The 133,943-nt window shown below is 39.1% G+C and overlaps 3 protein-coding genes and 1 pseudogene across 14 annotated transcripts; 2 read left to right on the top strand and 2 right to left on the bottom strand.

Moving 5' to 3' along the window:
- Positions 1-27,966: 27,966 nt before the first annotated feature.
- Positions 27,967-57,201, top strand: SINHCAF (SIN3-HDAC complex associated factor). Of its 12 annotated transcripts, none has more exons than XM_059935584.1 (6): positions 27,967-28,263; positions 42,244-42,391; positions 44,012-44,111; positions 45,730-45,856; positions 51,571-51,721; positions 55,110-57,201. In XM_059935584.1, exons 2-6 carry the CDS (start codon positions 42,264-42,266, stop codon positions 55,267-55,269), a joined length of 666 nt encoding a protein of 221 aa, XP_059791567.1. In that variant the 5' UTR covers positions 27,967-28,263; positions 42,244-42,263; the 3' UTR covers positions 55,270-57,201. The 12 variants fall into 12 exon arrangements, with proteins under 12 accessions (XP_059791567.1, XP_059791568.1, XP_059791569.1 ...); XM_059935585.1 differs by lacking the exon at positions 27,967-28,263 and adding an exon at positions 28,431-28,589; XM_059935586.1 differs by lacking the exon at positions 27,967-28,263 and adding an exon at positions 28,917-29,081.
- A 34,028-nt stretch (positions 57,202-91,229) lies between these two features.
- LOC132372470 (AP-1 complex subunit sigma-3) lies at positions 91,230-93,696 on the top strand. The gene has a single exon (XM_059934540.1). It carries the CDS (start codon positions 91,349-91,351, stop codon positions 91,811-91,813), a length of 465 nt encoding a protein of 154 aa, XP_059790523.1. The 5' UTR covers positions 91,230-91,348; the 3' UTR covers positions 91,814-93,696.
- Positions 93,697-113,349: 19,653 nt separating this feature from the next.
- Positions 113,350-127,947, bottom strand: LOC132372853 (large ribosomal subunit protein eL38-like; annotated as a pseudogene).
- Positions 127,272-130,219, bottom strand: LOC132373085 (transcription factor SOX-12-like). Its single transcript, XM_059935583.1, has one exon. It carries the CDS (start codon positions 130,043-130,045, stop codon positions 129,107-129,109), a length of 939 nt encoding a protein of 312 aa, XP_059791566.1. The 5' UTR covers positions 130,046-130,219; the 3' UTR covers positions 127,272-129,106.
- Between the last annotated feature and the right edge of the window lie 3,724 nt (positions 130,220-133,943).

The raw sequence follows: 133,943 nt of genomic DNA, 5'->3' as shown, positions 1-133,943 counted from the left end.
TGTGTTCCTGTGTTAACCAAAAAGGGCACACTGGGTGAGTGCATAGGGGGACCATGGTTGCAAGGTGGATGGAGAGAAATGGGCAGAGTGGAGCAGATACAGTGGGAATGGCATCAGTTTCTCCTTCCAAACTCGTGCACCAGGTTTTGAACACCCACAGGGAGTGAGGTATAGTCAGAAGCTGGTCAGAAGGTATAGGGAGGTTTCATGAGAAACTGTATGTGATTCTGAGCCCAGTAGACAAAAAGCCAATCAGAGTCGGGAAAGGGGCTGTCTATCAGTTTTCTAGGGCTTCTGTAATAAAGTACCACAAACTTAAAACAACAGGAATGTATTCTCTCACAACTCTGGAGGCTAGAATTTTGAAATCAAGGCATCAGCAGGGTTGGTTCCTTCTGAGGCACTGTGGGAGAATCTGTTCCATCCCTCTTTCCTAGCATCTGGTGACAGCTGGCAATCCTTGGCGTTCCTTGGCTTGTGGACACATCACTCCAATCTCTGCCTCCATCTCCGCAAGGGGTTCTCCTTGATAAAGATTCTCCCCTTGACCAAACTAGTCAGGCTCCTCTGAACTCTCTTCTCAACGAGACCTCGACTTTTGGAGTTCTGTCTCATTCTTTGTATCACCCAGTTTTAGCCCGAATGCCCCACCGTTGATACCGGATCACACTCGATATGTGGTTTAGTTTGTCATCCTATTCCATCCCCCAGGTAATGTCTGATCACCCTGGCCTGACTTCAGCAAGAATCCTGTTAGTTTCCTTAAGCAAGAAATCCCCCCTTACCCCTGCTGTTTCCTCTTAGTGATTTTCCATCCACTGACCCCCCCCCACCCTGCTCTCTGGCTATAAATTTTCACTTTTCCTTGTTGTGTTCAAAGTCGAACCCAAGCTCTCTTCCATACTGCAAAACCCCATTGGAGTGGTCCCTACACCTACCATGATGGTACCCTGAATAAAATCGCCCTCATCATTTTTTAATGTGTTGTGAATAACTTTTCTTATAAGGACACAAGTTAGATTAATGACTCACACTACTCCAGTGTGACACCATCTTAACTACAGTTGAACGTTAAACAACACGGCTTCGAACTGCATGGGTCCACTTACACTATCACAATACTACATGATCTGCAGTTGACTGAATCCACAGATGCGGAACTGAGGATACGAAAGGCAAAATGAAAAGTTATATGCAGATTTTCAGCTGAAAGTCAGTGCTCCTACCCCCCCACCCCACCTCCTTTGTACAAGGGTCAACTGTAATCACAATTGCAATGACCACCTCATACCTGAGGTGCTGGGGTGTAGGGCTTCATCATGTCTTTTGGAGAATACAGTTCAGCCTGTAACAGGCAGCCTCACTATCTCTGCCCGAAACATAACATAGTGGACATTCTGATGTTGCCTTCCACACTCTTATTCCTTCTCCTGGAAGTGCACCTCCCTCCTCCTGTCTCCAGGGAGACTTTTCCACCACTCCAAACCTGGGATTCCACACCCCTGGCCACACAGGACTGAGATGTCACCCAAGCAGAGCATGTGGCCAGTCAACTAAAACCCTTCCCTCAGATTTCTCTAAGTAGAGTTGGTGGGGGAAAGCTCTTCCCCCTGGGATGTGGGACTTGGGCATGAAACCCTAGACCTGCTGCGCTGCGTCCCCAAATAAGTGGAGAGAACTTGTCTGCAGTACGAGCAAATGAAGCCACCAGAGGAGAGAAGATGAGATGAGGGGCAGAGAACCAGAGCTTGGAGGTTCCTGCTCCCAGCTTTCTCCAGGCTCAGCCCTGGCTCTTCCAGGGTCATGAGAACTAATCAGGCCTTCTCTGTGCTCAATCTAGTTTGAGTTGGGATCTATCACTTGGAAGGAAAAGAGTCCCAGGAGAAACGTAGCATAGAGAAGACAAAAGACACAGAGCATTAAGTGGATCCTTGAGGGCTGTGCCATTTGGGAAAGCCCTGGGGAGAGCCCCTTGGGAAGGATAACATCCCCCCAGAGGAGCAGAGGGTCTGGCTGGAGAAGAGAAGGGGACCCTGAGAAATACTTGGGGACACTTAGGGGGCTGAGGTATGTGGCTCTACAGGGGAGCCACCAAATCAGAAATTTTGGTGTTAAAGCTCAGCTGGACTCAGTTATGACCCTGTGGGACCTGAAGATATTTGAATTAGAAATGAGAAGGCAAGTTATCAAAAGATTGGTTGGCAAGCCTAGAATCCTAGCAAGGGGTATTGACACGAGCTGTATGACTTAACTGTTTACTAGCATCAGGCTCCAATGTCTGTTTTTACAATAGAACACGCCTGTCAGAAGAATATTAATTTATTCATTATTCAACAAATATTTATTAAGAGCCTATGATGTCCCAGGCACTTCGGTAAGAATGAGTATATACTGATACACAAAAGACATGTGATTTCCCCTCCCATGGAGCTTTCAGTCTATAGAGAAAAAAGATATTTAATGAATAAATATACTACTAAACGTATAATTACAAATGGTAGTAAATGTGAAGGAAAAGTTATGAGAATTATGAGGAACTTATTTTAGATAGGAAGGTCAAGAAAGGCCTCTCTAAAGAGAGACTATTAAGACTTGAAGGTGAGTAGAAGTTAGCCAGGCAACAGTATGGGGGAGGGGGTGGTAAGGCAAGGCAGGAGACAGCAGAAGAATCCACGTGAAGGAAACAGTGTATGCAAAGGCCCTGTGGCCAGAAAGAGCTCTACAAGAAATGAAAGAGAGGCATGGCTGAAGAATAACTAGGGTGGGCAGAGAGTGGCTTGAGAAGAGTGTAGAGAGATGGGCAAAGGCCCAATGTAAGGATTCTAGAGTCTATCCCAACTGCAATGGAAAGCCACTGAAGAATTTTAATTAATGTTCCAAGGCACCTTTTAAGAAAGAGAAGTGATTGAAGAAGGACAGAGAGAAAAGAGAGACCAATTAGGAGGCTGTCTGCAATAGTTGAGACGAGAGAAGACGATGGCTTGGGCTGGGTGATGACAGAGACGTCTGCATTGGAGACACTTGTTGACGGTAGAATTGATGGCGTGGGCCTGGTGTGGATATAGTAGGTGACAAGAGGGGGGCGCTGAGAATGACTTTCAGGTTACTGGCTTGAACTTTTGGTGATTGGTAGTGCCATTAACTGAACTGAGAAATAATGAAGAAGGATGTCGCAAGGAAACAGGCAAGCAAGATCAAAGAAGGATTTCAGTTTTAACATGTTCAGTCTAAGAGTCCTGGAGGACTTCCAGGTGGAGACAGTAAATACTAGTTGGATATGTGAGTCTCATGATATAGGAAAGATCTGGGCTGGTGGTAGAAATCTGTGAATCACTGTAAAAAAGCAGTCAGAATAGTTGAGACTGCCTAAGAACAGAGTATAGAACAAGAGAAGAGGAGAGCCTGGGGACAGACAGGAACTCCTTGCACTGAGTTGTTGGGTACAAGCCAATGTGTTAACAAAGGGGACTGAAAAGGCACAACCAGGCAGGTGGCAGCAGAACCAAGAGAAGGTAGTGTCACAGATTCCAAAAGGAGAGTGTTATGAGGAACCACTCGTCATGTGTATCAGCTGCTGAGAAGTCCAGTAGGATGAGGACTGAAAGGTGTTTACTGAATTTGGTGGCCTCATCAAGAGCTTCCTCAATGAGTGGTGGGGGCATAAGCTAGATGGAACGGGTGGAAGGGTCAATGGGAGGTGGGCAGTGGAGTCAGGAAGAAGTGTAGACAGTGCTTTCAAAACCTCTATTTAGGGAATTCCCTGGCAGTCCAGTGGTTAGGACTCTGCATTTCCACTATCAGGTTCAATCCCTGGTCAGGGAACTAAGATCCCACAAGCTGCATGGCACGGCCAAATAACAACAATATCAACAACAAAATCCTCTAATACCTCGGAGTCCTAACCATTGGAGCAGAGAAATGGTACAGTGACCAAAGAGGGAATGGGGGGGGTCAAGAGGGGTAGGATTTAAATATGAAAGATACTAGAGCATATTTGAATGCAAATGGGAATCATTCCAACCAATCAGGAGGATAAAGACACAGAGGAGGTACTAGATGGAAACCAGGAAGTAGCTTGAGAGGATGCACTCTCCTCCGGACAGGGTAACACCTGCCTGCAGCTTTGCTCTGCTTTTGTTGATGACCTTCCCTCCTCATCCCGTTCCTTCTGGTTGACCTAAGAATGCTTCATTTTCATGAATATTTTTCACTTTCTTCATTTAACTGTGAGTCAGAGTCTTTAAAGGTGATAGTACATCTTTGTGTTCATTCTGCTGTGTTTTGATTTTATAGTTTAGTTCTTTGGGAAGAATTTTCATCTTTCTTAGATACTATACTGATGAGAAATTTTCTGTCCCAGCGTAGCGTAGGCGGTGTGACTGGAACACCTAGTGAAATTTATCCTTGCCCCAAAGTATCTTTTAGTAAGAACTAATAATAATTAACTTAAGTATAGGAGTTACCTTTAATGAGCATCCTAATTTCACAGATGTTACCTCCTTTCATCTTGGTTTTTTGTTTTGTTTTGTTTTTTTTTTGAGGTTTTTTTTGGCTGTGCCACACAGCTTGTGGGATCTTAGTTCCCCACCCAGGGATCTAACTCTGGCCCTCAGCAGTGAGAGTGTGGAGCCCTAACCACTGGACTGCCAGGGAATTCCCTCCTTTCTTCTTTTTTTCTAAATTTTTATTGGAGTATAGTTGATTTACAATGTTGTGTTAGTTTCAGGTGTATAGCAAAGTGAATCACTTATACATATACATATATCCACTCTTTTTTCTTTTTTTTTTTAGATTCTTTTCCCACATAGGGCATTACGGAGTACTGAGTAGAGTTCCCTGTGTTACACAGCAGGTTCTTATTAGTTATCTATTTTATAAGAATTCTGTGAGGTAGTTTTCATTATCTCCATTTGGAAAAGAAGAAACTGAGATCAGGAGAAGTTAAGAGATTTGCAAGGTTACAGAGCTAATAAATGGCAGATCCTGGGTAGTCTAAACCCAAAATTTCAAGAAAAGCTCTCGTTGGATCTTTACACATGTAGTTTCATTGCTCTTGAGGTTGATATAGATGATGAAATAATCACAGATATTCTGACAACACTTCCCAGCTGTCAGCCTCTAAGAACAAGGGGCAGGGAGCCAGAGTAGAAGCAGAAAAGCACAGGTTTGACGTTCAGCTCTGAAAATGCCTCGTGACTGCCCTGAACCCATCATGTGGGTATCTTTCACAGATAACCGTCATTCCACAGAATTCAGCTCATGTCCTCACAAGTTAAAATGAGACTGAGAAGTAATCTGGTTCCTGTGGACAATCAGACTGGAACCATGCATGTATTAACTGCAATTAACCTGGAGGAGGCTTATATTCTTACTCTTGTTTCAGCACACAAAGTGGAGGGTAGAATAAAGTTTTCCCACAACTTAGTTTTCTGAGAATGGTGTTTGAAGTCGGGATGAGATAAGGGATATGAAACCTCTTGAAAACGGTACTGCCACATTGCTGTGTGATGCGTTATTGGTGGTGGTGGAAGGGAATTGGCAGCTCACGGTATTATCCCAGAGCTCAGGGCCTTGTGAGCCAATGACCCTACCTCCTACCAGGAGGCGATGGAGGCTACCATGCCTTCCCCTGCATCCCCCAACTGTAGTGCTCCATTTATTGAATGGCCCATTGCTCTTCCATCACACCAAAGAGATTAAAAATGGAAGATGGACAGTGTCCTTTAGAAGCTGTAAGGACAGTTCAGAAGCCCAGATCGATTCTTTCTTGTTTATGCCAAGTAAGCAAAGGTTTTGGGAAATGTCCACCATGTCTTTAAGCTGTAGGACACCCCACACGCACTTAGTGATAGACGAACTGAGAAAAGCCATCCCTTTTTCAGAAAATCATCCTATATAAACTAAGAAGGTAAAATGATAGGTGCACTATTTGGATTCAGAAGAACCAGGGTACAATCCCATTTCTATCACTTATAAGATGTGAGATCTTCATTTCTCTCAAGCTCATTTTGCTCAGCGATAAAATGGGTCTAATAATAATGCTTAGTTCACAGCGGCAGTGTGAAGTAAAGAGATAAAGTGACAGACCAGATAATGTCGGTAAAGTGCCTGGTGCTTTGTGTTATAGCCATTGGTCTGTAGCTGAAATGTAGGAAGGTGGGCTTGTAGACGCCCTGAGGAAAGTATAAGGAATCAAGTGAGGTTTCGAGAACAGTTGCTCCAGAGTGGAGGAAGCGCTGGTCTGGAGAAGTGGGAGGTGGGTGTGGCAGGAGTTTGGGTGCCCTGGGGGCTGTAGAAAGTGGTCTGCTGGCTTAGTCAGATTTGGACTGGAGGTTATAAAGCTTTGTCATTTCTGACACATTAAATAAAGTCTGTCATACTGGCTTCTAAATTCGAGGTTTTATAATTCACCCTGGAGGGTAAAAAGCATTTTGCTGCTAGATTCACTACTTGGTTGTATTCTCTTTCCCGAACTCATGTGATTTTCATTTCTCAGAACCAGTTTATCAAGACTAAAGACTAATGCCTATGCTGTTGGCTTGTCTGGAGAAAACAAAGCCATTAATGATAGTTAACATATTAATTGCAGAATGTGCTTCTTTAGGTTTCTGTTGGCAACAAGTTACCAGTCTAACAGAGTAAGTGAAGTGCATCCAGACTCAATTTAAAACCTGGCCAGGCAGGGCTTTTAATCTCCACGCTTCAGGTTTTCGTTATTAGAGTTGCCAAAATGCCAAGCTTATAATTCACAAGTAGTACCTGTGTGTCACTTAGAAAGAAACCCAGACCTAAAAATAGAAATGAAACTCAGGAAAACACCAACCCAGATAAATGAATCTTATGTCAAATGCAGAAAGCTTGTAAACCGTGCTCAAGGTTACACTAATTTGCTTAAATTTCGATGAAAGCAGGTACATTAACCAGTTAGTATGTCACTGCCCAGAGGAAAGTGGCAATTCGAGAGAATTATTTCAGAAAATTTTCTCACATCCTTTCTTGCCCTTTTTTTCTTCTGCTATCTGACTGATTATTCAATTCTTAGGTAACAGAATGCTCTTTCTATAACAGCCATGGTAATACTTCCATTGGGATTACTTTTACCTAAAGCATTACCCCTAAAGGGCCAAGGTCATGGATGATCCCTATATAGAACTTTGTTACATGGCCACACACTGTGTCCCTAACCCCAATCAGTTGTTACAAACGTATATGCCATTGTTCAGGGTAGGACAAGAGTGAGATGGAAGTTAAGGGTAGGAACAGATGTGAGAAGGATAGTTGCAAACCATTGTGTCCAGGGCTAAAACCTTGGACCTCCTTTCTCTTTACCCCCACATTCCAGCCAAACACCAAATCCTCCTAGTGTTTTCTCAAGTTTTTTTTTGCGGGGCGGGGGGGGGGGGGGGCGGACATTATCCATCCTTTCTTTCCTTTGTGTGGTGGTTTGTTTTATATGTCAACTTGGCTAGGCTATACTACCCAATTATTTAATCAAACACTAATCTAAGTGTGGGTTACTTTGAAGGTATTTTATAGATGTGGTTAATATCTTCAATCAATTGACTTTAAGTAAAGGAGATTATCTTGTTAATGTGGGTGGGCCTCATACAACCAGTTGAAAGCATAGGGGAGGAAAAGCTTTTTCTCTACTCTCTTAGGTTGAGTGAATGAGAGCTGCAAATTAAACTGACAAAGACCGATTAACAGGAAGAGAAAATGGAGTTTATTTATGCAATGTGCATATAGCAGCAGAACTCTGTGAGAACTCAAAGGAATGGTTAGAATTTGGGGCTTATATACCATCTTAATACTAGGTGAAGGGAAGATGGAGAAAGGCACTCATTGGAAAACATTTATCTTTGTAAAGATAAATGGGTTTTCAGGAGAACAAACAGGAGATAAGAAAGTTGGTGATAATGTTTGTCTATACAGGTATGAGTAGTCTTTCCGGCTCCTTCAGGGCCATAAAAAAAAACCTCCTCTGTAGAAGGGGTAGCTCTTTTTCACATTTTCCCTTCTGGGAATAGATCTGCCTTGAAGAGGAATTTATGGCAGCCTAATTTCCCAGAAGTTGCTGCTTTTAGTCAGATAAGGGGAGCTCTGAGAAGGATTTTTTTCTCTATCTGTTGAATTTCAAGTATCTTCACCTTAAAATAATCTTTATACCAATATATGATTCTGAGTGGGTTCCCACAAAAGACTTTAGGAGCAAAAATTGAAGTTTCCCAGAGAGGAAGTAATTTTGCCTCAAGACTGCAGTCTCAACTTCTGCCTGAGTTCTAAGTCTCCAGCCCGCTGTCTCCCCTACACATTTCAGTCTTCTCAGCCCCCACAAATGATTAAGCCAATTCCTTAAAATAAATCTCTTTATATATACATATGTAATATATAGGCTCTGTTTCTCTGGAGAACTCTGAGAGATATACAGTGCCACTATCCCTAATGAAGGACCTTATCTAATATTTGTACTGTTGGAAACTTAACTAGTCTTCCTATTTGAAGTGTTTCTCTGCCCCAAAATCTTATATATCAACTTTTTTTTTTTTTGGCTGCGTTGGGTCTTTGTTGCTGGTCGTGGGCTTTCTCTAGCTGCGGCCAGCGGGGGCTACTCTTCGTTGAGGTGTGCGGGCTTCTCACTGCGGTGGCTTCTCTTGTTGTGGAGCACGGGTTCCAGGCACGCAGGCTTCAGTAGTTGTGGCATGTGGGATCCATAGTTGTGGCTCACAGGCTCTAGAGCGCAGGCTCAGTAGTTGTGGCACACTGGCTTAGTTGCTCTGCGGCATGTGGGATCTTCCTGGACCAGGGATCAAACCCATGTCCCCTGCCTTGGCAGGTGGATTCTTAACCACTGCACCACCAGGGAAGTCCTATACATCAACTTTAAGTTTATCTTTCCTTGGTTGCTCCCCCAAGCCTGCAGGAGCAACTAGCTCAACTAGTTCAACTCATTAAGGAGGCAGTCTAGGCCCTCAGCACTTGGCAGACTCCACTGATTCAGCCTCATTTTCCAGCACTCTTTTTCTTCTAGTCTCCAGCTCCTGAGTATGCTGTGGGCATGGTCAGCTTCTCGCTATCTGCATTTTTTATCACGCATTTCCCCATTCCCTTGTCTTTGTTTATACATGTCCTACCATTCCTCTAAGGCCTAGCTTTTCTGACAAGTCTTTCGCTGCTTGTATTAGTTTCTTATTTCTACTGTAACAAATTATCACAAACTTAGTAGCTGAAAACAACACATATTTATTCTCTTATAGTTCTGGAAGTCAGAAGTCAACAATCAGTTTCATTAGGATAAGGTCAAGATGTCAGCAGAGCTGGTTTCTTCTGGAGGGGGAATCTATTAACTTGCCTTTTTCAGTTTCTAGCAGGCACCTGTATTCCTTGGCTTGTGGCCCCTTCATCCATCTTCAAAGTACATCACTTCAATCTCTGCACCTGTCGTTGTCAAATGGCTTTCTCTCTCTCTTATAGTAAAATTTCCTTTTGCCTCCCTCTTATAAGGACACTAGTGATGACATTTAGGCCCCATTCAGATAATCCAGGATAATCTCCCCATCTCAAAATTCTTAATTTAATTTCATCTACAACCCCCCTTTTGCCATACAAGGTAACATTCATAGGTTCTGTAGATTAGAATATCCATGGGGTCCGTTATTCAGCCTACCACACTGCCCCAACTTTCTTACTTCCTTAACTCCAACCAGCATGGTTAATTGCTTAAAGCACTCTCTCCAACACCCTCTACTTCTTTGTATTCATGTCTTCTCTCCCACCTATCCAGAAAGCCATTGTCTCTAAAACTCCTGAGTCCTTCTAGGACTTAGGCAAGTACAGATCAGCACCACTGCAAATTCATGATGTCCAATCTCAGCTAAACCCCCAAACCCCCTTGACAACACTTTCATTTATCCTTTGAAAGCACTCTCTCCCATTGCACTCAGCAACGGTTCCCTCACGATTCTTCTCAATCCACTCAAGCACGGGACTTTCCGTCTTAAACTGACTAAACTTACTTCCATTTCACTGACAAAATCAAGGTCATCAAGCAACAGATATCTGAGCTTCTCCCACTCCTACAAATGTGGCTTCATTTTCCACCATGGCTACATCCTTCCCATGGGTCTCAGAGGATGAGATAGCCTTCTATTGCTCCAGACCAACCCATCCACTTCTGTCCTTGAGTCTTCTCTGTATTCTTTTCCCAGAACCTTGCTTTATCAGACATATACTCTCTCTTTATCTCCAATGTCTTCCTCTCAACTCATTCTTTTCATTTCTTTCAACAAATATTTATTGAGTACCTACTATGCAGCATAAAATGCAATGCTGGGTCTCAGCCTACAAGCATGATCAAGTTATTCACACACTAAAACATAACAAAACATATAAACAAAAAACTTCCCTTGAACTTTCATTCCTCTCTAGCTTCTGCTCTCTCCTTCCCTTCCTCAAATCAGATCTGTTCATCTATTCCTCTAAACATGTTGATTTCCCAGTTTTCTCAATCTCACTTCATGTGACCATTATCCAGATTAGAAAAAAACACTTATTCTAGACTCCATCCTCTCCTTCATATACATTTAGTAAAAACCAAGTCCATCTTATTTCCCTCCTTGAAATCTTCCAATCTGTCCTCTTCAGTTAGTTCATTTATATCCAATTATGGCCCTTAATGATATATATTTTTTTAAGTTAAAAAAAATGTTTTTTGGCTGCGTTGGGTCTTCATTGCTGTGCGCAGGCTTTCTCTAGTTGTGGCGAGCGGGGGCTACTCTTTGTTACGGTGTGCGGGCTTCTCATTGTGGTGGTTTCTCTTTGTTGCAGAGCACAGGCTCTAGGCACATGAGCTGCAGTAGTGGTGGCACACAGGCTCAGTAGTTGTGGATCACGGGCTTAGTTGCTCCGCGGCATGTGGGATCTTCCCCGACCAGGGCTAGGGCCCGTGTTCCCTGCACTGGCAGGCGGATTCTCAACCACTGCGCCACCAGGGAAGCCTCACCCTTAATGATATATTGCCTAAACTATAGCACTATAATCTTAAGTGATCAGCCTGCCTCCAGTCTGATTCCCTTTTAATCCGTCCACACTGCACCTAGAATTAGATATTTAAAAACATGAATCTGGGGCTTCCCTCGTGGCGCAGTGTTTAAGAATCCGCCTGCTAATGCAAGAGACACGGGTTCGAGCCCTGGTCCAGGAAGATCCCACATGCCAAGGAGCAACTAAGCCCGTGCACCACAACTACTGAAGCCCGCGAGCCTAGAGCCCGTGCTCCGCAACAAGAGAAGCCACCGCAGTGAGAAGCCAGTGCACTGCAATGAAGAGTAGCCCCCGCTCGCCGCAACTAGGGAAAGCCTGCGTGCAGCAACTGAAGACCCAACGCAACCAAAAATAAATTAAATTAATTTTAAAAATAATAAAATAAAATAAATAAAAAATTAAAACATGAATCTAATTATGTCATTCCCCTGCTCAAATGCTTTTAATGGCTCCCATTTCTTACAGCTTAAGTCCAAGCTCTTTAATAACATGGCTCACGGGCCCTTCATGACCTGACCAAACTTATCCCCCATTAATCCCAATCATGCACTTGACACTGTAATAATTCTGCATGTTCCTTCAATATGGCATGCATTTTCCCACTTAAGAGCTTTTGTTTATGCTGTTACTGCAACTTGGGAAGCCCTGCCCATGTTTGTTCGCCTGTCAACCTCAGATTCATCCTTCCAGATCCACTCAAGCAGCATTTTCTCCAAGCCTTCTCTGAACACCAGGCTGTGCTAAATATTCCAACTTTGTTTTTCCTTAGTACCTTGTGCATACTTTATCATGTTATGCTGAAATTATCTATTTACCTATCTGGGATCCTTACAAGCTCCGTAAGGGCACAGACCATGTGAACTCATACAGTAGTAATGGGGAGTATGCTTTATTTAATACAGAGCTTGTATTATTTTGAGTATTTGGGTAATTACTTTTTATGTAACTGTTATGTCTCCCTTGTGAGGCTGGAAGCCCATTAAGGATAGGAAGTATATTTTATAACATTGTGCATCCTTACCAAATAGCAAATGTTCATAAAGATATTAATTAACGATTATTATTGTGAATATTATGAAAAACAACTCAAGTTTATACTCTACTACTTGTGGGTTAGCTCTATCATTCCTACATAATAAGAGAAGTCCATTTCAGGTAAAATCTAATTACAACAAATTCCAACAAGATTTCTAAATTCTTATACTGAGAGTTAATATAAAACATTGAGAGGAGTGAAGTGTCAGTTAATATTACACGTACACACAATTTTTTTTTTGTTATTGTAAAAGTATCCAGCTAACAGGCAGAGATATCAACAAAATTTGGCTGCCTTAATAGATGATTCCTTAGGTAAGGAACACCATATTTTGCACGGCATATGTAGGCAGTCCTGTTCAACCACATTCTTGCTGTGGTAACTTTAAGTCCCCTTCCCCGTCCCAGATAAATTCATCTTTTTTCAAAGCACTACCAGAATGATCTAGTCCTCTTTTGCTTTCTTACAATTTCAAGGGAATTTGGGAGAGTCAAGGAAAACGTTTTTTTCTGTAAGAATATTTATTATTTCCACTTGGCCCACTGCTTGGGAGAGGGCTCCAGGGTGGTTAAAAAGCTGCCTAGTGCACATGAAAAGATGCTCAACATCGCTAATTATTAGAGAAATGCAAATCAAGACTACAGTGAGGTACCACCTCACACAGGTCAGAATGGCCATCATTTAAAAATCTACAAATAACAAATGCTGAGAGGGTGTGGAGAAAAGGGAACCCTCCCACACTGTTGCTAGGAATGTAAATTGGTGCAGCCACTATGGAAAACAGTATGAAGGTTCCTCAAAAAATTAAAAATAGAGTTGCCATGTGATCCAGCAATCCCACTCCTGGGCATATATCCAGACAAAACTATAACTCGAAAAGATACATGCACCCAAATATTCACAACAGCACTATTTATAATAGCCAAGACATGGAGAGAACCTAAATGTCCATCAACAGATGAATGGCTAAAGAAGATGTGGTACATATATACAATGGAATACTACTCAGCCATTAAAAAGAATGAAATAATGCCATTTGCAGCAACATGGATGGACCTAGAGATTATCATACTAAGTGAAGTAAGTCAGAAAGAAAAAGACAAATACCATATGATATCACATACGTAAAATCTAAAATATGACACAAATGAACTTATCTATGAAAAAGAAACAGACTTACAGACATGGAGAACAGACTTGTGGTTGCCAAGGGGGAGGGGAGGTGGGGGAGGGATGGATTAGAAGTTTGGGATTAGCAGATGCAAACTATTATATGTAGAATGGGTAAAAAACAAGGTCCTACTGTATAGCATAGGGAACTATATTCAGTATCCTGTGATAAATCATAATGGAAAAGAATATGAAAAAGAATGTATGTATATGTATAACTGAATCACTTTGCTGTACATCAGAAATTAACACAACATTGTAAATCAACTGTACTTCGATAAAATAAAAATTTTTTTAAAAAGTTGCCTAGTGGTTGCAGAGAGAGTCTTCAGGCCAAAGGCCCGACACAAGGGGGATGCCAGAGGGGCTCCTCAAAGGCCACCAGGCTCTGTTCTGGAGGCTCCTAGACGTGCTTGAGGGTAAGCCCTTTCGAAGAGACCCTCGCCCAGCCCAGTGTGGGGCCTCCAGCCTGTGGAGCGTAGTTAGGTCTTGGCCGTTTCTTGATGAGTTTCACGTTTTCATCTAGGAAGGGGCTCTCCAGGAAGTCACAGAGATGGGGGTCTGCATGGGCAGAACCCAGGGCATGCAGATCCCAAAAGGCTGGTTCATGAGATGGTGGCTTTCCTAGCGTCCTGGGTTTCCCCACTCATCTTGGGAGTGCTTCTGCTTGTCTTGGAAGAGGGCTCAGCCGCCGTGTAAGTTTTGCTTTCTCAAGAGATACTCACACTTCTGATGAATCTGGGAGTTCATGGTTGATCAGCAGTAAGGAGCTAAGCTCCATACTGTTGGCTGGTCCCAGAGGTTGAGGATGGCTGAGTGGTTGATTCTGAAGCTTGTGACTGGAAAAGAGGTTGGAGGGTGATAGGAAGCTAGAAGAAAGGGCGTCCCTGGGCCTTTTCTGTCCAAATACTGTTGAAGCAAGAGACAGATCCATGGGACCAGGAGAGCAATGAAGGCAAACTCTTTATTCTTCCAATATAGCATAAACATTTTTTTGCAAGTGTGATCTGGATAAAAGAAGGATACCTTTCAAAGGAAAACAAAGAACATAGCCATCATAAAAGGGCAGCATGTAGCCTGAGGGAAAGACCTAAGAAGCCTGTTTTCCTTACTCCTTATGGCTATTTCCTTGTTAATACTTAAGGTGTGTTTGAGCACACCTTCGTGCACCAGTTGTTTTACCTCTTAACCTCATTGTTCACTACCTCCCTAGAGCTTATGCCACTTGATCCTCACAGTGTTTGTATCACCCAATCACTTGGACTTTTCTTCCTATAGAGGTATCTCTGATTCTACATTTGAATTTACAAAAATCATTAATGATTATGAGTAGCTTAACAAATATTCTTAGGCAACGGCTTTTCACAAGGCACTATGGAAATTCACAGACAAATCAGGTGTGGACGATCCTAGCAGTCCTTGACCCTTGGTATGCATCAGAATGACCTATGCAGGTTTTTGTTTTTTTTTTTTTTTTTAATATGCAGGCATCAACTGCAGAAATTCTGATTCCATTGGTTTGTGGCCTAATACATTTTAAAAGTTAACACTTCCGTTGATACCAAAATCAGACAAAGACACTGAAAGAAAAGAAAACTGCAGACCAACATTCCTTATGAATGTTGATGCAAAAATTCTCAACAAAATTCTAGCAAAACAAATTCAGTAGCATATTAAAAGTACATACCATGACCAAGTGGGATTTATTCCTGGAATGCAAGAATGGTTCAACATACCAAAAAAAACCCCCCCCAAAAAACAAAAAAAATCCCCACTTATATGATTATCTCAACTGATGCAGAAAAAGCATTTGGTAAAATTCAACACTCTTGTATGATTAAAAACACTCAACAGACTAGGAGTAGGAGGAAACTGCCTCAACATAATAAAATCCATGTGTGAAAAAACCCACAGTGAACATCATACTCAATGATGAAAGACTGAAAGCTTTCTCTCTAAGATTAGGAACAACACAAAAATGCCCACTTTTGCCACTTCCATTCAACATAGCACTGGAGGTTCTATCCAGATCAAATAGGCAAGAAAACTAAATAAAAGACATCCAAATTGGAAAAGAAGAAGTAAAATTATCTGTTTGCAGATGTAAGGAAGGAAAGGATTTTCCTGAACACTCTTATCCCTGGCTGTGTCTGAAAAGTAAATGGACAAAGACAGATTAACAGGAGAAAAGCATACAGATTTATTTGTTTTACATGACATGAGAGCTTTCATAAGGAAATAAAGACCTGAAGAAACAGTTAAAACCTAAATATTTTTATGCCAGATTTGAAAAAGTGTAGACAGTTGTTAAAAAAAATGATAGGTCAGAATATGAGGGAAGGGTAGTAAACTGAGGGAAACTTATCAAGGCCTGTTTGATTGGACTTTCTTTGGTGACCCTTTATTTTTGGAGATAAGGATGCTCCTTTTCTCTGGGTAAAGGCAGGGCATCTCTCACGTGAGATGAAACTTGATGAAACAACATGACTTGCTTCAGGGGAGAAGGGTTGGGGGGAAGGTCAAAATGATTTTCCTGTTTCTGCCAATTTCTCAAACTTCTTTAGCTTAAAATATCCAACATATCAAGGTGCCATAATATGGGGTAGCATGTCTCGAATATCATCACAGATGATATGATCTTATATGAAGAAAACCCTAAAGATTTCACAAAAAGAACTGTTAGTACTAATAAATGAATTCAGCAAAGTAGCAGGATACAAAATTAACCCACAAAAATCAGCTGAATTTCTATACACTAACAATAAACAATCTGAAAAGGAAATTATGAAAATAATTCCATTTACAATAGCATCAAAAAGAATAAAATACTTAGGAATTAACCAGTGAAGGAAAACTTGTACAATGAAAACTGCAAAACGTTGTTGAAAGAAATTAAAGAAGATATAAATAAATTGAAATGTATCCCATGTTTATGGATTGGAAGACTTAATATTGTTAAGATGTCAGTTCTTCCCAAAGTGATCTACAAATTCAATGCAATCCCTATAAAAATCCCAATGATGTTTTTCTCTGAAGTAGAAAAACCCATCCCCAAATTTATGTGAAATCATAAAGGATCCTGAACAGCCAAATAATCTTGAAAAAGAACAAAGCTGGAGGACTCATATTTCCTGATTTCAGAACTTACTACAAAACTACAGTAGTCAGGGCTTCCCTGGTGATGCAGTGGTTGAGAATCTGCCTGCCAGTGCAGGGGACACGGGTTTGAGCCCTGGCCTGGGAAGATCCCACATGCTGCGGAGTGACTAGGCCCGTGAGCCACAACTACTGAGCCTGCGCGTCTGGAGCCTGTACTCCGCAACAAGAGAGGTCGCGACAGTGAGAGGCCCGCGCACCGCGATGAAGAGTGGCCCCCACTTGCCGCAACTAGAGAAAGCCCTCGCACAGAAACGAAGACCCAACACAGCCATAAATATATAAATAAATAAATAAAATTAAAAAAAAAAAAAAACTACAGTAGTCAAAACAGTGTGGTACTGGCATAAAGAGAGACATATAGACCAATGAAATAGAACTGAGAGCCCAGAAATAAACCCATGCATATATGGTTAAATGACTTTTGACAAGAGTGCCAAGACGATTCAACAGGGAAAGGACAGTCTTTGCAACAAATGGTGCTGGGAAAACTGCACCCACAGTTTTCCACAAGCAAAAGAATGAAGTTGGAACTTACTTAACACCATATACAAAAATTAACTCAAAAGGGATCAAAGACTGTAATATCTAAAACGTAATACCTAAAACTATAAAACTCTTAGATGAGAGAATTCCCTGGTGGTCCAGTGGTTAGGACTCGGCACTTTCACTGCCGTGGCCTGGGTTCAATACCTGGCTGGGGAACTAAGATCCTGCAAGCTGCATGCAGCCCCCTAAACAAAAATGGCCACCAAAAAAACCTCTTAGACGAAACACAGGGCAAAAGCTTCATGACACTGGATTTAGCAGTGACTTCTTAGATAGGACATCAAAAGCACAGGCAACAAAAGAAAAAATAGCTAAATTGCACTTCATAAAAATTAAAACATTTTCTGCATCAAAAGACAATATCAACAAAGTAAAAAGGCAACCCAAAGAATGGGAGAAAATATTTGCATACCGTATATAAAGGATTAATATTCAGTATATAAGGAGAACTACTAAAACTCAACAACAACAAAACAACCTGATTCAAAAATGGGCAAAGAACTTAAATAGACATTTTTCCAAAGAAGATATACAAATGGGGCTTCCCTGGTGGCACAGTGGTTAAGAATCCGCCTGCCAATGCAGGGGACACGGGCTCGAGCCCTGGTCCAGGAAGATCCCACATGCTGCGGAGCAAGTAAGCCCGTGCGCCACAACTACTGAGCCTGCGCTCTGGAGCCCACGTGCCACAACTACTGAAGCCTGCACGCCTAGAGCCCGTGCTCTGCAACAAGGGAAGACCCCGCTCGCCACAACTAGAGAAAGCCCGCGTACAGCAATGAAGACCCAACGCAGCCAAAAATAAATAAATAAAATAAATAAATTTATTTTTTTTAAAAAGATATACAAATGGCCAATAAGCATATGAAAAGATGCTCAGCATCACCAATCTTCAGGGAAATGCAAATCAAAACTACAATGAGATCCCACCTCATACATGTTAGGATAGCTACTATCAAAAAGGCAGAAAATAACAATTGTTGGTGAGGATGTGGAGAACCCTTGTGCACTGTTGGTGGGGATGCAAAATGGTGTAACTCCTGTGGAAAACAGTGTGGTGTTTTCTAAAAGAAATTAAAAATAGAATTACCATATCATTCAACAATTCTACTTCTGGATATATACCCAAAAGAATTGAAAAGAGGGTCTTGAAGAGATATTTGTATGTACATGTTCATGGCAGCATGATTCACAATTGCTAAAACATGGAAGCAAAAAAAAAAAAAAAAAAAAATGGAAGCAACCCAAGTGTCCACTGATGGATGAATGGATAAGCAACATGTGGTATATACGTATAATGGAATATCATTCAGCCTTAAAAAGAAGAATATTCTGACACATGCTACAACGTGAATGAACCTTAAGGACATTATGCTAAGTGAAATAAGCCAGTCACAAAAAGACAAATACTGAATGATTCCACTTATATGAGATACTTACGGTAGTCAAAATCATAGACAGGAAGTATATAGAATGGTGGTTGCCAGGAGCTGTGGGGAAGGAAGAATGGAGAGTTACTGTTTAATGGGTATAGTTTTACTATGCTTTCACTTTTACAAGATGAAAAGAGTCATGGAGATGGATGGTGGTGATGGTTGCACATTATGAATGTATTTAATACCACTGAACTGTATATTTAAAATGGTTAAGATAATAAATTTTGTTATGTGTATTTTAGCACATTAAAAAAAATTGAAAAAAAAGTTCATTGGTGATTTTCATGCCCTCCACAGGTTGAAACTATTAGATTTAGCTCTCATTGTCATATAGAGACAGAGTAACTGAAATATAAAGCAGAAATTTATGTGGGCCTTAAGATAGACTGACAAAGTGCTAGAAGAGTTCAGAGGAGGAAAATAGTACTTGCTGTTTGAGGAATCAGGGCCAAGTCCATGGAGGACTAAAGTGGAATGAATCCAGAATTTGGACCTGAGAGACGTGGTTTCCTCTTTCACCTCCACCTCTTACCATGACACATGAGGCACTGAATAAGCCTCATAACTGTGAGAAAGACTCACTCACAGAATTATTGTGAAGACTTTAAACAATGAAGAGAGATAAAAACACGTGGAAGCACAGAGAGTAATGCTAGATCTAGAGCTGACAATCAATAAATGATAATTATGTCTGAACCTGAGCTGGCATTTGAGTCAGGGCTTGAAGGATGGATAAGATTTAAACATTCAGAGATGAGAGGGAAAGTAATTCTAGGTAGAAGAAAGAAAGAATAGCTTTTATGGGCTGCATGGTTTTATGGCTATTTATATACACGTACCATACAAAACATTTTTGGAACCTTTGAAGCCAAACCAGATATGGATCTTTGGTTCAAGAAGCTAACAGTTACCTTAGTAATTAATTCATTAATACAGGACTTCCCTGGTGGTGCAGTGGTTGAGAGTCCGCCTGCCAATGCAGGGGACACGGGTTCGAGCCCTGGTCTGGGAGGATCCCACATGCCACGGAGCGGCTGGGCCCGTGGGCCACAACTACTGAGCCTGTGCGTCTGGAGCCTGTGCTCTGCAACAAGAGAGGCCGCAATAGCGAGAGGCCCGCGCACCGCGATGAGGAGTGGCCCCCGCTCGCCACAACTGGAGAAAGCCCTCGCACAGAAGAACGAAGACCCAACACAGCCAAAAGTAAATAAATAAATTAAAAACAAACAAACAAAAACTAATACAGATACTTTTTCTTTTGTAATGTTGCTCGTATTCTTAATGGGCTACATGCGTTTTAATAGGTGTCTTTCTACCTTAAAATATTTTAGAAGTAATTGATGTTCATAAAAGCTCGAAGAGGAAAAAATTGTATAAAATAAAAATTACTCCTCCCACTTTCTTTCTCAATTCTATCTTCCTCAGAGATAACTGTGATTAACACTGTGGTATGTCTACTTAAAATCACTTTTTATGCACATACAACCACATTATATATATATTCCTTTTTGCCCCTCAAATGAAATCATAATTTACCTACTGTTCAGGAAACTGCTTTTTATCCACTTTAGAGTGCTAATATCTTCCAATATTAGTATATATAAAGCAGCCCCATTCTTTGAAATAGCAGCATAAGATTCCATTTTATGTTATGTTTCATCTTTTCTTCAATCAGTTACCTATTGATGATCATTTGCATTATTTCCATTATGAATAATGCTGGAATGAGTATCTTTGGACGGACCTGTGTGCTCTGTATAAATATATCTTAGGGGAAATTCTCAGAGTGGAACCAAACAAAATTTTCACATTTCAATAGATAATGTTAAATTGGTATCTTAATGGAATGAATAATTTATACTCCCAATAAAAGAATATGAGAGTTTCTGTTTTCCTACATGTTCATCAACCCTGGATATTATCAAACAAATTTATTTATAATCAAATCTAGATAAAAGTGGTTGATTTTCCTTACATTAAAATTATTAATAAAGTTATAAAATTTATAAATAAAAATCTTATTATAAGTATGACTAAAGTTTGGCATCTTTCCACATGTTTATTTCCATTTATATATTTTTGGGTGAATTAACTTTTTTATATTCTTACTCTATTAAGAAATTATCTTTATTCTGCAAGATTTTTTCAGTTTGACTTTTTTTCATTGATACTATCATATTTTTACCTGTGTACAAATTTTTAACTTTTATGTAGTTAAATTTATTAATCTTTCAAGTCTTTTGAGTTCCCTCGCTCCAGGATTAAAAAATTATTTGATATATGTTTTAAATTCCAACATTTAATTGCAACATTTTTTAAAAATAATATTCATGATATGACAAAAATAGGGAAAAGTTTATAAATTTTATCTTTTGATTATATTGCATCAATTATGGTAAAAGTTAACAGGAATATGTTTTGTTTATATTCAGTTTTCCAAATCAAGAATTTGGACAAAAATACCTAATTATTTAAAATATGGAGGCTTCCCTGGTGGCGCAGTGGTTAAGAATTCGCCTGCCAATGCAGGGTACATGGGTTCGAGCCCTGATCCGGGAAGATCCTACATGCCATGGAGCAACTAAGCCTGTGAGCCACAACTACTGAGCCCACGAGCCACAACTACTGAGCCTGCATGCCACAACTACTGAAGCTTGTGCACCTAGAGCCCGTGCTCCGCAACAAGAGAAGCCACCGCAGTGAGAAGCCCTTGCAATGCAACGAAGAGTAGCCTCTGCTCGCCGGAACTAGAGAAAGCCTGCGCACAGCAACGAAGACCCAACGCAGCCAAAAATAAATAAATAAAAATAAATAAATTTATTTTAAAAATATGAAATTTATTCTAGTGCTACTGGCAACTGTTCTGCTTTGAAGAAGTGTCAGAGGTAAAATTTTAAAGAATGCATTTTTTCAGTAGTAGTTTCAAAGATCTGGGATTCCCTTCCACAAAGTCTTATTTTGTAAATTATTAATCTAAGTATAGATTACATTATTGGCATTACAGTAGTGTTTTAGTTGTCAACAACTGCGTACTAACAGCCTTCCCTATTTTCAACAAGCCTGAGGATATGTTTTAATTCTATTCCTGTAAAGAAATTTAAATTATATTCATATAATAGACCTTGCCTGCTAGCAAAACAGTATGCAATGTTTTACTCTCCTCTGATACCATCTTCTCTAACCATTGCCACAGATGCAATATGGTACATTGATTACTTCTGTTTCAACTGCTCTGCCTTGTATTTCCATTTCTGGAACACTAAAGCACTGCCAAATTAACAATATATCTAGATAAACTATTAATGCTTATATCATCTGAAACCTTGAAACCAATATCTCTTATTTGTTGACCTAAGCTATGAGATTGCATTCTATTTTTTAAAATTCAAGTACAAAAATTCAAATTCTTCAAAATATATATTTAAAAAGTTTAAAAAATTAACTGTGAGCAAAATATTAAATTTTTCTAGATTCCTAGATATTTTATTCCCAAAGTTCTTAGAAATGGCAACCCAGCAGGTTTCTTTTACTTTTCTGTATTGTGTCTGCTTCTTCACTTGTTTATCTGTTGGTGACGTACTATGCTTGCCTTCAGTAATGATTTGAATAATTAGAACAAGGGTTCTTCCAGGAAGTGGGTTGTATGGATGGGGGATCAATTTCTTATTGACATTTAGAAAAATAAATTTTTGCAGAAGAAATATATATTGATTATACCAACTGTAATCTAATCATAGGGGTTTGTCTCTAGAGTCTCTGCACTTTTGTGGTGCAACTACTTCCAACTCAGTGTAGGTACCAAATCCAGAGGGCTTACATTCTGATTTCTCTTAGATTCCAATACCTGACATGATCTTTTCACTTGAACAAGATTCATGTGTGACTTTTATTCAAAGTCATGATACTTCTAGTCATGTCTTTGCCCACCACCCCAAGTACCTGGCTGTCTCTAAGAACTTTGTTCCTGAAGTTGCCATTGGTTCAACATTCTTTTCCCCCTCCAATCCTTCATATAATCCTGCTGATAATTCAACTTCACCTCTTCAAAGATGCTTTCTCTTACCTCCAGATTACATCAGATCCCCTTGCTATACATGGTTAGGCTCACAGTACTTTTTCCCTTTTATTTCTCACAGTTTGTAATTATATTTGTTTGGTTATTTGGAATGCCTGCCTACTGCATTCCATGAGAAATTGTTTCTGCATTGCTCCTCATTTTATTGTTAGAGCCTGGCAATTAGTAGATACTCAATAAGTATTTGTTGAATGAATGAATGAATAAATTCATGTCCAAACTCAAATCTCATACTCTCCAAAACAACATTCCTAACCTCTCCAGCCACAGTGATAGACAAATCCCTTTCCTGAACTTAAGGCTCCTATTGTTTTTTGTTTTTAATATTTATTTATTTATTTTGGCTGTGCCGGGTCTTAGTTGTGGCACGTGGGAACTTCGTTGCAGCATGCAGGATCTTTAGTCGCGGCATGTGGACTCTTAGTTGCGGCATGCATGCGGGATCTAGTTCCCCAACCAGGGATTCAACCTGGGCCCCCTGCATTGGGAGCTCGGAGTCTTATCTACTGGACCACCAGGGAAGTTTACTTAAGGCTCCTACTGTTGATACCACTCATTTATCCCATGGAATCATACTGATAGATTCACAGAATTCAATAGGAGTTTACAGATAGAAAGGTTTCTATTGTAAATAATGTAACTCATTGAAATAAAAGTCTTGGTTTTATTTTTGTGAATACCATCATTAATGATGGGGAGTTGCCTTCTGAAGTATCCTCACCCATCCTTGGACTATTCATATGTTTAGAAATATTTCTGATATTTAGCAAGACATTCTTGGGATTTTCAAGACTAATTTGGTTTCTAAGTGTAAAAAAATAAGCCCATTGGCTTTTCTTTTCCTTTTTCTTTGGCTGCGCTGGGTCTTCGTTGCTGCTCGTGAGCTTTCTCTAATTTCGGTGAGTGGGGGCTACTCTTCGATACGTCTCATTGCGGTGGCTTGTCTTGTTGTGGAGCACCAGCTCTAGGCGCGCGGGCTTCAGTATGCGCGGGCTTCAGTAGTTGTGGCACACCGACTCAGTAGTTGTGGCTCTCGGGCTCTAGAGCACAGACTCAGTTGTTGTGTGCCGCACAGGCTTACTTGCTCTGCGGCATGTGGGATCTTCCCTGACCAGGGCTCGAACCTGTGTCCCCTGCATTGACAGGCAGATTCTCAACCACTGTGCCACCAGGGAAGTCCCTGGCTTTTCTAATGATGGTCCTTCAGATAGTCAAAGATTGTTCTCTTGCTCAATCAAAACATAGCCCTTCCTTCAATTATTGCATTTATGCTGTGGTTTCCAGACTCTTTCATCATCCTGATTACCTCTCCTGTGAACTCATTCTAGTTTGTCAATGTCCTTCTTTTATTTATTTATTTATTTATTTATTTATTTATTTATTTATTTATTTATTTATTTATGACTGTGTTGAGTCTTCGTTTCTGTGCGAGGGCTTTCTCCAGTTGCGGCAAGTGGGGACCACTCTTCATCGCGGTGCGCGGGCCTCCCACCATCGCGGCCTCTCTTGTTGCGGAGCACAGGCTCCAGACACGCAGGCTCAGTAATTGTGGCTCACGGGCCCAGTTGCTCCGTGGCATGTGGAATCTTCCCAGACCAGGGCTCGAACCCGTGTCCCCTGCATTGGCAGGCAGATTCTCAACCACTGCGCCACCAGGGAAGCCCCAATGTCCTTCTTAAAATAAAATTACTTTTGTTACCGGTAATTTTATTTTTTAAATTATGCTATTCAAATGTCATAAGACTTAAAATTTCTATAAATTCAGAGGTTGCTCTTTCTAAGAGTAAATTTGTGACAATTCTTTAAGTCTTTAAGTTCAGAAATTTGAAAAGTTAATTTTGATTAAGTAATAGATACCTTTTTCTGGCAGCTGTCAACAGTTGCTGGAGGATTGCTTAGATCACATAACCAATTCTATACTTATAGTTTAAAATTATCTGACTTGCTCTGACCACTTGCTAGTTGAATTTCAAAAGGATTTAAACAAATAAGTAACAAAATATTGTGCTTGTTTAGGCGTGAGGAAAACGTTTAGTCTTATAGCTATTACCTGCTAAGGAACCAAACCCAATGTTTACTAATAATAATCAGCTCTTTCCTGGGCTCAACAAAAATGTTTTGATGTGGTTTGTACCAGTCTCTGATGAGGGTATCAGCCTTCATTTAAAAAACAATCATTAGCTTGAGTTGTCATTACAAACCTTACTAAATTGCTGATAATATCCTTCATTACCAAGCACGAATTGTCCTTTTCAGTCCTTTATATATAATTTTCCCTCCATTCCAAGATTATAATAAATTGTAAAATTGCTGACAATAGTTAATCCTCAAAAGAAGACAACAAAAGCTACAGAAGAAAAAGTAGCAAGTAAAATAGAATTATATAGAAATAAATTAGGTGAGGTAAGAGGGGCTTGAGCCTTCCTACTTCTGAAATGGTTTTACTATCTGGCAGTTATGATCATTAAATGTTTGCTAAATGAACGAAAACATTTGAGCAATAAGCATAATTCTACAGCGGGGACAACAAATTATAAGCGAGGTAGTTGGCTTAACCAGAGTACCTGGTAACTTATTTTCAATTTCAATTTTTACTACATTTTCTATTTCAATATATATATATATATATATTTTTTTTAAATTTATTTATTTTATTTATTTATTTTTGGCTGTGTTGGGTCTTCATTGCTGCGCGGGGGCTTTCTCCAGTTGCAGCGAGCGGGGGGGCTACTCTTCGTTGCGGTGCGCAGGCTTCTTATTGCGGTAGCTTCTCTTGTTGCGGAGCACAGGCTCTAGGCCCACGGGCTTCAGTAATCGTGGCACGTGGGCTCTAGAGCGCAGGCTCAGTAGTTGTGGCGCACGGGCTTAGTTGCTCCGTGGCATGTGGGATCTTCCCGGACCAGGGCTCGAACCCGTGTGCCCTGCATTGGCAGGCGGATTCTTAACCACTGCGCCACCAGGGAAGTCCCAATTTCAATATTTTTGATAACTCAGTATGACTTCAAAATAGCACTATAGTCATTAAAAATACTCAAATATTTTCCTAACATGGTGTAATTCAATCTCCTATAATCCAAATTTACATATTATAAATTCCTTCCTCCCTTCCTTCCTCCCTCCCTCCCTTCCTTCCTTCCTCCCTCCCTTCCTTCCTTCCTATTTCCCTCCTTCCTTCCTTATGAAAAAGTCACTTAGGCTATTCAGGAAATAGTATTTTAAAGTAGCTCATAAATGAAGCTATTGGCCCTGGATAGAGCCAGATATAACAACACGCTCAAGCAATGAAATGAACAAAAGAACCTGTGGAATGCACCTGGTTGTTCAAAAATAGCAGGTGCTTTTTTTTTTTTTTTAAGACTCTAAAGAACTCAAATTTCTCTTTAAGGATTTTGTTGCTACCTTTCCTACAAAAATTACCCAGATTGCTTCTTGACCCCTACTTTGAGAGTAGAGGAAGTCTTACTGTATGGTATTAGCTCAGTAGCATAGTATATCCAAAATACTGTAATTCCTGCATTCTTTGCACATTTGGACCTATTTCATCCCTGGATTACAATATATATTCTTTTTTTTTGGTATTGAGGTATAGTTGATTTACAATATATTAATGTCAGGTGTATAAGATAGTGATTCAATATTTTTATATTATACTCTGTTTAAAGTTATTATAAAACAATGGCTTACAATATATATTCTTTACATAAACTTTCAAGAGAAAAGGCATTCAAGGTGCATATTTATATTTTATATAAATATATATTTTATATTTATATTAAATATATAGATATATCCTATAAGCAATAATTGAAGTTTGAAAAATATTACTATACTTGCAATTTCCATACTTTCAGAAGCATATACTAATGTGAAGTTATTTTTGGAGTATCTGTCATAAACCATATAAGTACTTGAGACAACCAGGGCCAAACTTAAAAAATCCTCTTCAAAAAGAAGGTAGAAGTTTATGCTGAGTCCATTTTGCCACCAAAGCCCAGAAATGGTTATTAAGCCTATTCTGCTTTACTTATGCTAAGGACAGGCATTATATCAATCAAGGTGATCACTGTAACTTCCAAACTCATTTTAGGTTGAACACAAAAATTCTAAACTAAAACTGTTTTTATGTGAGATAAGTCTATAATAAAGTTGAAAATGTCCACTGATTTATTACTTACAAGCAATTAGTCAGAGTTTATTATGTTCTGTGCACTGTTTTAGGCACTAGAGTACAAAAATGAATACAACATTAAATTCTTGCCCTTAGGGAGCTCACATTTTAGTGAGAGGTGTCAGTTTTTTTCTCCTTTGCAGGTATTTAATATATCATTTTCATATACAGTTACAGAAATAGTATGCTACAGAGCTTAAAGAAAAAAAGAAGCATTAGTTGAATTCAGAAGTGGATTTGTCTTGTATGTACTAGGAATTGGCTGTCCTATTAAATTAGCATTTCAGAAGTATCTATTTAAATCCATATTGTTGACACTACAGTGAAAGCAGTGAAACTTGTCAGCAGATGATTAAGTTTTATGGTTGATGTCCACACTTTTGTATCCTGGGACCAATATCAAGTTTCTGGGAAAAACATCCTTCCTCTCTCCCTATGTCCCTCTATCATTAAGTCAGGGTCTCAGCCTGTTGGTGTTAGATGTGTCTGGGAATAAAGGTGTATCACAGTCATTTTTCACTTACTAATTTGAGAAGATTTATTTCACTTTTTCAGTTTTTTTCCCCTCCTGAGGCAAGAAGCATGGCTACTTTTTCAATTCCCAACACCATCAATTGGTAGTATTATTTCTGGGTGAGTGGAACACACACTTTACCAGAAGCTGGAGATGGTATGCAAGTCCCTAGATCACTGGCTTTCCACTAACTAGTCTTTTAGGAAAGCGACACTGTTCCCACGGAAATCAACAACCGTTCAACTCAGGCTTGAAATCTTAAGGCCGAAGTGGAGAAGAAAATTGGATTGTAAAGGGTTGGGTTACTGTTTGAGGGCAGACAGGAGTTAGTGAATGGATAGAGTGTCAAAATGGGACTTTACTAAAAGACTCATTAAAACTGCAATAAAGACAAACCTCTTCTGGCCCCAGAAAATTAAAAAAGAAAAAAGATTCAAAAACCCATTTTCAAACAAAATTTAGCAAATGTGGGAAACGTATAAACTCAGTGTGGATGCTTGCAAGACCACCTCCCCGTCACTTCAGGCCAGAAACCGGGCACAGGTGTGAGCATTTTGCAAAAACAATTTTCAAAACTATTTTTCAACGCGAAACGGCGCGCCTGAAGAGCTTCAGAGCGGAAAGCACTTCACGCAGTCTAGTGTTCTCCCTGGGTTGCTAACCTTTCCGCCTTTCCCATCCCGCCACTCCCCCTTGGCCGCCGCCTCCAGCCAGGGGGCGTTTGTTTACGTGACGTCAGCTGTAGTAAGCAGTCCCCGCCCCCGTTTCTCTCTGGCCGCCTCGTTTCCCGCGCCGCGGCGCTTCTCCCCTTAAAAGGACAATAGAGGCCTCGGGAGCGCGCGCGCCCGCCGGGCCTTCTCCCCTCCCAGCCATCGACGCGCGCGCGCCCGTATGCAAATAAGTTCGATTCAGGAGAATTTTGTACCAGGAGCCGCGCGTGCGCAGAGGGAAAGCGGAATCTACACCTTCCGCGCCAGCGGTAGCAACTGCAGAACTGCAGGAGACAATCTTTCTAGACAAGGCAGTTGAGAAGGAGGGAGCGTTTGGAGGTGGGCTTGGCTTGGCGTGCACTCCGCACCTCGGGAACGTTATTGCGCGTGGAACGTCTGCTTTTGGCAGGTGAGTGACTCGAAACATTGCTGTGGTGCAAAACTGTCTCACGAGGCATTGATTTAAGAGTGGCTTTTTTTCTCTTTTCACCTCACCTCACCACCTCCCCCTTCCTTCCACAGACACACACGCACACATTTATATACACACAGGAAGTTTTGTCTTGGAGATGGCATTGCTGGGAGCGCTGTTTTCGTGATCTTCAGACCTCAGATTCTTTTGTATCTGCATGTTTAGTGTGTCCTTTTCAATTGGGGAGGGTATCTGAGGCAAACCGAAAGTCTTGAGGTGGGGGAAGTGAGTGAAGCCTGGAAAGGAGTGAGGAATCGCCGGAGGTGAGGGATCCACGTTGAAGGTGACAATGACTTTTCTCAGCCGCAGTGTTCGCTGGCGACAAGGAGTTCGGTGGCTGAAAGGCCCGAGCGAAAAGGAGTTGCTGGCGATTGCGGAGGGACCCCGGGTCGGTGCACCCGCGTGGGCGCGCGCCCGGGAGTGGCCGGCCGCCGTTGTTGGACCTCGTGCTTTAGTTTCTTGCGGCCCCCGCGCGTGTTGTGATGAGGGTGGACAATGAACGCCCCTCGCTCGAAAACTAAGTTGCCGCCTACTTGCGAGCTGGCGGGCGGAGGGCGTTTAAATCGGCCTTTCGGGTCGGTGCCGGCGTGGCCCGAGTGCACGCGGGTGGCGTTGTCCGCCCAACTCCGGAGGGATGCGGATGCGACAATGAGCAACACGCGGCTGCTCGGAAGCGGCCCGGCTAGCAGACGCCTCTCCCCGGGCCGCGCCCAGTCAGCACGGGCGTCCGGGGTGTCTGTGGAGCCTCAACTTTGGTTCGCAATTTATTCACCTGTAGCGTAGATGTGGGCGCCGCGGCGCTCTCTAGGGCGACCGTGCGCGGCTTAAGATGGCCAGTCGGAGCCGAGTTGACTCCGGGATGGAGGCAGCGGCGTTGACTGAGCCGGAGGAGTGCGGGAACTCCGGAGGGCACTGCTTTTTGTGCCGAGCGTGACAGACCACGTGCTGGGGCTGCGACCCGGGTTTGGTCGGGGGTCCGGCTGAGCGTCCGGCTCGCGGTCAGCCGGGAGATGCGGGCGCTGTCGGGGCCGGCCGGCAGGACAATGTGACTTGCTGATGATGGCGTCTTGCCAGTTTAAAAAGCAGAGTGAAAGTCGCCAACTCTCGGCCGGTGCGGGGCGGGGAATCCGGGCGTTTCTTATCAAGGACATTGCAAAACTTCGATTAAATGGGCCTGCTGCTAGGGGAGGACGCCGGGACTAGCCCCGGAGTCCCGGGGCGCGGGGTCCGGACCCTTCCCCTGGGCGGTCGTTAAGTGTCTCCCCCTGAGAAACAATCCCACGTCCCTGAGGCTGCACGTAGGCAGCGCCCGGCTGGACAGAAAACAAAGAGCTGCATGTGCCGGTGCGGGCCCGGCCGGCGCTCGGGGCGGCCGCCGGGCGGGCTGGGCCCCCCCGAAGTTCGGACGAGTTTCGGGAGGGGCTTTTTGTCCCTCGGGCCCTCGCGGGGAAACTTTGGCGGCGCTACTTGTGCGCGGTGCGGTGCCGGTGCGCGGGGAAGGCGGCGTGCTACCGCGCGGCGGGCGGCCGAGGGGCGGCAGTCGGGGCCCGGCGCTGGAGCCCCGGCGCCGGGTGCCGCGACGGCCGAGGGCCCGGGAGAGCGCGGCCGCGAGGGCTCGGCCCGCTCCCCGGGGCCGAAGCCTGCGTCTGGGAGGTCTGTGGATCCGCCTTTGAAGTCGAACTGTTGCCATGTTTGAATTACGTCAGGGCAAAGCCATGAGGAGGAACAAGCCCCAGCAGCGCAGCGTGCGGGAGGCGCGGCCTGCGGGAGGCGCCGGGCCGGCCGGGTGGGCGGGCGGGCGCGGGGCCCGTTGTTCCGGCGCAGGTGAGGGAGGCGGCGGCGAGAGACGCGCTTCCCTCCCGCCGCCGCCGCCGCCGCCCCCGCCCCGCCCCGCCCCGGCAGGCAGCTCTCTGCGGGAACTTTCCTTCCGACCCCAGTTGCTGTGTTTACCCACTGATCCGCCAGGGAGCGGTTCTCTTTGCTGCCTGGTTGCTTCTGTCTCGGCCGTCGCCGCGTGCCCGGGGAGGGTGGGGAAGCGCAGCTTGGGGCGACCGCTGAGAACCGGGGCGGGACGGGGAGGCATTTTGCTGCTTTCGGGGAAACCGGCGAGCGCGGCGAGCACCCCTCCCCCACAGCCGAGCCGCGGCCCGCAAGTGCAGGGGGCCCAGCCCCGACGACACCCGAAAAACCACCGCGGGGAAGTTCGGGGCTCCGGTTGTCCTACAAAGGGAAGTGAGGACTGTGGGTGAATCGTGCGTGCAGCTCTCGTCTTTGTGTGTTTACGTGTGGGAGGGGGGCCGGCTGGGGCGAGGGCTGGTTTGGTTGGGGGGGGTGGCTTCTTGGGGGTGGTAGGGCGGTGCAGAGTTTGTTATCGTAACTCTGACCCTACTAGGTTTCTTTGTTTTTGTTTTCTCGCTCTAACGTTCGATTACTCCAGGCACCCGGAAGACCAGGAATTACTGTTTAGTCAAACATCAACCTGGGGCGAGACAGTTTCTTCCCAGCCGTCCTTCCCCCCGCACTCCTCTCTCACGTTGTCCTAAGGAAGCTTAAGAAAACTACACCCCCTTTCCTCCTAGTAATTAAAAAGATGAATTTGACCTTGTCATTAAAAGTACTCTGAAAGCACCTGTTTTTGAACTGGAGTTTGCCTGACTTGAAAAGCCCTTTAATAATTTATGTTGCAAAACCGAACACGTATATTAGTTGCTGAATCTAAATTAAATTCTGGGAGTTTATTTCTGGTGGACTTGGAGAAAAGCCCGATGGCATTTAAAGTATTTATATAATGGTTTGGGGAAGGGGGAATCTTCCTCGGCCCTAAAGGTATGCTTGGCTCAATGTTCCGGGCGTTATCTTTGGACGACCTTGAAGAAGCTAGCACGTAGGAGTTAGGCCTTTCTTGCAGATTTTCTGTGGGGACTGGGGAGGAAGCTGCTCAGGGGTTGACACAAGGTAATGGCTAGCGATCCCCGCTAGCTGCTTCATAGTTCCTGTGAACTGGGGTTGACCTTCTGGTTACCCCTCTTAGATTTTTTCTTTTCAAGCTAACTTTTTTTTTTTTGGTATGTGGCCCCAGGCATAGCTCAGAAATTATGCTGGTTTGACACATGGATGCTTCTTTGGTATTTGGGGTTTGCCTGCAGTCTAGACATCCGATAAGCAGCACCACGTCTGTTGCTTCTTTCTTGATTTCTCCTGCATTTTGACCATGTTTAAGGGCTAGAATCTAAAAGTGGTCATTACCGAAAAATAATAATATCCTGAGATGCCATGCCCACACAAACCAAAACATCCATACAAATTGAAACCAGTTTTGTGCTGTCATTGTTTTGTTATTAAATAAACATTTTCCCCGAGAGAATGAGAAACTTTGGATTTAATAACTTTTTGGCTTTGGGCAGTTGTTTCTCTGGGTCAGGTATTTAAAATGCATATGAGGCAAGGCACACTTAAAGCAAGTTTTACTTTTGGTTGTATTTTCTTTGTATATTATAAACATTTATTTAACTTGTTGCAGTTTGAAGTAAAAAAATTTCCAAAATGTATGCTCAACAATAATCATTAAAATGTTTGCAGAATAAAAAAATAAATAAAATGCATATGAAGAGCTTTGCAAATACACTGTGAAATTCTTTGATTTGTTTTTCTTAATTAGTATTTTATAGCCGAGTTACAGCTAGAATTTCAATATTCCGGGAAATTTCAAATAAAATATCTTAAGGGTTTTTGTTTTAAATATCAGATGAAATGTGCAGCAGAGATTTGGTTTATAAAGGTAAATGAGTTGAGACTGGGAAAGACACAGACAAGGTCTCTGCTGCCTTCCCTTTCTGCATTACTTTTGCAAGAGATTGGAGTTGAAAAGTTCAATACATAGTATATTCTAGAACCTTTGTGGGCCTCAACGCTGCTGTTGCACAGTACTATTAATTCTGTATATCTGGAACCTGGATGATCAATTTTTTCCCAGAGTTGTAATCAGGCCCTGGGAAAACCTGGCTCATGAGGCTCAAACTCAGGCAGATTTATGTCAAAAAAGCAATTTGAGAATGATTTTCCATGTAAAATAAGTTTTTCACTGGGGAAAGCTTAAGCTTATTTGAAATCTAAACCAACTTCATAAGCTGTTGTAAGGACAAATTAATTTACTGTGCCAGGCACATAGTAGGTTGCTTTAAAAGTATGCTGTTTTCCTTTTTTCCCTAAGCAGTGCTGGGAATATAATTGGCTAAGAAGGAGGGGAACACATTTGTTGAGGCACTAGGTTAGTTGTTCAGAAGTCTCTGGGGTTGAAATGCCTAGGTTCCAAAGACTTGATCATCTTAAGTAAGTCATTTTGTAGTCAAATTTTGTCACCTGCAGAATAGCAATAATAATAATAATACCTGGTTCTTGGGGATATAAATAAGCAAATCATGCGCTTGGTAAATACTGACTATTGTCCTGACAACTTTGGGAAGTAGACATTTTACAGAAGACAAAACTGAGGCCTGGATCAGTTTCCTTGCTGGAGGAAGTAATTCAGTAAATGATGAGTGGAAAGAATGAATGTCTTTGGCCTCTCCCCCACCTTCAGAAACTGGTTCTGGGAGTACACTGCCTTCAACTCCTGGTTGCCAATCCAATTCTGATTCAACCACTTTACATCAAAAAGTCCTGTGGAAATCTAGAATGTGCTATTTTCTTTCTTCCTGATTTGTCCACAAGAGTGTCCTGTTATAAAGTGAAAATATTTTGTTGTCTTTTGGTTCTCCAGTTTCTTTCTCTCTCTCTTTTTTTTCAGTTTCTCTTTTAATTGAATCTGCAACTAAGGTTTTCTGTATTATGGAAATGATCTGGAAATGCAGCTAATGCAAAAGAAGGGAGTGTATTTTCAAGGGAGCAAAGTTTTCTTTTTGTACTAGAAATATGGAAGTCACAGGCACATTTGCTATTATATATTCAAGTACAAAAGTTGCAGTTGAACTAAAATAATTCATTTCTAGCTTCATATTTAGTTGTTTTCACGTACTATAAGTTTGGATTAATGTTTTTTAAATTTGGTTGGTGTTAATATATGCTGAGTTTAAATAGCTCTCATTTTGCGATTCATTTCTCCGCACAGCATTCTCCTAATCTTCCCTTCCTCTCCACGTGCCTGCTTGAAATCGGCAAGAAATATTTTTTCTACCAGTTGTTATGAAAGCATTGACTTGTTTACTATTAATCTTTTCTAATTAAAGTAATTCATTTGGTTTACATTTCCTGGAAATCTTAAAAGCTCACAATTTTTTTCTACAAAAGTCTACAGACTAAATGTTAAAGAAAAATGACACCATTCAAAACATCAGTTTTGGCTACCCCACTCTTCTTAGCAAGTTCCACCCAGTTTTGTATACTTTGTACATTCAGCACCTGGTTGTAATATAACTTAGTTTCTGCCCTGTTACAGTTTATCATTGAGTAGAGGAAATAATACATTTAGTTTCTGCCCTGTAACAGTTTATCATTGAGTAGAGGAAATAACACATTAAACAAGTTCTGATGTGTTTGTTAGCTATGGAAAGGTTTTGTAAAAAGATAATCCTTGAAGAATTTCTCAGGTTAAGGGGATGGAGGAGAAACCATCCTGGACAAAAATAGCCTAAGTAGAGATGCGGCTAGTTATTTAAGTTGGTTTGACACTCCTGGAATATCAGAATTCTAAGTTGGGAGCAGCTGGTAGTCAGGACTAGATCCTGAAAAGCTTTGAATTTCTTGCCAAGGAGTTTGGATATATCCTGAAGCCAGTGTTGGTACCTTGGAAGGAATATTAACATTTGAACTTTAGGAAGATACCACCTGTCTGAAGGGTGCAGGGAAGTCGGTTATGAGGCTCTGACAGGTGTTTGAACACCATAATGAGGGACAAACAGGCAATGGGGATGGAAGGGACATGAACCAGAGAAGTGAAGGAAGAAGCAGATTTGCTAAGGATTTCATCGTGGACATGGTTGGGGACCATGCAGAGGATAAGAAGAGAGAGCCTAGTTGACTTGCAGATATTTTGTGTGACTGTATGGATGGATGATAACCAAGATGGGTGAACACAGGAGGAGCATGTTTGGAAGAGAAGACTATATAATCAATTTAGGGCATTTAAAGGTTAGGACTGCCAGTTCTTGTATTGGTGCTTCAGAGAGCTTAAGGAACTTTCCTGAGGTTTGGGTTAGACCAGGTGTGTGCTTTCTTCACATTTTTGTCAAACTTGAAAATGGGAGAACAAGCTTCACTGAAAGGAATATGGTCTAGTTTCATGAACTTAAAAGTCTCTCTGAAAATGCTAAGTTTCTCTTTTCCCACAAACCTGGTCTTAAAAGAAAACCTCCAGAAATCAAGATTCTACCTTCATTTTAATTTGTTGTGCATGTCTTGGGACAGATAGAGTTTATATTTCTATAATGTGCAAGTCTTATAAATTTAAGGAAATAAATGGTGTACATACACTGATATTTTCATACTCTTGCTTCACAGCATCCCTGCAAAGTAGAAGTGAGATTTCACCCTAATATTACAAAGGGAGAAGTAAAATTCTAAGTGACTTCGTATTTACTTGTAAAGACAAAAGCAGAAATAGACTCCAACTTGACTCATAGTGCCTTCTTCACCACACTCACAATAGTTATATTTCTTACTGATAATCATCTCTTAAAAGCAAATAAATACTATGTTCCCAACCTTTAACTTTCCCATCCACTGGAATCTCTCTTAATCTGGTATTGGGATACCCAGTTTTTTTTTTTTAACACTGTCAAAATGGGATTTTTTTATACTATCTAAAACTCAGACCTGGATTTGTGATTTTTATTTTTAACCTGTGCTACTTCAGCTGAACACTTATTTCTGAGTCTGACCCCTTTCCTGTAGGAGGAGTTCTAGATTCTGCTAACGTGGATTCCATAGGCACCACTGTATAAATATTTTACCATATAATTTCTCAGGCTGGGTACATGTTTGGAGAAGCTATTGGCGAACAAGTGGGGATCCATCACCTCTTTTTCAGTTTTCCTCCAGGCAGGTTTAAATTTTTAAATTTCACTTAAAAAAGTGAATCAGTAAAGTAAATTCAGAACCTTTGGTGTTGGGATGTGGGTTGGTATCTACTAGAAGTAGGTGAGAGGAAATAGTAGTGTTTAATTGCCCCATGGCTTTCCTTAAGCCCTGCAGAAACATGTCTCCTTGTAGGGGAATACTGCATCCAAGTGGCCTAGCAGGAGGAGAACACAAAACACTCAATCCTATTTGACCCTTTGTGAAGAGTGTTGCTCCAGTTACACTGTTAGTGTTTACTGGGTCCTGTACTTATATGTGATTAAAGATAGCGTACCGTTGACTAAAATGGTGTCGAGGGTAGCATTACTAGTTCCAAGAACTCAAGGTTGCCCATAACTTTTGATCGTGAGTGTTTTTTCGTATTTATTTCTCTTCACTTCCCATCATCCTGCCATTTAAAGTTCAGGTCTAAAGAATACATCTCCCTCACTTCAAAGTTGTCTTTGGTTGCTTGGTTCCTTTTGTCTTTGTTCACCACTGCTTCCTTCCCACTTTACAAATCTTTTGCTTGTCTCTTCTCTGCAGTTTCCTTCCCATTCTGTTCTGTCTGTTCTGATTTTACTAGTCTATTCTGTACTTTCTCCTGTGGAATATATTTCCTAATGTGTGTCTCTTTGTATGTCTTTGAGGAAGTTTATTTAAACTCTCTGGGCTTTTTCAGATTCCTCTTTAGTTAAGTCAAGATATGTGATGATAACTAAGGTTTTGGGGTGTGGTGCTCTTGATTAAAAAAAATTTCAGTATAGAAGGGAGTAAAGTGAAAGTAAGCCTCCTTAATTCTTGTACCCTTCAGAGGCAACTGCTGTTTACTAGTTTTTAAGAATCTATTTTAAAAAGCCAGTTTGTGTATTTAAGTTCTCATTAAAAACATACTATAGGATTATACTGTATAACAAGATACCTTGGATAAAAGTTCCCTCCCTGCACATGTCGTAGAACTACTGCCATCTTTTTAAGGGCTGAAAGGGTATCCTGTAGTATGAAGACACCATACGTTAACCAGTCTGAGAATCCATGGACATTTAGTTTGCTTCCAATATCTTACGTATTTTTTTTTTTAAAGGTCTAGGTCATTTGGATTTTAGAGAGAAAAAGTGATGATTAGAAGCTATAGGGTTTTGGTCTGTTGAAAACTAAGATCACTTTAATTTAAGAATGCTTTAGTTTGGGAGGTTGCACCCCTAATTTGTGCATCAGAATTTCACTTCTCAAGATGGCATGGACAAGTTGTGAAGTTAACTGTAAAGCTAATTTATCATCCTTGGCATACTTACTTCTCTCTGTTTTCTTCAATCTATCTAGTCCATCCAGTGGCATTTTGAGTTTTGAAAAGTATTTTTGAATATAAGAAAGACTTTATTACCCGGAAGGAATCTAGAAAGTAAAATTGGGGAAGTTATTACATTGGAGGAACTATTGGTGTCCTTCAAAGCATACATACCAACTAAGGTGAGCCTAATACATGTTACATTTATCATAATAAGAACCCTCTCCATTTTCCTAAATGTTAAAATCACACCCTTATAAGATTTGAAAGACAAGAAAATACTCTTCAGAATTAAGTTCTTCACCTCACTGTCTCCTAATTCCATATTAAAAAGGGTACTAGAAGCTCTAAAATTTGCATTTCACGATTCTTCATACTGTTTCTTAGTTGGAACTTAAAATCAGGTATTTGGTATTATTAAAAATTGTAAGACATCACCTTTAAGCTATTTATCAGAAAAATTTTCTTAAATAGCATTCCTTCACTATTGGCTGTGAAGATTTCTTTCCCATTTATATTGTACTGTACTCAGTAAACTTACCTTATGTGTGCCGAATTAAGTGTAGTAAGACATCATCCCTACTCTTTGGCTTCATAATCTCATTAGATCAGATTAGAATTGGCTCTTTTGTATCTTGATAAACAGTGGTTACTTCAGCCTTTCCTTGTCCAACACTAAGGTTGCATTTCCCATCCTTTCATTAAGTTAATGATTGAATTCTTTTTAAAGGTAAATTTATTTATTTATTTTATTTTTGGCTGCGTTGGGTCTTTGTTGCTGCGCGTGGGCTTTCTCTAGTTGCGGCGAGCGGGGTCTACTCTTCGTTGTGGTGCGTGGGCTTCTCATTGTGGTGGTTTCTCTTGCTGTGAGCACGGGCTCTAGGCGCGTGGGCTTCAGTAGTTGTGGCACGTGGGCTTCAGTAGTTGTGGCACACAGGCTCAGTAGTTGTGGCTCACGGGCTCTAGAGCCCAGGCTCAGTAGTTGTGGTGCACCGGCTTAGTTGCTCCGTGGCATGTGGGATCTTCCCGGACCAGGGCTCAAACCTTTGTCCCCTGCATTGGCAGGTGGATTCTTAACCACTGCGCCACCAGGGAAGCCCGATCACTGAATTTTTATGATCAACTTTTTGGAAGTTTTAAAGTGGAAGAAACCCCAGTAAATCAATCAAAACAAATGTTTAGAATTGATTGTTGCGTTTTAAAAATTCACATTGTTGTCTATGTATGCTATTTGTTCATATAATTACAGTTATTTCTCTTACGGCTTTTGCTGACTTAGCTATTAACTTTAATCTTTTTAATTTGGGGAGATTGAATTAAATTGGACAGAACAGTAATTTCAGCATGGTTGATTTGTCTTTAACTGTTACAGTATTGAAAAAGATTTGTGGCTTTTTGGCTGACAGTAGATAAAGAACTAATGTCAGTGAAAGTGCTTTATAAAACATGAAGTGCTATACAGATGACAACTTTTTAAAAAAGTTTAATGAACACATTTATTGAGTGCATACCACATGATTGGCACTATTCTAGGTGCTGAGGTTACAAAGATGAATAAAGGCAATAAGAGAATTCCCAACCCAGTCTTTTTATTTTTAAAAACAAGCTTATTGAGATATAATTTATGTACCATAAAATTCACTCTTTAAAGTGTACAATTCAGTGGATTTTCGTGTATTTAGAGTTTTGCAGCTATCACTACTATCTAATTTTAGAAGGCAAATGACGGTTTATAATCAGCATTTTACTTCTTTCTGATTTTTGCCTTTATCTCAAAGGTCAATTTTCTTCTGCCTTCTGCAAATACATGCTTAAGGGTGAGATTGTACGGGGCATACTCTCATCTGTAACTGTTCATCAATTAGGAAGCAGATGGTATTAGCTTCCTTCTTTTAGAACACTGCTGAGTGATGTGACATCTATAAGAATAGATGCAAAAATCACAAATAATTTGAACAGATAAAATAGATTGTTCTGGAGGGATCATTTAATATTGCACAAATGTGGGATTAGGAAAGAAATATTCTTTTTTTAAAATTGAAGTTGATTCACAATATTATATGTTAGTTTCAGGTATACAACATAGTGATTCAGTATTTTTATAGGAAAGAAGTATTCTAAAGAACCACCCGGTTTGTTGAGATAACAGAAATTCCAAGTTTAAAATCAAATTGTGCCATGCTCACCCACTACCTTCTCAAATATATAAAGTAACTTGGTTTCAGAGCCAGTTTGTGTCCTTAGTTTTTTCCCAGAGATTAGGTAAGGTTTTTTGTTTTTTAAAACATTAGTGGGTCTGTAGATTTTGTGAAAATATTTTCAGTTAATCTCTGAGTTCCCCAAAGCTCAAAATGGCTAAACACCAACCACTGCTTAACTGGGTTGCTGTAAACAAAGCCCAAGATGAAACCCCTGTGTATTTGCTGCAGATTCCCAGGTACCTCTCAAGTGCAGGAATAAGCTCAGAAAAGGTTTAATAAGTTTATTAAGTAATCATCCGTTAAAAGGCTCATGCACTACTTGTGTGCTGCATTAGGACAAGTGCCTGCCTCCTTACTGCATTTAGCACTGCTTGGAAGAGGGTGAACCCTAGGATTTAGACCCCACTCAGATGTTTAGGCAGAAGAATTTTGTCAGGAAAAAAAGGTTGCAGAACTACATAAAAGATTATCAATCAGAAGATATCAGGCTATTATATTTTTTCTGATGTCTAAGAAGAATATCCTCAAGCTGAAGAATGGATTGTTTCACTGGTACTATTGGGTAAGTTTTGTGGAGATCCCCAACAACAACAAAAATCATACTAAAGATGAACAGTTGATTCACAATAGCTGCTGATGAAAAGGAAAGCCTCAGTACCTAGCGGTAGCCCTAGTATTTCTTAGCAGCTTGCCAGCATGATAACTGGCACAAACTCTGGCTTCTTGGTCAAATCCAGCTTCAGTGAAGGTAGTTCATATCTTGGAGATGATCTGATTTTTGTATAGTTTTGATGGCATGTTTATTTGTGGAGAGAAGGGGATTGTGAGGGTAGAGATAGGAGTCTGTCTGTTGTAATAGGATTTGGTCTGTGTATTAATGGAATGAACTGGCCTTTCTTGCTGTACTTCCTTTGTCCTTGCTGAGAAGGGAGGTTGAAGTTTCCTAGAGCTATTGATGAAGCTGGTGACTGCAAGAGGAACTCTGGACTTTTGACCTTGATGGTAATGGAAGGCGTTGGGGGAGTTTGGAGAGCCCACTAGACTAGAAAGGACTAGAAAGAGGTTACGTTTTTGCCTCAAAACAAATATACAAATTAAAGCAATAGCTTGTACTTTTTGAGTACTTCTTTTAAAGTTTCTATAAACCTGTGTCATTTGACATTGTTTTTTCCAAAGCAGCACATGGCCATTTTCTTCAGGAGGCAATTTTCTTTTCATTTATCATACGGGTTTGTTAGATTGAAAAAGAAATCTACCTCATTTCACAGGTCTGTGCCTTTTCCTACTATATACAGAGCACCTTCCTCATTTTTTTCCTTTCAAAAAATCTCATTTAATGAAAATAATTAACTATCAACTAGGAGTATTTTATTTGCTTGTTTTTAACAATTCTTAAAGTAACTGTTAGTTTAGGCTTAATTATTGAAATGCATCAGTGGCCTTCTGCCCCATTGCACCTCCCTTTTTGCTTGCCTCCCTCACCAACAAAAACATCAAAGAACACTTAATGAACAGTGGCCCCTGTTAAAAGGAAGACTTAAGTCTTTAGTTATTTGCTGATAAAATATTTTCTTAAAAACAAGTTATAAACCCTTTGTCTATATTTCAGAATCCCTGCATCACACACACACACACACACACACACACACACACACACACACACATCCTGGATATTTGGTTATTTTTCTGAATCACTTTCATATACTTGCTCTGGTATGGCTAACCAGAAATGGAATGGAATGAGGTTAGGCAAGAGGTCATCCAAAGACAAACACCAAAATTTTTGTTTTACTTGTATATTTGAGTGTATTGCTAACAGAACTTTTAAAAGGGTGGTGTTCTGTGGTTATAACTCCTAAGACTGTGGGCACAAATCTAGTTAGTATTAATAATTTTCTCTTCTTGTTGCTTTATATGATGGTTTTGTGATAATTTGTATTTGGACCTTTACACACACACACACACACACACACACACAGACACACAGACACACACACACACACACCCTGCTCTGGATTTGTCCCTTGGGGTTTAGTTTCTGTTCATTACCTTTTCATCACCTCTCAGTCCAGATGTTCTGGTGAAGTTGGTCCTTGGTTTGGATATTCTAAATTACTTACAAGGTACATGTTTACTGCCAGCTACATTTTTGTTGCATCCAGCCCTGGAGCTGAATCTTCCTTCCTTGCTTGATGTTGAGATCTTTTTGATCATGGAAATCACAGTTTATGTTTTTGAACATAGGCCTCCCACTATTACTGCTCTAAGGCAGAGCTTCAAAAACCTCTGTGACAGCTGTGGGGTGCAGACCACTGGTCAGGCAACATGAGCTCATTCTTAATTTATCTTAAAGATTTATAAAATTATTATTCTTAAATTATAACCCTGGATTTTTGTGTATTTCACATCTTCCTTTCAGTAGTTTCAATTCAGGGACAACTTGCCTTAGAACTTCCCATTTATCACAGAAGAAATCACCTCTGATTTCCCATAGGGCAAAGTAGTGTAGGTTGATGCATATTGAGCTACTTGTGTGCTTAGTATCAAATAGTGGTCCTGTAGTAAATGCCCAAAACTTTCCAAGAGGGGGGAATCACATTAATGCAGAGATGCAAAATAAAAGGGGGTGGCTTAGCTTAAATTTTAGGATGTGTCCTCCATTGTGTATGATTCCATTATTTCACAGGATAGTGGGGAGAGTTTGTTGTATTCTCTACTTAAAATCTTGAATTTTAGAAAATGCCTCCTTCCTGCAATTTTATTTTATTTATTTTTAAAATTAAATTTATTTATTTATTTATGCGTTGGGTCTTGTCTGCTGCGTGTGGGCTCTCTCCAGTTGCGGCGAGTGGGGGCTACTCCTCGTTGTGGCGTGTGGGCTTCTCATTGCAGTGGCCCCTCCCGCCGTGGAGCACGGGCTCCAGGCGTGTGGGCTTCGGTAGTTGGGGCTCGCGGGCTCTAGAGCGCAGGCTCAGTAGTTGTGGCGCACGGGCCCAGCCGCCCTGCAACATGTGGGATCCTCCCCGACCAGGGATCGAACCGGTGTCCCCCGCATTGGCAGGTGGACCCTTAACCACTGCACCACCAGGGAAGTCCCCTTCCTGCAATTTTATTATGAGTGTTTGCCAGGAGGGCAGAAGGAGGTAGTAGAAGCCTTGTTAAATACCTAAGCTACTTTGTGTGTTTTAGACACTTGCTATGCCCGTGTGCCTAGAATTGAGGTGGATCCGAGAAGTTTTCACCAGAGCCCTCCTGTCTCGCTTGGTCATGTAATACCGCATTGCTGGGGGTAGGGTGGAGCAGAGAGTTCGCTTTTAATGGTTTCTTGTTATAGCCCTCAACAAAGCTGTGTCATCAATTCCCTTGGCTTTACAGACTATTGCCCAGAAGAAAAGATGTTTGGTTTTCACAAGCCAAAGATGTACCGAAGTATAGAGGGCTGCTGTATTTGCAGAGCTAAATCCTCCAGTTCTCGATTCACTGACAGTAAACGCTATGAAAAGGACTTCCAGAGCTGTTTTGGGTAAGATCATGTGATGTTTGTACCATTTTTGGAGTGAAAAAGATCACAGTATACAAAAGTATTTCTAAGCAAAGGGATTGGAACAGTGTGCTAATAATTAAAATCACTCATATTCTAATCTAGGTTATTTCAAGGCACTTGCTCTTAAAACAAATCAAACAATATTGACAGCCTTCCTTTTTCCAGATTATGAGGAACTACCAAATTAATTGTGAAGCCCTTTAGAAGTTATAATCAAACAAACCCTTTTGTTGTTAACTTAAGGATGTACAAAGAGATTTTTTTTTTTTTTTTTTTAAACTTTGGGTTTATTTATTTTATTTATTTATTTACTTATGGCTGTGTTGGGTCTTCGTTTCTGTGTAAGGGCCCTCTCCAGTTGCGGCAAGCGGGGGCCACCCCCCATCGCGGCGCACGGGCCTCTCACCATCGCGGCCCCTCCCGTTGCGGAGCACAGGCTCCAGACGCAGGCTCAGCAATTGTGGCTCACGGGCCCAGCCGCTCCGCGGCATGCGGGATCCTCCCAGACCAGGGCTCGAACCCGTGTCCCCTGCATCGGCAGGCAGACTCTCAACCACTGCGCCACCAGGGAAGCCCCAAAGAGATTTTTTTAAAAAAATTACCCTTATTCTCTCTTACAGTAATTGTCCTCCACTAGTTTTCTGTCCTTTGTATTGTTTTTCTAAATTATAGAAATATATTTTAACCCAATCTGCTGAGGATACTAACAGGACTTAATGTTCTGCCCTGAAACCTGTCAGGCTATGTTAGCTTTTATTTTATAATTTCGTTCTTTATTTATCTTTTGACAATAAACCTCTGCTTAATAAAATGCTGTCCAACAAATATTTGGATGAAATAAAATACTTAATGTTGAGCCATTTCCCATGTTAGAAATTAATTTCACCACTGTTCTTTCTTATCAAAACATTTTGTGGATTATTTATTGTTAATCCTAGACTTTGTACTTATTTTGAAGGTTGTCAGAGTCTCCACTAACCAACCTTGCCTTTTGAAATTACATTTTTCTCCTAATGTCTTTATTTCCAGTTGTATATATAATAAATGTTATTAGTATTTTTCTGTGTATTTATAATACAGGAAAAGTGTAGTAAATGAAAAATTCCTCAGAGAGACAATTAAAAAATAGCTTGGTAACTATAGATTTCTTTCCCCCTATGCAGATATATTCATTAAAAAAAAAAATTACAGTGCCTCTCTGGTTTTGTTTGTTGTGAAACTAGAATATCACAGCACATTATTTTACTTAAAGGGTCGTGTTTTATTGCTTATGAAGTATCTACACATTTCAAGAAAGATTAATTGTACAGCATTGTTTAAAACCATGGTGACCAGGATCTTCTCTAGGTCTTAAATTTTGCTATTGTTTTAAAAAATTCTTTTAAAATGACCAAATTGTAGCACATGTAACTGATTCATTGGATCTAGAAGTTAATTATATTTCTGAAATATTCTACAGAAACAATGGAACTGGATCACTCCAGACAATTAGAAATAGCATCTATAAACTATAAATAGTGTTTTTTCTAAAAGAAATGTACTTGCATGAGTTCTTTAATGTAAAGGAGACTAATAAAGGTTTGATTGTTTTCTTATCAGGTTACATGAGACTCGTTCAGGAGACATCTGTAATGCCTGTGTCCTGCTTGTGAAAAGATGGAAGAAATTGCCAGCAGGATCAAAAAAAAACTGGAATCATGTGAGTTCATCTTTTGTCTTTCTCAATTATACCTCTGTTATATTTAAAGTAACATTAAGTTTTCCCCCTAATTTAGGAAATAATATGTTCCTAGGGTAGAAAAGTCTGAAAAGAATAAAGAAAAGCACTGCTTGCTGCTCAGATATAATCACTTAACATTTTGGCATTTTTGGGAGCAAAATAGCTTGGTATGGCATTTCTCTAAGGTTGTATCGAATATACCCATTTTTGGAGATCCACAGTGTACACTTCACATATTTTTAGGTTTAACCCAGAAATTCCTAGAGTTAATTAGACATGGATCCTTTTTTTCATCTCCTAGGATTATGTATGTCCTAATTCATGTTGGTACTAATGAGCACATTGGTTTATAATCAGAACTGGATTTAAAGCCTGCCTTTAAACCACTTACTAGTTGTGAACTTTGGGCAAGTGACATTTATTTATAAAGTGCAAAGATAATAGCTATCTCACAGAACTGTTGTAATAACTGAGTGAGATGATGTATATAAAGTATAACACATAGTAATCACTCAGATAGAAGCTATTGTTATTCTCTATATTAAATCTAGTTGAGATCAAACTGGAATGTAAATGTGTTTTCTATTTGCATTTCACTTTATAACGTCACTAGAATTCTTTAGAAAATATTTTCAATGACCAGAACGACACTCTTAGGTCTTATTTAATTTTTCTGTATGCTAGCTTTCAGAAGATTTATGACATTTACACAAAATGTTTGCTTTTAAGTGGGCAAAAAATATTTGTTTTTTACCTTTTTTCTTACATTAGCCTTACACTGTCCTTTGGTGACAATGTTTCATTATTATAATAGGTTTCTGTGGGTCTGTTAACCTATAAAAATGTGAGTTTTTCTTTAATTAATAGCTTACCTGGAGAAGATCCAAATTGTGATTTTGAAGGTGATGTCAACCTTTTTACATAAGGGTAGAAATCTGCAAATAGCAAATGTGAGTGATGGCATGAGAAATGAGACCATATGGGGCTAGACCAGTGGCCACGCTAGGCTGTGGGAGAACATGCCATTGCCCTCACGTGGCTGACCTCAGGGATTAAGGGTGTGTAGTAAAAAGAGCATAAAGCATAGGTCTAAAAACCGTGATTTGAGTCTGGGCCCCTTCCCCACCCACCCTTGCCCATTTACTAGCTTAGTGAAATAAGGCAAAATACATAGTTGAATATCTCTTGTTTTTCTTTACCCTAAAACTGGAGTAACAAATTACTGCTTACTGCTTTGTGGTGAAGTTAAAATCAAAAGTATATGAAAACTTTTTGTAAACTGCAGAACATCATCCTATAGAAATGTTAATTGTTGTTAGGTTTGGTTTTTCATAACCTACTTGGGTCATTTTCACCATATATAAAATCTATGTAAATTTTTTGTCCAGCAGACTCCTGCTATTACTTACTTCAAAGGAAAAAAACCACTAGATAAATTATTCTTTAATACCATGTGATGACTAAAAGTGCACATGAGCTCTCAAACACTGAGTAGAAAATTCAAATTTGGCTCCTTCAAATAAGCATTCGTCTGAACCAAGGGAATACAGAGGTGTCATTTTTAAAATGGTATTAAATATTCAGTATTTTCTTCCAGGTGGTAGATGCAAGGGCAGGACCCAGTCTAAAGACTACACTGAAACCAAAGAAAGTGAAAACTCTATCTGGAAACAGGATAAAAAGCAACCAGATCAGTAAACTGCAGAAGGAATTTAAACGTCACAGTAAGTTTGATATTGAAACATGAGGATTTAAGAATAGTTGTTTTGTTTTTATTTTTGTCTGGGGTGGCACATGGCATGTATGGACCGTTTTTTCTTTTGTTGCTTTTTAAAAAAAGAGTGGGAGGCAATGTTGACTTGGTAGAGATATTTTATTTCTATGAAATCTTTGAACTTTATCTTTGATTTTGGTGTCTTAAAAGTACTTTCACCAGCCACTTCTTCAGATTGTGCTAAGAACACTCAGACATTCTGATCTCTTTATTGACATCTTAATTTTCTAGAAGATGAATTTTTCAAGTTTGTTTACTTGATTTTTATTCTTAAGGAGTTTGAGGCCTGGAGATATGCAGAAAGGTATATAAATAATTAGTGGACAATCTGAGACTAAAGCCCAGGTTCTCTGGAGAGTAATTTTGGAAATCATAACTCAGATATTGCAGTAAAAGCCAGCCTCAAGTTAGGTTTAAGGGGGTTTGGTGTGTTGTGTGGGATGAGAGGATGGGGAAGGAATGATAAATTAATATTAACCTCATCTACTTTTATCGGAAGTCATTGGGGGCAGGGGACCTTTTGTGGTACTTCTGTATTTAGGAATTTAGATTTCAGATTTTGAAAAGGAAATCCACTGCATATAATGTTATAATGTTATTTATTACTCCCAGGGGGGTCTGAGGCAGCACTATTGAATCAAACACACTAGCGTTTCTGTGGGAAAAATGTAGGCGTATTCATATAGGTGGAATAAACTAACTGTAAATAAGCTAGTCAGGTTTGCTTACCTAATTATAGTCCAGGTCAGGCCAGATTTTGTGACCAAATGGATTAGGAATAAACTTTTTTTTTGAGAACCTTTTCAGAATTGTAGGTGGACCTGTATTGGAGTTTTCAGGATTAAAAAAAAAAAGTCTGGGGAATTCCCTGGCGGTCCAGTGGTTAGGACTCCGAGGTTCCACTGCAGGGGCCACGAGTTCCATCCCTGGTTGGAGAACTAAGATGCCGCATCCTGTGGAGTGCGGCTAAAGAAAAAAATCTGTAGGACCTTGTTAGACAAAGTTTTATCAATCAGTGCTTGTTTTAGAAAAATGGAAAAAGACAAGTTACTGATCAGATAGAATCAGAGGAAGGAAGGATAACTATATCATCTCTTGAGCATTTTGGTATATGTACCAAGCACTTTACATACATAATTATCCCAATGATTTCTATTTTAGAGATTAGGATAGGAAGTACAAAGTAGTGATTTCACCTTGACCCGAGGTCACTTAGTAAGTGGTAGAAATGAATTGGACCTGGGGTTTGTCTAATTTCAAAGCCCTGTGCTGTTTCTACAATATCATTCTGCTCTCTGGGATAGTGTAACTCATGCTGCAGGACTCCAAAGTCTTTCCAGATCTGCTACTAACTCTGCTCTCAGGTAAGTTGGTGTTACCAGTCCATAGTTATTCTGATAATATATTTAATCTTTGGCTAAAATATTTTAATACATTTATAGTAAAATATTTAGGCAACATCAAATATGTGTATATTTTAATTATACATGTTTCTTTCCCAGCTATCACCAAGGGGGAAAGAAAGACTGACTGTACCCTTTATTCTCATTAAATGTTTTAGTGAACATTTAGAAAATAGTAATTTTCTTCTATAACTTGAGGGGTAGAGAAATTGATATTTGTTGTATATTCTTAGCGTCTCCCTTTAATTATAGGGAAAGTGACATCTGACTAACTTTTGCCTTACCTAAGGGAATATGTCCAGTGTAATTTTAGATTTTTGTGATAAAGCTGTGCTGTGGAGGGGTTGGAAACTGAAAATAACTGGGTCTTGGAGACTCAGAGTGAAACATGATTTTCCCAGGTGCATTGTGAATTGCTAGCAGCTGTGTGCACCATAACAGTTTTGAGATATTTGAATTTTTATACATCACCCACTAAATGGTTTCCCTGCCTCTGGTTATATATTTGCTTCCATGCATCTTGCATGTACCTGCCCTGTATTCCTCTTCCTGGGACATTCTTTCCTTTGTGGTGTACTGGAAAGGCATTGGACCTAGGGCTTGAAGATCTGGATTTGAGTTATAGTTCTTGAACAAATATGTGACCCTGGTGTTGCTTAACATTTAACCACAATTTCCTAATCAGAGAAGTGAGGATAATCAAGTAAAAGGGGTTTTGTAAAACAAAACAAAGCAAAATAAATTCCCATATAAATGTTAGCCATTCTTTTTGTCTTTCTTCTTTCTAAAACCTTCAATGATTCTGGCTGCTGTAGAATAAATTGGAAAACCCCTAGCAAGTCTTTGGATGTACCATTTTAGGGAAAGGGTCAGTTCCCTTCGTGTGCATAGTGTATTCTGCTTCCACAATTTTACTCATCATCCCCACCTACCCCATGCTATCTAACTAGTCTTTTGTGCCTTTCCAAACCCTACCTACCTAATATTTAAGACTTCAAAAATTTCAGTTCTTTGAAGAATTTCCAGATTTACATTCTAGAAGAGAGTTTTTTTTTTCCCTATCTGTGATTCTATATATAATTGTATCCTAGTGTCCCGGGTGTTAGATTGAACCATATAAAATTGCCATTTTTATAGGTAGACATGGTCAAATAACTGCAATTTCAAATGGTTCATAGATATTAAACACTTCCTAGGATAGTGATGACCATCACTAGAGCAACATAGAGATGACTGCTATTGCTGTTAATTATTAGGGAAGTCTTTTTTTTTTTTTTTTCTAAACACCCTAGCAGTGTATGTGCTGTTTATTTATTTAGTTAGTTAGTTTGCACTGGGTCTTAGTTGCGATGTGTGGGATCTTTAGTTGCAGTGTGCGGACTTCTTAGTTGCGGTGTGGGGACTTCTTAGTTGCGGCATGTGGACTTCTTCTTAGTTGCAGCACGCGGACTCTTATTTGTGGCATGCGGGCTTCTCAGTTGCGGTATGTGGACTTCTTAGTTGTGGCACGCATGCAGGATCTAGTTCCCCAACCAGGGATCGAACCTGGGCCCCTTGCGTTGGGAGCACGGAGTCTTACTCACTGGACCACCAGGGAAGTCCCAGGGAAGTCTTTTAAATATTCCTGTAGACTTATTCCTTTAAAGCCTGCTACTCCTTTTTAATTTTTTTAATTATTTATTTTTTTACATTCTTTTTTTTTAATATTCTTTTCCATTATGGTTTATCATAGGATATTGAATATAGTCCTCTGTGCTATACAGTAGGACCTTGTTGTTTATCCATTCTATATGTAAAAGCTTACATCTGTTAACCACACCCTCCCACTTCCTCTCTCCCTCAGCCCCATCCCCCTTGGGAACCACCAGTCTATTCTCTATGTCCGTGATTCTGTTTCTGTTTCATAGATAGGTTCATTTGTGTCATATTTTAGATTCCACATATAAGTGATTTCATATGGTATTTGTCTTTCTCTTTCTGACTTACTTCACTTAGTATGATAATCTCTAGTTGCATCCATCTTGTTGCACATGGCATTATTTCATTCTTTTTTATGTAAAGCCTGCTACTCTTGAGAATTTTGTTTGGTTGTTTTTTCATGAAGTTAAGCTATTCATATATTGGAAGTAAATGAACATATTAAAAACACCAATGGTGCTTTCTTTGTTTTAGATACTTAATTTTATGCTATTTTATATACACTTTTGTTAATAGAAAATGCTTGTGAGCGCTATTCAAAAAAGTTTTCTTTAGTCTGTTTCTTCCCATGTAGGATATGACACAGGGTTTGGTGTCTAGTGGATACTTAATAAATATTTGATTGGTTCTATGAATTGGAGGATTATTCTATCCACCTATCCTGGGGGCGGGGGCGGTGAGTCTTTAGCCAAAGGTAAGATGTGTGGTAGGCTCAACCCCTGTCTGATATTGCTGTTGCTGAGAATAGCAGTATGATAGCTTTATAGCTCAGTGACTATCAACCAAAAGATTTATTTTCTGGCTTGTAAATTTATATGAAGTCTTCTGAGGGCAAAAACACTAAATCATGTTTAGCTTGTATCTGATGAATTGCCTTTACTCCTTATGAAGTCAGGATCTATTGTTTTCCCTTTATGGGTAAGGTATCATTTTTCTTTGGATGCTTTCAAGATTTTTTTCTTTTTCTTTAGTGTTCAGAAGTTTAATTATAATGTGTCTTGGCATTGATTTCTTTGGGTATATCCTGTTTGGGGTTTGCTCAGCTTCTTGAATCTATAGGTTTATGTCTCTTGCCAAGTTTGGCATGTTTTCAGCCGTTATATTTGAGTACTTTTTCACCTGCGCCCTCTTTCTCCTCTTCTTCCAGGACTGCAGTCACATGAGTGTCTGTTTTTTGTTGTAGTTCCACAGGTCTCTAAGGCTCTTTTCATTTGTTTTCTTTGTGTTGTACAGGTTGGGTAATTTCTGCTGTTCTTTCTTCCAGTTCACTGATTGTTTCCTCTGTCCCCTCCGTTCTGCTGTTGAGCCCGTCTACTGAGCTTTTTATTTCATTTATTGTATTTTTTCAGTTAGGATTTCAGTTCCTTGGTTCTTTATAGCTGCTTTTTTTTTTTTTTTTTAAACTGAGGGCTACTTGCTGAGGCTATGTTTTCATTTATTTCAAACTTGTTCATAATGGCTTATTGAAGCATTTTTGTCATAGCTGCTTTAAAATCTTTGTCAGATCATTCTAACATCTCTGTCATCTTGGTGTTTAATAGATGCTTGACTTTTCATTCAATTTGAGATCTTCCTGGTTCTGGATATGATAACGATCTTTTATTGAAACCTAGACATTTAAAAATTGTGTTGTGAGACTCTGAGTTTTAACTGGCCTTTTTTTTTCCAGAAGGGGAAATGGGGGGGGGCACCACCTTGTTACTGCCAAGTGGTGTTAAAAGTCAGGTTCCCCCTCAGCCTCCATTGGTATCTGAGGTAGAGGAGCTCCTGACTGCGGCTGGGTGGGGGTGGGCTGGGAATTAAGGCTCCCACGTGGTGAGGGTGCCCCTGTTCCTGGTGGGCCACAGTGAAGGCCCTGACTCTTCAGAGGGCTTCCACTGACGTCACCCTGGTGGAGGTGTTGGGGGGCCTCCTAACAGTCTTGGGAGGATGGAAACCTAGGCTCCCCACTTGGCCTTTGCTCCTGTGGGTGGAGGGTGGGGACCCTTTCTTTTCTGTGGTGTTTGGCTGGAGTAAGGGAGTTATTGTCTCCGAAAGGATTCCTCTCTCGCTGAGCTGCCCCTTTCCTGGTCCTTTGGCTAGAGAGGGCAGGCTTCTGTTGGCTGTGTGTGTTTATGTGTGTGTGTGTGTGTGTGTGTGTCTATATCTGCACCCATTGGCATTTCTGAGTTGTTGGCTTCTTCAGCTGCAAGACTGGGATTTAGGAGGCAAAAAGAAAACCCATAAAAGCTAGGGACCTCACCCCCGCTTCCTTCCTTGAGTCTCGAGCTTACTAGCTGTTGCCGACTTTCAGAGTGTTTAGTTTTGTTTTATATGTTATGTCCGTATCTATTTTTAGCTGTACTTATTAGCAGGAGAATAGAGAAAAGTATGTCGGCTCTTCATCTTATTGGAAGCTCATTTTCTTTTAGATACACTTTAGTACAAATATCTTCAAATGTCAGTAGTGCATAGAAAATAAATTTTTTCTTTTTTTTTTACTATCTCATTCACTGTGTTTTATTCTGAGGCTTAGTTGCAGCTGCATATAGTGAAATTATAATTTGTTTTCTCTTTATTTCAGATTCTGATGCTCACAGTACCACCTCAAGTGCCTCTCCAGCTCAATCTCCTTGTTATAGTAACCAGTCAGATGATGGCTCAGATACAGAGATGGCTTCTGGCTCTAACAGAACGCCAGTGTTTTCCTTTTTAGATCTCACATACTGGAAAAGGTAAAAGCAACAGAAAATATGTCTCTAACCAGCAAACCTTCTTAATCATAGGCAACGGTTTCCCACTTCCTTAGCAATTAAATGGCATTTGGCACACAGCTGGTAGCATATGTGTTTGGAGGTGGATTGGGCAAGAATGGAGTTGAGAGTGTGGATTTTGTGTGTTTTTTCTATTAAAATTGATTTAAAGTAGAAATCATGTTAAGGAATCTAAATTTCCTATGATGGAGTATACTAGGTATTCATTCTGACCAACTCTCCCACTGAAAAACGGTAAAAGGGCTAGAAGTATATATATTTTTATGGCTTTAAAAATGGCATTAACAAGTGGACAAGTTAATAAGGAGTAATCAGAGGCCAAATGCTGAGTGAATGAGGGACCCCAAAGTCAAAAAAGAGATAATAGACTAGGAAAGAGGGAATATTTAAAGAGGAAGTGGTTAAGGATTTTCTGGTTCACAGATTTGGGAAGACTAACAAGTTAAAAGCAAGGTAATAAGCAATTATTCTTATGGGTGAAGAAAATTCACCCATAGATGCATCATAGGGAAACTATGGAACATGGGAGGCAAAACAGATTTTAAGTAGTGAGAAAGTAAAGACATTATTTTCAAAGGAACAGCAAACACACAAGCTGAATTCTCAGCATGAACAACGGAAGCCATAAAACAATAGATTAATACCTTCAATGGCCCAAGAGATAATAGCTCTCAACTTAAAATTATATATATGTGGCAAAAATATCTTTCGTAAATGAGGGCATAGGAATTTTTGACTAGAAAAAGAAAATTGAGAGTTTGCTGCCAAACTGACTCAATAACGAAAATTCTATAGGCAGAAAAAAGAGATCCAAGATTGAAATTCTGAGAAGGATAAATAAATATTTGTTGCCTATAGGTAAATTTAAACAAACACTGAAGGCTTAAAATGATAATAGATGGGAATTAAAAAAAAATAATTAAATGACAACAGTAACATATAAGTCAAAGTAATAGAAGTGATGGGAGTTAAAATGTCCTAATATCTTTGTATTGTTGAGAATAAATGTATTGAATAACTTTAGAGTTCGATTAATTAACTGTATAACCACTAAAAGAATAAAAATAAGAATGTAAAACCTCCAGAGAAGAAGGGAAGGATGGAGAGTTTTAAAATATACCTAGCAGGACTTCCTTGGTGGCGCAGTGGTTAAGAATCCACCTGCCAATGCAGGGGACATGGGTTCGATCCCTGGTCCAGGAAGATCCCACATGCTGTGGAGCAAGTAAGCCCGTGCACCACAACTACTGAGCCCGCAAGCCACAACTACTGAAGCCCGCGCGCCTAGAGCCCGTGCTCTGCAACAAGAGAAGCCACCGCAGTGAGAAGCTTGCCTGCAGCAACGAAGACCCAATGCATCCAAAAATAAATAAATTAATTAATTAATTTAAAAAATTATACCTAGCAAAATAAAATGATGAAAATCTCCATATATTTGTAAATTAAGAAACCACGGGTCCAAGAAGAAAGTATAAGTTAGAAAATCCTTATAACTAAAAAATAACTGAAAAATACCACAAATCAAAACATGTGGTATGACGTTAAAGAGGTAGATAGAAGAAAAGTTGCCTTTAATGCTTCTTACAAAAGAAAGATTTAAAATAAATGAAGTTTCATGTATCCAATTTAAAGATTAATGAAGCTCAATATAAAGAAAAATAAAAGCAAGGAAATCCTAAAGATAGGAGTAGAAATAAATAGAGTAGAAAATCAATATGAATGGATAGTATCAGTAAAGCTAAGAGTTGGTTCTTGAAAAAGATAACCAAAAAAGCTACTAGAGATAAAGCAGGTCAAGAAAAAGAGATGGTACCCATAAGCATCTTGGATAAGAAAAGCGAGATTCAGCTATAGAAAAAGCAGAAGTTTAGAAGACAATAAGATATTAGAAACAGCTTCATGACAATAAATTTGAACATATAGGTGAAGTGGATACATTAGTAGAAAAAGACAGTTCACCAAAACTGTCTCAAGAAAAAGTAGAAAACCTGAATTGTCTCATAATAAAGGAATGGATTCAGTGGTCAGAAGTCTTCCCTCAAAAAAGCCCAGGCCTAGATAGACAAATTCTACCAAACATTCCAGAAACAAATGATTCTAATCTTGCACTGGCTTTTCCAGATTATGGATAAAAGAGGGCATAGGCTCCAAGCATTCTATGAGGCTAACATAACTTTGATATGTTATAAACAATATATCATAACTAGATTAGATTTATTCTAGGGATGTGAGATTGTTTGAAGCATTAGAAAGCCAACTAATATAGTTTGACCATTTCCTAAAGGAGGGAGAAAATGCCTATCGTATTAGTGGTATATTGAAGATGTTTGATAAATTTGAACTTTGCTTCAAGGTTTAAAATAAAACCTTTAGCAAAATAGGAATAGAAGGGAACCACATTGATAAATAATTTGCATTTTTGAGTAAAGTTGAGCACGTTCCCATTCCTATAGCCCAGCAACATAACCTAGGAAAAAACCTTCAGACCTGTGCACCAGTATGTACAGCACGTTTGTAATAGCAAAAATTGTCCCATCAGAAGGAGAGTGGGTAAATTGTGGTATATTCACATGGTGGAATACCGTACATAAGTTAAAATGAAATAAAGCTCTAACAATATGTATGAACCTCAGTCACTGTTTGAGCAAAAAAATTGCAGTGTACAGTGTGATTCCATATATGTGCATTTCTATATATTATTTTAATTTTATATATTATATATATGAGATAACAAGCAATATGTTTAGAGATGCAAACATTGTATATAAAGAAAAAACGGAGTGATAAACCTAAAATTGAGGAGAGAATGAGATTGGGTGGAGTGGGATTGGAGAGGGGCATACAGGGGACTTCATAGGAAATAATAGTTTTTTTCAGAGTGTGTGATCCATGGATGATTTGTTGTGTTGTCATTTTTGTATGCCTTTATGTATATTTGATAATATGTGTATATATTTTTTGTCTGCTCAGTATTAAAATAAAACCACCAGCTGTATCAGCCTGTTTATGGTGGCTGTTTTCTTTAAGATTTGGTGATTTTTGGAGGAAACCATTTATAACTTTAGGAGCAGCCTCTGAAACTGACTGCTGTCTCTCAGATTGCCTTCTTCCCCCTTAATATTTGATAAGATTCCAGTGTGGGATTTAAGGTGCCTGGGTAATTCCCATTACCTAGCAAATTGGGGTCACTCTAGGAGCCCATTCATTAGGAATGTGATGAGATTGTGGAAGTAGAACCTTTGATCATGCTGTACTAGTTATAATGATGAGTAGATTTTTCCTTTTTTTGTATTCCTATTTTTCTGCCTTATTTAATATATTTTGTTCTCTCTCCATTTTTTTCTTTTAGACAGAAAATATGCTGTGGCATTATCTATAAAGGCCGTTTTGGGGAAGTCCTCATTGACACACATCTATTCAAGCCTTGCTGCAGCAATAAGAAAGCAGCTGCTGAGAAGCCGGAGGAGCAGGGGCCAGAGCCTCTGCCCATCTCCACTCAGGAGTGGTGACTGAGGTTTATGTAGAAGGGGAACAAAAAATGATTTAAATTTTGGAAAACACCAACAAAATGACCTTCCTATTTTTAACTTGGATATCTGTTATTCTGCCAAAAGATGATTTCTAGAATAGTTTTGAGTGGGTTATTTTCCCTCCAGTTCCACGAAGTCTGAAGCCAGTATCTAGCTTACTAAAAGAAAAAGAAGTGTACATAATATTTAAGATGCTGAGTATTTCATAGGAAAGCTGAATGCTGCTGTAAAGTGCTCTTTAAGGCTTTTTAAAAAAATCCCCTTCTAATGAATGAAATCAGGGGAATTTCAGGGGACAGAGATGGGATTTGTTGTATGATAAACGTATGTAGTTTTAGTCTTTCTATATTGAGAAGCAGTGGTTGGGGCATTTTTTAAGATGGCTGGCTACACTTGTTTTCCTTCGTTATAATAAATTTGTCATAACTCAGTAAACACAGACTTGCCCCTAGAGGTAGCTGTTAATAACTTTGAAATATTAAGGTGTTGCCAAGGTTCTGATGATTCAAACCTGTACTACTGAATATTAAGCAGGACGGACTAAGCTCTCTAGTGCGAATATCGTGAAGGAGTAATTTCTAAATATACAGAGGTAACTTGACTGTATATGTTGCATCCTGTGTCACCTCCCTCCATATTGATATTTGATAAAGTTTTTAATTTATATGAAACTTCTAAAGCAGAATCAAAGTTCCTCTTGGGGAAATGTCAAATCTTTAGGATAGGCAATCCTATATGAATAGTACCAAAGCATTACCCCTTGGTAGAGAATGCACTCTATTAAAAATGTTAAATTATCTGAAAAATAAAGTGTGCAAGTCTTCAGGATGGCACATGAAAAACACAAAGGTTAATGCTTCTTGGGGCACATTTCTTAGAGGGCTTGCAAGTGTGTAAATAATTTGTTTATGTTACATGACTGGTGACTTCATTGAAAATCTGCACAATTCAGTTTTAGCTCTGGATTACTTCGGTTGACCTTTGTGAAGGTTTTATCTGTGTAGAATGGTTGTTTGACTTGTTTTAACCTATTAGGGTTTTGGGTTTTGGGTTTTTGTTTTTTATTTTTCATTCTATATTAAAGTAAAATTCTACTAAAAGAAAAGAGGTGTGTGTTAATGCTGAGTGGGTTGGTTTTGGTTTGGTTTCTTTTAGTCAGGCTTTCTGAACATTGAGGTGTTAGATGATACATCCTAAACGTGGAGCTCTTCAACTGTAAAACCTTCATTAAAAGCCTTTTACTTGAACCCAAACCAAAGTACTATCTATTGCCTCTTTTCTAAAAGTTCAGGAAGAATATATCAGCAGTTCAGACTTTTCATAATGCGGGAGGATCATTTGCCTACCTTGTAATAACATGACTCAGTGCTTATTTTTAAAACTGGATTTTAAAGATTGGATAGTATAAGTAACAAGAAGGAGTGAGCCAATTTTTATGGGTACCCTATAGTTTTATAGTTCTTAATCTAAACTTAAAATTTTATATTTCTTCCTTTGGAAAAAACTACAAGCCACCATATGCACAGACTACATAGTGAGTTGGGTCAGCTCTCCCACAGACTTTGAGGTGTATTACCAGAATCCCAGCCATTATCATCTTCCTCCTGAGTTATTTTGAAATGGTTTTTTTCTCTCTCTGTTTTTTTTTTTGTACATTTTGGCTGCAGTATTGGTGGTAGAATATACTATAATATGGATCATCTCTACTTCTGTATTTATTTATTTATTACTAGACCTCAACCACAGTCTTCTTTTTCCCCTTCCACCTCTCTTTGCCTGTAGGACGTACTGTACGTAGTCATGCACTTTGTATTAATATATTAGAAATCTACAAATCTGTTTTGTACTTTTTATACTGTTGGATACTTATAATCAAAACTTTTACTAGGGTATTGAATAAATTTAGTCTTACTAGAAAATAAAAGAAGCTGTTTTGTGGCTTTGTTTGAAAGGTGTTCTTAAGTAAGAGTAACTAATGTTTTTGACCCTCACAGATACTCAGTGTAAGCCCTTAGTATTATAACAAGCCATGAAGGAAAAAAAGTCCTCTTTACTGAGAAATACAGACTTTAAAATACAGATCTTCCTCCACTTACCATGGGGTTCCGTCCCAATAAACCCAAAGTAAGTTGAAAATATTGTAAGTCAAAAATGCATTTAATACATCATAGCTTAGCCTAGTCTACCTTAAACATGCTCAGAACATTTACATTAGCTTACAGTTGGCAAAATCATCTAACACAAAACTTATTTTTCATTAAAGTGTTGACTATCTCATGTAATTCATTGAATACTGTACTGAAAGTGAAAGCCAGAATGGCTAAATGTACTGGTAGTTTACCCTCCTGATCGCGTGGCTGACTGGGGCCTGTGGCTCCCTGCTGCCGCTGCATCACAAGAGTGTCATATACTGCATATTGCTAGCCTGGGAAAAGATCACAATTGAAGTCTGATTTCTACTGAATGCATATCGCTTTTGCACGATCGTTAAGTCAAAAAATCCTAAGTTGAACCATCGTTAAGTCGGAGACTGACTGTAAAAGACATTTTAACTGATGTGCACAATAATTAATCTAGTGGATAAGATGATTTTAACGGTGAAGGACAAAAGGTCTCCAGTGTTTCAATGTCTGTAATATGGTTTTATTAGTATTGTCTGTGGACATAGTGGGAAGCATCATTGAGACTTTAGAGAAACTATAAAAGGTGGTTATAGAGAAAGGTAGATTTTTGGGATTGGGGTCAGACCTGGGTTCTCTGATTCTTGGCTCTACCCCCTTATTAGCCATTTGAGTCACTTGACCTTAGTGAGTCTCCAAACTTCTGTTACTTCACAGAATTGTTTACTTTACAAATTTATGATGAATCCAAAGAGGTATAATTCGTATCAAAGGTTTTTTTTCTGTGCCGTGCAGCTTTCGGGATCTCAGTTCCCCAACCAAGGATTGAACCTGGGCCACGGCAGTGAAAGCCTGGAATCCTAACCACTCGGCCACCAGGGAGCTCCCATATATCAAAGTTTTAAAAACAGTTTATTACCTGGGAAAGGTAGATCCTGTGGGTCAAACTTCTTATACTACAATTAAATTAGCTTTGGGATAGTCCAGGTGATTTTGCCAGCACCTAATCTAGTTACTGTGAAGCTACTAAGTTAACCTAAGTAGTGGAAAGATGACAGCACCTACATGATCTATTGCTGTTTAATAAAATTACCAAAAATGTAGTGGCTTAAGAGAAATTGATCTCAGTTTCCATCTAGGTGCTGTGTGGCTGGGTCCTTTGCTCAGGGTCTCACAAGGCTGCAACAGGTGTCAACTCGGTTGCATTCTCATGAGGTGACTTGGGAATAATTCACCCCAAATTTGCTTGGGTTGTTGGCAGAATTCATTCCCTGTGGCTGTAGGACGGAGAGCCCAGACTACTGGCTGGAGGGCCCCCTTAGTTCCTTACCACTTGGGGTCTCCCAACATGGCACTCACCGTACCCAGCCAGCATGTCTCCAGAGCCAGTCACCTAACAAGACAGCCGTTCACATTCAAGTTACACAGTGAACACAAGAGGTGGTGTGTGGGGACCATAGAGTTTTGTCTGCCATAGCACCTCTTCTTTTTCTTACGTGAACCACTTGAAACTGGGCCTCTTTGTCCTATAATACAAGCATTTGGGTGTAGCAAGTAAAAAGAAAAATAGTTCCCCTATTATGAAATACCTACTGTGGTGGGCTTGACACTTGTAAACACTGTTCAAACAACCTTGCAAAGTAAAAAAACAAAACAACCTGTTTACAGGTAGTCAGTGAAGGGGTGCAAGGGGGGCCATATAACTTAAATAAAATCAGCTTTCCTGATTCCAAAGCCTGTGCTCTTCAAACTGGACCCTGTCCCTGCTATAGCAATGGTGCCTTCTTAACCTGCATTTTGGGTGGTCACCTGGGTCTCTTCCGAAGGATGAAGATGAGGGGCAAATTTTACCCTTGTGAAGAGGTTGACCTTTGTCTAAATCAGTTAATCAAATTTTGTTAATTTTGATGTTGAAAGTACATATCATATACTGTCTTTTTGTGGAGAAAATAGTCTCCAGGAGGTTTAGTTGAAACAACGGAATCTTCTAAAAATAAATGAAGGTAGCCAGAACTAACTGCTTGCTCTGTAGTAAAGAATGGAAGATACTGAGGGTGCCTCTTGATTGACCGTCCCCAGAGCAGTTTCCCAATCGCCCAGATTTAGCATTATGCTGCCCTGGCAGTCATTTTTGTGTGATGTTCAGTGAACTGGGAAGGGAGGAGAAAGCCAAATTGGATCAAAGTTAGATAATTTCACAGGCTCATGTTCTCAAAGAAAGGGATCTGAGGGTTCTAACAATTTCTCGGGCTATGGAGTTTGGTTACTTATTGTGGTCATGAGAATGCTTTAGGTTTCAAATATCTTGCACCCTGGTTAGAAACTGCTTGTTATTGTATGTCGAGTAGGGGCTTCTTAGACATGCTTAGTTGCAGGCTTCAGTGTAAAAGAGCTTAATCTTTCAGTTTAGAGAGACCAAAAAGATTTTTGGCAAAGCCTGCCCTTTGTCTCAGTGTCTGAAAGTGGGGGAAATAATTTACACTGTTTTAGAGCTTCAATTCTCTACACTTCTGTAGCTTACATTAGCTTTAATATTGTCCAGGTATTGTTTTTTTGTAACTGCAAGGAGAATGGTTGTTTTATGTTTATACTTACCTCTCAGGAATTAAGACAAAAGTCTCAAGATTCTTCAGCAAGTCACTGGTAGAGTTAAAATAGGAACCTGAACAGTTATGTTATTTTTTGAAGGTAACAGGTGTGTTCTTTGCTTCCAGTCACCTTTACAGTCCACTCCAGTGTTGATTTTGCCCCCAACACTCCAAGGGTCACTGATGGCTTTCTCATGGGGAATTCCAAAGCCCTCAGTTTACTCATCCAGCCTCTCAGTAGCACTTGATACAATTGATAGTTTCTTTTTTTGAAGCATTCTTGGCTGATAACACTGCTGTTCCCAGGTTTCCTACTTCAGATGCTCATTGGCCCAGGGTTCATCTTCAACCCTCTTCCCAGACCATCTCCATTCCCATGGTCCCAAATACTATCTAAAATATGCAGACATCTCCCAAGTCTCTCTCCAGAACTTTTTATTAATCAGGGTGCCAGCAGGAAATAGATGGCTTACTGACATTGGATAATTTGAGGAAAGTTTAATAAAGGAGATTTACAAAGCTATGCATATGGTGTAGGGAAACTCCAAGGGAAAGTGCAATTCTCAGGACTGGTAACATTGGGGCTAGTAATGTTAGGGTGCTGTTACTACCCCTAGGTCTGAAGGGTTGGGGGTAGGGAGTGGTCAATGGAACCAGGAGACAGGCTATGTAAAAAAGGATGGGGGGCTGAGGGAAGCCATAGGAATAAATATTCCTGTCACTCTCCAGATTGACCAACTCCATCATTAGTACCTTTACACATACTGTTCCCTCTGACCCATTCCCCCACTATCCTATAGCTAGGCAACACCTACTTATCCATCAGGTTTCAGCTTAGGCACCACTTGGGGAAGGCTTCCAGAACAACCACTACCCTCCCCAACACAGACACACACACACACACGCACACACACACACACACACACAGAATTGTATGCTAAGTAGGTTCCATGAAAGCAGGAACCATGTCTATTTTTTACTACAATATTTCCCAGAGTCTAGTACAGTGATTATTAGTATATAAGTAGGAGCACAATAAATATTTACTAATTGAGTGATTGCAACTTTGTATTTTCACAAGTCATGATCATAGAAGAGTTGAATTTATGCTAACGGCCTTGATGAATTTCAAGAATTTAAAAAATATTTTGACTTTGAACATTTTTAAATATGCAGAAAAGTTGAAGGGATTGAACAATAGTATAACCTCTCCCTAGGTTATATATATATCCCTAGATCCACCAACTGTTAAATTTTACCACAAGTACTTTATCTGCTTTGCTGAATCATTTGAAAGTAAGTTATGGCAATATGACACTTCATCCCTGAATATGTAAGCATTCATCTCCTAGGAATAAGGATATTCTACATCCTTAGGTGTGCCATTGCCGCACCTGAGATGAATAGCCCAGTAATATCTAATATGATAGATCTGTATGGAATAATTGCCCCTGTTGTCCCAATATGTCTTTTAAAACTTTTTTCCTCATCCAGGATCTAGTCACAATTTATATACACATTTGGTTAATGTCTCTCCTCTTTTAATTTAATCAGGAATAGTCCTCCCTGCCTTTTTTTTTTTTTTTTTTTCATGACATTGAACTTTTTCAAGTATCAGAATCCTAAATCTTGGACTTTTTCTGGTTGTTTTCTTAGTAGATTTAGATTACACTTTCTGGCTGTGTCGGGCATCTCTTAGTGCATCAATAGAGGCACACAATGTCAAGTTGCCCTACTGTTGATGATGTTAAGATGATCACTTGGTTAAGGTGGTGACTGCCAGATCTTTCCATTTTAAAGCACACTTTTTCCTTTTGTAAATGAATAATCTGTGGGCTGATACTGTGAAACTTCTTAGACACCCTTTCATTCAAGTGTTCATTGAGTACCTATGTCCAAGACCCTACTAAGTGTTCTAAATAGTCCTTTGATGCTTGAGGAATCATGTAATCCTTAAGTCCTTTGAGAATCCTAGCTCACTAACGTTCTTTTGCTTATTCTTGCCATTTACTTGCATTTGACTTTTATTTTCTTGATTTCCTTGTGGTTCCCATTCAGAAGTAAAGGTGTGATGGATGGGAGTAGGGTTTATGTTTGGCACATGAGCTTATTAGTTAATATCACCGGGGCATAGATGAATAAACAATGGAATTAAAGTTAGAAGACTTGAATTCAAATCTTGGTTTTGGTATTTAATGGCTTTATGATCTCTGATAAATTTTCTCTGAGCTCTTTTCCTTCTCTGTAAAGTGGAGGATATAATAGCAACCCGAGTTGTAGTAATAATAAAATGAGTAGGTGCACAGTGAAGGTTTGTGCCATCATTTGTTCTTTTTAGCACTGGGGTCTAAATACAGGATACAGGAGGAATGAAAACTTTTTTATTATCTGTAGTTATGGTGAACACAGCCAAGGTCGTCAACAGTTCACATCAAGACACCTACCCCCTCCAAAAACCAAAAAAAACCCCTAAGCTTTCTTAAGTTTCAGTGCTTAAAGGAGAAAATGTATTCACTACAAGATGATTACACTTTGGCAGCACATGAATCCCAGGATTGGGAAATTGTATAGAGGGCATGAAGTGATGCCAAATATAATTACGCCGTACAAAAGTGTGCTGAGATCCAGGGAGTGGCCAAGATAGGCTCTCAGGATGATTTTTGAAGGGTAAAGTTTGGCTGAGCTGTAACAGTATGGTGGAACCAATTCATAAAACATGCTGAAATAGTACAACATGCCTCTTAGCCTCAAGGCCTAAATCTCCAGTTAGTTTAAGCCAGGCCAGTTGCCTGCTTCGGCCAGCCTAGCCTCCTGGAACAACTCCAAGGGCGCACCATTAACATCCAACAGAAATGCTGTCCCTTCCACCCCTCCCCCTCCCCGGCCTCCCCCCACTCCTGCGTCGTGCTAGCACTGAAGATAATGGCAGTGGAGTGCACGATTTCAGGGATGCTTTTGGCTCTAGCAGCTTGAGATTCTGCTTCCTAAACTCCATGAGACAGAGTTCAGGTCTCTTTGTAATGTTTTCCTTCTTTCTCAAATAAACCAAGTGATGAAGGATGCAGTAGGGATATCTTTGGCCGTTTCTAGAGCATCCTGGTGATATCAGTCTGTCAATTATTAAAATAAGGAATGTGTCATAATTAAAAATTCTAATTTTCATTTTCTTCTGAAGAACTTAAACCATTTCATTATTGAGGAGGCTGACATCTAGAACTACCAGGAAAAACTAAGCCCTTTGCTACTATTTTAACCAGCAGCTTTTTCATCTTGGCTACGAAGCTTCCCTTATCATATGGTACTATATGAATGTCCACAAGGTGGTGGTAGTCACACACAGTACTCTGAGGATGTTTTAGGCTCATCCAGTTTAGCGCTCTCATTTGCAGATGGAGAAACTTACCTAATGGTCACCTAGCTCATTAGTTGTAGAGCTAAAACTGGAGCTAATCCATTGTTGAATCCACAGTCAGCCAAACAGTTATTTTAGCTTAAATGTAAGTCTTAGAAACATATTTAAAATGTCTGGAGAATCTATTTCTATTTCCTTTTGACAAAGATAACTTTAATCTTTATTAAGAGCTAAAAGCCAACCTTTACTGCTTTCTGCAGTTAATTTTAAACTATCACAAAGGAGAAAGAAAGCATACTTGTGTTTTCCTTCTCCAAATTCCCTATCCCAGAAGACTGCCATTGTGATAAACACATGCTCCTGGGGAGTCAATTCTTGAATATCGCAGATGCTGTGGCCATAGTCCTAAAGGATTAGGACAGCCTGAATGTCTGTCCAGTGTACATTTGGAGATTAAGCTGTTGCCATACAACTGAGACCAGAAGTTACCAAGCCCTCCCTAGAGCCTCTGATTGATCTGGTTGTTAAGGCAGCGTGCTCCCACTGTGTGTACAGGTGTGGTTTCCAAGTAGTGTGCAAGGCTGGTCCTTTGGGGTATACAAAATAATTTCTGTTTATTTTATTTATTTATTTTTAACATTTATTTATTTATTTTATTTATTTTTGGCTGTGTCAGGTCTTAGTTGCGGCAGGCGGGATCTTTGTTGAGGCATTTGGGATCTTTCGTTGCAGTGCGCAGGCTTCTCTCTAGTTGCGGTGTGCGTGTTTTCTCTTCTCTAGTTGTGGCCTGCAGGTTCCATAGCACATGGGCTCTGTAGTTTGCAGCACACAGGCTCTCTCGTTGAGGCATGTGAGCTCAGTAGTTGTGGCGCGCGGGCTTAGTTGCCCCGCGGCATGTGGGATCCCAGTTCCCTGACCAGGGATCGAACCCGCGTCCTCTGCATTTGAAGGTGGATTCTTCACCACTGGACCACCAGGGAAGTCCCAATTTCTGTTTATTTTTTCTCATTCTTTTTGTCTCCTATTTTTTTATTGAAGTATAGTTGACATATAACATTGTATTAGTTTCAGGTGTACAACAATGATTTGTTATGTGTATACATTGTGAAGTGATCACCACAATAAGTCTATAGTTAACATCCATCACTGACATACTGTTACAGATTTTTTTCTTGTGATAACTTTTAAGATCTATTTTTCTTCTATGTTTTTATGTTTTTTAAGGCACATAATATTAGCACAGTGCTACATGTGCATATATATATATATGTATGGAAGAGACATTAGGAGTATATACTCACTTTATTTTTTTATTAATTGGAGAGAGATCAAAAAGGTTTGGAGAGAGTTGCATACCTCTCTGTATGTGTATTACATGTCAATAAGAAGTTTACTTTTAAAATATTTGAAGTTCATTGCTCTAGTTACCACATAGTGATGGAGGGTTAGGAGTAGGAACTGTTTATTTTCAAGTCCAAGAGATCATTTTGGTGAAATATTAGAGAAAGTGGTTTATGGACCTTTCCTAAATTTGATGGGGAAGGAGGAATGACAGTTGCCAGAGCTGGTTTATATTACATGCTTATCAAACAGTTTCCTCTCCCGCGGTGTAATATTTCCTCTCCCCTGCCTTTATCACCGAGAGTGGAGTGTTTTTCAGAATGGCATATCCTCCCTCGGGAGTAAAGTTATTAAGTGTGCCTTGTCATTGGTGGAAAGAAAAAAAAAATCCTGGCTTTACCTGGGGATTTCTAGTTTCTTCCTTTGCCTCCCATTCAACTGGATACCCACAATTCCTAGCCCCCAATTATTTTTTCTTAATCATATTGAAACTCCATAGAAAATAGAAATGACCGCATTGGCTTATTAGTCAAGGATAAGTCTCTACATTTGCCAAACTACTGAAGGCACTGAAATGGGCCAGGAGAGATAAAATTATGTGCAAGCCTTTTTAAGGGAGGTTGAGAGTGGAGGGTAGGAAATCAGTTATTTAGATTTAGCAGTTGTAAAATGAAGCTCCACAGCTACCCAACATGACAGGTAATGAAGAATATGAGGAAGTAGTAGAAAGAGGTTCTTTTGGAAGAGAATCAAGTCAGAACATTTTGAGAGAAATTATTAGTGGATGGTAGAAACTAAGAAAACTTGTTTCAGGGAAAACGAATGTGACTCCATACTTTAGCAATAAAATAATAGATGTTGCAAAGTGTCAGAAATTTATTTATTCAATCATCTATTTAGTTAATTTTGAGTTCTTATTCCACACCAGCTCCTGAACGAGGCACTGAGAAAATTATGATGGACTACACACTACCCCTGCTCTCAAGTGTCTCATAGTCTTGGAAAATAGTAAGAAATGCTTAGACAGGGGTAAGCACCGGTACCATGTTAGCACACGGAACAGCCCCACTGGTTTAGGGGAAGGTATTAAGTGACCATTTATTGAGCATTTTGTGCCAGGCACTGTGCTAACAAACACTTTAAAAATCACATTGGCTTTTAACAGCTACTCTACTTTTAAAACTAGAGTTTTTAATAAACTCTACAGTTGTCTTCATTTTACAGATGAGAAAATAGAGGCTCAGAAAGACCAATAGTAGGAAAAAATTTTGATGCCAATACCAAAAATTCTGTAAGTTAAGTAGAAATATGAGAAAGTAAAAATAATTTGAAAAGTATTAAAGATAAAAGAAACAATTCAGCCACTAAAATTTAAGCTTCCCTGGGTACATTTATTTTCAAACTTTTCATTGAAGTGTAATACAAAAGGGAAGGGCACTATGGTAAATGTACAGCTGGATGAATTTTAGTAACTGAGCACACCTATGTAACTTGCATCCAATGTAAGAAACACAACATTACCAGTTTTCTAGAAGACCCCCCCTATCCCTACCTCCCATGCCCCTTCCTAGTCACTACTTTCCCCTGACTTCTAACAATATAGATTAATTTCACCTGTTTTTGTACTTTATATAAATGTAATTATATAGCATGTACTCTTTTCTGTCGGGCCTTTTTTTTTTTTGCTAGCTCTGTGAGATTCATCTATATTGTTGCACATAGTTTTAGATCATTCATTCTCCTCACTATATAATATTTCATCATGTGAATGTACCATACATTTTCATAGATATTTGGGTAGCTTCAATGAACATTTTAGTACATGTCTTCTGGTGAACATATAGATGCATTTCTGTTGGTTATATACTAGGAGATGTGTATGTTCAGTTTTAGGAGATGTTGGCAAATGATTTTTTAAGTGTTTGTACCATTTTGTACTCCACCACCTGTGTATGAGAGTTCCAGTTGTTCCATAGCCTTTCCAACACTTGGTGTTTTGCCTCTTTTCACTTCAGCCATCTGGTCACATTTTAGTTTTAATCCACACATCCCTGATGATGGATCGTTCAGTTGAATACTTTTTCACATGTTTATCAGATGTACCATTTCATATCTTCTTATGAAATGTCTGCAGTGTCTTGTCTTTTTCTATGGGGTTGTCTTTTTCTATTGGGTTGTCTTTTTTTCTTATTGATTTGTAAGAGTTTTATATATATTCGGGATATGAGTCCTTGGAGGGATAGGTGTGTCTGTGAGTGTGTGTGTGTGTGTGTGTGTATACATATATATATTGCAAATATCTTCTCCCACTCTGTAAGTTGCCTTTTAGATCTCTTAGTGGTGTCTTTTGAACACATGTTCTTAATTTTTATTTTGGGTGGTGTGTAGGGAGGTGTGTCTGGCTTGGTCAACTTTTAAGGAACTGAGACCTGAGAACTATTGAGTTTCATAGTAGTTTCGAACACTTTCATATACATAACTGGGGAGGAAATTGTTGGGTTTTTTCCAGCTTTACTGGGTATAATTGTAAAATATTTAAACTGTACAACGTGATGGTTTGATATACATATGTATATGTATTGTGAAAGGATACCCCAGTTGAATTAACACAGATGTTCTTAATTTTAATGCAGACTAACTTATCACCTTTTTCCTTTATGGTTAATTTTTTACGTCCTCTTTAAGAAATCTTTGCTGCAAGGTATCCTTTTAAATGGATTTTAAATGTAATGGAAAAGGAGGCTTGCCATTGATAGGAAGTAGCAGAAAAATAATATCATGTAGAATGATTTTTTTTTCAACCAAAAGAGCTCAGAAAACAGCATTGCTTGGGACTTATAGAATATAAAGTGAAACTGCAAAGTATGCTCTCTACAGAAAATACTGCCCATTTGACTCTTACTGTAGTGCATACTCCCAGTATTAGCTGTGCCAGGCAGCTTGGAGAACCAAGCTGCTTAATTTTTGACTCATCTGAGGGAGAGAGATTTTAGACCTCCAATATCTTCAAACCCCACATTTTAGTTATTTATTTTTTTTACATTGTGGGAGAACTCAGTTACTACTTGGTTAGATACAGGTTTCTTCTTTTATTGATTAAAATTTAATACATATTAGATGAATAAGTTCACACGATTTTCCTTGACAGTGGCTATTATCCTCAGGTTATGTAGGATGCAATGGGCGCATTAACCATGACCTTCTTTACACCAGAACAAATAACCATAGCTAAGAAACCAAAATTTCTGGCTTTAAAAACATGTATTCTTGTTGTAAAGATAATGGAACATTTTTTTAAACAAACTAAAAAAAAATATCACTTATAAATCCAACTCTCCATCCCCAGCCCCCAGTACAATAATAGTCTTGGTCTTGGTCTTTTGTCTTCCACTCCAGATCCTGGTGTCTAGGTCCTGCTCTTTCCCAGTTGTGGTTTATGTTCCACTGCTACACAAGCAGTTTTCCAAGTCTGTAGATGGTGGAAGACTCAAGGAGGTCTCTTCTCTACAGCTTTATCAGCACTGATGAAATACTGGCAGGGAGAAGAGATGGGAACTTCAACTGTTTCTATTTTGTAGCTCCAAGGAAAGAAAGTTTAGGGAAAGAGGGGTAATTCACATTTGGAAAATTAGAGGATAAAAGAAAGTCTATTTTCTTAGATGAACAAGGGTTGATAGTCATAAATGGTTTCTGCAGGTTCTCACGTTTGTGAAGAGCCTTGTGTATCCACTCACTCCTCCATGCCATCTCCTCATGTGGAGTCTTTAAAAAGAGATGAAACTTGCCCACAGTGATCTAGAAGTTAAGGTCCCAAATGGATTCTCACAGCGATGGTTCTGACAAGCACCAAACAAAAGTAATTAAGATAGTAGAGGTAGCAGACAAATAGCAATAGAAAATGAGTTAGGCAGTGATCCAATAATTTCTTGTTGTTGATTTTAGTCCTTTGCTCATAAAGAAAATTAACATAATGCTTTATTCGAGAGTGCACTCTTGCTTCTTTTATCTTCATTGATGATGGAACTGTCACTAGAATTAGAGATCCAAATTCTGTGTTCAAAACTAAAGCATTGTATGTCTAGGAATCTATCCAACGTAAGTGATTAAGATTGTATGTAAGATTTAGCTACACGAAAGAATGGATTTCAAACCTTACCTCATACCATATAAAAAAATTAACTCAAAATGGATCAAAGACCTAAATGTAAGAGCTAAAACTATAAAACTCTTAGAAGGAAACATAGGTATAAATCCTCATGGCCTTGGATTTGGCAACAGTTTCTTAAATGACACCAAAAGCACAAGCAACTGAAGAAAGTAATAGATAAATTGGACTTCATCAAAATTAAAAACTTTTGTGCATTAAATGGCACAGTCAAGAAAGTGAAAAGACAACCCATGGAATGGGAGAAAGTATTTGCAAGTAACATATCTGATAAGGGCATAGTATCCAGAATATATAAAGAACCCTTACAACCAACAATAAAAAGACAAACAACCCAATTAAAAAATGGGCAAAGGATTTAAATAGACCTTCTGCAAAGAAGATATATAAACAACCAGGGATTCTTCCACATCATTTTGCTTTTTAAAACGAAAACTTTTACATGATAGTCTTTTTGTATACTTAGCAGGTTTAAAAACAATATAAAACACTTAATATTAAAAAAAAGCCTTTTAAGATGCATTGACGAAAGTTGAACATTTCTAAGAACTCCAATAAATTATAAAAAAATGTTTACTTATCGGCCACAAGGAAAATAAGGGACATTTACTAGCTCTTTACTAGTTGTGTAACTTTGGGAAATTTATATAACCTCTGTGCTTCGTTTTCATTTCTAAAAAACGGGAATCATAATAAAACCCACCTCTTCGTGACAGCCATGAGGTACAACAATCAGATCTGCCTTCAAGAAAGGACTTGCTCTTGAGCTCTAAAGTGTTAGCACCTTCAGGATCTCGCTCAGATTCTGAGGTAGATCATGATTTGCGGCAGCCCCCGGCCAGCGGTTGAGCTCAGTGGGGTATGGGCATAGTCACTGCAGCCCAAGATGGTACTCCTCTAAAGGGAGACATTGCTCCAGAGTTCCTGATGGCCAAGACTTTGTCAGACTGCAGTGCGGTCTGAGGCTCACCCGTCCCAGCCTGCTGACTCTTTAACGTGTCAGATCTGCAGTGTGGTCTGAAGACCCCCTGCCAATCCTGATTTTCCCGCCTTTTATCTTCCACAGGCATCGTCCCCCAATAAACCTTTTGCATTCCTAACTCCATCTGCTTCCCAGAAAACCCAACTGACACGCTCAGATTTGTTATAAGACTTAAGTGTGATAGTACATGATAAATCCTAGTCAATGCCTAGCACGCAGTAAGCCCTCAATAAATGTTTAATATTACTAGCATTATGTAATTGATTTTAAAATTAGTTTTTATTTTTGGTCACCACTATTTTCTCATTTATTCTTGATTTGGTTTCCATCATCCTTTTCTATTGGCATACAAATATAAGATTGCATATACACTGATTAATTTTTTTAAATAAAAGTTTTATCATTAGTGTCCTGTGAAGAGAAAAATTTAAACAAATATTGACTAGTATTTGGAAAAAACTTAAAGAGAAGAAGATAAGATGTGCATGACGTGAAGATAATAGATTATGAGGACAGATATTTTTATTTAATATTTAAACAATGTTATATGGCATATTCTTTTACCCACTCACCTGTTCCACACCTGCCTCAAAAGAATTCTTTGTCAGCATTTAAGAGTTCTGTCTTTAAGAAGATTCTTTTTAAAAAATTTTTATATTGGAGTATAGTTGATTAACAATGTTGTGTTAGTTTCAAGTGTACAGGAGTGATTTAGGTATACATATATATGTATCTATCCTTTTTCAAATTCTTTTCCCATTTAGATTATTACAGAGTATTGAGCAGGGTTCCCTGTGCTATACAGTAGGTCCTCGCTGGTTATCTATTTTAAATACAGCAGTGTATACATGTCGATCCCAAACTCCCAATCTATCCGTCCCCCCCACCCTTCCCCCCGGTAACCATAAGTTCATTCTCTAAGTTTGTCAGTCTGTTTCTGTTTTGTAAATAAGTTCATTTGTATCATTTTTTTAGATTCTGCATATAAGTGATATCATATGATATTTGTCTTTCTCTGTCTGACTTACTTAGTATGATAACCTCCAGGTCCATCCATGTTGTCACAATGGCATTATTTCATTCTTTTAAATGGCTGAGTAATATTCCATTGTATATATGTACCACATCTTCTTTATCCATTCATCTGTTTGATGCAGATTTAGGTTGCTTCCATGTCTTGGCTATTGTAAACAGCACTGCAGTGAACACTGGGGTGTATGTATCCTTTCCGACCATGTTTTTCTCTGGATATATGCCCAGGAGTGGGATTGCTGAATCATATGGTAGCTCTATTTTTAGTTTCTTATGGAACTTCCATACCATTCTCCATAGTGGCTGTACCAATTTACATTCCCACCAACAGTGTAGGAAGGTTCTCTTTTCTCCACAACCTCTCCAGCATTTATTGTTTGTAGACTTTTTGATGTTGGCCATTCTGACTGGTGTGAGGTGATATTTCATTGTAGTCTTGATTTGCATTTCTCTAATAATTAGCGATGTTGAGCATCTTTTCATGTGCCTCTTGGCCATCAGTATGTCTTCTTTGGAGAAATGTCTATTTAGATCTTCTGTCCATTTTTTGATTGGGTTGTTTGTTTTTTTGATATTGAGCTGCATGAGCTGTTTGTAAATTTTGGAGACTAATCCCTTGTTGGTAACATTGTTTGCAAATATTTTCTCCCATTCTGTGGGTTGTCTTTTTGTTTTGTTTATGGTTTCCTTGGCTAAAAGTTTTTGGGTTTAATTAGTTCCCACTTGTTATTTTTGTTTTTATTTCCACTACTCTAGGAGATGGATCAAAAAAGATTTTGCTGCAATTTATGTCAGAGAATGTTCTGCCTATATTTTCCTCTAAGGGTTTTAGAGTATTCAGTCTTACATTTAGGTCTTTAATCCATTTTGAGTTTATTTTTGTGTACGGTGTTAAAGAATGTTCTAATTTCATTTTTTTACATGTAGCTGTCCAGTTTTCCCAGCACCATTTATTGAAGTGACTGTCTTTTCTCCATTGTATATTCTCGCCTCTTTTGTCATAGATTAATTGACCATAGGTGCTTGGGCTTATTTCTGGGCTTTCTATCCTGTTCCACTGATCTATATTTCTGTTTTTGTGCCAGTACCATACTGTTTGGATGACTATAGCTTTGTAGTAGAGTGAAATCAGGCAGCCTGATTCCTCCAGCTCCTTTTTTCTTTCTCAGGATTGCTTTGACTATTCGGGGTCATTTGTGTCTCCATACAAATTTTAAGATTTTTTGTTCTAGTTCTGTGAAAAATGCCATTGGTAATTTGATAGGGATTGCATTGTATCTGTAGATTGCCTTGGGTAGTATAGTCATTTTGACAATATTGATTCTTCCAATCCAAGAACCTAGTATATCTTTCCATCTGTTTGTGTCATCTTTGATTTCTTTCATCAGCATCTTATAGTTTTCAGAGTACAGGTCTTTTGTCTCCTTAAGTAGGTTTATTCCTAGGTATTTTATTCTTTTTGTTGCAATGGTAAATGGGAGTGTTTCCTTAATTTCTCTTTCTGATTTTTCATCATTAGTGTATAGGAATGCAAGAGATTTTTTTTTTTTTTTAAGAAATTCACGTTTTATTTATTTATTTATTTATTTATTTATTTATTTATTTATGACTGTGTTGAGTCTTCGTTTCTGTGCGAGGGCTTTCTCTAGTTGCGGCAAGTGGGGACCACTCTTCATCGCGGTGTGCGGGCCTCTCACCATCGCGGCCTCTCTTGTTGTGGAGCACAGGCTCCAGACGCGCAGGCTCAGTAATTGTGGCTCACGGGCCCAGTTGCTCTGTGGCATGTGGGATCTTTCTGGACCAGGGATGGAACCTGTGTCCCCTGCATTGGCAGGTAGATTCTCAACCACTGCGCCACCAGGGAAGCCCAAATATTTTATTTATTTATTCGTTAATTTATTTATTTTGGCTTCGCCGGGTCTCAGTTGCCGCATGCTGGATCTAGTTCCCAGACCAGGGATCAAACCCAGGTCCCCTGCGTTGGGAGTGTGGAGGCTTACCCACTGCACCACCAGGGAAGTCCCAAGACTTTTGTGCATTAATTTTGTATCCTGCAACTTTACCAAATTTATTGATTAGCTCTAGTAGTTTTCTGGTGGCATCTTTAGGATTCTCTATGTATAGTATCATGTCATCTGCAAACAGTGACAGTTTTACTTCTTCTTTTCCAATTTGGATTCCCTTTGTTTCTCTTTCTTCTCTGATTTCCATAGCTAGGACTTCCAAAACTATGTTGAATAAAAGTGGTGAGAGTGGACATCCTTGTCTTGTTCCTGATCTTAGGGGAAATGTTTTCAGCTTTTCACCACTGAGTATGATGTTAGCTGTAGGTTTGTCATATATGGCCTTTACTATGTTGAGGTATGTTCCCTCTATGCCCACTTTCTGAAGAGTTTTTTTAAAATCATAAATGGGTGTTGAATTTTGTTAAAAGCTTTTTCTGCATCTATCTCTATATGGTTTTTATTCTTCAATTTGTTGATGTGGTGTATCACACTGATTGATTTGCAGATATTGAAAAATCCTTGCATCTCTGAGATAAATTCCACTTGATCATGGTGTATTGATCCTTTTAAAGTATTGTTGGATTTGATTTGCTAGTACTATGTTGAGGATTGTTTTAAGAAGATTCTTAAGTCTGTAGCTGAAATCTGATTTTTGCTAGGCTAGGCATTTTTTAAAAAATTCCCCAGAATATTTTCCAGAACTACTATCTTCATTAGTTTGTCCAATTAAAATTTGGGCTTCCTCAACTTTTATATTTTTATAAGCGATTAGGTTGGCTAGATTTTTCTATGTCATTCCCAAACTCATTGACCATTTATTTGAAGACTTTTAAAAATTGAATTATAGTCGATTTACAATATTGTGTTAGTTTCAGGTGATTTAGATATATATATATCTCAGATTATTTTCCAGGATAGGTTATTAAAAAACATTGAATAGAGTTCCCTGTGCAATACAGTAAATCCTTGTTGCTTACTTATTTTATATAGAGTAGTTTTTCTCTTTTTTTTCCCTTTGGTCATGCTGTGTGGCTTGTGGGATCTTAGTTCCATGACCAGGGACTGAACCCAGGCCATGGCAGTGAAAGTGCCAAGTCCTAACCACTGGATTGCCAGGGAATTCTCTATGTATAGTAGTTTGTATCTGTTAATCCCAAACTCCTAATTTATCCCTCCCCCACTTCCCCTTTGGTTTTGTGCATTAATTTTGTTTGTTTGTATATATATTCATTTGTATTGTTTTAAATAAGTTTGTTTTCTATGTCTGTGCATCTGTTTCTGTTTTGTATATAGATTCATTTGTATTGTTTTAAAAATTCCACATATAAGTGATATCATATAATATTTGTTTTTCTCTGTCTGACTTACTTCACGTAGTATGATATTCCTAGGTTTATCCATGATGTTGCAAATGGCAATATTTATTTTTATAGATATATATATCTCATCTTCTAAAGCCAATTCTCTGTTGATGGGCACTTGAGTTTTCTGTGCCTTGGCTATTGTAAATAGTTCTGTTATGAACATTGGGGTGCATGTATCTTTTCAAATTAGAGTTTTCATCTTTTCCAGATACAAGCCCAGGAGTGGGATTGCTGGATCATATGGTAGCTCTAGTTTTAGTTATTTAAGGAACCTCCATACTGTTTTCCATAGTGGCACAAATTTACATTCTCATTAACAGTGTAGGAGGGTTCCCTTTTCTCCACACCCCCTCCAACATTTATTATTTGTAGACATTTTGATGATAGCCATTCTGACCAGTGTAAGGTGATATGTCATTGTGGTTTTGATTTGCATTTCTCTAATAATTAGCAATGTTGAGCATCTTTGCATGTGCCTATTAGCCATCTCTGTGTCTTCTTTGAAGAAATGTCTACTTAGGTCTTCTGCCCATTTATTGATTGGGTTTTTTTGTTTTTTTGATATTGAGTTGTATGAGCTGTTTGTATACTTTGGATATTAACTCCTGTTGGTCACATCATTTGCAAATATTTTCTCTCATTCTGAGGGTTGTCTTTTTGTTTTGTTTATGGTTTCCTTTGCTTGCACAAGCTTTTAAGCTTAATTAGGTTCCATTTATTTATTTTTCCTTTGTTTCTTTTGTTTTGGGAGACTGATCTAAGAAAATATTGCTACAATTTATGTTGGAGAATGTTTTGGCTATGCTATCTTCTAGGAGTTTTATGGTGTCATGTCTTATATTTAGTTCTTTAAACCATTTTGAGTTTGTTTTTGTATATGGTGTGAGTGAGTGTTCTTATATCACTGATTTACATGTAGCTGTCCAGGTTTCCCAACACCACTGGCTAAAGAAACTGTCTTTTCTCCATTGTATATTCTTTCCTCCTTTATTATAGATTGACTGTGGGTGTATAGGTTTATTTCTGGGCTCTCTATTCTGTTACATTGATCTATATGTCTGCTTTTGTGCCAGTACCATGCTGTTTTGATTACTGTAGCTTTGTAGCATGGTTAGAAGTCTGGAAGGGTTATACCTCCAGCTTTGTTCTTTTTCCTCAGGATTGTTTTGGAAATTCTGGGTTTTTTGTGTTTCCATATAAATTTTAGGATTATTTGTTCTAGTTTGTGAAAAATGTAATGGGTAATTTGATAGGAATCTATTAAATTAAATCTTAAAACTTAGATTAAACCTGTAGATTGCTTTTAGTGGTATGGCTATTTTAATGATCCTAATTCTTCCAATTGAAGAGCATGGTATATCTTTCCATTTCTTTGAACCATCTTCAATTTCCTTTATCAATGTTTTATGGTTTTCAACGAATAGGTCTTTCACTTCCTTTGTTAAATTTATTCCTAGGTATTTTTTTAAATGCAATTTTAAATGAGATTTTTTTTTTTACTTTCTCTTTCTGATATTTCATTGTTAGTGTAAAGAAATGCAACAGATTTCTGTGTATTGATCTTGTATCCTGCTACCTTGCTGAATTCATTTATTAGTTCTATGGTTTTTGTGTGCAGTACATAGATTAAAAAACAATAAAAAATTTTGTAAAAGGGATTATAACTACAATTAACAGCAAAAGGATGAAAATGAAGATGTAAAGTAGGACATCAAAATCACAAAATGTGGGGGAGAGGAGTAAAAAAATGTAGATCTTTAGAATATGAACTTATAGGACTATCAGTCTAAAGCAAGTACATGTAGTTACAGGTTAACATACTTGAAAACCAGGGTAATGACATATCAAAAACATACAGTAGATTCACAAAAACCAAAAAGAAAGTAACTCAAACATAATACAAAAGAAAACCAGTAAACCATGAAAGGAAAAACAAAAAGAAGAAATGAACAAAGAAGAACTACAAAATCACCTGGAAAACAAGATTTAAAATGGCAGTAAGTACATACTTATCAGTAATTACATTAAATGTCAATGGACTAAATGCTCTGATCAAAACACACAGAGTGGCAGATTGGATAAAAAACCAAGAACCTACAACATGATGCCTACAGGAGACTCACTTTAGGGCAAAAGACACACACAGATGGAAAGTGAGGGGATGCAAAAAGATATTTCATGCAAATGGAAAGGACAAGAAAATGGGTGTAACAATACTCATACAAAACAAAATAGACTCTACAACAAAGTCCATAAAGAAAGACAAAGAAGGGGACCAATTATATATACTTATATAATAATAAGGGGACCAACACAAGAAGGGGATATTATACTCATTAACATGTACTCACGGGACTTCCCTGGTGGCTCAGTGGTTAAGAATCTGCCTGCCAATGCAGGGGAAACGGGTTCAATCCCTGGTCCGGGAAGATCCCACATGCCATGGAGCAACTAAGCTTGTGTGTCACAACTACTGAGCCTGCATGCCACAACTACTGAAGCCTGCATGCCTAGAGCCCATGCTCCACAACGAGAGAAGCCTCCACAATGAGAAGCCTGTGCACCACAACGAAGAGTAACCCCCACTTGCCGCAACTAAAGAAAGCCCATGCACAACAATGAACGTCCAATGCAGCCAAAAAAATAAACAAATCCCATTAAAAAAAACATATATTCACCCTATATAGGAGTACCTAAATATGTAAAACAAATACTAACATACATAAAGGGAGAAATTGACCGGAATATAATAATAGTAGGAGAATTTGACACCCCACTAACATCAATGGACAGATCTTTCAGACAGAAAATCAATAAGGCAACAGAGATCCTAAATGACACAATAGACCAGTTGAACTTAATTGATATCTACAGGACATTACATCCAAAAAAACACAGAATCACATTCTTTTAAGCCCACATGGACCATTCTCTAGGATAGACCACATTCTAAGTCACAAAACAAGCCTCAATAAATATAAGAAGATAGAAATTATTTCAAGCATCTTTTCTGACCACAACAGTATGAAACTAGAAATTAACCACAGGAAGAAAAAGGGGAAAATAACAAACAGATGGAGACTAAATAACATTGTACTAAAATAACACTGGGTCAACGATGAAATCAAAGAAGAAGTCAGAAAATACCTCAAAGAAAATAGATTTAAAAAATAAAGAAAATACCTTGAGACAACAAAATGAAAACACAACCTTACAAAGTCTATGGGATGCAGCAAAAGCAGTTCTAAAAAGGAAGTTAATAGTGATACAGGCCTTCCTCAAGAAAAAAGAAAACTCAGCTAAATAACCTAATCTACCACTTTTGAAAGAATTAGAAAATGAAGAAAAAACAAAATTCAAAGCCAGCAGAAGGGAGGAAATAATAAAGATCAGAGAGGAAATAAATAAAAGAGATCAAAAAAACAATAGAAAAGATCAGTAAAACCAAGAGGTGGTTTCTTGAAAGGATAAACAAAATTGACAAACCTCTAGCCAGGGTCACCAAGAAGAGAAGAGAGAGGACCCAAATAAACAAAATAAGAATTGAAAGAGGAGAAATAACAACCGATACCACAGAAATAAAAAAAAATCATAAGAGAATACTACAGTCATATGCCAACAAACTGGACAACCTAGAAGAAATGGACAAGTTTCTAGAAGCATACATCCTGCCAAAGTTAAATCAAGATGAAACAGATAATTTGAACAAACCAATCACTAGAAGTGAAATAGAATCTGTAATTTAAAAAACTCCCTGCAAACCAAAGTCCAGGACCAGATGGCTTCACTGCCAAACATACAAAGAAGAACTTACACCTATCCTTCTCAAATGATTCCAAAATTTTGAAGAGGAGGGAATACTTACAAATTCATTCTATGAAGCCACCATCACCATGATACCAAAACCAGACAAAGACACTACCAAAAGAAAATTACAGACCAATATATATGAAGTCATTTAAAAAATATTTTCTGTGTCATGATTCCCATCATTATCCAGACTGAAGCACCTACTGGATACTGATGGATGGAGCAGCTACCAGAGATTTTAGAAATCTTTTGTGCTTTTTGGTAAGTCCAACACAAAAGGAGCAATGCAAAGTCCACTGCTTGACTGCCATGAATGTAGGCATTAAAGTCTGTTCCTTTGTGATGGTGGAACACACTTTACAAGTAAGATTCACCAGAGAACTTGGTCAGGCAGGTTTTTGCCCTGAACATCCTTGGTAATTAGTTGGAATGTAAGAAAATGCAACTTTGTCAAAAATATCTTTCCAAAAATATAACCCTGAAGACTGTCAGGTACAGTTCTGGCTCCTTGAGTCTTTGTGACTAATATTAATCACGGCTGGCATTTTCCCATTGTGTCAGTCTAAACGGAGTGTCAGCTGTTTTATTTTTGCCTCTTTTTTGTTTGAATGTTTTTTCTATAAGGTGCTAGTTCTTCCTTGCCATGGTGGTTACTGATCAGAGAAGCAAAGTCAGTTTATTTCTTAGTCAAAGAGCGATGGGTGGGGACTTCCCTGGTGGCGCAGTGGTTAAGAATCCACCTGCCAATGGAGGGGACATGGGTTCCAGCCTTGGTCCAGGAAGATCCCACATGCCAGAGAGCGACTAAGCCCGTGCGCCACAACTACCGAGCCTGCACTCTAGAGCCCGCGAGCCACAACTACTGAGCCCACGTGCTCCGCAACAAGAGAAGACACCGCAACGAGAAGCCTGCGCACCGAATGGAAGAGTAGCCCCTGGTCGCTGCAACTAGAGAAAGCTCTCCCGCAGCAACAAAGACCCAACGTAGCCAAAAATAAATAAAGTTATTAAAATTTATAAATTTTATAAACAAAGACCCAATGCAGCGATGGGTGAGTAAAATTTACCATGAGTCTACAGAAAAGACACAGCACTCTAAACTTCTTAAGGGCAGTTATTGTTGTATATCAAATTGTATTTTCTACAGTTCCTAGCATTATTGTTGTGCACATTATAGTTTCTGAAAATAAATTTAGGGAGTGTGTTAAAATATATGTGTATGTATAAATTGTGGAGTGAGCCATAGTAGTTTATTAATTTTTATGTGGTTATTATAAGGTTAAATGAAATATATACACACACAAAACATGGGTTTGATTATTTTTAACATGGTACCCTCCTGGCTCTTTCAGTATTATCTGGTTTATAAGTCTTAGGGAATCTTCAGCTTTGTTAACCAAAGGTATTTAGAATGTTGGTGAAATGTTGCCTTTAGCTTCTAGCACTGTCAAAGGTGCAGTTTGCTTTGCAGAGAGGTGAGCATCTGTTCTCTGGGGGTACTAGAGGCTGGTCAGGGACAGGACAATAGGAACTGATGGCCTCTCAATAAACTCTGTAATAAGGAACACATTCCCTATCCCTTGAAGCATTCAAGCCAAAACTAATTGATCACTTATTAGAATCCTGAAGAGGTGATTTGTATGAAAACAGGACAGGAGGAGAAGACTGCTAAGACTCCTTCTGTATGAAGAACTCTCTTTGAGAATTAGATTCATAAAATTAGTAATGTTTAATGCTTTATCAAGGTCATTCTTACTAAAACTGACTTTTTTTTTTTTTTTTTTTTTTTGCGAGTACCTGGCAGAGACGAGAACAATGGCTATTAGTACAGGTTAGTGTCACTGCCTTGACTTGGGTTAAGGTGCCAGCAGTTTTCCCCACCATTGTTTTTTCCACCATCAGTGCAAATGTCATCAGAGTGAAAAAGTCTTACTTTCATTATGAAAACAGAATCATCTTAAAATACAGTCTGACAACCATTCTCTTTTAGTTAGTCTGTTTACATTTAATGTAATTACTATATATTTGGATTTAAATCTTTCATCTTAACATTTGTTTTCTGTTTTATCCTGTGTATGCTATGTTGCTTATTCTCTCTTTTCTCTGCTTTCTTTTGGAGTAAGTATTTTTTACTATTGCATTGCTGCCCCTACTCCCCCCACATCTAGCATTAGCTTGTTAGTTACTACTACTCTTTCAGTGATTACTCAAGAGATTAAACATGAATCCTTGATTAATTAAAATTATATAAATAAGTACTTTTATTATTCCCAGACAATATGAGGACTTTGAACATTTTTACTCCATTTACCTTCCTCCAGCCTTTAAAAATTGTTTTGATTTTGAAAAAAATTTTCAAAAAGTTGAAAATTTTTCAAGAAGTTGCAATAATAGTATAACAAAATTCTATATACACAGATATATATATTCATATAGATTCAGCAGTTGTTGACCTCTTGCTCTCTCTCTCAGTTTTCTTTTTGTTTTTAACATAAATTTATTTATTTATTTATTTTTGGCTGTGTTGGGTCTTAGTTTCTGCACATGGGTTTTCTCTAGCTGCAGTGAGCGGGGGCTACTCTTTGTTGCAGTATGCGGGCTTCTCATTGCGGTGGCTTTTCTTTGTTACAGAGCACAGGCTCTAGGCATGTGGGCTTCAGTAGTTGTGGCTCGCGGGCTCTAGAGCGCAGGCTCATAGTTGTGGCACATGGGCTTAGTTGCTCTGTGGCATGTGGGATCTTTCTGGACCAGGGATGGAACCTGTGTCCCCTGCATTGGCAGGTTGGTTCTTAACCATTGCACCACCAGGGAAGTCCCTCTCTCTCTTAGTTTTGCTCTTAAGGCTTTTTTACTGATTGGATGAGGCCCGCCCAGATTATCAAGGATAATCTCCGTTACTTAAAGTCAACTAATTGTAAATGTTAACCATATCTAAAAAAATACCTTCACTTAGATTAGTGTTTAATTGAATAAATGGGTGCAATGGCTTAGCCAATTTGACACATAAAATGAACCATCACAAGGCACATCACGTTTCTTTGCTGTTCCAAGTCAGAGAATATAACAGCCATTTACACTTCCCATTTGTTCATTCATGCCTTCATTCATTCATTTATTCAAGAACTATTTCTTGAGCACCAGCCATGTGCCAAACACTGTGATAGATACATGGATATATATTCTAAGATCCAGACAACTGACTTTTAAATAACTGCTACACTGCAACCTATTTTGTTAAGTTAGGACCCTATTGTGTATTTTTAAGGCTATTGCCTTATTAATTTTCCTGCAGGATGCAGACAGGAATGTATTCATTTTCATGACTTTCACAAATCTCCTTGCATAGTTTCTTGTCAAGTAAATATAAATATCTCCTATCAAAAACGACATTTTAATTAAACCAATAGTTTTACCAGAAAGGTTGAGCTCAGTGGTTATTGAAATGGAGGGGAAACCTCAGCCCTATTTAGTAGCTTCTTTCCCAAGGCAACAATAGAGGACCAGCCCCAGTGCATAATTGCTCTTCAAGCTTCTGCTTGCACCTCATTTGTTTGCGTCCCATGGTCCAAAGCAAGTCACAAGGCCAGTCCATGTTCAGGATGTGGGGAAATAGATCTACATTTTGATGGAAGTTGCTGCAAAGAATTCATGGCCATTTTTTCCCCCCGTATACTACAATGGTTTGAAGGTAAGATGAAGCACATGACAATTTTTTTTGCAGCTAGTCAGAGGATCACACCAATGGAGCCCAACTGGACATATTCTGGGGGTATATGAGGCTTTCCCTGCCATACTATCATACCTGGTCACCTTTTAAAATTGAAGTATAGTTGACTTACAATATTATACTAGTTTCAGCTATACAACATAGTGAATTTTATACGTTAGAAAATGATCACCACAACAAGTCTATCTACCACATATCACCACACAAAATTATTACAATATTACTGACTATGTTCACTGTGCTGTACATTATATACCCATGACTCATTTATTTTATAATTGGAAGTTTGTATCTCTTAATCTCTTTCACCTATTTTGCCCACCTCAACCCTCCTCCCCTCTGGCAACCACCTGTTTGTTCCCTGTAAAAGCAAGTCTCTTTCTTTTTTTAAAAAATATTTATTTATTTATTTATTGGCTGAGTTGGGTCTTAGTTGTGGCACACGGGATCTTTTGCTGCGGCGCGAGGGCTTCTCTCTAGTTGAGGTGCATGGGCTCTCTAGGTGTAGTGCATGGGCTCAGTTGCCCTGTGGCATGTGGGATCATTAGTTTCCCAACCAGAGATTGAACCGGCATCCTCTGCATTGCAAGACAGATTCTTAACCACTGGACCACCAGGGAGGTCCCTCAACGAGTCTGTTTCTGTTTGTTATGTTTGTTCGTTAAAAAATTCCACATATAAATGAAATCATATGGTATTTGTCTTGGACTTATTTAACTTAGCATAATATCCTCCAGGTCCATCCATATTTTGGCAAATGGCAAGATTTCATTCATTTTCTATGGCTGAGTAATATTCCATTGTATATATATCACAATTTCTTTATTTGTTAATATACCGATGGACACTTAGGTTGCTTCCATATCTTGGCTATTATGAATAATGCTGCTATAAACATAGGCGTGCATATATTTTTTCAAATTAGTGCTTTTGTTTTCTTCAGAAAAATACCCAGAAGTGGAATTGCTGGATCAGATGGTAGTTCTATTTTTATTTTTTTGAGGAATCTCCATACAGTTTTCATAGTGGTGGACCAATTTACATTCCTACCAACGGTGCACGAGGGTTCCTTTTTCTCTACATCCTCACCAACATTTGTTATTCCTTGTCTTTTTGATAATAGCTGTCCTAACATGTGTGAGGTGATATCCTTTTGTGGTTTTGATTTGCATTTCTCTGATAATTAGTGATGTTGTGTACCTTTACACGTACCTGTTGGCCACTTGTATGTCTTCTTTGGAAAAATGTCTATTCAGATCCTCTGCCCATTTTTTAGTCAGGTTGTTTTTCTGCTATTGAATTATATAAGCTCTTTATATACATATATATATATATATATATATATATTTAAATGGTCACCTATGTGCCAAACATTATTTCTTTTTTAAAATTAACTAATTAATTAATTTATGGCTGCACTGGGTCTTCGTTCCTGTGCCCGGGCTTTCTCTAGTTGCAGTGAGCGGGCTTCTCACTGCGGTGGCTTCTCTTGTTGCTGAGCACAGGCTCTAGGCGTTCAGGCTTCAGTAGTTGTGGCACGCTGGCTCAGTAGTAGTGGCTCACGGCCTCTAGAGCACAGGTTCAGTAGTTGTGGTGCACGGGCCTAATTGTTCTACAGCATGTGGGATCTTCCTAGACTAGGGCTCGAACCCATGTCCCCTGCATTGGCAGGCAGATTCTTAGACACTGCGCCACCAGGGAAGCCCCGAGTTCTTTATATTTTGATTATTAACCCCTTATCAGATACCTCATTTGCTAATATCTTCTCCCCTCCAGTAGGCTGTTTTTTTTATTTTGTTGATAGTTTCCTTCTCTGTGCAAAAGTTTGATGTAGTCCCATTTGTTTAGTTTTGCTTTTGTTTCCCTTGCCTGAGGTGACATATCTGCCTGGTCACTTTTTAACATAAAGGGTAAAGCTGTTGATTATGTAGTTAAATAAGACAAACCAGATAATTCAAGCATAAAAACAAAATCTCATTTGAAACCTGAATTATTGGTTTTTCCATTACATCAACCAGACACCTTGTCAACTGTGCCCATTGTTTTGAAGACATTAGATCTGCAGTCTAAATCACTGCCTCTTTCCTTTATCCCCATGCACATAACCATTTTTTTAACCCTTGGAAAAATATCCAGATTTCCTTCTTTTCCTTGATTATACACCCTCTAAAAGATGTTTGGTCATTTAGATTCAAAATAAAACATTTTACTCACCTGGCAATACCTTTTAATGTTTTTTTAAATAAGTAAAGTGGAAGGTATGTAATAGGTGCTATGGTAGTTGTTTTCCTCTCATGGAAGAATTACTTAGTTTTTGCAATACAACATGGCACGCTTTAAAATTATCAAGAAATAATGAAAATATACCCTTCAGCAAAGTCCCACTGAGGACAACTGAGTAGCTAAGCTACTTAGCGAGGCAAATTCAACCATAAACTTTCTAATTCAACTGAGCACAAATGCTCAGGATCTTGCAGTGTGACCCTATTGACCTGAAAGAATACATGTACCTTTAAAGAATGAGCAGATTACTTGCTTCCCATCAGCAGGTTTAAAATTGGTATTTTCATGGCTGTGTAATAAAGCTTTAAAAAGAACACAGTTAAAATGATAACCACTAGTCAGAGAAGGAAAACATTCAAACTCAAACATATCTCAGTTTTCTTAAACAAATTCTGCCTGGGGTGTGCACACATACAATTGGTTGCTTTCCTCAGTGAATGTTGTACAAAACCACATACCCTGGAAGAATTTGGCTGTGTTCAGTACCAATTAACAAAGAGCCTTTTTCAAACATCTCAAGAGTGATCTAAATAGCTGGAATGGGTGTTAATTGTTGAAGCACGCTGGTTTATCAAATGAATAACTATGTGAATGAGCTTTGTAAACTCTACAAAACACTCTAAAAAATTTGTTGTCATTCTTTTTATACTTGTGTACATAATACATGCACACAGTCTAACATATTTCACCTTCACAAAATGGTTTTGCAGTGTGGTGGACTGAAAATGAAATAACTTTGGTAATGCTTTTCCTAGATGAATGAATTTTTAAATTTTGCTTTCTTGTCACTGGAATCTAGACACAGTCCCTAACAGTATGTGTACTTCCTTGAAAGGATTATTTCTGATGATCTGCATAATGTGTACCCATTTTAGAAAAATTTGAAAATGGAGAAAAGTATGAAAAATAAAGTGAATAATCATTCACAATTCCATCATCTAGAGGTAGTAGTCATTAATATTTTAGTGTGTTTTCTTCTCATCTTTTTTCTATACATATAAATATACAGAGAAATATGAAAATTATATATATTTTATATAATACTATGGTACTATATAAGAGGCAATATAGCATAGTGGTTAACATTGCCAGAATATTTAGGTTTGAATTCTGGATCCTCCACTTTCTAATTGTGTAATCAGGTACTTATTTTCACTGTAACTCAGTTTCCTTAACTATAATATGGAATAATATTAGTGATCTGCTTCATAAGGTTATTGTGAGGATTAAGTGAATTAATACATGCAAAGTACTTAAAACAGTCCGTAGCACATTATAAGTGTTCAATTTTTTTTTTTTTTTTTTTGGCCACGCTGCATGGCTTGTGGGATCTTAGTTCCCCGACCAGGGATCGAACCCGGACCCACGGCAATGAAAGCGCCGAGTCCTAGCAACTGGACTGCCAGGGATTTCCCTAAATGCTCAATATTATAAACCATTTTTATCGTATAACACCAGGGCATAAGCATTTTCCAAAATAATTTAAAACATTTCATGAACATATGATTGAATATCATATTCTATTAGATAGATATGCCATAGTTTACTTAACCAGCTCAGTTGTTGAATATTGTGTTTCCAAATTGTTACTATTATAAATACCATTTCAATGAATATCTTAATGCATAAAATTTTGTCTGCATTTCAAATTATTTGATTAAACTAGATTCCTACAAGTAGACTCTGGTGACCAGCCTCCAGTATGGCCTCCAGTGATCCCCCTCTTCTGGTATTCTTGCCCTTGTCTAAGTCCTCCCCATTCCCAACCCCACACTAATTACATAGAGCTTTTTTGTTTAACCAATAGAATATTGCCAACATGATGAAGTGTGACTTTTGAGGCTAGGTCACAAAAGTCATCATGGGTTCTTCCTTGTTCTCTCTCTGTTTGGACCACTCGCTCTGGCAAAGGACAGCTGACACATTGTGAAGACGCTTCAGCATCTCTATGAAGAGGTCCATTATGAAGAGGTCCATGTGTTGAGGAACTGAGGCTCCTGCCAACTGCTATGTGAATGAGTTGTCCTGGAAGCAAATCTTCCAGCCCCAGGCAAGCCTTCATATGACAAAAGCCCAGGCCAACAGATTGAAAAACTCTGACCCAGAACCATCTAGCCCGAGCCACTCCCAGGTTCCTGACCTGCAAAAATTATGTGAGATAATAAATGTATTGTCTAGAGTGAATACAGACAACAATATTGTATTATAATCATCAAACTTGCTAGGACTTAATTATTCCAAGCACTAAAAAGAAATGATAATTATGTCATGTGATGGATGTGTTCATTATTGTTGCAATGGCAATCACATTACAATATGTAAATGGATCAAATTAACATGCTTAAATTTTACAATATGTCAAATACATTTCAGTAAAGAAAAGTTATTGTCCTATAAGCTGCTAAATTTGGGGGTACTTTTTTATGCAGCAATAGATTAGTAATATACAGAAAAACTGGATTAAGAGGTAGAATATTTAAACATGTTTGATAGTATTAAATGGCTTTCCAGAAATGTTATATTGATCAACTCCCATCAGAAGTATGTGAGAGTACTTATATTATGGTACCTTCATCACCACTGAATATTCAATTTTGTAATCTTTGTTAATTTCATAGAAAAAGTGGGTATTTTTCCATTATTTGATCTCTAGTGAGGTTAGTATTTTTTCTTATAGTCTTTTATGAAAGACAATTTTTTTGAGCAGTTTTAGGTTCACAGCAAAATGGAGAGAAAGGTACAGAGATTTCTCGTGTACCCCCTGCACCCACACATGCCACATGCATAACCTCCACAATTATCAACAAATCCCACCAGAGTGGTGTGTTTTTTACAACTGATGAACCTATATTGATACTTCATAACCACCCAAAGTTCATTGTCCACATTAAGTTTCACTCTTGGTGTTGTGCTAGGTTAACTTTTTCAGGTTTCTTTTCTATTTATATTTCCTCTTCTGGGAAACCTCTTTATATATAATTTGATCAATCTCCTATTGAGGTCTTAGTATTTTTCGTAGCAATTTGTATGAACTCTATATATAAAGGATATTAACCATTTTATGTTTGTCACATTTTCAACTGGTTATTCTTTTTTGGTTTTATGTTTAGTGATATATAGATATTTAACATTTTTATGCAGTCAAGTGGACTGTGATATCTTCTTTAGTGTTTAAACCTAGAAAGTCCTATTCTATTCAAAAAGAAGATAAACATTTATGTTATGATTTTAATTTTGATTTTGTTTTATATTTAGATCTTTTGTTCATTTGGAATTTATAATTGTTTTTTTGTATCACCAAAGAGCTAGCTAATTTTAAAAGGATTTATGCATAAATGGAACAATTTTCCTCTTTTCTATTGATCAGTGATTATTATAAATTAAGTTTTTTTAAGATCTAGTACCTGTTTCTGTGTTCTCTGTTTCACTGAAAAGCTCTTCTTGTGTCGATATCACTCTGTTTTAATTATTGTGGTTTATAATGCTTTAACAACTGGAAGGACTAGTTAGGAAAATGACCTTAGTAGTATGACCTCATGGTCTCTCAAAGGCACAGAGTTTTCTAGAATGCAATCAGATGCCATTCAAAACTGTTTAAAAGTTGGGTGGCTCTTCACATAAGAATATGAAAGAAGGCAAAATTTCATCAAGATCAGGAGTTTGTGGAGCTGGGCAGAAAAAACATTTTAACTTTCTAAGAACCAAAGAAATGAAAAGTCCAATCAAGTGTTTTAGCAGCCTGGGTGAAAGTTGTAGACTTCCCGGAATCAATGAAGAAAGAGGGCAGATGGAACTCACACCCAGGATATGAATGAGTTCCGCTGCACAAACTAAGTTTGGCCAATAAATTACTTTTCGTATGTTTATGTATCTTTGTCAAACTCTGCAAAGTTTGAAATAATTCAACTGCAAAACTAACTGAGCTTGGAAAGCTTCTGTAGGCATTCCTTTGATAAGTGAATATTTTCTTCAGTTATAAGTTTCCGGTTTTCTTTCAAGTCAGTTCTGGCCATTACAATTTTTCATCCAATTACATCTGGCCATTACAATTAATCATCCAATTTATTGAGATTTTCATTTATCTGCATATACTGATGTTTGTTATTTTATAACAAGAAAATTCCAGTATATTGCTCATTTCTTTATTTGTTTTTCTCTCCTTTGTGTGTGTGTGCATTGAATTTGACAGGAAGATGTTTATTTTTGTTTGTATTCTTCCCTCCAAACACATGCTATTGGATTTATCAGTTTTACTGTTTTATTCTTTAATTTATCTCTATTTTCCATTTTCTTAGGTTCATTTTAGGTATTCTAATTTTATGAGTTGAATAGTTGAAAAAAAATTTTCTTAAGAAGGAAAGCATTTAAAGTTTAAGGTTATTTACCATTGAGTATACTTGGTTACAACTCCTAAACTAAGTTTTATATGTATTACTTTCATTTTCCTTATTTTGCAAATAGTTTGATGTTATATTTGTTTTCTTCTTTGACTCAATATTATTTTACTTAAAAAATGAAGCCCTGACTAAGCAAATCACTAGTCTCTCTCTTCATTTACATTTTAAAAAGTGGAACAACTCTTTTTTGTTCTCCTCCTCCCTAAAAATAATTTTTCAAAATTATGCCATAGAAGAATTTTAGAAAAGCCAATAGAAATCATTGAATTTGAGACATTTAGTTCACTTATTTGATACTTCTCCCTCAGATCTCACATTAAACCAACTGGTTTTGAGAATAAAAGTTTTAAGTCATTACCACTGAGTGAAATGTGTAAAGTGAAAGGCTCAGGAAAAAGGATATTTTTGGCATCAGCTAATTTGTGCTACAGCTGATCTTGGATCCATGATTCAAAGGCAGAAACGTAACTGAAACAGCTGTTTAATTTGCCTAGAGCACAAAATAAGCAGCACATCTGATGTCAGGGGAAAGGTACAGGTGAAGTTTATAGAACAAAAACCCGTGAGAAGGAGGAGGCCACGTGATCATCGTCGTCCGGGAGAAGAGCAGCCATGACCCCAGCTGTTGAGCACTTCAGCCTCCACAGCGGTCATGCCAGAGGACGAACGTTGCTTATTGTTGGCCAGGAATTTTGCTCCAGATCCACTGTAGCCAGTCACCACGGTGACCTGTGCAGGCCTGCGGTGGACCACACGAACTCCACGCCCCTTTAGATTGAGGCACAGCCTAGAGCACTCATATGTGCACTGCTTCCTTTTCTGTATGGCTGTACCATAGTTTTAGGACTGGCAAAGTTTACTGCCCTACTAAGGAAGCAGCTAGCAAAGTCTAAAAAATACCTTCACCCTTAAGTACACAGCTTCTGTATCCTTGCTTCTGAGCCCCATCCTGCCACCGAGCCCCTGGTCAGTTCCTACCATACAACCCAAAGGGGACAATAAGGAGATGAGCCCCAAAGAAATCACCATGTAAAGAAGTGATGGGCTGGCTTCGTCCAGGAGCTAGAGAGAGCTGCTAACGTCTTTATACTCCCTGAGCAAAGTTCCACCCTCCTCTGCCGTTCTACGAGGTCCTGAGCCCTAGCCCAGCGCCCTTTTCCTAGAGGAGGTTTAGGCTGTGGACTCATAGCCCCTGATACAGCGATGGAACCAGGAGTGAGGAGACCTCAGCTCTATCACTATGGCTTTTCATATTGTGAGCATGTTATCATGGGAACTTTTGAAAGACACGTAGCCTCTCTGGTCCTGGTTTTCATCATTTAAAAAAAAAAGAGGGTTTGGTTTGATGACCTCTGAGGTCTCTTCCTGATCCAAAATTCTTGGTTTGATTTTCAGGAGTTTGGTCCATGAACACAGCCTAGGATTCTGCCATTCCTGCCCATCACAAAGTCTCTCTCACCATCACAATAGCCAGAGTGTACCAAAGGCACTACGTTGAGTGCTTTACATGCTTCCCTTGCAAGAATCTTCTTCTATTGCCTCCATTTTACAGTTGAAAATGGGGAAGCTTCCAGAGGTTATGGAATTTATCCAGATCACGCAGCTCGTAATTGGTGTAACTGAGTTCAGATCATGGTCGACCTGACTTTAGAGCCAAAGGCTCTGCTTTGCACCACGTTGCAATGAACTCTTATTTCCTGCTTGCTTCTAGATTATTTTGTCTTAGTCTTTACCAAGTCAAGAAATGAAAGTTGAGAAAGAGTAGGAAAGTTTCAGATTTTAGAAGTCAATGAAGTTTTAAAAAAAGAAGAGGAGGGGACTTCCCTGGTGGCGCAGGGGATAAGACTCCACACTCCCAATGCAGGCGGCCTGGGTTCGATCCCTGCACAGGGAACTAGATCCCACATACATGCCGCAACTAAGGAGCCCACCTGCCGCAACTAAGACCCAGCTCAACTAACTAACTAACTAAATAAATAAATAAATAAAAGGAGGAGGAGAAGAGGCACCAGATATAATTCTGTTTAGGGTAATCCAGAAAAACAGCAATAATACAAAGTTCCATACGGCAAAATTTGCAAACTAGTTCCCCCCCCCCACCCCTCACCCCCAGTTCCTTTTTGAAAACAAGGGTTTTCTGTAGCTAATGCATTATAGAGGACACTAAATTGATAGGATGAATCATGTTTAAACATGGTATTGATAGTGTCTTCTATTCTCAAATTGTTGCCTTGTTTTAATAAGTGAAATCAAATCAAGGTACTCTTAAGTTCCTTATAGCTCATCATGTTGTAGCTCCATTCATTACAAAATCGTTTAAAAGTAACTCTAAATTAATGTATTTCTAATTACTATCTGTATAAACTACACTCTTACATTTCATATTCCAAACAATCATTTTATAGATAAGTTGGATAGGGAGTTACAGATCACAGAGTTGATTTTCTCTTCCTAAACACAAAAAGTGACATCATATCTATGAGTGCTCTAGAATTACTGTACAAATATTTTGAATGTTCCAAAATGTTTGGAAAGAGAAGATTTTTATGCTCCCTTTAGAATTTTAAGGTCTAATCTTCTATCTTCAACTGAAATTATCTGAGTTTTAAAAATATACCCATATCGAGCAGGCAGCTTTACATACACGATTTGTATACATGTCTGAAATATATTTAAACTCAGCAATTGAAGCTGTGTAAAAGTATTTATTTGTAACTAGCCCCCTCTAGTGAAAATTATTTAAAATAGCATAATTCGATTGTGGGAAGCAGCCATGGTCTGAGGCGGGCACCTCACCTGTCAGCTGCGCCGGCTCCTGCGCTCGCCTCTCGCCCTCGAGTCCACCGCGCTCGTCTCTCGCCCGCGGGGACGGCGGCGGCGGCCCGGCCACCATGATTCATTTCATATTGCTCTTCAGTCGACAAGGGAAATTACGGCTGCAGAAATGGTACACTACTCTCCCTGACAAGGAAAGGAAAAAGATCACCCGGGAAATCGTTCAGATTATTCTCTCTCGTGGTCAGAGGACAAGCAGTTTTGTTGATTGGAAGGAGCTAAAACTTGTTTATAAAAGGTATGCTAGTTTATATTTTTGCTGTGCAGTAGAAAATCAGGACAATGAGCTCTTGACACTAGAGATTGTGCATCGTTATGTGGAGATGCTGGACAAATACTTTGGAAATGTCTGCGAGCTAGATATTATCTTTAATTTTGAAAAGGCTTATTTTATCCTGGACGAGTTTATAATCGGTGGAGAAATTCAGGAAACATCCAAGAAATCTGCTGTTAAAGCCATTGAGGATTCTGATATGTTACAGGAGACAATGGAAGAATACATGAACAAGCCTACGTTTTAACCATGCATCTACTTGAAGACTCCAAGTGCTACATGTTGTGAACCTGTAAATAAGTAGTGCCTTGCATCCAGTTATTTGACAGAGCCTCTGGCACCATGCCAAAAATAACTTAAAAGGGATTTTTTTTAATTAGCAAAAATTAAAGTTGTTTAACATAATGTATTTATCATTATTCGTGTCTGTATTATACTGTATATGACTACTTGGATGTTAAAACAACTGCTTCATGGCTCAATAGGCTGAATGTTTGTTTGCAGTGTTTTAACTCCATGTCATATTTTTGAGCTAATTTAAATACATTTATTTTGTTGCATTTGGTCCTCTCCTGACGGGGTGTAAACTATGTTGTCATTATCCATGATTTTGAATGTAAAGTATATCTTGTATCGATAATACTTTTTCTAAATGTTTAGCTTTTTAAATTGTATAATGATTCAAAATTATGTTAATAGTTCAGAGTTCATACATGACGTTAGACATTTTTAATACACTTAATACTGTAATTTCAGTCCAGATACAGTGTATCTGATTTTAATGTCCTGAATTCATTAATTTTTCAGAGCTGGAATTAAGGGCAACAACCAAAGATAGTATAGGCCTTAAGTGTTTTTGATGCCTTGGAAGCTGCTATCTAGGCTGAGGTTTTAATTTTACCTTTTAATTGAATATAAGGGGCATTCCAATAAGGTTGTGTTTTGTACAGACTCTATGTATTTATTAAGGTTTTGAGACATCTGAAAAAGTGTCTATAACTTCCCTTACTATAAAAATAGTATAATAAAGATTAATAACAGTAGCAATAATACTTATTAATACTATTATTTTAATAATCTTTTATGTTACAAGCACCCTTAGTTGCTTGAGAGATTTTTGTTTCCAGTATGTTTTCATGTATATCTAATATATTTGAAGGCTTACTTGGAGCATTTAATATTATTGCAGCCTGTATAGTAGGTGCCTTTCCTCCTTTTTCTTTCCTCATCTCCCAAAGAAAATATTTGCTGCTGACTGTTATTATTATGACTATGTCGCATTCATGCTTCCTGGAAAGTTCTATATAACCAGGTGGTAGAAGTGATCAGACATTCTAGGGAAATAGCTTGTACTGTTCCGTCTGGTGCCGTGCTTTTGATGTCTTACCTGTACATTTTCAATGTTAGTTTTGAGGTCAAATGTCATCATGTTGCAGTGGTTAGGGACCTTCTAGTATTCTTCCTAAGAGAAGAGTGTGCTTGCTGTTGGAGAATCCAACATGAGGGGAAAATGTCCTCTTTGATTCATCATGCCGGACGTATTTAGGGAAAGATGGCAAGACAAGAGTGGAAGAACATGAGGAAAAATTGACCAACTCCAAAATATAACCATTATTAAAAGGAAATACTTCAGGTTAGTATATGAAGTAATTATGGGGCTTTTAATATCTAATATTTCCTCAAATTAATCATGTATTTACAATTAGGGCATCAGATTGAAGTTTGTCATTTTTATCACTTTGTTTACTTTAGATCTTTGATTTTGTGCTTTAGCTTTTTTTTTTTTTTAACATGGCAGAACTCTTTATTTTAAAAAACATTGTGTAAAGATAAACTTTATGTAAATTGATGTAAGTTTTTCTGGTTCTTTTGAAGCTCTCCACCATTTTTGGATGAATGTATTGATTGAATCTCATTCAAATGTACTCCACATATTCTGGGGAATTCCATATTAGACACTGTCTAGTTATAGCGGGGCCTCCTCAGACTTCGTGTCAACAGCACACGTAGAGCGTGAACATAATGATATGGCACTCTGGGGTAAATTTGAGGGATTTGGGGGACATCTTACATGGACTTTGGTGAAAATAATCATTATGTTTTCTTTATATCATATAATTGTCATTATGTTTTCTTTATATCATATAATTGTAATAAAACCACCAAGGGAAAGGAAAGATAAGAAATATTAAACTTGTATAAAAACTTCCAAATAAAATTTTTTTTAAGTTTTTTAAAAAAAAAAAAAAAAAAAAAAAATAAAATAGCATAATTCATTTCAGAATCTCCTTTGAACTGGTCAAATTTTTTGTGAGCAGTTTCAAATTTAAAAATTTTTTATTTTATTCTCTATAGAGTCCCAGATTATAGACTAATAGATTTTTAAAAATTATTATAGGGTCTATTTTAGAAATTTATGATGAAAAATTATCCAAATACACACATAATTATTTATCCATGTCTTAACACCATAGCTGCGACTTTTTGGAGAAACAATACAATTGACTTTAAAGATAAATCTTGGTAGAAAAGTAAAATACTGACTACTCTTGAGATGAGAAGCGAGTGTGGGACATAGATCGTGATGAGATTGCCACAAAATTCAGACTGTAAAGAATAACCTTGTTAACAGTCCCAAATTGCTTGTACTTGTTTTTTCACTTGCTCTTTTGGGTATCCTGTGAAGTAGGTATCATTCCCCTATTTTGCAGATCAGAAAACAGTTTCAGCAAGTGAAGTGCTATGCCCAGGGTCACAGAGCATTGTGGATGCTGCGGTGTGCGCCCAGATTCCCCTGCAGGGCTGGAGAACTTCTTGTTCTTCCACTTGCTGGAGGAGTTGTTGGCTGATGCTTCCCAGCTAGGACCTGCTCTCAACCGAAGAAAGACACTTTGCCCAAGGTTATGCTCCCTCCCTGGGGACAGTGCACATCTAATGACTTCTTCATGTGGGAGACAAAGACTTGTCGACTTTGCCTCAATTTGGGATATCACAGAAGGGCCATCCCAGCTTCAGAACTCCCCATGCGAATCTGCTGAGACCTTGGCTGCAGCCTCATTGCAGTTCAACCTTTCTTCTCTGCCCAGTCTTTCTTCCCTCACCACTCACAGGTGCTATGTCTGCCAGGGCTCTCCAGTAACGTCTGCACAGAAACCTCAGTGTCTCAGTCTGTTTCCTGGGAAACCCAACCAATGACAGCTCGTTCTCGATGTGGTCCTAAAATGGGATTTTGTTGCTGGCCCTGGCTGGCTGTCATAAAGACCCTATTGCTGGTAGTAGGGGGAGCATTAATAGCCCCAGGCATGCAGTTCCAGTGCTATTGCTAAAACTTTTACAAGTGGTAAACTGAGATGGGATACTGATGGGAGGAAATGCTCCAGCAGGTGCAACATCTCAGGGGTTTGAGAGTTTCCGGGGGAATTAAGTAAATATAAGTATTTTGGAATTAGATGACTGTTGTTTGCAATTAGATGGTCATGGATGCTTTGGAGAGAGGCAATGAAAGGCTGAGGATGATTACTCACCAATATATTGTGAAATGTGAAGCCAGAGTACTTCCTTGGCTGTACATAAATTGATTCCCATCTCCTGCAGCCTGGGAGCAGTAAACTGAAGACATCTTTAAGAGTAACAGGATTCCAGAGAATGTTGAACTCTCAGCTCAAGCTGGTCTGCTATTTCTAGGTCAGGGCCCTGATTTGGAAGGAGTGAGAGTCTGAGGTGTTGGGTGGGGACATCTGGGTTGTACACTAAAAATTCCATGATTACTTTGGACCCTCTAGACCTGCAGAAGTGATACACTCCTCCCTGTTAAAGGTTAGTGCTTCTTGTTTATTTGCAGATGATGCAAGAAAACTTGTGCCCTGCTCAGGATGTATCTCTGTCTCCTCTTGTGGCCATCAGACCCATAACTGGGGTCAAGTTCCAACATAACTCGGCCAGAGAAGTGCTGGGCCTGCAAAGGGAAAAAGGGACTATACTCTGAAGTGAAGTGGTTGTAGGACCTGGTCATCGTGTACCCTCAGAAATTGGGAGTGTATGTGTGGGGCTGGATTCTGAGGGTGCTGAATCAAGGGGCACAGAATATAACATTGGAAAAGGGAGGTTGTTTTGTGTGAGTGTTCTCTCGTGGTACAGGGCCTACACCTTGGCAAGGACGCCAGGAGATGGCGCTAATACACTGCAAGTTCGCCTCTTAGAAGCTCGGGAAAAAGCATGTATTAGCTTACATTAAATAAGGTAGAACTGGAAGCACTGCTATGGCAAATAGTGAAAGAAGAAATCAAAATGTCCAGAGACGTGGGCATGCTAGACTGAATATACTACATAGGCCAGAAAACCCACCAGCCATTACGTTCTGTGGGAAACTAGAGGACACTCTTGTTTACCTTAGAAATAAAGCAGGTCCTTGGGGAGAAGCTCTGGGCTGCTGGTAGGAGATGCTGTTACAGAAACGGGCTCACTGATTGTAATGGGGACAATAGGGTCCTGAAATAATAGAAGCCAGGTGGCGAGCACAACTGCCATCAGCAGGATGGAAGCAGCTGAGAGCACATTGGCTGTAAACAGAGAATGACAGGACCGCCTCCCAGCGCCCAGCCCTACCGTCCACCCCAGAATCACACCACATTGGCTCAGCAGGGCTCGAAATTCCACTTTTTGTTTTAAATGTTAGTCTCCAATTCTTTCTTCCTTCCTTCCTCCCTCCCTCCGTCTCTCTCTCTTTCTCTTTTGGCTGCGTTGGGCCTTCATTGCGGTGCGCGGGCTTCTCATTACCGTGGCTTCTCTTGTTGTGGAGCACAGGTTCTAGGCGCGCGGGCTTCAGTAGTTGTGGCACGTGGGCTCAGTAGTTGTGGCTCACGGGCTCCAGAGCACAGGCTCAGTAGTTGTGGCGCACGGGCTTAGTTGCTCCACGGCATGTGGGATCTTCCCAGACCAGGGATCAAACCCATGTGCCCTGCATTGGCAGAAGGATTCTTAACCACTGCACCACCGGGGAAGTCCTCCAATTCTTGTTTTTTGTTATTTGTGTGTGTTTTTTTTAAATACTTCTCTTTACCAGAGGCCTTTCTCAACCAGATCCAGGAGCAATTCAGCCCCAGCACCCGGTGGCCTCCATTGCAGGGTGACATCTCAGGCTTACATGTTCAAAGGAGAAATCTTGATTTCTAACTTTAGACATTTTCCTGCCACATCTTCCCCTGTGGCTCAAGCTAAACACCTATGAGCCATCCTCAGTGCCTCTCTTTTCTTCATCCAACTGTTCAGTAAATTCTATTGGCCCTACCTCCAAAATACATTCCTGTCCATCCACTTCTCTTCATCATCAGTGCTTTCACAACGTAGTCTAAAGTTTTGTATCCCTCACCTAGAACACCAAGAGCATTTCCCTAATTTGTCTTTCTGTTTCACTCCTGTCTTATAATCATTATTCCACAGAGCAGCCAAAGGGTTTTACTAGTACTAAGACTAGGACTAAAATGGTGAGACTATGTCATAGCCCTGCTTAACGTCCTCTGTTTGCTTCCTATTACACTTGAAGTAAAAACCCAAGCTCCTTTATGGCCTTCAATGCCCTAGGTGATGTGGCCCCTTGCTTTCCTCTCTAATTCTATTTTATTGTTTTATATCATTCTCTCCCTTGCTGGCAGCTCTAACCACACAGGTTTTCTCATCTCCCCACTTCCTTGTTTTAAAATAACACAAGCTGATTTTTGCCTTAAGACCCTTTAACTTTCTATTCCTGAAATACTCTTGCTCAGATATTTATGAAGCTAGTTTATTTTAGGGGAGGAGGAGTTGAGTAAAAGAAGAATCAAGGATAATTTTGGGGAAGGCTTTTGGTTTGACTGATGTGGATGATTGGTAGTCCCATTTACTGACGAGTGCATACTGGGGGAGGAGATATAAAATTTGAAACGTCTATTATTAGCTTACCTTTATCGAGTGCTTGAGTATTGTATTAGTAATCTACTGCTGCATAACAAATGACCCCCAAATATAGGGCTTAAAACAATATTTATTTTCTCGCGGTATCTGTGGGTCAGGAATCTGGTGTGGCTTAGCTGGGTCTTCTGGCTCTGGGACTCTCACACAGCTACAGGTGTCTCAGGACTCAACTGGGAAGGATCCTCTTCCCAGGGCTCTGGTGTTTGCCGGCAGGGTTCATTACCTTGCAGGTTGTTGGACTGAGGCTTTATTTCCTCACAAACTCCTAGCTACAGGCCTCCCTCAGTTCCTTGCTGCCTGGGCCTCTCCACAGAGCATCTCATAAGATGGGAGCTGACTTCATCAGAGAGTGTGCCAGAACAGAGAGTCTAGCAAGACAGAAGGCAGTCTTTTGTAACTTAATCACAGAAGTTCATCATGTGGCCATATTCTGTTTGCTTCTAGAAGCAAGTCATTAGGTCCAGCCCACTCAACAGGAAGGAATTACCACATGAGTTGAATACCAAGAGATGGGGAGCATTGGGAGCTATGTCAGAAGCTGCCTACCACAGGCATGTAAGCACTATTCTAAATGCTCTACACATCTTAATTCGTTTAGTCCTTACAAGACACCTTAAGATAAATATGTTATTACTGTCTCCATTGCACAGATGAAGTGCCAAGTAGTCAAGTAACTTGCCTGGGGTCACATAGCTATAAAGTCAGTAGGGTACAGAAATTTGAACCTAGGCTGTCTGGCTTCAGCATCTGTATTCTTTCTTTTAATGCTGCTTTTAAAAAAAAATTGACATGTAAAGTTATATGTATATATTGTGGAATGATCACCACAATAAATCTAGTTAACTTCCATTACCATACATAGTTACGAATTTTTTTCTTGTAATGAGAATTTTAAGATCTCTCTTAGTAACATTCAAATATACAGTACGATATTGTTAACTATAGTCATCATGCTGTACATTACATCCCCAGGACTTATTTATTTTATAACTGGAAGTTTGTACCTTTTGACCCCCTTCACCCATTTCACGCACCCCCCACTCCCCCCTCTGGCAAAACACCCTTCTGTTTTTTAATTTTGTTTTTTAGATTACACATATAAGTGATATTTATTTTCTCTGTCTGACTTATTTCACGTTGTCACAAGTGGCAGGATTTCCTTTTTTTTTTTTAATGGCTGAATGATTCCATTGTGTGTGTGTGTGTATATCTATATATATCTATATATCACACCAGTGTCTGTCTTCTTAACTTGTTGGCTACACTGCCTGAGATGGAGGTGTCAAGTAACAGCTGGCATCTGGATTTCTTGGAAGAGGATTTGCCTGGCAAAAGATATTTAGAAGGTGAAATGAACTAATTTGAGGATAAGAATCACAGCTGGGTATAGTATCCAGACTCCATCAGTGCCAAAGAGATAAGAGAAAATAGCTTTAAAGCTTTTCTTCTGTATTTTTTCCTTCCTTTCTCCCTCCCTTCCTTCCATAAATACTTACTCACTGCCAACTATGTGCTGGGGAAAATACTAGATACTGGGGAATGTATTTTTAGCTTTCCGGATACAAAAGATATATTATTTCGAGAAGTTTTTGAACTACCTGTAGTCTTCCCTGAAATCATCTACTTAACTGTCACGTATTTCAACTTGAACTGTCTTCCTATTAAATGTACCACTATTAAGTATTGTGACGGTACTAGAAAATAAGCAATTTGTAAAGCATATGCACAAATTCTAACCCAGGCTTACTACCCTGGCTTTGCCTATTAATTTCAGCAATTCCTTAATTTAACGTATGATGTTGAAAATAATTTTACAATATTTCCAATTAAGTTAATTTTCACATTGCTTTTGTGTTCTTTGTCATCACATGTAGAATGATAAAATTCTGTTTTGCATATTATTAATGAATATGGGGCGTGTTTTTCCATTTGTGTCACTAATAACTCACTATTATCTAATTTCAGAAATGAGTTCAATACTCAATCTACAAATTATACAGTAACCAACTTCTCCCAACGAACCACAATTCAGTTAAGCTCACAAGCCACCTTTTTCTACACTTGTGTCAATCTGTAACAAACCAAAGCCTGATGGTCTACTTCAGCTAAGTTGGTTGGACAAAATTTAGAAGTTCATTAGCAAGAAATCTAACCCAGAACCAAGATAGGCATCACATAAATGAAGAAAAGATGAAAACAACAAGGTCTTATTGTATAGAACAGGGAACTATGTTCAATATCCTGTGATAAACCATAATGGAAAAGAATATATACATATATATATATATATATATATATATATATATATATATATATATATATATAACTGAACCACTTTGCTGAACAGCAGAAATTAACACAACATTGTAAATCAACTATACTTCAGTAAAATTAAAAAAAAAACAATGGATTAAAAAAAGATGAAATTACACAGTTTAGATCCACATTATCCAATCCCTAGTTTATGGCTGGAGAAGATCATTGATGTGGTAATCCTGCTTCTTATTTATAAAAGACTTTAAACAATGGGAGCAATCATTATTCTGCTTTCAACTTCTGCTGAATATTTAGATGATTACCAAGAAAAATATATTGTAAACACCAGACTATAGAGAATATTGGGAAAGAAAGTAGTGATGCCTGGGAAAAATCTAACCTACTGAATTTTGAATAGTGTATGGGCTACCAATTTGGTTACAGTGTTAGGATATTCTGATAAAAGACAACTATTCCTAAGGGATAAACCTGAGAGAATCTCACAATAGCTCCATTTGGGCCTTTAAAAAACTGTTGTCATGTTGTTGCCATGGAAATATTCTGATGATTTACAGGGCTGTGTCACAGCACTTTTATTTGTCTATTAGAATTGTGAGAACTTCCTTTACAGAAGTGCTCATTTTTATGTGGCTAAGAGGCCAATACAGATATCCTCCAAAGATATCATCATCATGAATCAAATCAAATTAGCATACTAAAGGATTCACATTTAACGGCTGAAAGTGCTCTCTCGGTCAAAACCAGTCCATCAGTCAGGGCTTTATTAAACCCTGACTGAGAGCTTAGCATACTGCTCGGTATCCTGGAGCTGTGCAACACCACACCTGCTGCCCACCAAGATCTAATGGGAGCTTTATCAAGTAAACAAACAGACATGGTCCCAGTCCTGAAGAGTCTCATTGGTAGGTTCTGGCATGAGCCTCCTGGGAATCTGTTATTTTTATTTTTAACCTCCCAGGTGATTCTGATGATTAGTCAGAACTGGGAACTGTGCCTGCAGAGATTGTCAAAGTCTGGTCCCTGGACCTATATCACCAGCATCACCTGGGAACTTGTTAGGACTACAAATTCTCAACCCCATCCAGCCCTACTATAAATCACAGACTGGCGATAACCATCTGTATTTTAACAAGCCTACCAGGTGATTTTGATGCTTGATAAATTTAGAGGATCTTGGCCTTTTCTCCAGACTGAGATGGATGCTCAAGTTCTTTCTTTCTTTGCTGAAGAGCTAAGGAAATAGGACATAGTTTCTCTCCTTGGGTACATAGCCAGCCACTCTACCCTTCTCTTCACTCTGAGCATGTCTGAAGAAGTGTGGAGCGTAATAAGCTGCCTCATCCCACTTCCTTGCTGCTTGGGAAGATGATATGTAGAGAGAGGCCCTTTTGTTTTCAAGGAAAATGGAAAGAGGATAACAAACAATAACCAATATGGGGAAATGGCAGAAGTCCTGGGATTTTAAAAAAGCTTTCTGTCCTGGTCCAGGGCCTTTTATCCTCCTTTTTTATTCCTGAATATGGAGCTCACACCCTCCCTATTTTCTCACTTCCCCTTTAGCAAAGCCATACGACTCTTCACAGTAACTGAAGGCCTAAAAATAAAATAAAGCCAAGCAATAGATGTCCCCTTTCAGCATAAAAGTTTTCTTTCTACTTTTAATGGAAATCACTCTAAAACAAGTTTTGTTCAGTACATTCTGGATTTTTCTTGATCATCTAGTGTTATTATAATGAACATTAATTGTTATATCCTACAACAAACAATGATATCATGGACTATTGAAGATTGAAGACACGTTTGTTAAATAATCCCAGATGTCTAGGATTTTTTTCTTGTATTTCTATATTTTTGTCTTTCCTCTCACCCTCAAGCTATCAGAAAACATGTCCAAGTATCTTTTTCAATATTCTTCACCTTGCTTCCAATTTTTTGCTTTTGATTTGGAGAGGGGGGCAGCTGGGAAGTCAGAAAACAAGTTTATTACACTTATGTTTAAAAAAAGTGTACAGCAAATAGGGAAATTTTATTTTTCACTGATAATACTCAATGCTAGTGAGGTTGTATTAAAGTTAGTATTTCCTGATATTGCCCATGAAAGTGTTAATTAACATAATCCTTTGGGAAAACAGTATGGCAATATATGCCAAGATCTTTAAAATATTCATACTCTTTAATATAACATTTTTACTTCTAGAACTAATATAAGAAAATAATTTATCATAAAAATATTTATCCACAATGGAGTTTATTGTTTTATCATTTATAATAGGAAAAAGCTGGAAATAAATTGAATATTTAATAGTAGAAGAATGTTTAAGTAAATTATGGAACCTTTAATCAATGAAATTATAAATATCCAGTAAAACTTATAGATACAAAGATTTTGAAATAAGTTTAGCATATGCACATATAACATGAAATCAAAGAGGCAATCCCCTTATCCTCTGCAGAGCTTAGAAATAATATAATAATAATGGCTAATTATTTTATATACATTAACTCATTTAAACTTCATAAAAACCCCTGTAAAGTAAGTACTATTATAAACTTCATTTAATAGATGAAGAAACTGTTAGTAAGAGTCTAAGTAAGTTGAAAATAATTGTCAGAGCTGGTATTCAAACCCAAGCAAGGTGGGTCCAAGAGCCTGTGCTTCTAACCACTGGGGCTTTAAGTAAGGACATCTCAGTTTATGCTTGCTGAAGTAGCACAATTATCCAAGGTGCCCCATTTCATCCTCAGAAGTCCCAATTGAGATGATAGGTCATACGGTTACACTAGCTGTAGGTGAACACAGCCATCTCAACAGTGCTCAGAGGATCAGAAACTGTGAGGGTTTTCCAAGACTGAATACATATGGAATCAGAAGAGGGACCCAGAACATGACTGATACAAGGAAGTATGTGATCACAAAGGATCAGTGACTAAATGGGCCTCATGCCTGGAGGCTGTCAAAGCCAGGAGGGGGTCCAGGGGAAACTGGTATGGGGAGTAGTGGGTTACTAGGGCAGGAATAGTGACTTCAGTTATAACAGGTTGCAAAAATGGTCACAATTCATCTCCCACCAAGAAGCAGTATCTATTTCCTTCCCCCCTTGAATCTGGGCCAGCCTCATGACTTCCTTTGACTAAAAGGATGTGACAGAAGTGACACTGTGAGTTCCGAACACTGCTACCATGTGAACAAGCCTAGTGAAGATGAGAGATCACATGGAGAAGGACCAGGGTGCCCCAGCCAAGAGCCAGCCACCTGTCAGACATGAAAGTGAGGCCACTTAGGACCAGCCAACTGACAGCATATCCAGCAGCTGACTACAAATGCATGAAGAGGAGCATACAATGACTGTCCACTGAGCCCAAACTGCTGACCCACAGAATTGTGAGCTGAATAACTTGGTGTTATTTTAAGCCACTGACATTTGGAGTGCTTTGGGATGCAGCAAAAGCTAACTAATATGCCAGAAAACCCTTGCAAATATCTCCAGCTTCCACTCTTCAGAGGTCTAGGCAGTGTTTCTTTGGGCAGGAGCAACATTTGGGACAGGGGCAGTGATTTGTGTGTCTAAAGTCACCCGGGAGAAAATGAAGATCACTGAGTCCAGAAAAATCAGCCATGAAATATCTTACCCAATAAGATGTGTTTGGTCCCTTCTTTCAAAAGATAAATAATGTATGTTGCAAAATATGACAAGAACAGAGTAAGTTTTGCCAAATTTCTAAGAGAAGGCTTTCTTTATCCAGAAACTATTCTTTTTCATTATTTAATGCAGCTGTTGAAGAGAAGCCTGCTCATCAGGACTGCTCCTCCATGTAACTCACGTGCTAGAATTACAACTGAATGTTATCACGGCCCCTAACTTTTGCTCCAGGAGAGGTTATAAAAAAACCAACACTTTCCCCCTTTGAAGCAGACACTTGTTCATGCCACAAGTTTGGCTGTAAATTGCAGATGAACCTGTTTCATTGCCAAGGTAAGTAAACGAGATCAGAACTGTTCACAAGTTTGCAAAAAGTAATTCATCTCACAAGCAGAAGGCAATATCTAGTATTGTTTTATGTATTTATTTTTTATTGAGGTAAAATTCACCTATCACAGAATTCACCATTATAAAGTGTACAAGTCAGTGGCATTTAGTGTATTTACAATGTTGTGTAACTGCCACTTCTCTCTAGTTTCAATACTTTTTCTTCACCCCCCAAACACCCATACCATTAAGTAATCATTGTCTCCTCTCCTAATCCCCTGGTAACCGCTAATATGCTGCATATCTCCATGGATTTGCCTATTCTGGATATATCACATTAAAGGAATCATTCAATATGTGACTTTTTGTGTCTGGTTTCTTGCTTAGCATAATGTTTTCAAGGTTCATCCAAGTTGTAGCAGGTATCAGCACTTCCTTACTTTTTATGACTAATTATATTCCATTATATGTATATACAACAATTTGTTTATGCATGTATTCATTGATGAGCATTTGGGTTATTTCCACCTTTTGGTTATTATGAATAATGCTGCCATTACCATTTGTGTACAAGTTTCTGTGTGGACACATATTTTCATTTCTCTTGGTTATATACCTAAGAGTGGAATGGCTATGTCATATGGTAATTCTATGTATCACTTTTTGAGGAATCTCTAGCATTGTTCAAGATATGTAGAGAATAAAAGGAAAAACAGAAATACCCTTTGACTGGCTACTGTCTCTTGGTTCCCTGAAATTTTGGTGCCCTAAAATTTTTTTCTAATTCTCCATTATAAAAAATTAAAAATATGCCAAAGATGAAAAAGATTAATGCTATTTTCAAATAATGCACAAAGGTGAGAAAAACATATGTTTAAAAATATATATCAGGAAAATAATAAAATAGTATTTTTTAAGAGATAAAAAAATTTCATAATTATAAAAGGAATAATTCTCCAAGAAAATATACTAGTTATGATGTTATGTGGAATCAACCACAGACCTTCAACATACACTAGTCAAAAACAGGTGGAACTAAAAGGAGAAATAGACAAATTCATAATTATAAACAGGATTTTAAATATATTTTCTCTTAGAGACTGACAGATCATATTTGCCAAAAATAATTTTTTTGAGAATTCAATTAACACAATTACCAGGCTTCATCTAGTATATAAACATAAGAATCTGAGACAAACACACTGCTTTCTAATGAGTAGTTTCCTAAGTAGTTGTTAGGCACACTCGTGCAGCTGAAACCAGGGTGCTCTGCTAGTGTGCGCAGGAGTGTGGCTGAGGGGGCCAAAGTGTTGGGGTTTTTTCTAACTCCATCAATTTGCTGAATGACCACTCAGGCCCTTGACCTCAGATTCCTCATTAGTAAAATTCATGGTTTTACTGAATTCAATTAATTAGGCAACTATACACTGAGTATACTTTATATACATTGGCACTGAGCCAATGCTGGGGATAAAATGTTAACCCAGACGTCGTCTTTACCTTCCAGGAGATCAGCATGGTGGGGCAGACAAACAGGGAAAGGGGGAATTGTTGTGCTGTGGGTTGAGATAAGAGCAGTGTCAAGTCAGGGTGTTTTGGAACCCTTCTTTTCTTTTTCTTTTTCTTTTTAAAATTTATTTTATTGAAGTATAGTTGATTTACAATATTGTGTTAATTTCTATTGTACAGCAGAGTGATTTAGTTTTATACATATATTTAGTATTATATCTTTACTTAGTATATATAATTATATATTATATATGAATATATATTTATTAATATATATTAACTATAATATATATCCTATATAAAATATATAGATTATTATATAATATATATTTTATATTATATTATAGGTATCTTTATACTATATGAATTTTAAATATATATAATTTTATATTGCCCATATATAATATATATTATATATACTAGTATATAATATATATTATATACACAAATATATACTATATATTATATATAATATATATACAAAAATATATAAATAATATATAATACAATATATTAAATATAATATAATGTATTATATATTATATTATTTTAAAATATATAATAATATATACTATACATATTATATATTTTACTATACATAATATAATATAATATATAATATATATTATAGAATACAATATATTATTTATAAGAGAATATAATATTATAATATATTATACAACATATAATATCATAATATATAATTTTTATATTTATATGTGTATAATTATATATGATATACATAATTATATAATATATATTATATTTTAATATATTTTAATATATCATATACAATATATTTATATATCATACATTTTTATATATTTTTATATATCATACATTTTAATATATTTTTATATATCATATATTATATATTTATTTATCATATACAATCATATGCAATATGTAATATATATTATATATAATATAATAATGTAATAATAATATTATTATTACATTATTATAATATAATATAATATAATGGAATAATATTATAACATAACATGATGGAAAAAAATTATAATATATTTTTAATTAATAAATAATAAATTGCAGCAAAATCTTTTTTGATCCACCTCCTAGAGTAATGGAAATAAAAACAAAAATAAACAAATGGGACCTAAAGAAACTTAAAAGCTTTTGCATAACAAAGGAAACCATAAACAAGACAAAAAGACAACCCTCAGAATGGGAGAAAATATTTGCAAACGAATCAATGGACAAAGGATTAATCTCCAAAATATATAAACAGCTCATGCAGCTCAACATTAAAAAAACAAACAACCCAATCCAAAAATGGGCAGAAGACCTAAATAGACATTTCTCCAAAGAAGACATACAGATGGCCAAGAAGCACATGAAAAGCTGCTCAACATCACTAATTATTAGAGAAATGCAAATCAAAACTACAATGAGGTATCACCTCACACCAGTCAGAATAGGCATCATCAGAAAATCTACAAACAACAAATGCTGGAGAGGGTGTGGAGAAAAGGAACCCTCTTGCACTGTTGGTGGGAATGTTAATTGATACAGCCACTATGGAGAACAGTATGGAGGTTCCTTAAAAAACTAAAAATAGAAGTACCATATGATCCAGAAATCCCACTACTGGGCATATACCCAGAGAAAACCATAATTCAAAAAGACACATGCACCCCAATGTTCATTGCAGCACTATTTACAATAGCCAGGTCATGGAAGCAACCTAAATGCCCGTCAACAGACGAATGGATAAAGAAGTTGTGGTAGATATATAGAATGGAATATTGGCCATAAAAAGGAATGAAACTGGGTCATTTGTTGAGACGTGGATGGATCTAGAGACTGTCATACAGAGTGAAGTAAGTCAGAAAGAGAAAAACAAATATCGTATATTAATGCATATATGTGGAACCTAGAAAAATGGTACAGATGAACCAGTTTGCAGGGCAGAAATTGAGACACAGAAGTAGAGAACAAATGTATGGACACCAAGGGGGGAAAGTGGCGGGGGGGGTGGGGGTGGTGGTGTGATGAATTGCTCGATTGGGATTGACATGTATACACTGATGTGTATAAAATTGATGACTAATAAGGATCTGCTGTATAAAAATATAAATGAAATAAAATTCAAAAATGAAAAAAAGATGGAAAAAATTATAATATATTAATTTGATAAAATAATATTTTTATAATATATTATAAAAATATAATATTATATAATAATGTATAATATATAATAATAAATGAAATATTATATATTATTATATTGTATGTATATTATATATTATATAATATATTATATTAATATTAATAAATTATATATCATACATATATAATATATACAATATAATATATAATATTTATATTATATATAATATATTAATATTATATTACAGTATACTATATAATATTATTATATAATTTATATATCATTATGTAATACATAATATATCAGATAATAATATATAACATTATTACATAGTATAATATATTATATATTATAATATATACTTTATATAATATATTTATAATATATATAATATATTATTATATACTATATTGTAATATATATTATTACATAGTATATTATATATTATAATATATATTATATATTATTAATTATATTAATATAATATATTAATACAGTATATTAAACATATATTTATGTATACAAAATATATATTTATATATTTATATTATAAATTTTATATATTTAATATTATATCTTATACATTTATATATAATAAAATGAATAAAATATATAAAAATATCTTCTAAATATATAATATATAATACATATATAAATATGTATATAATATATAAATATATATTTATATATAATATATAAAATTATATTACATAAAATATTGTATATAATATAATATATAATTATACATTATATAAATATGTACAGTATTATATGTAAGTATAATATATTATAATTACATATAAATATATATCATATATAAATATTATATATTATATATATATTGAGTATTATACATATATAATATGTAAAACTAGATCACAAACGTTCTATATATTTTATATGTCTAAAAATCACTATATATATACATTCTATTTTCATATTCTTTTCCATTATGGTTTACCACAGGATATTAAATATAGGCCCCTGTGCTATATAGTATTACCTTGTTGTTTATCCATTTTATATGTAATAATTTGCATCCGCTAATCTCAAACTCCTGATCCATCCCTCCCTACCCCCTCCTTTTTGGCCACCACAAGTCTGAACTCTATGTCTGCAAGTCTGTTTTTGTTTCCTAGATAAGTTCATTTGTGTCATATTTTAGATTCCACATATAAGTTGTATCTTATGGTATTTGTCTTTCTCTTTCTGATTTACTTCACTTAATATGCTAATCTCTAGGTCTATCCATGTTGCTGCAAATGGGATTATTTTATTCTTTTTTATGGCTGAGTAGTATTCCATTGTAATTTATGTACCATATCCACTTTATCCATTCATCTGTTGATGGATCTGTAACTTGTTTCCATATCTTGGATATTGTAAATAGCGCTGCTATGAACATAGGGGTGCATGTGTCTTTTCAAATTATAGTTTTGTCCAGATATATGCCCAGGAGTAGGTTTGTAGGATCATATGAAAATGCTATTTTTAATTTTTTGAGGAACATTCATACCATTTTTCATGGTGGCTGCACCAATTTACATTCCCACTAACAGTGTAGGAGGTGGAACCCTTATTGAAGAACCAAGAAGACATTGTGGAGGTAGGGATGCCCCACATGAGACTTAAGCTTGATTGTGAGTGAGCCAGACAAAAAAAGAGGACGGGAGAGTCTTCAGGCCAGAGGTCCAATGTGTGCAAAGTCTCCCAAATGAGGGAGAGCTTAGCCAGTCCAGGGAATCATTGTTCAGCATGGCTGGAGGACAACATTCTATCAGAAGAATAAGAAGCAGTAAGGGTACAGAGGGCCCCTCTCCAAAATGTCCTGTGAGTTTTCTCATGAATTTTGGGCCTTTTGACAAGAACAATGGTGAGCCATTTAAATATTTTCAATGAAGGATGAGGCAAGAATGGAGGTAAAAAGGCCAGTTTGAGAGTATTGCCATAAACTAGATGAGAGGTGATGATGATATAAGCTCTCGTTGTGTGAGTAGGTAAGTAAAAAACAATGAATGGAATTGAATGATATTAAAGAGACAGGTTTTGGAGATTTACTCGTGTGTGTGTGTGTGTGTGTGTGTGTGTGTGTTAAGGGTGGGGACAGCTAATCAAGAGAAGTTAAGGATTCCTGGCAGGCTTCCTATCCAACCCCCAAAAAGAAAATTACCCAGAAGAGCAGCGTTGAGTGTGTGCCGAAGTCACGGTCGGACATATTGGGTTTGAGGGCCCCTGTGGCAGCTGTTTAATAGGCATTTGGATTTATGAATCTGGAGTCTGGTGAGAGATTTGAGCTGAGAAAGCTTTGGGAATCATTCCCATATAGATGGTGATTGACCTCACGGGTCCTTCCCTTTCACGTCTGAAAGTCTGTCAAAGGACAGAGGAAGAGAGGATTCCATTTTTCTCAAAGTAACCTGTACTTCCTCCTCCAAACTTCCTTCACTGATGCCTAAGGTGGCAGGAGCGCCTTCTGAGAAGCGCATCCACCTTCGCAGGCAAACCAGCACCACGATCTGGGGCTTCAGGGACCTCAAGAGGGGGCAGAGCGCCTCCCAACAACCATGCAGACTTCCTCCACTGGAGGTCAGATCAGCAGTTTCTAGAACTACCAAGTCTTCCAAAACTTGTTAATTGGTAGAAGATCAGACAGCCAGGTGCAAAGCTACATCCCTGGAGAAGTGCCATCCCTGTGTCAGAGCCGTGGCGGGAGAGGCCGGGAGCCTGGAGCGAAGGCAGGGGGCTGTCAGGGTCGGGAGATGCTGGGGTTCAGGGGGCCCAGGGCTCTGGTTGCCTCCCCGGGGAAGAGCCAGAGAGAGGACCTGTGGCTCCAACAAAGGCAGAGCAGGAAGGGATGGCTGGGAAAAGGTGTCCGAAGGGCTACGGTGGCAGAAGCGATGGCAGGAGCGACTTCTGACCCTCCCCACTCCTCCCCAGCAATGGAACCTGGTGCTGGGGCCCTGGGGATCCCAGGTTCTTGAGCTGGTAATTGATGTCTCCTTTCTGCTCCTGTAAGCTTGCAGCCCGGATTTTCATTCCTGGAAGAAACTTCTGCTCCATCTTGTCAGGGATCCTAGTGGCCAGTGAATTCTGATTCCTAGAAGAGTTCAGTTCCAAAGGGCACATGTTCTCCCAATGGTAAGTGTCATTTGGAGAACCTTCAACCCTACAATAAATTAACTTCCATATAGGATATTTTCTTGTATATCTGTTAGAATCAGTTTTGCTACTGTACATGTGATCTCTGTTGAGGGAAGGTTCTCCCTAGGATGAAGAAAACAGTTGAAAATGTAGAGTAAAACAAAATGAAACAAACAAACCCCTTTCATTATCTGGTCCTACCCATTGTTCAGGCTATATATACACAGTGAACTTCACAGCATCAAAGGTGGCAGGGAACACACTTGCTTCTGAATGCAGATACTTATATCCCTTACATCTCAGGTACCCTTAAATTGGCACTGACGCATGAATGTTGAATGAATTTTGTACCTGCTCTAGCCTTGCCACAGGGCTCACTAGGGCAAACAGCTCAGACCTTTTTATTTTGGACATAGCTGGCCTTGGCACGTTCCCTTATCTGCCCACAGAGTAGTCCCGTGAGCCAGGCTTGGTGGTAATTGCCGAGATCTGCTGAAGGAAAAGACTACCATTCAATATCTAAACAAAAAGCCAAATGTCATACTTACTGAAGCACAGTCTCTTCTAGCAAAGCAAGGAGTTGATTTTATACAGGGTTTGGGAGGTGTAGTGTTGAGGGATTAGTGGACTTCCAAGGGGCAGGAGTGGGCTGATGCTAGCTGTGAAAACCTGCTGGTTTAGATGAGAATGGTGTGGACTGGCTAACTTTCAGAAGTGTGTTCACTTAGGCAAGTTGCCATTGATTCATTAAACCAGTTTAGAACTGGTTCTGGTGGTTACTTATTGCCATAGCTACAGAATATTTAATCTTTTCCTAAGATTGTAGGAAATTTTTTATTTTCAGGTCTCTGCCTTCAAGAAAAATCATAATCTATGTGGAGGATAGATATGCAGGCTATATACAGAGGCAGCATAATAGAGAGGTTCAAAGGACAGGCTTCTTGCTCAACCCAGAAGACTGGATACTTGCATTTACCTCTGCTCCTTCCTGAATCTCCAACCAGATGATACTTAGGTATTAAAAAAGATATATGGGCTTCCCTGGTGACGCAGTGGTTAAGAATCCGTCTGCCAATGCAGGGGACATGGGTTCGAGCCCTGGTCTGGGAAGATCCCACACGCGGTGGAGAAGATAAGCCCATGCGCCACAACTACTGAGCCTGCGCTCTAGAGCCTGCAAGCCACAACTACTGAAGTCCGTGTGCCACAACTACTGAAGCCCGCGTGCCTAGAGCTCACGCACTACAATGAAGAGTAGCCCCCACTCGCCTCAACTAGAGAAAGCCCACACACAGCAACGAAGACCCAATGCAGCCAAAAAAAAAAAAAAAGATATAAACTTATGAGGAAGAAGAGAACATGAGGAGAGACAACAGTAGGATATAGAAGAGCAGTTGAGAGATGTCAATCCAATTTTGGAAGCCAAAAGGCAGATGGGCTAACTGATCTAGCAGACCAGGGAAATCTGAACCATACTGCCTGCAGAGAGAGAAGCCAGGAAGCAAAACCTTGCCTGGAACATCTCAGGAGGTGTGGTATCAGTTATCTCTGAAGGCAGGGGTGAGGGGTGCGGCTAAAGACAGAAAAATGGGTTGAAATTCTGTAAATGAAGCAGTTAGGCACTTATATCCCTTTTTACACCCCCGGCAGCCAAGCACCATGCCCCAACAGAAAATGGAAGGGCATTGAATTAGGGACACCAGGTTCAGGTATAGTGGAAAGGCAGGGAGCTCTGCGGAAAGCAGGGGGATTAAGTGGAAATCAATATCTTGCAAAGTAAGATTCTAAAGCCTCTTTCGCTAACTTGGCTCCCAGAATGCTAGCAGCCAGGTTGACACTCATCAAGATAAGGAACTAGAGGGAGAATTTCTCCTTGGGGAAGATGACCACTCCAGGAAAAAAGACCTAGAGATGCTGACACATTTGGGAGGAGGTGTCCCCTAGCACATGGCTTGGCCCCTGCCCATCATTCTACAATGGAGTCGACAAGTCAATACTTCCTATTTCCCCACACAGGTCTTCTTATTGGGTTTTAGTGCCTCACACTTACCCATAAATGAGTAAGAATTGCCAGACATTTGAGGAAAGTCTTCAGCATGAAAAAGTAGAGATAAAAGCAAAGAGAAAAGAACTTGGAGGAAACTGAGACAATAGAGGAATCAAAAAAATTAAGTTCTACAAATCATGGTCCCACTCTAATAAAAGAAGCTACAGCATTCACGAAGAAAGAATGAGATGTTTTGAAAAAGCTATACTTAGTGAATAAAAAGATCTCGAAAATAAAAATCAGATAGAAATTAAAAAATGAATAGATAGAAATTTAAAAAATCAGTAGATGTCACAAAATAGTTGTATGACTTTGTGGATGTTATTCAACTTCTCTGTGTCTTACTTTCCCTTTCTATAAAATGGGGATAACAACAGTAACTAACTCATAGGGTTGTCATGAGTATTAAATGATTTAGTACATGAAATGAGTACACAGTTACTGCTACATTATTTTTTCACTTGCTTTTTACCATATTTTAGCAGAGCAGTTATCAGTTTATTAGTTTTACCATGCAAATAAGCTTATTTGAATAATTGCTTCTTTTAAATTTATTGGCTTCTTAGAAAAAATTAGCCTATATAAACAACATGGAAAAGCATGTTATTAACCCAAAAGTACTTTTAAAACTAAACTGGTAGTAATTATTTCTAAGAAAAAGAGGGCAATGGGAAATTCATGAAGCCTATTGTCAGCTGCTTTTTTTTTTTTTTTTAAATTCAAAAGATTTAAATACAGTTCAAAACAGCATGGTTTGTTCATTTCAGCTCCTTCATTCTCAAACCTGGGGCAGGGACAGATTTCCAGTTTCTCTGCCTTTGTCTGTGGTGACCAAGGTATAAAAGTATTTGCTGTATCAAACTTTAAACTTCAGATTATCCTTATTTTTCTTAATCTTGACAGATCTGGCACCCTTTCACCTGTCTGTGAGCACAAAATCTTTGATTTCCTCAGTTTTATGGGGCACAAAGGAGAGTGCTCAGGCCAACCAACCCCAGAGTAGGAGGAAACAAGAAGATGGAAAAAAGCTATTGTCAGCTGTTTTGATCCCTTAACTCCAAGTGGCAGTTTGGGAGTTGAAATCCATTCATTTTTCGAAAACTATGTACTCAGCATCTATTACCATGTGTCAGGCACTGTACTAGGTGCTAGTATTTGTTTTTTTCATAATTTCACTTTAAGAAATATAAAAATAACTGAAAAGTTTTTTTTAAGTAGGATTGTAAATTAAAGGTGAGGAAATGTCTCAGAAAATAGAACAAAAAGACAAAGAGATGGAAAATAGGAAAGCAAATATATGAAAATTAGAAAATCAGCCCAAGAGACACAATATCTGAATGATAGGAGTTCCATGGAGAGAGAAACAACAAACAAACAAGTAAAGAGGAGGAAGTTATTGGAGAAATAATTTTTTAAAATTTCTCAAAATTGAGTTTCTGATTGATGGGGCCCACTGAGTACACCAGGCCACCTCACCTTGAAATTTCAGAACCCTGGGATAAAAAGAGGTTGGGAAAAGCTTCCAGGTTGAAAAAGGTCACCCATAAAGGATTCAAAATCATAATGGCATTGGCTGCTCAACAGCAACACTGAAAACTGGAAGACAGTAGAACAATGTCTTTAATATTCTGAGAGAAAAAACTATCAGCTTGGAATTATAAAGTTGGCACTCTATCAATCACATGTGAGGACAGAGTAAGTTTTAATCTCCAATAGCTGAGTTACAGGAAAGTAACTGAAGAAAAGGAATAATATAAGATCCAGGAAATAGGAAATCCACCCCAAAAAAAGAGGCAAAGAGAATTCCCAGGTGACGGTGAAGGTAAACCTCCGATAGCAGCACCTGAGAGCCTGCAGCCCAGATTGGAGCAGCTTAGAAAGCTTTGAGGGAGGTGTCTCCAGGAAAACGAATCCTAAGGTACCAGAAGTGTTGACATGTACTGAGATAGAGACAGCTGGGTGAAAGTTTAGGGATGATATAGTGATTGAAAATTAAATGACGTCACCAAAGAAAAAGTAAAACACATGTTTCTTTTGTTTGCCTAGAAAACTAGGCAAACAAAAACATTAGGCAATTTAAAATTCCAAAGAAAGCACATACATGTATAAGTGTACATATAGTGCACTACATGTAATTAATCCACTACATGGCTCAACTGTGCCCAGCACACAGTGCTTAATAAGTTGTAGCTATATAGAATGTGTTAAGTGACGTACTAGAGAAATGTATAAAGTTGCACTATTTTTTAAAATTTTTATTTATTTATTTATTTGGCTGCATTGGGTCTTAGCTGCGGCATGCAGGATCTTTTGTTGCGGTGCTCGGGCACTTCGTTGCAGTGCATGGGTTTCTCTAGTTGCAACTCATGGGCTTCTCTCTAGTTGTAGCACACAGGCTCCAGAGCATGTGGACTCAGTAGCTGCGGCACACGGGCTCTCTAGTTGTGGTGCGTGGGCTTAGTTGCCCTGTGGCATGTGGGATCTTAGTTCCCGGACCAGAGATTGAACCTGTGTCCCCTGCATTGGAAGGCAGATTCTTAACCACTGGACCACAAAGTCCCCATAAAGTTGCACTATTGAAAATAGAACTTAATTCTGTCCAGAGGAGATAGGAACGCTTTCCTAGTAGTGGAAAGCCACCACTGGGCCCAGGTGGCTGAATAGAGTTTGACAGGTGACAACTGGGAAGGACATTCCAGGTGGAGAAAAGTTATAAGCTATAACACAGAGGTTTGAAAATCCATTGTGTGTTAAGAAAATGTGAGCCAAGGATTTATATTCTGCTGTGCTGACTTTCAACTCCATAAGTTATAGACAAACCATTACAAAAGTTTAAAAACTCAGCGAGTGTTGTTCCCATGAACTCTTCCTGAGGAATATACTAGAAAATTAGCTTCAGATAATCAAAGACTAAAGAGACCTTGACATAAAGACTGCACATTTATCATTAACAGCTCTATATCACACAAAAAGAGATGATCAGATGTTCTGTACTTTCTGTTGAAAGAGCATGGCATCACCTGTGAAACAGCAGTGTCGTGACAACTGAACCTAAGTCTAATCATAATGGAGACCCAAGAGAGGTGGAGACTATTTGAGAGAAAGGTGAGAGAAAATTTGGAAGCACCCAGATGCCCGGTTCCATGAGGAGAAGGAGGGAATAGTGGGAGTCGTGAGTGAGCCTTCTAGTGTTGGTCACCTTATAGTATTTAACCCAAAACTTCCTATCTTTAGGCTGGTGACACCCTATGATGTCTCCTATGATCTCTGAACCACACAATTTTGTTTGGCCTTAATTTGGGCTCTCAGGTGCAGAAGACTAAATTATCATACAGCCCAATTCCAGCACATTATCATCGTTAGTCTGTGTAAGGTCCTTCTCTTGTTTTATTTATTCCCTCTTAACCTCATTTCCCACTTGCATCTCCTTCCCCTCCTATAGGAAAGCATTCTAATCCATTTAATGTGGTTCTATTTGTGTTGTTCTTACAAAATATGTATTTTTGTTTATAAAAAACGTGCATCTTATACATCTTAGTCTTGAGTGCTATGCTTTCAGTCCAGCCGTGTTTCTTTTTTAAAAAATTATTTATTTATTTATTTATTTATTTTTGGCTGTGTTGGGTCTTCGTTTCTGTGCGAGGGCTTTCTCCAGTTGCGGCAAGTGGGGGCCACTCTTCATCACGGTGCGCGGGCCTCTCACTATCGTGGCCTCTCTTGTTGCGGAGCACAGGCTCCAGACGCACAGGCTCAGTAGTTGTGGCCCACGGGCCCAGTTGCTCCGCGGCATGTGGGATCCTCCTGGACCAGGGCTCGAACCCGTGTCCCCTGCATCGGCAGGCAGACTCTCAACCACTGTGCCACCAGGGAAGCCCTCAGCCGTGTTTCAATGTGCACATCTGATCTGTTGCTTCTAATTGCTACATAGCTCTCCACGTGTGCATCTAGTACATTTTACTAATCAACTCTCCCAGTGATGGACACCCAGATTATCTCCCACTCACTGTGCCACAAATACTGTTACAATGAACATCTTTGTATATGCCCTTTTATGGACCTGAGATCATTTTGGCACTGGATGGAGCTTAAATATTGCCCAATGATCATTTAATGATAACAAGTTTTTAAGGAATGTTGCCAGGCACTGTTTTAGGTTCTAGGCATACAAGATAGACAAGGTCCTTGATCTCAAATAGCTTACATTCTAGGGTAAAGAAACTGAATAAGCAAATTTTTACTGGTAGTAAAAAGCATTATGCAGAAAACTAAAACTGTGTGATGTGCTAATGTCAGGGTGGCTACTTAGGTAGATAAGAATGAACACTAGAGCTAAGACCTGAATGACAAGATAAAGTCAACTAAATGAAGAGTTGGGTTAGGAGCCTTCTAGGCAGAGAGCATGGCAAGTGTAAGGGCCTTAGGAGGGAATAACCTTGACATACAGGAACAGCAGCAAGAAGGCCCAGTGTAGGTAGATTATAGAGGATGAGGAGGAGTGTGGTGGAAGATAAGAATTAGGTATTGCTGCATTAACAATATTACTACAAGTTTATCAGCTTAAAATGACACCATTTCTGTGAATCAGGAATCCAGGCACAGCGTTACTGGACCTTCTGCAAAGCTGCAGTCAAGGTATTGGCAAGGGCTGGGTTCTCATCCAAGGCTCATCTGAGGATTTACTTCCAAGCTAATGAAGTTGTTGAAATAATTCAGTTCCTTTTAGGCTGTTGGACTGAGGGCCTCCATTTCTTGCTAGCTGTCAGCTGAAGGCTGCCCTCAGTTCCTTGCCTTGAGGACCTTCCCTACATGGTTGCTTGCTTCCTCAAATCCAACAAAGGAGAGAGTCTCCTAGCAAGATGGGTTACAATCTTATGAAATGTTATTAGTGAAGTGACACTCCATCATCTTTGCTGTATCCTGTTGAGTAAAAACATGTCCAGGTCCTATCTACTCAAGGGGAGAAGATTACACAAGGCATGAATACCAGGCAGACACCATGGGGGCCACCTTAGAGTCTGCCAGCACAATAAGGTAAGAGAGGTTTTGGCAGGGGGTGATTAATATCATGAGGGCTGTTATAAGTACGGATTTTTTTCCTAAGATTTAAAATTCTCAAATATTCCTCTGCTTCAGGGTCTTGGATAAACTGTAGTGGGGTCAGCAGGGAAACAAGAAATCCAGACGAGGCTGTTGCTATATACTAGATAGGAAATGATAGTGGCCTGGCTTATGTGATAGAATATATAGAAAGAAGTGGATAGAATTGAGGTATACCTTGGAAGTAGAGTTGACAGCACTTGCATGTAATTTATTATATGCCTGTTCACAGACAAACTAAGTAAGTTTGCCCAAGTTCACAAACTCTTTCATTGAAAGAGCCAGAATTAGATCTGTGCCTCCATGGTTCTTAGTCCAGCTCTTTCTGCTATATTATTAGAGATGCCATGATATATATAGTACATACTCTCTCTACTAACTCCCATTTCCTACCCTCTACCTCTCACCTCCAAATTTTGCTTTTGACAAACAAACAAAGCACAGTTTGCTTTGAAGAGGAGGCAGTGTTGCTGCATCTCTAAAAGTTGTTTTTGGAATTGGTAACATTAATATTGCAAGTGGTAGGCAGGAGTAGCAAGAGCAATGGTCTCAGAGGGGAGAATATGCCTATTCCAGTATTGCAAGAGGTTCTGTCTATTCTTATACGTAGCAACTCTTGTGATGCCTCCTTCTACACATTTATAGAAGTCTGGACTGCCTGAGCAATGCAAAGTATGGGAAAGGAGACTGTGCTGTCTTCTTGATTTGCACTCTGCTGAGATGTGGGGTTTCTGTCTAATGAACACTTTATGTAGTGCCCTTCCCTAGGCTGTTCTCAGGGTCAAGAACTCTCATGGAATGTGTTCTTCTAGTCTTCTAGAGCACACAATGCCATACGAGTAAAAACTGTTTTCATAGGAATAACTACCAACTATGGAGCCTTTATTATATGCCAGGGAATGTGCTAATACTTTACATCTATTCGTTCATTTAATCATCAAAACAAGCATGTGAATTATTATTCCATTTTATTTTTTATTTATTTATTTATTTTTTTCTCATCAGAAAAAAACATACTATTATTCTCATGGCCTCTCTTACATCAAGCTTGTTCCCTCCACTTTCTACACTGATGTAGAATATACTCTTCTTTTTTAAAATAACAACTTTATTTTGATTATAATTCACATAGCATACAATTAACCCATTTAAAGTAAACAATTCAATGGCTTTTAGTATATTCACTAAGTTGTACAGCTATCACAACAATCAGTTTTAGAACTTTGTCATCATCCCTAAAAGAAACACTGTACCTATAAGTAGCCACTCCCTATTACCCCCAATTCCCTCAGCCCTTGGCAGCCACAAATCTACTTTTCGTCTATAGATTTGCCTATTCTGGACATTTCATAAAAATGATTACATAGAATATGTGGTCTTTTGTGACTGGTTTATTTCATTTAACATGATGTTTTCAAGGCTCATCCATGTTGTAGCATATATCAATACTTCATTTCTTTTTATTGCTAAATAGTATTCCATTGCATAGATATACAATATTTTATTTTTTCTATTGTGAATAAGGTTGCTATAAACATTTGTGTATACTTGTTTTGTGTGTGTGACATACATTTTCATTTCTCTTGGGTATATACCCAGGAATGGAATTTCTGGGTCATATAACTCTATGTTTAAATTTAGAGGAACTGTGAAATTATTTCAAGGCAGCTGCACCATTTTACATTCCCAGTAGCAATGTATGAGGCTTCTAATTTCTTCACATCCTCACCCCAGCGCTTGTTGTTATGTCTTTTTTTTTTGTAAACTTTTTAATAACGTAGTTTTGTTGATTAACAACGTTGTGTTTCAGGTGTACAGCAAAGTGATTCAGTTACACATATACATGTATCTATTCTTTTTCAAATTCTTTTCCCATTTAGGTTGTTACATAATATTGAACAGAGTTCCCTGTGCTACACAGCAGATCCCTGCTGGTCATCCATTTAAACAAAATTTTTAAAAAAAATTTTTGGCTGTGTTGGGTCTTTGTTCCTGTGGGCGGGCTTTCTCTAGTTGCAGTGAGCGGGGGCTAATCTTCATTACGGTGCGCAGGTATCTCATTGCGGTGGCTTCTCTTGTTGTGGAGCATGGACGGGTTCCAAGTGCCCGGGCTTCAGTATTTGTGGCTCGCAGGCTCAGTAGTTGTGCACGGGCTTAGTTGCTCTGCAGCTTGTGGGACCTTCCCGGACCAGGGTTCCCCTGCATTGGCAGGCGGATTCTTAACCACTGCACCACCAGGGAAGCCCTGGTCATCCATTTTAAATTTAGCAGTGTGTACATGTCAATCCCAAACTCCGTAACTATCCCCCCCCAACCCTTCCCCCCGGCAACCACAAGTTCGTTCTCCAAGTCTGTGAGTCTGCTTCTGTCCTGCAAACAAGCCCATTTGTATCATTTTTTTTTTTAGATTCCGCATATAAGCAATATCATATGATATTTCTCTTTCTCTGACTTACTTCACTCAGTATGTCTTACTTCACCTAGAGACTTACAATCTCTAGGTCCATCGTTGTTGCTGCAAATGGCATTATTTCATTCTTTTTAATGGCTGAGTAATATTCTATTGTATATATGTACCACATCTTCTTTATCCATTCCTCTGTCGATGGACATTTAGGTTGCTTCTACGTCTTGGCTATTGTAAATAGTGCTGCAATGAACATTGGGGTGCATGTATCCTTTCGGATGGTGTTTTTCTCTGGATATATGCCCAGGAGTGGGATTGAAGGATCATATGGTAGCTCTATTTTTAGTTTTTCAAGGAACCTCCATACTGTTCTCCATAGTGGCTGTATCAATTTACATTCCCACCAACAGTGCAAGAGGGTTCCCTTTTCTCCACACCCTCTCCAGCATTTGTTGTTTGTGGATTTTTTGATGATAACCATTCTGACTGGTGTGAGGTGATACGTCATTGTGGTTTTGATTTGCATTTCTCTAATAATTAGCAATGTTGAACATTTTTTCATGTGCCTCTTCTTTGGAGGAATGTCTATTTAGGTCTTCTGCCCATTTTGTGATTGGGTGTTTGTTTGGATGATATTAAGCCACATGAGCTGTTTGTAAATTTTGGAGACTAATCCTTTGTTGGTCACATAATTTGCAAATATTTTCTCCCATTGTGTGGGTTGTCTTTTGTTTTGTTTATAGTTTCCTTTTCTGTGCAAAAGCTTCTGAGTTAAATTAGGTTCCATTTGTTTATTTTTATTTTTATTTCCATTACTCTGGGAGATGGATCAAAAAAGATATTGCTGCAATTTATGTCAGAGAGTGTTCTGCCTATGTTTTCCTCTAAGAGTTTTGTAGTGTCCAGTCTCACATTTAGGTCTCTAATACATTTTGAGTTTATTTTTGTGTGTGGTGTTAAAGAATTTCCTAATTTCAGTTTTTTTCACATGTAGATGTCCAGTATTCCCAGCACTATTTATTGAAGAGACTGTCTTTCCTCCACTGTATATTCTTGCCTCCTTTGTCTTACACTAATTGACCATAGGTGTGTGGGTTTATTTTTGGGCTTTCTATGCTGTTCCATTGATCTATATTTCTGTTTTTGTGCCAGTACCATACTGTTTTGATGACTATAGCTTTGTAGTAGAGTGAAGTCAGGCAGCCTGATTCCTCCAGCTCCTTTTTTCTTTCTCAAGATTGCTTTGGCTATTCAGGGTCTTTTGTACCTCCAAACAAATTTTAAGATTTTTTGTTCTAGTTCTGTGAAAAATTCCATTGGTAACTTGATAGGGATTGCACTGAATCTGTAGATTGCCTTGGGTAGTATAGTCATTTTGACAATATTGATTCTTCCAATCCAAGAACATGGTATATCTTTCCATCTGTTTGTGTCGTCTTCAATTTATTTCATCAGCATCTTATAGTTTTTGGGGTACAGGTCTTTTGTCTCCTTAGGTAGGTTTATTCCTAGGTATTTTATTCTTTTTGATGCAATGGTAAATGGGATTGTTTAATTTTATTTATTTATCTTTAATTTCTCTTTGTGATCTTTCATTGTTAGTGTATAGAAATGCAACAGAAATCTGTGTATTTATTTTGTAACCTGCAACTTCACCAAATTCACGGATGAGCTCTAGTAGCTTTCTGGTAGTGTCTTTAGGATTTTCTATGTATAGTATCATGTCATCTGAAAACAGTGACAGTTTAACTTTTTCTTTTCCAATTTGGATTCCTTTTATTTCTTTTTCTTTGATTGCCATAGCTAGGACTTCCAAAACTATGTCGAATAAAAGTGGTGAGAGTGAACATCCTTGTCTTGTTCCTGATCTTAGAGGAAATGCTTCCAGCTTTTCACTCTTGAGTATAATGTTAGCTGTAGGTTTGTCATATATGGACTTTATTATGTTGAGGTATGTTTCCTCTATGTCCACTTTCTGGAGAGTTTTTTTTTTTTCAACCATAAATGGGTGTTGAATTTTGTTAAAAGCTTTTTCTGCATCTATTGAGATGATCATATGGTTTTTATTCTTCAGTTTTTTGATGTGGTGTATCACACTGATTGATTTCTGGATATTGAAAAATCCTTGCATCCCTGGATTAAATCCCCCTTGATCGTTTTAATATATTGTTGGATTCGGATTACTAGTATTTTGTTGAGGATTTTTGCATCTATTTTCATCAGTGATATTGGCCTGTAATTTTCTTTTTTTGTGGTTCCTTTGTCTAGTTTTGGTATCAGGGTGATGGTGGCCTCGTAGAATGAGTTTGAGAGTTTTCCTTCCTCTGCAATTTTTTGGAAGAGTTTCAGAAGGATAGGTGTTAGCTCTTCTCAAAATGTTTGATAGAATTCACCTGTGAAGCCCTCTGGACTTCGTTGGGAGTTTTTAAATCACTGTTTCAATTTCAGTACTTGTGATTGGTCTGTTCATATTTTCTATTTCTTCCTGGTTTAGTCTTGGGAGATTGTAACTTTCTAAGAATTTGTCCATTTCTTCCAGCTTGTCCATTTTATTGGCATACAGTTGCTTGTAGTAGTCTCTTATGATCCTTTATATTTCTGTGGTGTCAGTTGTAACTTCTTTTTCATTTCTAATTTTATTGATTTGAGTCCTTTCCCTTTTCTTCTTGATGAGTCTGGCTAAAGGTTTATCAATTTTGTTTATCTTTTCAAAAAACCAGATTTTAGTTTCATTGACCTTTGCTATTGTTTTCTTTGTCTCTATTTCATTTATTTCTGCTCTGATCTTTATGATTTCTTTCCTTGTACTAACTTTAGGTTTTGTTTGTTTTTCTTTCTCTAGTTGCTTTAGGTGTAAGGTTAGGTTGTTTATTTGAGATTTTTCTTGTTTCCTGAGGTAAGATTGTATTGCTATAAACTTCCCTCTTAGGACTGCTTTTGCTGCAGCACATAGGTTTTGGATCATTATGTGTTTGTTTTCTTTTGTCTCTAAGTATTTTTTTATTTCCTCTTTGATTTATTTAGCCTCCATGTGTTTGTGTTTTTCACAGTTTTTTTTTCTCGTAGTTGATTTCTAATTTCATAGCATTGTGGTCGGAAAAGATACTTGATATGATTTCAATTTTCTTAAATTTACTGAGGCTCGCTTTTTGGCCCAGCATGTGGTCAATCCTGGAAAATGTTCCATGTGCACATGAGAAGAATGTGTATTTTGCTGCTTTTGGATGGAATGTTCTTTAAATATTTGGTCTAATGTGTCATTTAAGGCCTGTGTTCCTCATTGATTTCCTGTCTGGATGATCTGTGCATTGATGAAAGTGAGGTGTTATAAAGTCCTCCACTATTATTGTGTTACTGTTGATTTCTCCCTTTATGGCTGTTAGTATTTTCCTTATATAATGAGGTGCGCCTATGTTGGGTGTATATGTATTAAAGATTGTTATATCTTCTTCTTGGATTCATCCATCCATCATTATGTAGTGTCCCTCTTTGTCTCATATAACAGTCTTTATTTTACTTATTTATTTATTTTAACATCTTTATTGGAGTACAATTGCTTTACAATGCTCTGTTAGTTTCTGCTTTATAACAAGTGAATCAGCTATACATATACATATATCCCCATATCTCCTCCCTCTTGCATCTCCCTCCCACACTCCCCATCCCACCCCTCTAGGTGGTCAAAAAGCACCGAGCTGATCTCCCTGTGCTATGCAGCTGCTTCCCACTAGCTATCTATCTTACATTTGGTAGTGTATACATAAGTCCATGCCACTCTCTCACTTCGTCCCAGCTTACTCTTCCCTCTCCCCGTGTCCTCAAGTCCATTATCTACGTCTGTGTCTTTATTCCTGTTCTGCCCCTACGTTCTTTAGAACCTTTTTTTTTTTTCTTTAGATTCCATATATATGTGTTACCATACGGTATTTGTCTTTCTCTTTCTGACTTACTTCACTCTGTATGACAGACTCTAGGTCCATTCACCTCACTACAAGTAACTCAATTTCGTTTCTTTCTATGGCTGAGTAATATTCCATTGTATATATGTGCCACATCTTCTTTATCCATTCATCTGTCGATGAACACTTAGGTTGCTTCCATGACCTGGCTACTGTAAATAGAGCGCAATGAACATTTTGGTACATGACTCTTGTTGAATTACGGTTTTCTCAGGGTATATGCCCAGTAGTGGGATTGCTGGGTCATATGGTAGTTCTATTTTTAGTTTTTTAAGGAACCTGCATACTGTTCTTCATAGTGGCTGTATCAATTTACATTCCCACCAACAGTGCAAGAGGTTTCCCTTTTCTCCACACCCTCTCCAGCATTTATTGTTTGTAGATTTTTTGATGATGATAGTTCTGACTGGTGTGAGGTGATACCTCACTGTAGTTTTGATTTGCATTTCTCTGATGACTAGTGATGTTGAGGGTTCTTTCATGTGTTTGTTGGCAACCTGTATTCTTCTTAGAAGAAATGTCTATTTAGGTCTTCTGCCCATTTTTGGATTGGGTTGTTTGTTTGTTTGATATTGAGTTGCATGAGCTACTTTTAAATTTTGGAGGTTAATCCTTTGTCAGTTGCTTCATTTGCAAATATTTTCTCCCATTCTGAGGGTTGTCTTTTGGTCTTGTTTATGGTTTCCTATGCTGTGCAAAAGCTTTTAAGTTTCATTAGGTCCCATTTGTTTATTTTTGTTTTTATTTCCATTTCTCTAGGAGCTGGGTCAAAAAGGATCTTACTGTGATTTATGTCATAGAGTGCTCTGCCTATGTTTTCCTCTAAGAGTTTGATAGTGTTTGGCCTTACATTTAGGTCTTTAATCCATTTTGAGTTTATTTTTGTGTATGGTGTTAGGGAGTGTTCTAATTTCATTCTTTTACATGTAGCTGTCTAGTTTCCCCAGCACCACTTATTGAAGAGGCTGTCTTTTCTCCATTGTATATTCTTGCATCCTTTATAAAAAATAAGGTGACCATATGTGCCTGGGTTTATCTCTGGGCTTTCTATCCTGTTCCATTGATCTATATTTCTGTTTTTGTGCCAGTACCATACAGTCTTGATTACTGTATCTTTGTAGTATAGTCTGAAGTCCAGGAGCCTGATTCCTCCAGCTCCATTTTTCTTTCTCAAGAATGCTTTGGCTATTCGGGGTCTTTTGTATTTCCATACAAATTGTGAAATTTTTTTTTCTAGTTCTGTGAGAAATGCCCTTGGTAGTTTGATAGGGATTGCATTGAATCTGTAGATTGCTTTGGGTAGAGTAGTCATTTTCACAATGTTGATTCTTCCAATCCAAGAACACGGTATATCTCTCCACATGCTTGTATCATCTTTAATTTCTTTCATCAGTGTCTTATAGCTTTCTGCATACAGGTCTTTTGTCTCCCTAGGAAGGTTTATTCCTAGGTATTTTATTCTTTTTGTTGCAATGGTAAGTCAGAGTGTTTCCTTAATTTCTCTTTCAGATTTTTCATCATTAGTGTATAGGAATGCAAGAGATATCTGTGCATTAATTTTGTATCCTGCTACTTTACCAAATTCATTGATTAGCTCTCGTAGTTTTCTGGTAGCATCTTTAGGATTCTCTATGTATAGTATCATGTCCTCTGCAAACAGTGATAGCTTTACTTCTTTTCCGATTTGGATTCCTTTTATTTCTTTTTCTTCTCTGATTGATGTGGCTAAAACTTCCAAAACTATGTTGAATAATAGTGGTGAGAGTGGACAACCTTGTCTTGTTCCTGATCTTAGTGGAAATGGTTTCAGTTTTTCACCATTGAGAAAGATGTTGGCTGTGGGTTTGTCATATATGGCCTTTATTATGTTGAGGTAAGTTCCCTCTATGCCTACTTTGTTGAGGGTTTTTATCATAAATGGATGTTGAATTTTGTTGAAAAATTTTTCTGCATCTATGGAGATGAACGTATGATTTTTCTCCTTCAGTTTGTTAATATGGTGTATCACATTGATTGATTTGTAAATATTGAAGAATCCTTCCATCCTGGGATAAACCCCACTTGATCATGGTGTATGATCCTTTTAATGTGTTGTGGGATTCTGCTTGCTAGTATTTTGTTGAGGATTTTTGCATGTATGTTCATCAGTGATATTGGTCTGTAGTTTTCTTTCTTTGTGACATCTTTGTCTGGTTTGGTATCAGGGTGATGGTGGCCTCGTAGAATGATTTTGGGAGTGCTCCTCTCTCTGCTATATTTTCGAAGAGTTTGAAAAGGATAGGTGTTAGCTCTTCTCTAAATGTTTGATACAATTCGCCTGTGAAGACATCTGGTCCTGGACTTTTGTTTGTTGGAAGATTTTTAATGACAGTCTCAATTTCAGTGCTTGTGATTGGTCTGTTTATATTTTCTATTACTTCCTGGTTCAGTTATGGAAGGTTGTCCCTTTCTACGAATTCGTCCATTTCTTCCAGGTTGTCCATTTTATTGGCATATAGTTGTTTGAGGTAATCTCTCATGATCCTTTGTATTTCTGCAATGTCAGTTGTTACTTCTTTTTCATTTCTAATTCTATTGATTTGAGTCTTCTCCCTTTTTTTCTTGATGAGTCTGGCTAATGGTTTATCAATTTTGTTTATCTTGTCAAAGAACCAGCTTTTACTTTTATTGATCTTTGCTATTGTTTCCTTCATTTCTTTTTCATTTATTTCTGCTCTGATCTTTATGATTTCTTTCCTTCTGCTAACTTTCGGGTTTTTTGTTCTTCTTTCTCTAATTGCTTTACGTGTAAGTTTAGGTTGTTTATTTGAGATGTTTCTAGTTTCTTGAGGTAGGATTGTATTGCTATAAACTTCTCCTTAGAAATGCTTTTGCTGCATCCCATAGATTTTGGGTCGTTGCCTTTTCATTTTCATTTCTTTCTCGGTATTTTTTGATATCCTCTTTGATTTCTTCAGTGATCTCTGGGTTATTAAGTAGTGTATTGTTTAGCCTCCATGTGTTTCTATTTTTTACAGATTTTTTTCCAGTAATTGATATCTAGTCTCATAGCGTTGTGGTAGGAAAAGATACTTGATACGATTTCAATTTTCTTAAATTTACCAAGGCCTGATTTGTGACCCAAGATATGATCTATCCTGGAGAATGTTCCATGAGCACTTGAGAAGAAAGTGTATTCTGTTGTTTTTGTTTTTGTTTTTTGTTTTTTTTTGAGATGGGGCAAATACACTTTATTCAGTCCTGGCAGAAGTCCTGCTGTGGGTGCCAGTGCCCCCTCCCCTCAGCTATGAGACTAGTTCTCCAAGACCACAGACAGTGACATCTCTTCACTCACATGACGTTTTCTGGGATTTTTCATTGTCTTTTTTGTTGTTGTTTTTCTTTAAAAAAAAAAAAGAAAAAGAAAAAGAAAGAGAGAGAGAGAAAGAGAAAAAGAGAGAAAGAGCGCGCGCGCAAAAAGGCCCAGAGCCGGAGCACCAAGCTTAAAGGAGGCAGCTGGTGGCTTTGTCAGCGACGGGAACGCGTGGGGCAGAGACCTGCAGAGACCCTGGGCAGGGGTCCCGGAGGACTCTGGGACCGTTTGTTCCTGAGATTTGTGTGTGTGAATGAGAGTGTGTGCACACCCAGGAGGGTGAACACACGCCGGTGAGATACAGGTAGTGAGGGCAAATGGGGCGTGGGGAGGCCGGAGGGGCAGGGCTTGAGAGGGGAGCTGGAGTAAGAGGGGTAACAGCATCAGGGGCAGGGTTTCTGAGGGCACTCCGAACTGGATGCAGCAGCACTAGGCGCAAACGGCCCAAGACTGCTCTGACCCTCCCTTCAGTCTCACTGGCCCAGTCGATGGTCTCTCTGAAGCCAGCTGCTGAAAAGTGGGGCTCTTCTTGCCACTTCATCTGCTATTATGCCTCAGTCTCAACCCCCTAGTACCAACGTGTCTCAGTTTCTCCCACTGAATACTGTAGGCAGAGGGACCTGGGTGACAGGAAGGGGCGGTGGGCTTAGGAAGGAGCCCAGGCTGGGAGTGTGCCCTGAGGTGATAAGGGCACTTGGGGGGGGGGTGGAGCATAAGGACCCTGTCCCCAAACCAACTGTTACGTGTCTTGGTTCTGAGTTTTCTTTTTCTCTCCTGAAGGATTTCCAGAGAAAGACCCTGCCCCCAATTCCCAGGCGGGGGAAAGAAAGGTTGGCTTCTTGGAACCAAGACAAGCTGTAGAGGCAGTCATGCAGTCGGTGAGGGGTGGGTGCACGTGGGTTGGGCAACCCCGTAAGGGATAAGGGGCTATGCCACTTGGGAGTTCCAAGCTCCACACCAACCCTTCCGGGCCGGCTAGTCTCTTTCTCCCCCTTCCAAGCGCTCCTCCCATTTAAGGCAGTGACGCCCCGTCGGGTTGAACGGAAGCCGTGGCTCCTGGATCAAAAGATTTCTCAGGATCGCTCTATATCCGCCCCCCTTCTTCCCGGATCGGCTGACAGGGGCTTGAGGTTCGACTGGGACCAGCTCCCTCCTCCCAAGAAGCATTAAGCATGCGCGAGAAGGGGGCGGATCCCAGTGTTCCCGGGGAAAAGGAACGGGCCCCTCCCCCTCCCTGGGAGGGAGGGGCAAGGGAGGAGGGCGCGGGGCCGCCCAGCTGCAGCGCCCCCCCAAACAAGACAGGAGGCGGGCCAGGCTAAGGCAGAGGGAGTCCGGAGCAAGGGCAGGGGCGTGTCCTCCGGCCGTGAGGAGGGGCGTGTGCAAAATGGGGGAGGGGTACAGGTCTCTTGGAGAGGACGGGAGGTGTATCGGAGGGGGTGGGGCTGGCTGCTGGTGGCTGTGCGGGAGGGGGTAAGATGGGGAGGGGCTTGGATGTCGGAGAAAGGGTGGGGGTTGGGCTGCCTTGGGGTGTGTCTGCGGGGGAAGGGCATGTCTGGATTTGAAGGGGGTTGGGCACGTCTAGGAGGGGGGAGGCTGTGCGGGAGATGGGGTGCCAGCCTCGGCCTCCGAGGGGCCCCAATACCTGATTCCTGTATGTAAACAGCTGGTTTGGGGGCGTGCGCGCCCCGCTGACGGTGGGCTCAGTAGGTGAAAACCAGGTCGGCGATGCTAGACGGGCGCCAGTCCCCTGCGATCATCTCGGTAACCTCGGGGGTGCAGTAGTCCGGGAACTCGAAGTGCGACGTGCCCGAGGGGGGCGGCAGGTCTGGGTCGCGGTCCAGGGCGCTGCAGTCCAGGCCGGCGGGGCCGGGGGGCAGTCTGGACAGAAAGCCCAGCGGCTCCTCCCCCGACGCCACCGTCTCCTCTTCGCCTTCCTCCGTCGCCGCCACCTCCTCCTCCTCTTCCTCCGGCTCCTCGTCCTCCGACGGAGTCGGGGAGGCGGCGGTGACAGCCGCCCCCTCGCCCGACGGCCCCTGGGAACGCTCCGCTTGTCCCCGGGCGGCCCGCCCCGCCGGGACCATCCTCCACAGCTCCCGCCCGGGGGTCTCGACCAGGCGCACTTCCAGCAGCTCCTCGTCGTCGTCCTCGTCGTCGTCCTCGGGCGCCGCCGCGCCGCCCCCCAAAGGCCCTCCCGCTGCTCGGCGGCCCCCGCGGCTAGGCAGCTGCGGCCCGGGCTTGAGCCGGCTGCTGCCGCCGCCGGGGGGGCGGGGCCGCGCCTTGGCGGGCGCCCCCTTGCTCTTTTTGCGCGGCCGGTACTTGTAGTCCGGGTAATCCGCCATGTGCTTGAGGCGCAGCCGCTCCGCCTCCCGCACGAACGGGATCTTCTCCGAGTCCTGCAGCAGCTGCCAGCGGCGGCCCAGGCGCTTGGAGATCTCGGCGTTGTGCATGTCGGGCCACTGGTCCATGATCTTCCGCTGTTCGTGCTGCGACCACACCATGAACGCGTTCATCGGTCTCTTAATGTGGCCGCTCGGGGTCTTGCACCAGCCGGGCTCACGCGCCCCCTCCTCGGCCGGCCCGGGCCCCGGGGGCGGTGGCCCGCCGTCCTGCTTGGCCCTCGCGCCCCGCTGCTGCACCATCGCGCCTGGGCCCGGGGCCGCTAGACGCCGCCGGGGGCCGTCCGCATCCTCAGCGGCTGGGGGTGGGGGAGGAGGCAGCAGCGACGGAGGGGCGGCCCCGCCCTGCAGCTCGGCCCGGCCCCCGCGAGCTGGGGAGCGAGAAGCTGGGCGCTCGGGCCCAACGGACGGCGGGGGGAGAAGGTCAGCGGCGCGGTCTCAGGCCGGCTCGGCGCGCCCCCGCCGCCTCCGGCAAGTTGCGCCCCGCAGCACGCCACACATTGTTTTGCGGGGGCTGACGAACTGCACTCCCAGGGCCCCCGCGGGCTCTCCTTGCAGCCTCCTGCTCGGCCGCGGCCCGCGCGCGCCTCTCTCCGCCCCGCCGCCTTCCCTATTCTGTTGTTTTTGGATGGAATGTCCTATAAGTGTCAATGAAGTCCATCGTGTTTAATGTATCATTTAAAGCTTGTGTTTCCTTATTTATTTTCAGTTTGGATGATCTGTCCATTGGTGAAAGTGGGGTGCTAAAGTCCCCTACTATGATTGTGTTACTGTCGATTTTCCCTTTTATGGCTGTTAGCATGCCTTATGTACTGAGGTGCTCCTATGTTGGGTGCATAAATATTTACAACTGTTATATCTTCTTCTTGGATTGATCCCTTGATCATTATGTAGTGTCTTTCTTTGTCTCTTGTAATAGTCTTTATTTTAAAGTTTATTTTGTCTGATATGAGAATTGCTCTTCCAGCTTTCTTCTGGCTTCCATTTGCATGGAATATCTTTTTTCCATTCCTTCACTTTCAGTCTGCATGTGTCCCTAGGTCTGAAGTGGGTCTCTTGTAGACAGCATATATATGGGTCTTGTTTTTGTGTCCATTCAGCCAGCCTATGTCTTTTGGCTGGAGCATTTAATCCATTTACATTTAGTAATTATTGATATGTATGTTCCTATGACCATTTTCTTAATTGTTTTGGGTTTGTTTCTGTAGGTCTTTTTTATTCCCTTTCTCTTTTGTCCTCTTCTCTTGTGGTTTGATGGTCATCTTTAGTGTTGTGTTTGGGTTGCTTTTTCTTTTGTGTGTGTGTATCTATTGTAGTTTTTGGGTTTGCTGTTCCCATGAGGTTTTGATATAGCAGTCTATATATGTAAAAGGTCATTCTACGTTGCTGGTCTCTTTCCTGCCTAGAGAAGTTCCTTTAGTATTTGTTGCAGAGCTGAATTTGGTGATGCTGTATTCTCTTAGCTTTTGCTTGTCTGTAAAGCTCTTGATTTCTCCATCAAATCTGAATGAGGGCCTTGCTAGGTGGAGTATTCTTGGTTGTAGCTTCTTCCCTTTAATCACTTTATTTATTTATTTATTGGCTGCATTGGGTCTTTGTTGCTGCACCTGTGCTTTCTCTAGTTGTGGTGAGCAGGGGTTACTCTTCGTTGTGGTGCGTGGGCTTTTCATTTCAGTGGCTTCTCTTGTTGCAGAGCATTGGCTCTATGTGCGTGGGCTTCAGTAGTTGCAGCACATGGGCCCAGTAGTTGTGGCTCTCAGGCTCTAGAGCACAGGCTCAGTAGTTGTGGTACACAGGCTTAGTTGCTCTGCAGCAGGTGACATCTTCTCAAACCAGGGCTCAAACCCATGTTCCCTGCACTGGCAGGCAGATTCTTAACCACTGACCCACCAGGGAAGTCCCTTTCATCACTTTAAATATATCGTGCCATACCCTTTTGGCCTGAAGAGTTTCTGCTGAGAAATCAGCTGATAGCCTTATGGGAGTTCCATTGTATGTTATTTGTTGTTTTTCCCTTGTTGATTTTACTATTTTTTCTTTGTCTTTAATTTTGGTCAGCTTGATTACTATGTGTCTCAGCCATATTCCTCCTTGGGTTTATCCTACCTGGGACTCTCTGTGCTTCCTGGACTTGGGTGACTGTTTCCTTTCCCATGTTAGGGAAGTTTTCAGCTGTTATCTCTTCAAATATTTTCTGAGGTCCTTTTTCTCTCTTCTCCTTCTGGAACCCCTATAATATGAATGTTGGTGTGTTTAATGTTGTCCCAGAGGTCTCTTAGACTGTCTTCACTTCTTTTCTTTCTTTTTTCTTTATTCTGTTCCATGGCAGTGATTTCCACCATTCTGTCTTCCAGGTCACTTATCTGTTCTTCTGTCTCGGTTATTCTGCTATTGATTCCTTCTAGTGTATTTTTCATTTTAGTTATTGTATTGTTCATCTCTGTTTGTTCTTTAGTTCTTCTACGCCTTTGTTAAACATTTCTTGCATCTTCTCAATCCTTGCCTCCATTCTTTTCCCGAGATCCTGGATCATCTTCACTATCACTATTCTGAATTCTTTTTCTTGAAGGTTGCCTATTTCCACTTCACTTAGTTGTTTTTCTGGGGTTTTACCTTGTTCCTTCATCTGGGACATATTTCTCTGCCATTTCATTTTGTCTAACTTTCTGTGATTATGGTTTTCTTTACGAAGGCTGCAGGATTGTCCTTCTTGTTTCTACTTTCTGCCCTCTGGTGGATGAGGCTATCTAAGAGGCTTGTGCAAGGTTCCTGAGGGGAGGGACTGGTGGTGGGTGGAGCTGGGTCTTGTCCCTCTGGTGGGCAGGACCATGCTCAGTAAAACTTTAATCCACTTGTCTGCTGATGCGTGGGGCTGTATTCTCACCCTGTTTGTTTTTTGGCCTGAGGTGACCCAGCACTGGAGCCTACAGGCTGTAGGGTGGGGTTGATGGTGGCCTCTGGGAGGGCTCACGCCAATGAGCACTTCCCAGTACTGCTGCTGCCAGTGTCTTTGTCCCCACACTGAGTCATGGCCACCCCCCACCTCTGCAGGAGACCCTCCAATACTAGCGGGTACTTCTGGCCCAGTTTCTTATGGGCTCACTTCTTTTTTCCTGTGGATCCTCGTGTACATGAGACTTTGTGTGCACCCTCCAAGAGTGGAGTTTCTGTTTCTCCCAGTCCCATGGATGTCCTGTGATCAAACCCAACTGGCCTTCAAAGCCAGATTCTCTGGAGACTCTTCCTCTCCCAGGCTGGGAAGCCTGATGTGGGGCTCAGAGCTTTCACTCCTGTGGGATAACTTCTGTGGTATAATTGTTTTCCAGTTTGTGGGTTGCCCACCTGGCTGGTTTGGGATTTGATTTTATTGCAGTTGCGCCCCTCCTACCATCTCATTGTGGCTTCTTCTTTGTCTTTGCATGTAGGTTATCTTTTTTGGTAGGTTCCAGTATTTTTTTGTCAATGGTTGTTCAGCAGTTAGTTGAGATTTTGGTGTTTTCGTAAGAAGGGAGTGAGCTCACGTCTTTCTACTCTGCCATCTTGAGCTAATCTTCTTATTATTCCCTTTTAGAGATAATAAGTCTAAAGTTCTAAGAATATAACTTACACTTAGCTACTGTTCTTATCTACCTGTGTCTGAACGTAAATCTCTTTCTTAGAAGAAAATTACGTCAGTGAAGAAGCATTTAAGTGAAGTTCATTTAGTCTCTGCCCCCCACTCCCCCCACCATGTTGTTTAACTTGTTAGCTGTTAGGCGTTTTGAAAAAACTATTAGGAATGTTTTAAAAGTCTACATCTTTTTTTTCTCTTTCCTATTAAAATCAACATGTTGTTTATTTCCCTTTCTTTTCCATGGCCTAAGAATAATTTCACTGCCAACGTACAGGAAGAGAACATACATTCTCTCAGGATTCCTCCTGAGATTAAGGTAAATATTCTTATTTTTGAAACAGGTAATTTAGTGAATTTATTCTGGCACAGACATCTGTTTTAAATAAAGCTTTAATTAAAGCTGCATGGTTTCAAAGAGGTTAGTTTCCAAGAGACTGAAAAATATCAACACTGTGATGAGTGTGAAACAGATGTAGGGACATTCAGACCAAATAACAAGAAGTAGCTCAATTATCTTTGCAGAGGTAG

This window comes from Balaenoptera ricei, chromosome 10 (assembly GCF_028023285.1).
Source record: "Balaenoptera ricei isolate mBalRic1 chromosome 10, mBalRic1.hap2, whole genome shotgun sequence".
Taxonomy (NCBI): Eukaryota; Metazoa; Chordata; class Mammalia; order Artiodactyla; family Balaenopteridae; genus Balaenoptera; species Balaenoptera ricei.
This window is presented reverse-complemented; position numbering and strand designations above follow the sequence as displayed.

Bases quoted from the DNA above. Each gene is read 5' to 3' on its own strand.
- SINHCAF (XM_059935584.1), top strand. From the start codon at position 42,264: ATGTTTGGTTTTCACAAGCCAAAGATGTACCGAAGTATAGAGGGCTGC. The intron at 42,392-44,011 runs GTAAGATCATGT...TTTTCTTATCAG, and splicing joins GACTTCCAGAGCTGTTTTGG to GTTACATGAGACTCGTTCAG. The intron at 44,112-45,729 runs GTGAGTTCATCT...ATTTTCTTCCAG, and splicing joins CAAAAAAAAACTGGAATCAT to GTGGTAGATGCAAGGGCAGG.
- LOC132372470 (XM_059934540.1), top strand. From the start codon at position 91,349: ATGATTCATTTCATATTGCTCTTCAGTCGACAAGGGAAATTACGGCTG.
- LOC132373085 (XM_059935583.1), bottom strand. From the start codon at position 130,045: ATGGTGCAGCAGCGGGGCGCGAGGGCCAAGCAGGACGGCGGGCCACCG.